Here is a 144179-nt window from a genome sequence, read left to right as displayed (position 1 = left end):
TGCAATAGTATTATTCTACTGTATCTGAATGTAGTGATGCATTTTCTGTGTGCAATTTTTGAGACAGATACTGTATAATGTACCAGTAATCTTTCCCTGGTTTGTAATTGTTACATAACTTTCTTTGTTAAACAGATTTTCTAGAAATTCTTTTTTTACAACTTGATGTTGCAACTACTGAAGAAATAGTTTCTCCAACCTGTAGCAATGTCAGTTCCCCACCTCCATCTTCCATTTCATTAACAAACAGTAGTTTGTCAAGCAGTTCAATCACACCACTGTTTACCACTAATGGAAATACATCAGACGAATCACAACTTGTGGAAGGTATAATGATGCATTTTTGTATTATGTATTAGTTATCTAACCAAAAATATAACCAAGCTGTAAAAAAAGGATGCGACCTCCATAATTAATGGCAAAAATGTTAACAAGAACAATTCAGATGAATTTGTGTTGCCTCCTCCACTAGGATTTGGCACCAAAATCACTTGAATAGTTGATATGAATTTTTTTGTCATTAACCTACCATCACAGCCATTTTTGGGCCGCACCTTGGATTTCACATCTTTTTTCACCTTGGATTTTATTAAAGACTGCATCTTTTTTACAGCTTGGCTGCTTTTTTTTATAACATTTCACTTTTCTAATTTCATACCTAAAGCCAGCCTATGGTCAGCTTTGGGTATTCCTTTTAACTTGTCTCTTTACTACAGAAAGATTATGATGGAGATGAAATTTTTATAATTACTTGTTTAGCTACATGTGCATTTTACAATTGCGTTGACCAATCTCCCTACAGGGCAGGGGCGGATCCAGGGGGGGGGGGGGGGGCTTTGGGGGCTCAAGCCCCCCCTTCATATTTAGGCTTTACTTGATCAATATGCTGAGTATTATAATGAAATTTTGTCTTAGTATAATTATATGATCACTAATAATGCAAATACTCATAAAACCACCTTATAAACGTCTTTCCAAGGTATTATCAGTGGATTTATGCTAAAGTTTATGCAACAAGGACCCGGATCAACATTGGAGGTGTACAAGATCGAGATACTCTAATAGAGCAGTCAGCTAACTACTCTAATAGAACATTCACTGGAAACATGTAGTTGGTTCTGTTATGGAATTTTTCCAAATCTGCCTGCACCTATACATACAATGAAGTGCATTAGTCTGTTTAAAGGGTTTCATTCATGCATCTACTTGTGTAGTTAATGTGTATGGCAATACTTAATTCAGGTACACAATTTCCATTGAAAATGCTCTCAGATTCAATCTTGTATTGTTCAAATTTAAAATTTTCCACTTTCAACATTATTATTCTAACAAGCACCTATTTAGTGTTGTGCAATTGTGAGAGGGGTGCATCATGTACTTGGTTGTCTGTACCTACCCAAACTTTTCCATTAGCAAAATGCTTCAGAGAGCCATACCTAAAATCTAAAGGCAGTATATAAAATATCTAGATATGAATTTTATGTGGAAATGTCTCCAAATTGCAGTATTTTAGCATCTATTTTTCAAAATTTTCCTGGGGGGGCATGCCCCCAGACCCCCCTAGTTCCAGGGGAAGTGTGCTTCGCACACCTCTACCCAAGAGATTAGTACCTTGAGTTAGCCCCCCCCCCCTTTTATAAATCCTAGATCCGCCCCTGCAGGGTGACTGGTTTCTAGCAGAACTCTCTATAGAGTGACTTAAAATGTAGTTAACTTTCTACAGGGTGATACTAGCAGATCTCTCTACAGGGTGATTTATTTCTAGCTGCTCTTTCTACAGGGTGACTTTTTTTCTAGCTGATCTCTCCACAGGGTTGTTTGTGTCTAGCTGAATTCTCTATACAGTGACTTGTTGTAGCTGAGCTCTCTAAAGGGAGACTTCTAATGTAAGTTATGTATCTAAACTCTCTACAGGATCAGGATGACTTGTTGTAGCTGAGCTCTCTACAAGGAGACTTCGAAAGTAACTTGACTCTTTACATTGTGGCTGGATTGTAGCTGACCTCCTTTTTATAACAGGGTTAAATCATCTACAAGACATAGTTGAATTGAATGCTTCATTCAAAAGTTTCTAAACTAACTGCTCTATTAGGGTGACTTCTCCATTAGAGTAGTTTGATTTTGCACTTCTTACATGGAGTTGGATTTCGTGTTAAACTCTGTAGCTTTAAGCTTTAAGTCTGATTCATTTAAACCACTGAAGGGTTTCTCTACAATGATTAATCCAGCTACACTCCATTTCTCAAATCATTCCCCTAAGCAGGCTTATATCTTTCAGTTTGGAAGCCCGTAGCCAGACTTTTTAGTGGGTAGGTTCTTTTGAAGAAAAAGTGGACCTTTTAGTGTGATCCAGTGTGTGCTGAGGGTGTGCAAGCTAGGGGGGTCTGGGGGCATGCCCCCCCCCCCCCCCCCCCCCCCAGGAAAATGTAAAAAAATAGATGCCAAATGGTGATATTTTAGCTATTAAAATAGCACAAATTTTAGGTAACAAGATGAGTTTTTTTCTACCCTATACTTGTATTATAGTGATATTTATGTATTATGTTATGATTAAGAATTTATATATATAATATTAGAAACAATGATTGTGTACAATATATTAACGTTACAAGTGCAAAATATGTCATATAGCCATGTAGATGTAAATTTCAGGGCAGTGATTCAAGCTCAAATCTACATGGATGATTTGTGGCAAAAGTATCTACTACTCTGTCAAAATCTATTGGAGTGTCATAGTGAATATGCATTAATGCCAAGTGGGAGAGTCGATTTTTTTCCCATTGATGCTCTTAGAAAATTATTTAATCGCCTTTATCCACTTGCACTTCTCTCGCATTCACAGAATGTTACAGGAATGGTGCAAGCAATATGTAACAGTACAAATATGTTGGGAAACATATCCTTGTCACATTCCTTTATTGCCTCTCCAGCTGATGATGGCTTATCTCTTGCTTTCTTGCTAATATAGCGATTTTTCCACTGTTTAAGTTCCATATGGAACAATTCTGTGGATGGAAGATCTGCACTATATTTGCTAACAGCTGCTTCAAGATTAACATTCTTTGTGCAAAGAATGGATGGCACAAGCCCTAACAACATAATGGCAGTGACAGATGCATCACAGAACTGCTGGTCTAACAAAGAGATTATGTGGTCCAGCAGTGGTATAGCTACATTCCTTTGAAAATATTCACAAGGATTATCAGCTGCAGCATTGCTACGATCTTGTTGTCTTGAGGCAATACGTGGCATTTGAACGGTGCTACCAACTTTTTCTGCAAGTCTTTTGCTGTGTTCAAATATCTTAGCAAAACCAGAGTCAACATGTTTCCTCTCAAGGCTGTAAGTTTGGTCAATTTCTTTAATCTCCTCATGAGCTTCAATAATATCAAGAGTACGTTTCTGTAGCTTTACTGTGATGCCAGCTTAGTGAGAAAGATATTGGTAAGCAGTAAGAAAGATATTGGTAAGCAGTAAGAAAGACTACAATAAATTCAAAGTTGGTGATTCCTGCTAGTAGTTGTTGTGCATCACTTCGACATGTTGTGTCCCAATCTGAATAGGTGGTGCCATACTTTTCAATGTGCTGTTTATAGCCAATCAACTCCAAAGCCTCAGTGATGAAGACATATGCTTGATAGAAGTGTTGATATACACTCTGCCACTCTGCCCATCTGGTCCTGCAAACATCCAGCAAGGGTTTTCGTCTGGTCTCTTCAACCACATTTTGCCTTATGATGAGTTCTAAGACACCCATTTGTTTTGGACTGTATAGAAAAACTTGCTGCAGCTTTGCATTCGGTCAAGAACATTACGTACTTGGGGTAACTTACAACTTTTGCTGATAACTAAATTTAGAGAATGACCATTACAGAGTGCATACGTAGCTAAAGGAGCTTCCTGCTTAATGCGTGCCTGGACACCTACTGAATCTGAAGCCATGTTGCTAGCACCATCATATCCCTGACCACGCATGTTTGATGCTGGAATTCCGTTCTTATGTAAAAATTCTAATATGATTGCAGAAATCACCTCACCTGTTATTCTCACTAAGGGAAAAAATGCCAAGAATTCTTCCCTGATAGTCTTCTGCTTATGGTCAAAAATCTGATGCATAGTTCCAGGTGTTTCACATTGTGGGATGTTACCTCATCAGCCGGAATGGCATAAAATGGAGATGAATTCATATCATCAACTATGCCTTGGAATAATTGCTTACCTATTACCTCAATCAAATCATTCTGACTTTGAGGAGAGATATATGTTGCATTTCTCATTGAAGGAGTTTCCAGATGACTTCTCAATGTGTCATCATGTGTGGCTAGCAATTTTAGCAGAGCAAGAAAATTTCCTGGATTACCAGGTGTTTCAGGTTTCTCTGCATCACCTCACAAAGCTATGCACTGTCTGCCACAAAACAGCACAGCACTAGCCAAAGATTTTAAGATGGTACGGTTGCGTTGAATATTTTCAGCTTTCCTAGCATCTACCTGAGATGTGATGGTCATTTCTGGATGCTCCACAGTTCACTTGAAGTTTTCAGCTAATTCCATGCACCTTTGATGATACAAAGAGCTTTCATGCTCCTTAGCCTTTTCACTTCTTTTGTTCCACACATGGAATGGCTTATTAACAAAGATTCCTCAGGACAAATCAGTGCAGAAAAGGGCACAAAAAATGCAGAATACTCCATCAACCTGTTCACTATACACCATCCATGTATGTAGTGAAAGCCATTGAGGTTGGAAGCTGCGATTGCAACCACCAAGATACTGTGTTGGGAATGTATGGTCCTTGGATGGCATTTTGTGGTTTGTCAGTAACCCATACTTTTCAGCCACTGTCAGGGAGTACATCGCAGTAGAAAAGCCAGCAGGTGACTCAGCCTTACAATAAATTGTGCCAACATCCATTTGGATAAGGCTTGATGCTTTGCTAGATTGTGGCACATCATTATCAGTAGCATTCAATGTTTCATTAGGCAGCTCAGACACAGGTGAAGATAGTGTAGGGCTGGTAATGTCTTCAACTGGAGTCGAGGTTACTTCTGTCCCTATATGTATGAAAGTGTGTCAGCTATCAGATGTATGCGTTGCCTAACACAAGTGTTTTATTGAAATCACTAACTTACAGTACAGAAGGAAAAGGGGGATATATATGATCTTTATTTATCAACCCTACGTGTACACTTTGATATTGACAAATCTATGCTTTTCTAGCCAGCAACTTTTACCGCCACTAGGGGTTTAAACATTTTACTTGTAGCTATCCTATGTCAACAGTGCGTGAATGACAGTGACCTAACCCAAGAAGCTGTTAACACTGAATCTTTAAATGCTTTAGGAACATGATACATAAATGATTACTGGTCTAACACCATGTATGATTGTTTGTAATTGCAAACTACACGTACATTTCATGCAGGATATACAGGCTTTGCCTTTCGACATCTTTAACAAAATAATAAGTTACTGTATCTAGATTTTGCTACCATCGTATAGCATACATTGATAATAAAGTATTACAAGTGCAATTTTGTGGTAAATAATTATGGTCACGCTAGCAAAACCAGTCAGTTGTAGCTACTGCAGCTAGCTAGCTACGGTACTTTGGTGCTGGCCGCTATCGATGGCAGACAGCATGCTTGATCACTTTTATAATTCACTTAAATTACTACCCACGTAATTGTTTGCATCTAGCTTAGGGTCCGCAATCCGAAAAATCAACTTTTACAAATCGAACCCCCTACCATTGTGGGATGTTCATTGTGGTATCCCATTGCTAGATCCACCATGAAACCGGAGGCACGATTGTCATCTTCACAGAAATATCAATTTTAGTATTTCGTGAGAAGCAAAAATTATTTTTTAAATTTTGTGCTCCACACAAAGAACAGGATAGAACTTACTGCTTAGCTAGATATTATCTAGAGTTAATGTAGTTTTAAAGTACGCACAGAAATAAGCAAATGATTCACTGGATTCCCGGCACAGGGTTGCTTTCTCTCGAAAAGCAGAAAACGAAACACGAATTTTCGAATTCAAACTGCCCTACCAACCAAGACAAGAAAAGCCAACTCTTCCTCATAGTGATGTGATAAAGTTGGATGCATAGTCTGTCTATGCTGTTAGTCTGGAAAGGATCTGAGACTTCTCACCATCTGGGTGAAGAACGTCAAAATTTCGTGCGTCGTTTCAAGGGATTCTCTCAATGGTACCAAAGTGCTTTCCAGTACTTCTGATGCCACAATGGTGACTTAATTTTGTTTAGAATGATGATAAATGATGGATCAAAACATTTGGTAGTAGTAGTAGTAGTTGGTGTTTCTGTGATTTCATATGATACAGTATACCAGGAGCTCCACCCAGCTCGAATCAAAAATGAAAGATTTTGTGCTTTTTTCGGTTTGTTTTTGGATGTTTTGCAGCATAATGGTGGTGTAGGGTGATCTAGTGAAGATTTGAAGCTGCTGTGGAGCGTGAGAGGTGAAGTCAAATTTGGACGATTTTGCTGCCTCCCTTGATACATACACTGTTAAAATGAAGAGTAACCACAACTCTCAAGGAGTTCCCAGTGTAGGGAGGATTTAACACCCCTGGAGAGTAACCATTACTCCAAAGGAGTAACTGGGGAGTAACACATGCTCTGAAGGTGGTGTCACTTACTCTTCAGAGTAATGGTTATTCTCTTCAGAGTGTTGGTTACTCTCCATGGGGTGTTAAATCCTCCCTACACTGGGAACTCTCAGAGTGGTGGTTACTCTTTATTTTTAACAGTGTAGCTTAGAGCGAGGCGTGGAAGCCGTGGATGGAATAATAATTGACAACCTCTGCTACCAAATGTTCAGGGACATCTTTTGCCATAGTTTTAGTTTATAATTGATGATTGTTGTGGCTGCAGAAGCGCTGGAAATGACTAGCAAGCGTGACACAATCCTTTGATGCTGCAGAAAATTTTGACGCTCGTCACCCAGATGGTGAGAAGTCTCAGATCTTTTCCAAACTAACAGCATAGACAGACTATGCACCCAACCGTATCGAAACACTATGAGGAAGAGTTGGCTTCTCTTGCCCTGGGTGATAGGGCAGTTTGAATTCGAAACTTCATATCTCTTTGTCTGTTTTTTCAAAGAAAGCAACCCTGTGCCGGGCACCCAGCAAATAATTTACTTATTTTTGTGCGTACTTTTCAACTACAACAACTCTGGATACGATTTGGCTAAGTAGCAAGTTTCATCCGGTCCTTTGTGTGGAGCACGAAATTTAAAAAATAAATTTTGCATCTTGCGGGATACTGAAAACAACATTTCTGTGAAGACAACAATCGTGCCTCCGGTTTCATGGTGGATCAAGCAATGGGATACTACAATGAACATCCCACAATGGTAGGGGGATTGATTTGTAGAAGTTGATTTTTCGGATTGCGGACCCTAACTCAGAGTACAGTAAATGCAAAAAAACAATGTACCTTACAGTCTCGTCTTAATCTCATTAGGCCACGTTAAGGGTCACTCAGCTGCGTACCACGTGATCTTCTACGTGACGGAATTCCCCTGGTTAATTTATTAATTAATTTTTATTACTGTGCAGGCCTCCCGGGGGAGCATATATGCACAAAGTAGTTACATTACAAAAATTAAGAATTAAGATAACAGTCCTGTTATTCCTTGTTTGAAATGATTGAGGTCTGTAACAGCATCATCTGGTAAAGAGTTCCATAGCTTAATACTGCTTGGAAGAAAAGAGTTTGAGTAGGCATTAGTTCTTGCTGGTAACTGTAAGAATCTCTTTGAGTGTCCGCGTGTAGAGTGGATACAAGGGCGAGGTGGGAGTAAATCGTCAGCATTAATGTCTACAATATGATGAATTATTTTGAATAGCATTATTAATCTACGTTCATTTCGTATATCAGCAAGAGGACTCCAGCCAAGTTAAGTAAGCATGTTGGATACACTGTTATAAGATGAGTAATCGTTGAATACAAATCTAGCAGACCTCCTTTGCACAGACTCTAGGGTTTGAATGCTTTTTTTTGTGTGTATGGTGACCAAATGGTCGATGCGTAGTCAAGAATTGACCTTACCATACTTTGGTCGGTAACAGGTGACTTAATATTGACGGGGCATGGTTTTTAATTTCGTGGGAGAAAGCTCTTAACATTGTTAATTGTTAGCCTTTGCTGTAATCTGTCTTATATGCTCATTCCACGTTAGGTGTTGGTCTATAGTAACTCCTAGGTATTTAGCATGAGGTACTTCTTTAATCTTTTCTGGTACTCAAAACAGCAGACGAAAACAGACTGCACGAGCAGTATCTCCTGGAAGTGCACCCAGACATAGATAATATAAGGTAAGGCCACTCCAAATAAATTCTCTGTTTCTCGTCCTGGACTCAGGCATATTTGCATGCAGGCGGGCGGTCCATTTCCATTATTTCATTATAAATAAGATTGGCTAGCTTTTCAAGCCATTATTTGCCTGGCACAGCCAAAAAGGATGCATATAAAAGCATGCTTAAGCTTGTTCCTTCCTTTGTAAGTTGCAAAAATAACTCAAACGTGAAGTTTGTGCTGACTTGATAGCACTGCTGACACTGTTTCAATATAGCTTTTACTGAGCCTATCAGTATGTTAGAATAACCGGAAAATAATGGAAGAATACGGAAAAATGGAATATTTAGAGCTGACAGTAACCAGATGCGGGCAGTGGACGGGAAACAGAGAATTTATTTGGAGTGGCCTAAGCCTAGCTGCAAGATTACAAAGTATTCACCATAGCTAACTATTTTACCAGAAGGTAAGGAGGCCGCATGAGTGGAGCTAGTCAAAACATCGTCAGATGCGTCATCTTCGGAGTCATTAATCTCAATTATCTCCTCGTTAACTCTCTTGCTCTTCTTTGCCAACAGTTTATCTAGTCGCTGACAGGAAGCAGCTGAGCGCTTCCGTCCACGTTCTTTGTGTTTCGCGCGTCCCATTACATATGGATTTACAAGATCACGTTAGAAATATAAAAGCACAATCGATTGTTATTGATTTTACCGGAAAGCAGCGATCAAGACACACGATAATGTGTCGTGCGGCCAAAGAATCCGGCGCGCCACACCGTGAGTATATTGACAGGAAGAAAGAAAACGTCATTTTCACACTTTTGTATCTCGGTGATAGCTTATCCCAAATTTGCTGCTGAGTTGCTTTTTTCTTCGTCTTTTCGCACATTTGCAAAAATTACTATAAAACGCAAACGCGTGCTCCGATCACCTTGAAATTTGGCACACAGAAAGGGAGTCCAAAGACGCATCCTAGCATCAAATTTGGTGCAAATCCGATGAATGGTTCAGGAGTTATTACCGATTACTCGCGTAAAACAAGATCGATTTATTGTCACGCCTACAGGGTAAACCGCTTCATGGAATGAGTTGAAAATTGCTATGTATATGGAGTAACCATCGTAGGAGTGCCTTTTGGTGGTTTGAAAGGAATGGAGATTAAGACCACGGAGATATGACACAAAACCCAACCTGTGTCACAATTACGCGATCGATTTTTATGAATAAAAAAGTATTAGTTTTCACGCCTACTAAGCAAACCGCTAAGAGCAATGGGCTGAAAATCGGTGTATAGCTGGAATAATCTTCATAGAAAGTCCTTGCAGTAGTACAGAAGAATTGGATTACAAACCACTGAGTTATGATTCGAAAGCCAACTCTGTGTAGCAAATGCGAGATCGAGATACTCTAATAGAACAGTCACCCTAATAGAGCATTCAGCTAATTTATTTACTCCATTATAGAATTCTATTACATTACAAGTTATTCTGTAGGGACTTCAGTTGCAAACAGTTAATCTTATAGACAGTTCAGCAAGAAGCAAGTCACCCTGAGGAGAGTTAAGCTACAATTATATCACTGTAGAGATTCAGAACATTACAAGTCACACTGAAGAGAGTTCAGCTATAAAAAAGTCATGCACCCTGTAGAGAGTTCACCTACAATTAAATCACTCTCTAGAGAATTCAGCTACACACAAGTCACTGTGCAGAGAGTTCAGCTACAAACAAATTATCCTGTAGAGTGATCAGCTACAAACAAAATACTTTGCAGAGAGTTCAGCTACAAACAAATCAATCTTTAGAGTGATCAGCAACAAACAAATCAACTTGTAGAGAGATCAGCTAGAAACAAATCAACCTTTAGAGAGATCAGCTACAAACAAATCAGCTTGTAGAGAGATCAGTTACACACAAATCAACCTTTAGAGAGATAAGCTAGAAACAAATCACCCTGTAGAGAGTTCAGCTAAAACAAATCAACCTGCATAGAGATCAGCTACAAACACAATGGCGGATCTAGGATTTTTGAAAGGGGGTTTCTGAAAGTTGGTATAGCTGAATAAGGCATCTGATGACATTTCCCCAGAAAATTGTGAGATTTTAGAAGCTCTGAGATAGGATTTCAGACTATTTTTAGTTACCAATTGCAATAAATCCAATGCTTTAAACTGGAAATACTATAGCTAACTATAAAGGAAATATGGTGAATACAAGCTGTAACTTTGATTACTCTATTAGAGTAGTTACCTGACTGCTCTATTAGAGTATCTCGATTCTTTTAATGCAGTGGGAGATGAAAAGTGAAGTGTTGCTGAGGGTTTAATAGCTATAAATGGTGTAAATGAAGTGCAATGCATACATGCTACTTAGTTAGGTGGCTTACCAAAAAAATGTGGACACAACTGACAAAAGCACCTTTTTTTTCTGTGAGTTTCTTACCACATAAGATAAAATTTTTTGATAGGATCCACCTCGGGCATGCCTGTTGGGAAGCCATTCAATGCTCGGAAATATGCCTTTTTTGCAATTTTGGTGTTTTAAATAGTAATTTGGAACTTTAGAATAATCTAGAGTATTTCAAGTTACATTACATGTCATTAGCTTTAAAAATTTATCAACACATGTCTATGTTATTGTGTTTTATTCACAATTACCCTATTAGAGCAGTCGGACAATACTGTTGCCTCCTGTAGCACAAAGATAAGCACATCTCCACTCTGCTTTTTACATGCACTTGAACCAAAATCACTTAAAGCATGCAATAGTCCACCAGACCACCACCGCAAGTATCCCTAGGCTGTGTTTACCCCCACAGAGAAATCCATATGCACTCTCCTAAGTGCATATTTTGATAGATGGAATCTTTAGCTTGCTCTGAAGTGTACAATTTCCAGCCTAGGGGCCCAGATCTAGAAATTTAGCCATGTACTTGCTTATAGGAAAAGCTAGTAGAGACAGTACGTTTCATCATGCAAGTGTTTGCTTATGATACAACAATCGTATCATAACAGAAAGATAAAAATAGCAAGAGAAATAACTAAGCTCTTCTGAAAAATATTCAGTGCTGCATGGTCAAACGTATATTTTCAGGACTGATTTATTGAATGTGGGAATTTGAAAGAATAATACTGCTAGAACAGTTAACATCTATAAAGTTCTGCTACACAGTGATAACATTACCATGACCACTGTGCTAGTTAAACTCTTCTTCGCATGATATTTCAACATAGCTATCTTACCCAATTGTGTCAAACATATCATAGTTGTAATTCTATGCTTTTGATTACCTGATCAATAAAATATTGCAATTCTGTGTTCTTTAAATCCTAACCTAGTATGTCAAACTATCCACGTGTAATATTTAGGTGCTAAGTTTAACAGTAATGGTCAATGTAAACATGCAATACTAAAAGTTATTTTTCACTGCTACATCAAGATTGCAATACTCCATCAGATTACATCATATGCATGTGTGAAGCATATTTAACACTACAGCATTTGATACATATGTACCTGTGGAGGTACTGTACCTGTCCAGTCAGGCTCTGGTAGCAAGGCAATTATTTTATGCATACATAGTTAGTCATTTATACTTTACTATTGCTTAATAAAAGCTGCCTGGAAATTCATGAAAAATCCATGGCGATTGAATCCCACAGTCAAACTGTACTTTAACCACACTTTGCTCTCATGAAATCCTATACATTAGATCCACTACTACAAATACACATTTTTAGCATTAATTAAGCTTGAGACTTGAGTAACGGAATTTTAACTTACATGCAGCAATAAAACATGTTTTCATACTAAATGGTGTGTAGTATAAGCTGGTAAGTTATCAAGCTATAGCTACTTTGAAAACAGGCACAAAATGAATTCTGTAAGATGTGTTCTGTGACATCTGAATGACTACAGTATTTGTAAAAGATGTTTCATTTATATAATATCACAAACTAATTACTGCAAAATATTATAGTGTATATTTATTGCCATAGTGAACGATTACAGAGAAATTCCTCTATACAGTTTGTGGACCATAAAAGCTGTATACACTGTAAACTATAATATGAATGAAAAAAATCACTGGTCTGCATTGAATAAAGCTTGTGAGAGTAACATTACTATTTATCCGGTCTTGGTTTAATGTACAACCCTGCACAATGTTCTCTAGCATGTAATGGAGCAAAAATAGCACTTATATGGCTTACCGATTAAAAATTTTTTTTGGTACATTACCATTATGCTTTTATAGGAAGGTCATTTTTAGAATAAGATAGATCCTATCAAAAAATTAAGTTAAGGTTGTACTACATATGTAGAGAAAGTTTGGTGCTTTTGTCAATTGTGTCCACATTAGTTTTAAACTTGGCTTTAAGCAACCTAACTAATTGAAACACAGTGATATATAATTGTTTGCTATGACAAATTGTCAGTGCAACAATGTTTATATATTTAGACTGCCACTGAGCTAAATTTGAAAGGGGGTTTCTGTCGAAACCCCAGAAGCCCATCTAGATCCGCCACTGAAACATATCGCCTTATAGACAGTTCAGCTACAAACAAATTACACTGTAGAGAGATCGACTACAAACAAATCAACTTGCAGAGAGATCAGCTACACACAAATCAACTTGTAGTGAGATCAGCTAGAAACAAATCAATGTGCAGAGAGATCAACTACAAACAAATCACCCTGTAGAGAGATCATCTAGAAACTAGACACAATGTATAAGGAGTTCAGCTACAAGCAATATTAATACACCCTGTTGAGATTTCAGCTACAAACAAATCAACCTGTAGAGCGATCAGCTAGAAACAAATCACCCTGAAGAGAGGTCAGCTACAAAAAATCACCCTGTAGAGAGATCAGCTAGAAACAAATTACCCTGTAGAGACTTCAGCTACAAATAAATCAACTTGCAGAGAGATCAGCTACAAACAAATCAGCCTGTAGAGAGTTCAGCTAAAACAAATTAGTGCTAATAATAAATACTTTAGGTTTAAGGAAGAAAATCCATCCCTCCTGGAGGAAGACTGAGTGTGGCCCCGACTAGACATTGGGTGACCTGCAGTTCGAATCCTGGAGTTGGAGGGATTTTTTCCTTACTTTGGCCCCTTTTCTGTTACACCTTATTCAGTCAGTAAAGTCAAGTTACTAGGTCTAAGTCCTTTTATTTTAGGTAATCCTAGGGCTGCAGCACATGTTGCTGTCAGACCTTCAGTGCTGGTCACTGTAAAGTGCCAATGCCCCATTAGAATGCTAAGACTGAGTGGCTGTAAAAAAAGGTGCGGCCCCCAAAAAGGGCATGGTGAAAAAAGATGTGAAATCCAAGGTGGCGGCCAAGAAATGGCTGTGATGGTAGGTTGATGATAAAAATTTTAATAACGACAATTCAGGTGAATTTGGTGCCAATTGGTCTATTTGGCAAAAAAAGGTCCACTATTTAAAGTAAAAATGTCCACAATTTACTCCACATTTCCAGTGCAAACGTCCACTTAACTTACTTTAAGTGTACGGGTCTAAAGCCGAACTGTTGTTATCCCTGATGTATTAAATCTAATCAAAAACAACCAAGCTGTAAAAAAGGTGCGGCCCCCAAAAAGGGCATGGTGAAAAAAGATGTGAAATTCAAGGTGGCGGCCAAGAAATGGCAGGTTAATGGTAAAAATTTTAATAACGACAATTCAGGTGAATTTGGTGCTGCTGCAGCACCAAATTCACCTGAATTGTCGTTATTAAAATTTTTACCATTAACCTACCATCACAGCCATTTCTTGGCCACCACCTTGGATTTCACATCTTTTTCCACTATGCCCTTTTTGAGTGCCGCACCTTTTTTTACAGCTTGGCTGTTTTTGATTAGATTTAATACATCAGAGATGACAACAGTTCGGCTTTAGACCCGTACACTTAAAGTAAGTTAAGTGGACGTTTGCACTGCAAATGTGGAATAAAATTGTGGACCTTTTTACTTTAAATAGTGGACCTTTTTTTGCCAAATAGTGGACCTTTTCTCCTAGAGGGCGGTTCTACCGAACCCCCCTGCCTACTGGCCTGTTGTACACAGACCAGTTCTATTAGCAACTCTACACTGAAAGATGTAAATGTTTGCTTTCTTTGATGGTACAAGCCAGTTGTATCACATTTACTTGTGTGATCTTTTTTAAAGCTTTGATTGCTCAAAAATCATATAGTGTGGAGTAAGTTATATCGTGGTACAGTATGTATGATATAATAGTTGCTACATGAGTCTGAGGCGAAACTGAGGATGAGCGTTAATAACTACAATATGATCTTACTCCACACTATATGATTTTTGAGCAATCAAAGCTTTAAAAAAGAAACAGAAAATAGCTGTAATCTCACAAATTGCAAAACCGATTCATCTTATAAACAATCCGTAGCTGTGCTCTTTCTTACCTATGATTTTCTGCATATTCTAATAATGTTGAGGTGGCTTGAAAATCCAATAACTTCTGTAATCCAGCAAAAAATGTGTCTCATATTGAGCATCAGATTAAAGTGGTTTGACCATATACAACATCTTGAAATTTTATCGCAGATGTACAATTATTTGGATTGATTCTTGAGATACTTTCACAGATCTACATTGAAATAATTGGTCTGAAGCAGAATGGTTTTTTGGCAAAAAAAAAGCAGTGTCTCAGTTAATGGTTGTACTGTGTGTATAGATTTGTACATGTAATAGTATAATAGTATAATTGTTATATAACTTGCATAGGAAGCACATTAGCAAAAACAAAACTGGCAGAAAAAATAAACTATGAGCAAGTTCGTTTGGAGAAAGGTTAGTGTTATGATCTTTGTTATTATACACACATACACAACCATTATGTACAGAGTGTGCTAGAAATTTTATACATGTAATAGTTGTAACATGGGCATGAGGGCTTTGCTTGATATGTATGCCCAATAGCCTGAGCATTGCAAGCCAAGAGTTGAGGGTATACGTACTGTATCAGGAAAATGCCTGAATGCCCTATGCATGTTACAACAAATTATGTATTACTTCAAAATAATAGCTTGCACAGTCACCCAAGCCAATAAGAGTACAACCACTGGATAATTTTACATATATATACCTGCCTGTGAAAAAATCCAATTATGGGTCAGCAGCTGGTATGTTTTGGCTATGTTTGCTTATAATGAATGACAAATCGATATATCACAGAGAATTTCGGTTACATGAGTTGAATGTTTTATTCAATGCTATTAAATTGTTAATCCAACAATTGAATGTGTTACTGTATAATACTCTCAATAGCAGCTTGACGTATTATATTGAAATACGTCAAGCGATTAGCCAATAGAATTAGTATTACACTTGTTTGTCAAGGTCCCATGACAAAAATCTATAATACTAATTTGATTGGCTAAAATAGTGTGGTGTGTTTATATTAGAAGTAAATGTCCGATTCGACAACTATTGTTACCATAGTGATAGATGTCCCCAAGGTATGACACAATACGGTTGCTAGGTAACCGTTGCTAAGGTAAAAGTTATTTTGAGACCATAGCAACGGTTGCCAGGCAACGGTTGCTAAGTGTGATTGGTCTTTTGCAGTGGTTATTTTTGAATTTCTGTTGCCTAGTAACAGTTGCTATGGTTGTCGGATTAATTTGCAATAGGACGAATGGCTGTGGTATTCGGGATTAATAGTTCTCGCATTGTAAACAGAAAGGAAATAGTACTTGGCTTCGCCTCGCACTATTTTACTCCTTCCTGTTTACAATGCTCGCACTATTAATCCCGAATACCACAGCCATCCATCCTATTACATATACTTATAGAATACCTATAATTGCAAATTTGCTAAAGACCTAGATAGGTATGCTTGCTTGTAGAGTAGTCACTTCATGCTTCATGTAGATTGCTAATTGTGTGTTATCAGTAACAGACTGAGGTGTGGTCTGTATTTGAAAATTATTGGAAATGCTTGATGACTAAGCTACCCATAGCACTCAGATTAGTTATCACCATAACCCAATTATTTGTAGCATTGGTCGTTTGTAGTTACTGAGTTTATGAAAGAAAAAAAATCATGAGATAGTGAGGGTAACAAAATGTTTTCTGTATGAGTGGTTTTCATGGTTAAATCTAAGTCGTGCATCCTAGTCATGTATTGTATTGTATTGTATTAATGCTTTACAGTAACCAGCGTGAGCATTAACCAATCCCCACAATTTTTAACATCAGTATAAAAACACAATAGTGACAATTAGAAATTTTATTGCCTTGTGTCATTCATATTCATCATTAAATGACCTGTCTTCACTTTTTGCAGGAATAAAGTGTCCACCACCACCACCATTACCACCCAACTATGTGTGTAGACAACTTCTCTTAGATGAAATGGTTAATAAATTATGTCAATCCACCATTGGCTCTAATAGTTATGGAACAAGTTTAACAGTTGTTGGAGCTGGAGGATTTGGCAAGACATCACTAATTACTGGATTATGTCATCATCCTGTTGTTAAAGAGAAATTCAAAGACGGATTCTTGGTTATAAAACTTGGAACTCATGCAGATGATCCAAGTGCTCTGCTCGCCCAAGTGTTTTATTTACTGACTGATTGTCATTTAAAACAAGGTGATATTAAACTTGCTGAACAGGAAATTAATCAACTTACAAGTCTTTATTGTCACAATCTTCTCGTAATTATTGATGATGTGTGGCATGTTGAAAATGCTGAGCCAATAGTGAAGGCATTTGGTAACTGTAAAATAGTCCTCACTACCAGGATGAATGACATTGAACAGTACATACCTACCAAACAGGTAGTTAGTGTAGGTCCAATGGAGCAAAGTGAAGCTATTTCTCTACTGACTTGTGGAGTAATTGATATCAGTAAACTGTCACAAGAGGATCTGAGCTTACTTGATGAACTAGCTCAAGATGTCCACCTGTGGCCACTGCTTCTCTCTCTTATAAGAGAACAGTTATGCTATGGTTTGAAAACATTGCAATTTTCCAGTCACGAAGCTATTGAGCATGTGCAAGCTAAGTTACATAAAAGTGGATTAACAGGTTTTGACAAACACAGTACTGAGAAAATTTGGAAGCATTCAATTGGTATTTGTATTGAAAGGAGTTTAAAATTGCTTCCTAAATCCGTTTTAGAAAAGATGAAGACTTTGATAATGTTTACTGGTATTGGCACTGCATTGCAAAAGGAAACACTACACATGCTCTGGTGTGCTACTGAAAATGAAGCTGATTACATTTGCAACCAGCTAATTGTCTATGGACTAGTACGAATGACAACACTTTGTACAGAACAGTATATAGAGGTGCATGCCATTATCAGTCAGTATATTGTTGAGAATATTGATGCAGAAGAAGTGATTTATTTAAAGAAACAAATTTGTGTCACTCAACAATTAATTGTCAAATTTAATCAGTCTTTGTTAAAGTTACATGGAGTGCAAAATGTAGGATCATTGAACGAAGTGGAATACTTAGAATTTGTACTTGAAGGAACGAAATATAACATGTTTCTTATAATTAAGTTGGTTAACCAGCTCATTATTACTGATCCACATGGAATCATTTATACACTAAATGAAATAAAACGTATTTTGTGCCAAGATCCAAAATATTCGTTTGAAGAAATTGACAGCTTAGTAAAAGACTGCTACAGTTTACTTAAAAAATCTCATTTGGTGAGTGATCATTTCAACAAAAATGTCCAGAAATTTTTATGTCAGAAGTATTACACTGAACTAATTGCTTTTGTTGATAAATTTGCTAGAGCATATCCAGCTGGATTACTAGCTGAAAGAGCATTATTGGTCTTGAGGCCTATTATTCCACATTGTAAAGGATACTTACGCCAAGTTATGCTGAAGAAAAATGATGTGTTAGCATCTATGACACCTGATTACCACAAAATAACTTTGTGTGCATTGCCTACTATTAAATTACTTGCAATACAACATCAACAAATAAGCAGAGCACCAGTGGCAGGTCCTGCATACATACACTTGGCATATTTGCATATTGCTTATGGCAAGTTTTTTGAGAAAAGAGAAAATGTGACTATCAATTGTTCTATACAGTTGCAAGATATTGCTCCTAGTGTTGCACAAAACTTGGTATCACAACGTAAGTGCACAAATCTGCAAAGTAATTGTGTTATGTTTACAGTGTACATCACAAATCATTCATGCTAAACGCAATATATATATATATATATATACCAGCTATATGATAGAGAATTTACAGGTACATAATCTCATTCTATGCTCTCGTGTGAGTACTAGAATTGTACAGACAAGTGGGTTGGTAATTGGCAGATGATAATTTTTTTATCACAATCAGAAATCAGGGCTGTTAATAGCCTGTTCAGCTTTAACTGCTGCAGTAGCACTAGAGTGCTGGCTGATAACATAGGCTCTGACATGTACTTAGCCCCCTTAGGGACTTTGCTTATGTTTGTGATGATCAAATCCACAACCCTGTGCAAGCAACAATGATTTTTGCTCTAGCCTAATTTTCTTATTAGCAACTTTAGGTATGTGTATATGCAACCTCACAGCATTGATTTTGCAAGCATTATTTTTAGTGGATTATGCACAAGTCTAGCTTGCAAAGCCATACAATTGGGTATCAATCAACTATTGGTACAAGTATAGAACTAACAAAATTAGAGCTCAAATCTAGAAATAGCACTTAAAATGCATTCTGTGATGTGATTAACTGACAACCTGGAAGATTATAAGTTACCCTATACTGGGAGGCATCTCCCTGTATCTTCAGTATTTTGCAAGAATGATGAGAATATACTATGGGAAGGTGGTAAATTCACCTGTCAACTTTTAAATGTTGGTTTTTGTAGCACCATAATTACGCAAAGAAACAATTCATAATGCATTTTACAGTAGTATTCAGTTACATATGAAAGGTGATGGAATATGATATTTGAATGACTGCTTTGGGGGATATGGTACTGTACAGTGGTGGATTTATGGGGGTTTCAAGGTTTCCACAGAAACTCCCATTGAAAAATGATTACATAACAATTCAATGTTTTAATTATTGCGGCATGTGCCTCGATCGAGATACTCTAATAGAGCAGTCACAGTAGCTATTAAAGCAGTGTGGAGTAGGTTATTTTATGTTCTATCAATAGGCTGTGACCTTTTGTTTTGGTCTCACCTTACCAAACCAGACAATGTAGTGCAGAATTTTGCATATCTCATGTCAGTGTATATTTCCACCTTCTAAACTGGAAACCCCCTTTATAAATTCCTAAATCTGCCGCTGCTGTCGGTAAGTACTGTACACAAGTTTCCACATTCCTAATAATCTATGTTCTGTTGGTACCTCCATTCTGACAAACAAGTGGATGGAGCAGAGAAGAAAAAGTAGTTGTACAGTACAATATTGGTTTTCAATAGTGAATTTTTCAGTAGAAGGGAGGGATAAGCAAAATAATACTCTCTGTACACTTGTAAAACTGCTGAAAATTGTGCATGGACTCTTCACCCTTCCATATGTACGTATGTGCTTTATGTTCAGGATATAGTGCATAAGAATTTGTATTGGTAATTCTACTACATACTCAATTAGTTTATCATTTAATATTATTCTTAGTAATCCACAGTTTGGTCATAATAATTGTACAATCTATTATGTTTTTACATTAGTTGAACAATTACCGTCTGAAAAACCAAAGCCTCCTGATAAAATTCTCAATCCAGGTATGTATGGGAACATGACAATAATATTATGGATGTACAACACATAATATCAGTGAGAATGTAACAAAATGTTTGACCAGGTCTGCGAAAATAGGGCACGTGGGCACAAACTATACCTTGTCACATAACAGGTTGTATCTTGACACGGAAACAAAATGTCTTCATCCTGTAACCTGTATTAGAAAGCCATGATAACATGTGTAAAACACATGTTGAAAAGTTTGTGGCCATTGCATGATGTGATAAAAGTTTTAAGTCATTAAATTTGAAAAAATAGGCGGATTTTATGTGCTCACAGACCCTATTTTCACCGGCCCAGTCAGATATACCTACATAGTTAAGTAACAAAAGGAGTCAACATGTTATTAAAGTACTAATGATATCCCTATTTTAATGCTTAGCTAATATAATTACTATCATTTGCACTAAACTTTATTTTCGCGTGATGAAGAAGAAACTGTCCGAGACAAGCTGAGTTATTTCGCTTCACAGCACGTTAGTCCTGTGTGTTACTGTGAAACTTTTTAGATGCCTGAGTAGGGTAAAGAGAAGTCTTTTGAATGGTTTGAGCATTAATTGAAAGATGGCTTTGACACATTTCACACATAGGTCACGCAAGCTGTTATTGTCATCTATTGTAGTTTTTGTGGTTTTATAAAAGTAATTCAGATAAGGGTTATTAATAATTAACACCAGCACTGCTCATGGTGATGTCACATTTTTAAAGAACATTAGATCTCCAGGGATCTCCAAACCAAAGTCCCAAACCATCCACCACTGAGCCATTCTTGTCAGCTGTTCAGCTCACTTAATTTCTTCCTTATAAATTAAAGTTATATTGTTTAAGTCTATCAATAGTGAATACAGTGGAGCCTCAGTTATCCGATCCCCAGGGTAATCCATAAGTTTGAAAAGTCTATATCTCTTAAACTGTGTACAAATATAAGAAAAAATAGGAATTTTAAGTTAGAGTAAGGATAGTGTATACTGCTGCAATAAAAAGTACTTAAACAAGCTGGATCGGAGTAGTACGTAATGTCCGAATACTGTAAAGCAATAAGAAGTGAATATCCCTACTGTGCTACACTCAATACACAGAAGGGATATTCACTTCTTATTGTTATCCAGTATTTGGACATTACGTACTACTCTGATCCAGTTTGTTTCAGTACTTTTTATTGCAGCATTATATGCTCTAATTTAAAATTCCTGATTTTTTCTTATACTTGTTTGTGAAGTTTCTTTGCAAGCTCATGACCACTAAATATCAAGCTGAGTTAATTACAGCACTATTATACTAGATTATGACATATACAATAACAGCTGATCAGTGGGCGCGGATCTACATAAGCCTGCAGCGAGGCGTGCAGACGATAATGGGCATGGATTCGTGCATACCTACGCGCTGATGAATGGGCGTGGTTACCATATGTCTACAGACAGTAATTTACGTAAGTGGGTGTGGTTCATGAAAGAAGTAGATCTACGCTATGGCGTGTAGGAGCTAACACGTCCACATTTAATCTGTAAAGCAGGACCTGGATGACCCGACTCGGTCTAACATTGTTCCTATATATATACCACTTTGACACCTCAGATCAAAAGAAATCACAGGGTTATATATCACATATTGCCCTGACCACAGGGCAATATCTAGATATTGCCCTGACCACAACTGTCTTTGATGCTGAGGCAGCTACAAAGCATCAGTTCCCTTTGATTGTTTATTATAGAGATGCTTAAAGTTTTGCATTGTGGGTTTGAATTAAAGCTGCTTAAATTTTTGTATTGTGGGTTTGAGTTAAACATGTTGATTTAGTTAGGGGCATTGTTGTGAAGTAAAAAGAATTGAGTGAGTCAGCATTGCATAGTTCAGTTACTAAGCATCACTAAATAATCATTTTTGCAATGTGGGGATTGTTTTTCTACAGAGTACATTTCAACTGCATGAAAACATGCCTCAAACATTCACAACCTATATGTCTAAGTGTTTATTTTAGCACCTTAGGTAACTTTATTCATCCACAAAGTGGTTATTTGGTTTAAAATGGTATCATTACAACCAGTGAAACCCACAATCATTCCTTTTTGTGCCCACATTTTAAACCCACAATCAATTTTTGCAAGCCTCTGTATAAAAGTAATGTGGTGAATGCAGGTTTGTCTTCCTTCACCTATTAGGTGAGCAAGCCAGAGTGGTATATATTACTTATACCATGGCCACTCGGGATTTGCCTGATATATATGCCCTCGCCCTCGGGCATGCGGCCCTCGGGCTTGGGCATACATATCAGGCAAATCCCTTGTGGCCATGGTATAACTATTAAATATGAACTATATTTACTGACTTACACATTGCTATATAGTTCGCCTTGAGTTGCTCTCTGATCTATCAACAGCGAGTCACGTACGTGTGTGTTTTTGGTGCCGCAACCATGTGTATTCAAATAGTTTGATGCAATATACACTGATATGGAAGCCGTACTGTAGTCTATTAACACTCAGCAGTAGAACCTTGACTGATGGCCATGGTAAAGAAGGATAAAAGGTAAGACAATAGTGCAAACATTGTATGTTTATCAATATACCAAAGATTTTTTCTTAAGCGAACTAGAAACGTTCCTGCGAAAGAATAAGGGCTGTGGCTGTAGCTAGCTTTCCGCTATGCTTGACTGAAGGTGTCAGGCAGGCAGGCAGGCAGTAGAAAATTCCGTTGAATAATTTAAAAAAAATATGTAGCAACTTGACGGAAATGTTTCGTGTCGATCTGAAAAGACTTTTGGGCTTGGTTTTACCCAACCAATCCTGTTATGTCGTTGTGAGGAAAAATCGTTACAAGTTTTTGGGTTATGTTATATCACAGATAGCCCCACACCTTTGATGTCCCTACTATACAGTGCTATTGTACTGTTTGATAACCTTAAAATAGCATAAAAATATTTTTCAACTATCAACTATCCTAATAGAACAGTCACTGCTCTAATAAAGCAGTCATCTCCATTGTTTGGTCAACTGAGAATCTGAAGAGTCCGGATTTTGCCTCATGAAATTTATCCCCATTTCCAATACAACACTCGTGGTATTTATCCCAAATTTCACTGCTACCCATGCTATTACTTGTGCTAATACAACATTTATACAATGCTTTATGGTACAGTAGAACCTTAGTTATCCGGACTCTTCAGATTCTCAGTTGACCAAACAATGGAGATGACTGCTCTATTAGAGCAGTGACTGTTCTATTAGGATAGTTGATAGTTGAAAAATATTGGAAATTGTGAGTGAAACTTACCATTTCCAATACAACACTCGTGGTATTTATCCCAAATTTCACTGCTACCCATGCTATTCCCAGTTAATACTATACTCGCTGCATATACGCATGCTGTGCATTAGCGTTGCTATGTATGCAATCTGTCACTATGTACTAAACGTGTGTCAACACTAATTGGCACTACATTGTTAACTTAAATTTTAGCCAATGAAACTGCAATGACAACTTTTTCACTGCTGTCAGTGAAATAGGGGATAAATTTCACTGCTACTATTGAGACTTTTGTATGGGCAGTGATGCAGGTATGGTATTAGACTTCTGAACTACAGTAACAGTAAAGAATAGTTGTCAAATAAACTATGAATACAATTTGTTTTTTCCATAATAATCATAGATGCAAAGTAATTTAGAAACAAACTACAAAACCCTTAAATTGGTATTGTGTATGTAAAATGCCTGTAAAAAGTACCGGGGTCATTAAAAGCCTTGGCAAAAACACTGTGAAATCTAGGGTGACAGACAAGGTATGGTTACATTAACGTCAGTGCTAAACAGTTCTGTGTATATATTACCTTCATTGCAGCCATTACTTGATTGCCACCTTTGATTTCACAGTTCTTTTTACTTAAATTTCACAGGCCACATATTATTTTTTGCAGTTTTAGTTTAGTTGCTTTTGCATGGATATAATTATTTGATTTAAACTTGATGTTACAGTGATTGTGACTAATTTATAGATTTCACTCCTCTCGAGACACATTATCACAATATACTAGCATTGATGCCTGATAACTATGAGCAGAGTGTTGGGAAGTTACAGAATTACATCACCGATGATCAGATTTGTATGGTATTGAGCAGCAGTAACTCCACTACTGCTAATAAGATAATATTAGATTGTTTGATTGAGAGGATGAGCTGTAGAAAAGAATTACTTGATCTGTGTGATCAACTGGAGACTATTCGTACATCAGATGGGATGATGATTGTGACTAATATGATAAGATTTGGTGAGTATAAGAGATTCTTTTAGCATCAATGTTTGTTGAGTATCACTGCACCATTGCCACTACGTATGTACATTACTTATAGACTTGTGCACATATGTACAGTATGATGCAAGTGCATAATCATTTCTCTTTTATGTGACTTTAATTTTAGGTGTTTACTTAAAACAGAAAGTGATTTTGCTGTGATAAAACAAAAATCATTAATTTTACTCTTGTACATAACAGCATGATCACCGTATCAATGTATAGGAAGGCATAGAAGATGCCACTTTGTTATGACTGGAGCTAGTCCATTATTCCACTATTCTTAATTCTACCTTTAACAAACTCCCCATAAAATACTATGCATTATACATAGCTATGAATAAGATACATTTGAAGACTTATAGATTATTATAAATCAAAGCATGAGTAGAATATTATTACATTGATTATTATAAAATGTACAGACCTTAAGGTTACGGGATACTGTAAACCCCACATGTACACTATCAATCATTATTCATGATTAGGGGTTTGATTTTTCTTAATGCATTGTTATCAAATATTTATGCATTCTTAACTTCTCATTAATCGACATGGAATTCAAATGTTGTTATGGAAACATGAGTTGTCCCCATTCCAATCAGTGAAAACTATGAACCAAAAATCAGACCAATGAAGAACCATGAAAACTTACTAACAATTCTAAGATTTGAAGAACATCACTTGTGAGGGACTGACAAGAGGATTTGTGAATAATGTGTGTAGTTGCTGAAATATGACTGTAATATGGCCTAAAGTAGGACATTGTGGTCACAAAATTAATTTTTAAATTGATATCACAAGCACCAGAAACATTATTTTTAACAAATGGCTCCGTCAGGACCTAGACAAGAAACCAAACTAGTAGTCTGTTTATACAAAATGTTAACAACTAGTTTGACAATCCTGATTTTTGGTTCAGGAAAATATCACCATTAAACAGCAAAACTACGCATGCGCTTACAGGTGAGCCAGTTGCTAAGTGTGTTGTTTCTATGTTATCTTGTACTGTTACGTGTGTTTTCTCGTACCTTGTAACTGTCCAGTCAGCACGCTATTATTCTCCCAACAATTTAAGCCTGTTACCAGCTGATACACAACACAACAACACCAAGCCCGCCTTAATTGCATAATAAAATTTTTGTTTGACAGTCGCTCGCTATCCCGTAACCTTAAATTGAGTGAAGTGTACATGATTAGCTAACAACAAGTAAAGATTCAAAATTATCATTGGGTAGGTGAATGGGCGATTCCATGCATACTCTACAGTATCTGCTGTGAGGAAGGGTACTTTGCGATGCAGGTATGGCTTTGTTGCATAGCACTGCAGTAGTGACACTCTGCAAAGAAAGAACAGAACAAACACACTAACCACAAACACACATGTGCAGCAACTGAAGTGTGCAGAACTATAGAATGAATACACAAATACACAAAAGAGGAATGCACAAAACCACTAAATGTTAGACTCATCAAACTGGGGTACCAGTTGCAATTTTTTACCATCATGATCGTTGTTTCAATTATGCAAATGACACCAAGTGTTTACAAGAGATCAGATCTACTGATGACACAGTAAAGCTACAATCTGACATTAACAATGCCTCCAATTAGAGTATCTATTCTTTAATGCATCTAAATTTGTTCTGGTCAAAAGACACAACAACACATGCACCATCTGTCAATGGAAACCCTATACCAAATATCTACAAGCTACAACACGATCATTTCAGAGTTCATTTTTACCATGATTGCACAATCACACACCAAAAGTTGTAAATTACCAAAATATTACTCAATATATTGAAAATTGTAGCAAAATATTGACTATACGATAAATATTGACATCAGTTATAAAAATATTGAGATTCGATACAATGTTGAAAAAAAATTGCAATACGATCGAACTCTCTACCATCATGTAGAGAGTTCAGCTACAAACAAATCTCCCTGTAGAGAGATCAGCTAGAAGAAGTTACCTTGTAGAGAGTTCAGCTTCAAACAAATCACCCTGTAGAAAGATCAGCTAGAAGAGGTCACCTTGTAGAGAGTTCAGTTACAAAGAAACCACCATGTAGAGAGCTCAGCTACAAACTAGTGACCTTGTAGAGACATCAGCTAGAAGAAGTTACCTTGTATAGAGTTCAGCTACAAAGAAACCATTCTTTTAAGAGCTCAGCTGCAAACAAATCACCTGTACAGAATTCAGCTACATATAAATCACCCTGTAGAAAGATGAGCTAGAAAAAGTTACCTTGTAGAGAGTTCAGTTACAAAGAAACCACCATGTAGAGAATTCAGCTACAAACTAGTGACCCTGTAAAGACATCAGCTAGAAGAAGTTACCTTGAGAGAGTTCAGCTACAAAGAAACCATTATTTAAAGAGCTCAGCTGCAAACAAATCACCTATACAGAATTCAGCTACAAACAAATCACCATGTAGAGAGATCAGCTAGAAGAAGTTAATTCGTAGAGAGTTCAGTTACAAAGAAACCATCATTTAGAGAGTTCAGCTACAAACAAATCTCCCTGTAGAGAGATCAGCTAGAAGAAGTTACCTTGTAGAGAGTTCAGCTACAAACAAATCACCCTGTGTTACATCAGCTAGAAGAAGTCACCTTGTAGAAAGTTCAGTTACAAAGAAACCACCATGTAGAGAGTTCAGCTACAAACTAGTCACCTTGTAGAGACATCAGCTAGAAAAGTTACCTTGTAGAGAGTTCAGCTACAAACAAACCATTCTGTTTAGAGCTCAGCTGCAAACAAATCACCTGTACAGAATTCAGCTACAAACAAATCACCCTGTAGAGAGGTCAGCTAGAAGAAATTACCGTGTACATAGTTCAGCTACAAAGAAACCACCAAGTAGAGAGTTCAGCTGCAAAGAAATCACCCTGTAGAAAATTCAGCCACAAACAAATTGCCCTGTAGAAAGATCAGTTAGAAGAAGTTACCTTGTAGAGAGTTCAGTTACAAAGAAACCATTCTGTAAAGAGCTCAGCTGCAAACAAATCACCTGTACAGAATTCAGCTACAAACAAATCACCCTGTAGAGAGATCAGCTAGAAGAAGTTACCTTGTAGATCGTTCAGCTACAAAGAAACCATTCTGTAAAAAGCTCAGCTGCAAACAAATCACCTGTACAGAATTCAGCTACAAACAAATCACCCTGTAGAGAGATCAGCTAGAAGAAATTATCTTGTAGATAGTTCAGCTACAAACAAATCACCCTGTAGAAAGATCAGTTAGAAGAAGTTACTTTGTAGAGAGTTCAGCTACAAAGAAACCATTTATGTAAAGAGCTCAGCTGCAAACAAATCACCTGTACAGAATTCAGCTACAAACAAATCACCCTGTAGAGAGATCAGCTAGAAGAAGTTACCTTGTAGATAGTTCAGCTACAAACAAATCTCCCTGCAGAGAGATCAGCTAGAAGAAATTACCTTGTAGAGAGTTCAGCTGCAAAGAAATCACCACTGCCCAAATTTCAAGGCAATAGCTCTTTCCAATCTGAAGTTATCAATTGTTAAAATTGGCAAATTGGATGTGTGTGGAAGGCCCCTTTTCGCAAATCTGGTCACATATGTATTATATATATAATTTGTACATTTACTGATAAAATATTTAAAGTACATCTACTTCATCTTTTCTTCTTCCTGTAGTAAAGAAAAAAAACATAGGTTAAAAAAGTCCCAAAGCTGGCCATAGGCCGGCTTTGGGGTATACAAATACAAAAAGAAATGAAATCTAATCCAAAACAGCCAAGCTGTAAAAAAAGTGTGCGGCCCTCAGAAAGGCTATGGTGAAAAATGATGTGAAATCCAAGGTGGCGGCCAAGAAATGGCTGTGATGGTAGGTTAATGGTAAAAATTTTAATAACGACAATTCAGGTGAATTTTTGTGCCGCTTCACAAAATTTACCTGAATTGTCATTATTAAAATTTTTACCATTAACCTACCATCACAGCCATTTCTTGGCCGCCACCTTGGATTTCACATCTTTTTTCACCATAGCCTTTCTGAGGGCCGCACACTTTTTTTACAGCTTGGCTGTTTTGGATTAGATATATATATATATATATGTATAATACATATATTTATTACAGAACTCTACATGGTGCATGGTTCCTTTGCAACTGAACACTCTACAAGGTTAGTCCTTCTAGCTGATCTCTCTACAGGGTGAACTGTTTGCAACTGAACTCTCCACATGATGGTTTCTTTGTAGCTGAACTCTCTACAAGGTGACTTCTTCTAGCTGAACTACGTAGTTGAACTCCCTACAAGGTAACTTCTTCTAGCTGATATCTCTACAGGGTGAATTGTTTGCAGCTTATCTCTATACAGGTTAATAGTTTCTAGCTGATGTTTTGAATTCTTTTCAGTATGACTGTTCTATTAGGGTGACTGCTCTATTAGAGTATCTCGATCTCGCACTTGCTACATTTCGTGTTATACCTCCGTGGCTTTAAGTCTGATTCTTCTACACCATTGAAGGTCCTTTCTAAGATGATTACTCCATCTGTACAGCGAATTTTAAAGCATTCCTCCAAGTGGTTTTTCTGGTGGGCGTGGAAAGTAGTCGTTTTTTATTAGTTAATCTCGATTGCGTAATTGTTACACACTGTTGATTTTTTCATTATCTTCCTGGTTCTTAGCTTGATTTCTTTCAAACCACAAAAATGTTTGAGGTTAATTAGTTAACCTATTTACCCACCGATTTTCAGCTTCTTCCCGTAAGCGGTTTACCCTGTAGGCGTGTCAACATATTGGTGTTATTTTTCGTGAATAAGCACTAAATACCTATTTACCTGTTTATCGTATTCCAACCACAGTTGGTACAGACATGTGCCTTTATACCCCCCTTCTGTGTGCCAAATTTCAATGTATTCGAATATTGCGTTCGCGTTTTATAGCCGTTTTTGTAAGTGTGCGAAAAGAGGAAGAAAAATAATAAGAAAAAAAAAGCGAAGTAAGTCTAACTAAGCCAATTTTTGAAGTCGCATATCTCGGGAACGCTTGAAGCGATTTCGCTCAAATTTGGAATGTGAAGTACTGAAGTTGGAAGGGAGTGTCCACAGCAAAAATCGTCTTGTTTCAGCAGAGCTACGGAGATGCGAAGGTTGCGTTTTCGTTCTTCCTGTCAATATACTCACGGGTGTTGCGCGCCGGCTTCTTGAACCGCACGGCACACTATCGTGTCTTGATTTTGGGCTGACGCCTTGTACAGGCTTTGCCTTTTGTGTATGCCTTCCCTTGTGGTAAAATTGATAATAATAATAATAATAATAAGGCAGTGGTTGCTGAACCGAAAGTCGGTTCAATAAGCCGGGCTCGCTATTGAACCGACAGTAAAACCTTTGTGGTCTGCTGCTAGTCGTCCTGTCTTGCAGGATATTGCTTTGAGGACAACCACCAGGAGTGGCATTTCTCGTGGCCTAGCATACCGCCATCTGCTAGAGCAACTCTCTGTTTGTCTGTGGCGCCACAATTCCCGGACATTTTTACATCTATTTAGCCTGTTGCCTGGCAGTCCTTGGTGGGAGTTGAACTCTGTTTCATTCTCCCACTCCCTGCAGTTTGGCCAGTAGTCTGCAGGGCTTTCTTGTTAAGGCCCCTGTCCGGGGATTTTGCTGTGTGTATGCTGGCGGCCCATGCGGTGTTTTTGTAGGCCTGTGTAGGCTCTGTAGGTTTAGCTGCTTTTTCTTTCTTCTGCTTTTTGTCATTTATAAATTAAATTAGGTTTAACTTCTAGCTAGAGATCGGGGAGAATGGGAGTGCCATTAGGGCCGGAATAAAAAAACAAAAAAAAACAAACAGTAAAACCTAGACAAAAAGGGTCACTAAACGAAAAAAACAAACCACAAAACTCAACCTGGGCTCGAACCCTTGACTACTAGAACTGTAGGCCATGGGCTTACCACTGTGCTACCGCTGCTAGCTACCCACTACCCCTACTTTTCTACCTTATAAATGCTATTCACGTAGTAGTAATAAGAACGTAACCTAACAGTGAAGAAGAAACCAAAGCTGATCCCAAGTATATCCCTAACGCTAATGATACTTTTCGCGTCCCCTAAAGTCGAATGCTCGGGGAAACTACTAGATGCGAAAATAAAAACCTTTCGATTCAGTAACCACTTCCTATTAATAATTAAGCAAGGGTGTGGTACTGGGCATTATATAGAATTACACGTATGGTCAGGTCATCAGCACGAACAGGCGCAACGATTATACGTTTGTACCTTCTTTCACAGGCGAATTTGTCTCTGGTTAGTTCATGCCTCGTAGTTTTCAAGAACATTAATTATTAGGCAGTGGTTACTGAACCGAAAGTCGGTTCAATAAGCTGGACTCACTATTGAACCAACAGTAAAACTTAGGCAAGAAAGGGTCACTTAACGGAAAAAAACCACAAAAAATATAAGATAAAATAAAAAATTCCACAAAAATATAATATGTAATTGTAATTCTCATTAGCGTGTTGCCCCTAGTGGGCTTTGCTAATTAACAATAATAATAATAACTCAACCTGGGCTCGAACCCTGGGCTATTGGAATTGCAAGCAGTGGGCTTACCACTGTGCTACCGCTGCTAGCTACCCACTACCCTCCTTTTCTACCTTATAAGCGCTACTCACGTAGCTAGTAGTCTCACTATATACACTATAATGCAGTAAGAAGAACGTAACCTAATGGTGAAAAAGAAACTAAAGCTGAACCCGAGCCTAACACTATCGCTAATGTTACTTATCATGTCCCCTAAAGTTGAATGCTCGGGGAAACTACTAGATGCGAAAATAAAAAAGTTGAATCATCTAATCAACAAAGAAACTTCTACTTCAACAGACTTCCTCGAACCTTCAACAGCTTACCAGTAATTGACCTAACTCAACCCTTTGTTACCATTAAATTTCAACTAACTAAAATCCTATGGCAGCATTTTATAAGAAACTTCGATCCAGACAACCAGCATAGTTTCCATTTTACATGTCCTTGTAGCATCTGCTCCAAACATTTGATACATTTAGCAGCTAATTGTAATTATATAAGTAATGATAAGTACTTAATTTAAGTTATGGGATCTGGTACTTACCAGATTACCTTTAGTGCAATTGTATACAAACTCACTTTTATTGTTGTACAACCATGTACACCTGTAACATTGCACTATAAAGCTAATAATTGAATTGAATTGAATGTTGTGCTACTTTTAAAAACCAGGCGCCATGCAGCTAGGTACCTCATCTGGAATTAACTATAGACAGTATATGCTACTCTGAATTAACCAACTATGTATTACTCATTGGGTCGTCCAGTATGCTTTGACCTCTCTGTCAGGTGCACAACTCAGCCTGCTTTTATATCCACTGCTGCTTCTCAGGCTGAGGTGGCTGCTGCTGCCGGTGAGGAAGCTAAGGACAATCGCTATTTAGATTCTGTTACCAATGATGGAGGTGACTTTATCCCTCTAGTGTGTGAATCATTCGGTGTTTGGTCTCCTTTTGCTTTGTGCACTCTTTTTACAATTGCTGACCGCAATACAATTAAAAATAGTTTGTCTCGGAAGTTGGCTAGGAGGCAATTGTTGCAAAGGTTATTAGTGACTTTATGGAAATACAATGCCAAAATGGTCCTCAGACACTATGCACCTTGGACACGGTAGATTGTGTTTAGGTTTTATAAAGTAATTAAGTAGGTGTAGCTTGTATGTAGTTTAGTTTATTGTAATTAGTATGTTAGTTTGTAATTAGATAGTTTTTGTATACTTTTGTGTTACCATCTTTATTACATTCACTTCCTACTATGTATTACTACTTTAGTTTTGGGTTGTGCAATAATATTATTAGCTAATTCTCGTATTTCGTAATTCATGAAATATTCGTAATTCGTTCAATTACGTTGCTATGCACAGCTAAGGAAGCGTTTGTGTAATAAACCGATTTTACCTACATATTACGCACAGAAGTATCTTCTAAACTGTTTTATAGTGTGACTAACGTGTTTTTCCCACAAATTCTCTCGACGAAGCCTCAAAGCTGTTCTTCATTTTCGTTCGCGTACGTAAGGGATACGCCCCCTTTCAACTCGTAGCGATAGGCTACTCCTGGTAGTGTACGAGGCCTGCAACGTTGTTTTTCAGTTGCTAAATGTCTGAAAACTTCAAGGGGAAGGTAGTCTGAGGAAAGTCGCCACACCCGTATTTCAGTCCGCCGAAAAGAAACCATCTCAGAGCAAAGTTTACCTGTGCAGAAGTTTAATACAGACTTCATTTCACTTTTACTTCTTACCTAAAAGCTGCTTTTACCATTATTAAACGATTTTGCTCACGTGGGTGCGTACGGACAAACATAGATAGATAGGTACACACACACACACACACACACACACACACACACACACACACACACACACACACACACACACACACACACACACACACACACACACACACACACACACACACACACTATTACGAAAACAATTTCTGTAAACCAGGCGCGCCCACTGCCGGCTATGGGCGCGCGCCTGGTTAAAAACCTTTCTTTCAGCAACCACTACCTAATTATTAATTCATTATTTATTTATTTATGACGTAGCCTATTTGATACCAATTTTGGAAAGAACAATTTTGCCAATTTTCGAAAGCACTAAATTGGCTAAGTTTGGAAATTGACCTGTCAATTTTGGGAAATATTTTTGCCAGATTTGGAAACATATAAAGCAAATGTGGCATCCTAAAGCCTTGCTACAAGTGGCAAATTACTTACTTTGCTTTTATAACATAGCATGGTAGATTTAATTGTGATTATCAATTTCCAGTTTTGAATTTAGTTTATATAAAAGGGTTAAGAGTCTACTGTACTGGTGTGATAGTAGGTTTAGGAAATTCGTTGGTAGAAATAGGACATACACTAGTAGAGGTGTACCGATAAACGGATCGGCTATAATATCGGCCACCTATATGGTATTTTTTTAACCAATATTGGTATCGGTACAGAACACCAGGAGGACTGATATCGCTACCGATATTTATACAGTAGCAATAGTTTGGATTATGCACTGGTTTTCTACATTATCCATGTGGCTCTGGCTTATTGTTCACTCTGCAACAAGTGCTATGCTACGAGAAGCCATATAATTACACGCATTTCTAGTTTGTTGCTGGAAAGTCTTTACAAATGAAGCAGTTATAGAGTACCTTTGTAATAAAATAAGGATCACAGGATAACCAAGGAAACTTGCTGTACCAGCTTTCTCATAAGCCATTAGAATGCGGAGTAATGCAGAAATATCCATTTAAGGCTTCATGGGATTATACATAAAAATGTTTGTAGGTGCCTAATTGTCTGGATTGCACAATAGAAACCCAAGCTGTATACCACCACAGGCAATGAATACATGCACATGTTGTTGTAGAGTAGGTAAATGTACACTTTCGTTTGCTTAAAATATTAATGCAAATATCGGATAGACTATCGGTTATTGGCTTCTTTTTTTTAACCCGGGCTTGATGGACTGCCCTTGCCTACCACCCCCAGCACAAAGGCACATGCTGGACAAATGTAAAAAAACAAAAGAAAAAGCAGAGTAACACAGCCAGCATGTTACTCTGACAAGTGGGACTCCACTTGCACTAAATCCATTGGTGGTGGAGCCCTAGTGTAAGCACCAATGGATGAACGCTCACCTCGAATGCACTGAATAGCCGAACGGAGCAGAGAAAAGCCAAGACAACACTGAAGCCAACCCAGGACTACAGAGTATTCATCACTCCACTTAGCCGATAGGAGGGAAGCCAGACGCTTATAGAAAACTGTGGCTTCATGAGCCAACCCCCCTGTTGCCGACATGATGATAGTTGTAAAAGAAGCTGCTCAACCTCACGAATTCTCTGACCATAAGCTCGATGCTTGATATTCTCATGCTTCTTAAAGGTAGAAGAAAGTGATGAAGAACTGTTAGATGGGGCAAGTGGATTAAAAACGCGAACATCAATAAAACATCTTTCAGAACGACTACCCCAAAAACCATTCATGGCAATGTCCAAGCGAGCCCCTTCTTGAGTATTTGAGGTTAGAAAGATGGAACTCATCAGGATTGTGGACGGGCTGCAGTTCTGGTTCAGTACAGACCTGGGAGCACACCTCTGTCAAAAAGGTAGCAGTGAGGTCCTTTATCTCATTGTAGCGAAGGGAAGGTAGTTCCCCCTTCGGACAAGAGAGCACATGATCCACAGAGAATGAAGCCCCACAAGCACAAAGAGTTGGAGTACGGAGGGAGGCCAACCGTAACGCAAAGCTAGGGCATCCTTCACAGATTCTAGCTCCACTGCACGCTGCAGTGTGGGTTCCAACTGCTGACGCAATTCAGAAGAAGTCATGTGTCTAACTTTGCTTTGCGCACAGAAAATTTTCTAGACTGTTGGAAAGAAATAGCCTCAATAAAGCTCTTAGAATGGTCATGAATGCACAAACAAAGAGGTTCAGCAATATGACGGGAAGCAGCCAACTCATTGTTACTTGTGTTAGTTGGAATAAAAATACCCAGGCCTCCCCAACGAGCAGGGAGAGCAAACAATTGTCGTAAATTATCACACGGCGGTGGACAGCCTGATAAGGTAAGAATAAACAGTTGACGAATCACATCCTCAAGAGGTTGAAAGATCGCACTGTCAAAGGGGACAGTCCGATCTTTCAACCTCTTGAGGATTATCGGCTTCTTTTGGTTGCATCAATATCGGATATCGGTACATGCCAAAAACCCATATCGCTACACCTCTATACACTAGTAGAATTAGGACATTGCTAGTAGAATTAGGACATTGGTTAGTAGAATTATTATTATTATTATTATTATCAAGTCTATCAGTTGGGCACTGGAGGGTTTGCACAGAATTAGGACATTTGCTAGTAGAATTAGGACATTCGCTAGTAGATTTAGGACATTTGCTAGTAGAATTAGGAATTTCGCTAGAATTAGGATATTCGCTAGTAGAATTAGGACATTCACTGGAAATTCACTAGTAGGGTTAGTTAGGGTTAGGGGTAGGGTTTGGGTTAGATATAAAACCTGTGAAATCAGATAAAACTAAAAGCATCTGGATATAAATTATTACCAATAATGGAAACTTAAACCCATAATCGAAAGGTCTATGACACACTATATTAGTGTGCACCCAATATTCCCAAAACTGGCAAGGTTTGAAGGATGCCACATTTGGCTACTGGTGAGAGAGCTGCTAAACTTAGCAACAATTGAAGTATCCAGTGGGAATCCTCAGGTTACCAAATTGGTGTAACTTCTAATGGTTGGCACCAATTCTGGCTATAACCTAGAACTTGCCAATTATGGAAATCATTTGATTCTATAAATTGCCACAAATGGCAACTTTTAGGAATATTAAAAGTTGCCAATTGTGGTTCCAAAACATACCTTGATAGTTACATAAAGTGTTCTCAGACCTTTTCTTCGATTAAATAACTTGTATCATTGCTTACCTCTTAATTTTATCCATTCCATAACCTGAACAAATCACCCAATTTGTAAGTTAATTGCTGTCCCACGCATGTAAAAATTGCTACATAGTTTGATATAATCATGCATGCATATCTCCTAGAAAAAGAAATTTTGAGTGTGAAACTTCACAGCAGGTTTAATAGTTACTTTATTCAAATGTGCAAAAGTATGATTTTTTTGAAAATGCTGAATCTTCAAAATTAATGTGTTTCCTGCAGCTTGCATGTGCAGAACAGGATGATTTTCATAAATTTGGTTACAATTGCTGATAGGTTTGATATATTGCATCCTAAAAACACGGAACTAGCATATTGTTTCAACTGAATGTTCTATTAGCATGAATGACTGTTCTATTAGTTAAAGAGTATCTCGATCGTTTGTTCTCAAATAATTATATATATATTTGTGATCCTTGAAGTTTACTGCAAGAAGAGTGAAAGTATCAGTTAGCAGATGGGCATTGATTGACGAGCATGATTTGTGTGTTATGTCCTATGAGTTTATAGTTGTAGATAAGGGAGATTCAGTGTAATACTAGTTGCCTAATGGATAGGCAGCTGTTTTGAAGTACATGTAAGCCCAGCCCCAAAGAGGTTTCTGGAATCCCCATAACCCTCTAAAACTGCCTCTGATCATGACCATATATTAACAATGCCAGCATGTTACATTCACCTGAAGAAATAGGTGCATACAATATCAATGTTTTAAGAACAATCTATACATATTTTTTACACATGAGGCTTATGAGCACATGCATGATATCACTTAGTTATGTGTTGATGGTGTCATGGTGGCCAGTATACATGCCTAAAGTAAATTGTCCTTTAATTCTAATACTTCCCAGTGTTTTGTCTCATATTACAGTAGATGGATAAATATAGTGTCTATGATGAAGTGTTAAAGTGTTATGAGATCATGTGAATTATGACATTGACAAGGATAGCAAACATTTGCAAGAGGCACAGCTTTCTGACCACATAACTCACTACTGTGAGTTTTGATAATATTATTTCTGTGCTAGCGTATCGATAAATGCATATAATTATTGTTATAATTATAATCAGTATACAGGGTTGAAATTTAAAATATGATTGTTGTTATTGCATAGCTGTAATGTCTGATCTACTTGCTGCTGAAAATGCAAGTATTGCAGAAAAGATTGCAAACAACATAGGTAGGCTGTACCTCATGTGGTTATTGTTATTCAAAATGCATACTCATGTGTGACTAGGTTTTGCTCCTCTCAAGGCACATTATCACACTATACTACAATCAATGCCTGATAACTATGAACAAAGTATTGATATATTGCATAAGTATTTCACCACTAGTGACTTTGATATGGTATTGAACAGTAGTAACTCTACTACTGCTAATAAGATAATATTGGATTGTTTGATTGTTAAGATAAACTATAGAGAAGAATTACTTGATCTGTGTGATAAACTGGAGACTATTGCTACATCAGCTCAATCATTGATGATGGCGATCACTGAATTAAGATCTGGTAAGTAATTAAGCATACTCAATGGTACAAAACACGTTGTTAAAGTAAAAGGGAATTGTCAGGAAAACATTTATGTTGTACAATAGACCCTCAGTTATCCAACCCTCAATTATCTGTACCCTCATTTATTTTGAATTGGAGCTGATTGTTGTATTAGAGTATTTTGAGTATGTGATTAACAGTGTATGAGAGTGCAGGTATTTCAACAGAATTCTATACGTATTTAATTTATTGTCTCCTTTTCTGCATACTTTTACCATGCCTGACCCCACTGTATGGGACCAAGTTACTAAGGGTTCTTAGGAGTACAGTCTTCCAGATATTGTAGTCATTTCAGCTGTTTCAATGCACATTAAATTCACTACAAGCTCAATAATTACATTTATTGATATTGTTACCACCACAAAATGGCTAAAGCATACAAAAGCTTAGAATTTAAATCTTAGCATTACTTTATCTTTGCAATACTGCTGAATGCAGAATAATTGAACATAACCATAACTACTGTATAAGATTGATTGTGCTTACTTGGTCACAGACAGTTAGAGAATTATCACCACCACCACCACCACCACCACCACCACCACCACCACCACCACCACCACCACCACCACCACCACCACCACCACCACCACCACCACCACCACCACCACCACCACCACCACCACCACCACCACCACCACCACCACCACCACCACCACCACCACCACCACCACCACCACCACCACCACCACCACCAACACCACCACCAACACCACCACCACCACCACCACCAACACCACCACCAACACCACCACCACCACCACCACCACCACCACCACCACCACCACCACCACCACCACCACCACCACCACCACCACCAACACCACCACCAACACCACCACTACTACTACCACTACTACTACCACTACTACTACTACTACTACTACTACTACCACTACTACTACTACCACTACTACTACTACCACTACTACTACTACTACTACTACCACTACTACTACTACCACTACTACTACTACTACTACTACTACCACTACTACTACTACTACTACTACTACTCTTCTCATCACTTGTACCTAATTGCCTACACATGTTACCACCCTATTAACACCACACCCACATTACCACTATTTCTATACTACCTATATTTACCTACTGCAATTCACTTTATTTTAGTGAAAAATTTCTGTGATAAAAATTTTGTGTAAAATTATTTTCTTATGATTTACATGAATGACTGCTCTATCAGAGTGGTTCAATCTTATGTAAAAAAGTTTTGTCCAAGAAATTTTCATGCAAGTTTTACATACGGTGCAGTGAACGATTTTGCTAAAGCATTGAATTCTGGAGAACAAATTGATGCTTTGTTTCTTGACTTCTCCAAAGCATTTGATAAGGTACCTCACGAAAGACTTTGTCACAAATTATCACACTATGGAATAAATGGCCACTTGCTATATAGATTGGATCAAAAGTTTTCTGACAGAAAGAACACAATCAGTTGTTATTGATGGAGAAAATAGCTGTCCTTCTACAGTACTTTCCGGTGTGCCACAAGGCACAGTTTTGGCACCCTTATTGTTTTTAATATTGATAAATGATATTACACAAGATCTCCAGTGTACTGTTAGACTTTATGCAGATGATATCTTAATTTACAACATCATTCATTATCCCAATGACTCTGAGCATCTTCAACAAGATTTATATACTTTACAAGCATGGGCCAGGAGATGGCAAATGGAATTTAACCCAGCTAAATGTGTACATCTTACAATTTCAAATAAACATCATATTATTGAACATAACTATTACTTATTTGATCACCTAATTCAAAAGGTCTCCAAGGCAAAATATCTAGGAATAACATTTGATGAACATCTTACTTGGAAAAATCATATTCATAACATCTGTCATAAGGCCAATTCAGCCTTAGCTTTTCTGAGGAGGAACGTCAATGATTGTCCAATTTCTGTAAGATCTCATTGCTATAAGTCCCTTGTCAGACCCATACTAGAATATGCTTCACCTATATGGGCTCCTCACCTTCAATCTGATATTTTTGCCATAGAAAAGATTCAACGTAGTGCTGCAAGGTATACAATGAACAATTACTCCTGGAGAAGTAGTGTTACTAACATGCTCACATCACTTAATTGGCACTCTCTAGAATCATGACGTACATTTTGCAAACTAGTCATGTTTTATAAGATAATCAATTGTCAAATGGAAGTTCCATCTATCTCACTAACATCAATGTCATCAGTTACCAGAGGTCATTCACAACGTTTCAGAATCCCACAAGCAAGAATCAACTCGTACTTATTTTCCTTTTTACCATCCACTATTAAATTATGGAACACTTTGCCAGAAGATGTGGTCAATCAGCCATCTATAAACTGTTTTAAGGACATTTTGTTAAATCACCTGAATTTACTTTGATTTTGTTTTTGTATCTGTGTGTTATACTCCTTGATGGAGTCCTACACAGTAATAAATAAATAAATAAATAAATAAACATACGGAAATTATTTTACAAGAAAAAAAAAAGCAGATTACAGTAGATTATTTGTTATCTATAATTACCTATTACCCACATGACCTATGTTACTACTATTACCTTATTACTGATATTACCTTATTACTGATATTATCTGTGCTACCTATCATAATTATTAGTGATATTATGTAAGGGCAGGATGCATATACTTTATGTGACCGGAACTTGGCAATCCATAACTTGAGTTGTGTGTATGGTACCAGCCTGAAAGTTGGTCACTTTACACTCCTAACATAGTACTATTCCTGAATGTAATTTTAAGACAATGGGTTATACACATGATGAGTTATGACGTGTTAAACTTGGAAAGGCTATAAGACCCCTTTCACAGATCCTGTCACATATATAGAATTGCCCAGATTTGGGCATTAGTATTATTTGTTTGTGTGTGTGTGTGTGTGTGTGTGTGTGTGTGTGTGTGTGTGTGTGTGTGTGTGTGTGTGTGTGTGTGTGTGTGTGTGTGTGTGTGTGTGTGTGTGTGTGTGTGTGTGTGTGTGTGTGTGTGTGTGTGTGTGTGACCTAATTTGGGAAAACCATTGAGTTATGCAAAACAATAGATTGTGATATTTAAACATTTCAATCCAGTGTACCTTATGAAAGTTAAAAGTATGAGTTTGAAATTTTCACCATCAATGCAGTCAAGCATAGCATTTAATTCACTTCAATCCATAGCAAGCTAGCTATTGATATAACCATGATTTTGAGCATGTGTTTTCACTACGGTATTTGTAACACGTGCATGTCATTATGAGTGGTGGTGGAGGTGGTGGATGGGTGGGTCATATGGTGTCTCCAGCCTTAATAATTGGCTGCTAAGACTACCTGTGCCACTGAAAATTAATGAAATATACATAGAAAACATCTTGGAAATTGCCCTAGGCTGTCCATGCCTCTAGTCTCATGTTTCAGCAGGCCATTGGTGATACAAAGTGCCAGGACGTTACCAGTGGCTGGAGAATATTTCTAGAAATCCACTCGTGAATAGCATCCTGAGCAAATCAGAGGCATGGCTGTGGTGCAAATGTGCTGAATATTGGTGTGGCTATCCATTCATCGTGAAAAGTGAACTTCACTGGTGTGGGCATATATTGACGATTATCAAAAATTTGGTCACATATGCTGAAGAGCATGCAGAACACTTGATGAAATGTTTAAACTATAGCAAGACAGCACTATGCTAGACCGAAGGTAATGGGTTTAATCCTAAGAGCAATTATGAACATAAAGGCATTTTATGAATGTGTTTTAATTACACTGTTAAGACATTTAAAGTCTTTAAAACAAATTTTATAGCCTTCGTGGTTCTTAATGACACATATATAATTTCAACCAAATTTCATTCTTGGGAGCTGTAACACTTCTGTGAAATTGTGACTTCTTCCACCTACATAGCCTTGCTTTTCAGTGACTATGAGCTTAGAATTAGCAACAGCTTAGCTTAAAATGTTCCACACTTAAAATGTGACAGGAGTTTGCACATTTTGCAACTTAAATATTTATGATCAAACTAAGGCATCCCAAACTACCAACCAGCTTTACAATGATTAGAATCACTAGTCAGTAACTGTAATAATAACAAGTTCTGTGAAATACTTTATCAGGTGCGTAAGTGCTTTAATAATGACACAGATAGGTGTAAATTTCTACATATTTAATGCTTGACATTAAGACTGATTTTCCAAATTCCAGTCACAAATAGAGGTACATACTTTTATATTTACTTCCACTACTGTTACACAAAGAATATTATGCTTCTATTAATGTAAAAGTCAAGTGAGGATGACTCCGGGGTAGGGAGGTTTCTGAGGTGTTAAAAACCGGAATGAGGTTATGAATAATTTTACAAAGATTAAAAGTTTCTAATTGAGGTGCTTTAATAGATCAGTCAACTACCCTAATAGAACAGTCACATTTTTAAATAGATTAGTTATTTGATTAATCTGTAAAAAATGTAGTGACGGTTTCTAAAATATTACCGCAACAGAATTTAAAATGTGAAAGGTTTTACTAAGGATGCCCCAAGCAGAACAGTCTGTCTTTTGCTTCAAATTGTGTAACATTCTGCCTTCATTGTCCTTTCCCTTACTTTAGCTTCCATTATCTCTAAAACTGTTCAAGTAGTATATAGCAAATGCAAGCAACATAAGCTCTTAAAGACATATGCTGAAAGAATGTCCACAACTTTTAAAGGATTTTTGAAAAATTTGCTACTATATTAAATTTTTAGCCTACTTAGGGCTCAATACTTTTGATGACAATATCCCCAGTGCTCCTACATTAATTGCTATAGTAATACATCCAACATTTTGTTTGGAAACAACTCATCAAAATTGTTGGAGTGAGTAGCACTGACATACAGACACATATACAACAAGTACAGAAGGAGTCAGGTCACAATAATTATTATAACTTTTATTTTTATGAATATTTTTCGTATTCTCATGCAAAAGAATCAATGTATATACACTGATGAAGATTCATGTGTATACTTTTATCATTACCATTGTCACCTAGAAATTCATCAGCATATCCAGCTCAAAAACTGTGTAGAATCAAGTGACAATAATAATAAAAATAAGACAGTACTTTCAAATGAAGATATTAAAATACAAAGTAAGTTTTATTGTTTGTTACCTACTGAACATTTAACACTTGCACAGCAGGCGAAAACTGTGGATATCAGAAGTTGTTTGCAAACATCAGACTACACAAAGAATCAAAAGGTAATTTAGATGTGCATTGTGTAATACAAGAAAATGATCATAGAATTATTAAAAATAGCTTTGATTCTTAGTGCTAAAGCAGTCATGCCATGTGTAACTTTTCAAATAAGTAAAAACTGTATATATATCATACAGAATGATAATACTGTATTGTAGAGACCACAAAGGTTTAGGTTTGGCCCATGAAGAAACCTTTCCCAGACAATGATGAGGCAGTTTTAGTTAGGTAAAACTAAGCCCAAACAAGCCTTTGGACCAACTTGAAATGCTTTCAGTAAGTTGCTGTGAAATTTAAAAATATTATATATAAAATGGAATTTTCTACTGACTGACTGTCTGACTAAGTAACTAATTCTTCAGGCAAGTGTAACTCAATAACGGCTAAAGTTACGAGCTTGATTTTTTCACTGTTCAACATTGCTTCAGCTGAACATGTGCCTTTTGGCATATATACAGCAGTATACGTACAATACATTCTTCATGGACTTACCAGTGTCCTCCTTTGTGTCCCATTCATCTTTGCTGACAGTGAAAGGTATCACTTTGGCGGTAGGTATAGTGTGTGATGGCTTCCCTTCGTAATAGACATCATACATATTTTTCATAGTGGCTACTTTGATTGCAGAGTTGCTTTTCAAACAGTTCTTGATTTGCAATGCTGTGTAATGGGCTGAACAAAGCTGACAACAAAACACAATGGACACTTCACTTTTCAGATGATAATTTATAGTTGGGGTATGTGACGCTATTTCTTTCTTTGAAGTTTGAATGTGGTATGCGTGGGTTCACCAGTCATAATAATTTTATTTTACAAAAACAATTAACATACAAGAACACAAAAAATTGGAATTTTCAACTAGTCTAAGAGTAGGGACCATAGCACATTGATAAATAGTATGTACTTAAACTAGTTGGAGTAGTGCACTGTGCATAATATTAAATTACAGTAAAACAATAAGAAGTCAATAAGAAGTGTTGTATCAATAGGATAACACTTCTTATTGGCTTTGTTAAGGCTTTACTTTAGAACACAAGTGCTGATTTAATATCAGCTTTATCAATGTGTTATGGTCTCTAGTCTTAGTAGTCTAGTTTAAAATTCCAATTTTTATGTGTATATATATTATATCAAAGATTAATTAAGGAGATGCTTACACAACATCTGTCGCTAATTATCCAGTTTTTATTGTCATAGAGTATGCATGTGTAGCCAGGATTCAAGCCTTGACTCTTTACAGTTATTAGTATAATGACTGTATATGTGATCTAATTTGGGAAAACTATCGATCTACACTCATCAATAGATTGTGAGGTTTGTGATTTTAAACATTTTAATCCAGTATAATTGGGAAGGACAGAAGCTATGAGTTAGGAATTGTCACCGTAAATGCAGCCAACCATAGCGTTTGTTTCACTTCAATCCATAGAAAGCTAGCTGATGATATAACCATGATTTAGAGCACCATTTTATGATGGTATCTGTAACACAAACACGTCATCATGGGTAGTGGTGGGGGTGGTGGTGGGCAGGTTATTAATATATGAACAGAAAATGGCCGAGTGGGTCATATGGTGTCTCCAGCCTTAATATTGGGCTCTCAAGACCACCTGTGCCACTGAAAAGTAAAGAAATGTATGTAGAAAATATGTGGACAATTGTCCAAGGCTGTTCGTGTCTCTAGTCTCGTTTTTCAGTTGGCCAGTGGCATTACAAGGTGCCAGATTGTTTCCAGTGACTGGCACATGTCTGTAGAAATCCACTCATGAAAATCATCCTGGGAAAATCAGAGACATGGCTGTGGTGCAAATGTGTAGAATATTGGTGTGGCTATCCATTCATGGTGAAAAACAAACTTCATTGGTGAGTACTTAGATCAATGATTTTCAAAAATTTGGTCACATAATTATATCAATTGTGTCAACTGAGAGTGTAATAATGAGGAATACTAATTTAGTTTTACCCTTTGTTGTTTGATGTGCTTACTTTTCCAGTGTTAGTGTTACTAAAGAAAAATTATGTGAGATTATGTGATTGTCTTCCTCAAAACTATGTGAAAAAAATTTCGACACTGAAGACGCAAATTCAGGCAAATGATGAGTTTGTAGAGGGAGTACTGTCAAACTCTCCTACAATAGCAAATGAGTCAATTTTGATAACACTTCTTAGCTCAGTCAAATGTGATAATGACATATTTATAATTTGGTCTATTATGGACGCATTGGTTGACTCTGCCAACTCCAAGCAATATATCAGCAGTTTACGACAAGGTAAATAAGTTACATAGTATGTATTTAAACCTTGGTGTGGTCAATCTAATATTTTCACCTTGCTAGGTGTTGTAAGTAATTTTCAATGCAATGGCAATATGAGCACATAGGCAAATATCCAACCACACACTTTATTCCCCATTGCTAATTCTCAATCTTTAAATTTACATTACCATAATGATTATGGGTGCATTAGTTGTGTAGTTTGTGACTGCATACCCTATTTGCAGGCCTAGTCACAAAGCATGTGATTAACCTTACAATTTCGCAAACGACTATGTATATAATATATATATATATATATATATATATATTTATAGACAATACTTAAATGAAACCCTGTGATCTGGTACTACCAGATGAGGCCTAAAAAGTAAAATATACTACAAGAAGATATAATAATTTATAAGCAGCAATATTATGCATCATGTATACATTGGAGTCTAGAACATTGTGAATGTTACAATGTTGTGATTTAAATCTAGATACATATACGTGTATATGAGCCACACATTTCTTAGCAGCTTCAAATAATTTAATTGTATGATCACTTAGCAACCTGCATGTTAATGTATTTGTAATAGTAACTGTGTATGATACTAGGTTGAATTATGTTACAATCCTACGCATGTTTTATTGATCCTGTTTGGTAACTGTATTATATTATGAAAAATGTTGTCATTATAATATTGCATTTGTATTCTTGTCAGAATGTTACAAAGCTATCTAGCAATCACCGAGCAATGCAACTATCACTACTACTAGCACATCACTGCCTAATAATGGTTACAGCTCATCGTCTGGATCACATTGTCCTACAACACTACACCAGACATCAAATGGTAGGGTAGAATCAATCTCAGTTTATGCAACAAAATATATTAGACTGATTGACTGACTGACTGACTGACTGACTGGCTGACTCTTTCACTCCCTCAGTCAGTCAGTCACTTACTCACTCACTCACTTACTCACTCAACATCACTTTAGTCTGAATGATGCCTTTCGGTATAACACAGTGTGTAAAATACATGCATTATGCTCTAACTTTTTCAATTCACGATGACACACAAAATTAATGGATTGCATAACTTATTACATAATTACTGTAATGATAATTTGTCCAAAATTTAGCACCACATCTCCAACAGCAGATTGTTTCCTTGATAGGTATGCTCCATGTATCATTGTCAGCATATAGGGCCCCTACATGCTGATAATGATACAGGCTGTGTAATGGGCACAACATTGTGCTATGTACTTTTCTTTTTAAGGATTAGCATAGGGGACTGCATTTTGTTATATAGTTATAGTGTCATACAATGACACCATTCTTTCTTTTGATGCAATGCTACAGAAATTTACTAATGATGAATTGTGTTTATAAAGTTATCAAATATTGTGGCTGAGCCTGCAATAATATGGCATGTGGGCACACAAAATTTGACTACTTTTTCAACTTTCATGAATCATAATATTTTAGTCAGTTATTCCCTGGCCATGCACTTTTTATCATGTCTTCAACATTTAATTGGTATTATAATACAAGTTACAGAATGCAGATATTCCATCTCACTACTGAGATACCACATGTAATGTGATGGGATGTAGTTTGTGCCCACATACCCTATTTTCGCAGGCCCAGTCACATTTTAGAGATGACTTTAAGTGCCAAAAGTGTTTAAATGTTACCTGTGGTGCTAATTTAATTGTAGCAATGCTACAGTGTAGTTTGTCACTAGTTACAGTAATGGGCTAAAGTATGAATTAAAGTTGACTTCAGCTGGATGATGAACCCTAGTGATCACTACCAGCTTGTAAAATTTCCTAATTTTTACCTGCGTAATAACATCATTTGATTTTCCTGTAGTATTTGAAATATGCATGAAGCAAATTGTAAACACCATAACTGTACTATTAATACACTTATGTTTTATAGGTCCAGCATATGAGAGGGCTATTTCATGCGCAATGACTTCAATGATATCCATAACACCTCTTTTCAGCCAATCAGGTACTCATAACATTGCACATTGTGCATACACCTATAAAAGTGGCAGTGAATAAGGCTGCTTAATTTGATTGGGTGTATTTATCTAATTATATTTCACCTCAATAGAACTGTTAAGATTACCAGCTTACAATGTCCTACCAAGAGTTTATAATATACAATAATAATTCTCTTACTACTTTATATTATGAACACTTGGTCCTACTGTATCAGAGAAAATTGCTTACCTTTATTAGATTGTGCTTGTAACAAGTCTTTCAGCATCGAATCACTGGTTAAGTAGTGACCGGCTCTAAAATTATGAGCGCCACTCAAAATGGTTAAAAATCAGTCTAGAGACATCTTATAAGATGAAAATCATCTTTACATAATAATATCTATCTAAGCATTAAAAACTAATAAATAAATAACCACAGGTGGTCGGATATAGCTACAATTTAAAATAAAACTGAAACACATACTGTATATTATTTTTTATTTTGTCTATTTTTGAATACGCCTGCCTGCACACCTGATCACAGTTGCAATACTAGATGCCAGCATACAGCCACCATTGTACACTACAATAACAAACTCACCAGTGGCATGTCCTGCCTAATGGTTTGCACCACAATGGTTCATGCCCGCAGACATCCCTGTATACATATATTGATAAATTATACCAGAATTGGTTACATAAATAGTAGGGAGTGCTAATGTACCCTCTACCATATAAGGAACGATTTTTCACAATTCTAGTAGTAAAAAGTTAGATTTAGGGTTTGGGTTCAGTTTCAGCTTTAGCTACTACATCAAGTTAGAGTTTGGGTTTGGGCTCAGCAATATTCTTTAATATAGGCTAGATCACTATTATAATTCATATTATCTTGCATTTACTGTAAGTACGTCCTGAAGTTAGCAGTGGTGGTGCAGTGGTTAAAATTCTCATGTATTACAAAAAGTGAACTAAAATTTTAATGATGCATTTACTTTTGCTATTTAGTAGACCTACATCAAATGTGACCCACTCTGACAAAACCGGGCTTATCGCCTATTTAAAAGTATCGAGAAATGCCGGTTTTAAGTATTTAGTGTGTTGTAGCTCGCCAATGGTTGAAGCTATGTGTACCAAATTTCCACACATTTTACACCAATTCCTTACCTTCCAGAGCATCCACTGTACAAGTAGCCAACAACTAAGTTTCCCACCATTTTAGATAGTTTTTAAACTGAGGTTGACTGTATCAGGTGAGCTGCAAATTTGGGTGGGAGGCGGGGGCCCTGGAAGGTGGGCAAGATGGTGTTCAAAATTGATAAGGAAGGCCAAGGGATAAATTAGGCCAAGTTTTGAGCCATTGAGGTCTCAAAACTGGCTAAAATGAAAGGAAATTAACAGCAGAGGTACTTATTCAACACCACAGAGCTGTACAGCCACATACAGTCATTCCTAGGCTGACCAGAGCTCCATTAAGGCCCTACACTACATGTATAGACCCCCACTGGGCTCGGGAAAAGCAGCCAGCAAAACCAGACCACTCAAGTCTAGCTGATTTTAAATGTGGAATTAGATAGTTTATTCATGTAGCTGTGTGTCCTGGGTGAAAAATCGAATCTGCTGACATGGGCGATAAGACCGGTTTTCTCAGACTGGGTCACAAATATGTTGGCATAATAAAAAGCAAAATAGGCCGGAGTTCTATGCCAGCATTATGCTAGCATATTAGGTGGATATTTCAAACTATGGAGCTTAATTCCATGACAATAGATTGATAGAGCAGTCAGTGGAAACTGCAATAGAGCACTTAAATGCATTGTACATAGCTCCCTAGATCGATACTCTCTAATTGAATAGTCATTTTGTAGTGAAGTATTCTAATAGAGCATTCACTGATTAAAATGTTTTAAGATAATTGTAAGAAATGTTGTTAGCCCAGGAGCATAATAGGTGAAACTTTTGGGAATGACTGAAAGCAAAATTTTGATTATAATAATTGACTCAGGCCTATATTAACCACAAATAGATTTCAGGAGTTGTAATATTAGTACTACTGGTGCTGATAGGATTCTGACAAATGTGTGCTCTCTGCACCTTGTCCTTCTTTCTATCTTGGTCATCTTGTTCCAACACTAGTGTGACACCACAAAATTAGTTAAAGAACTTATGTTACTGGATAGATAATAATATCAAGACACATGGTAGTGTGTCATGCAGCCCAAGAAGCAGGAGCGCCATATGTGACCGGGCCTGCAAAAAACAGGGCATGTGGGCACAAACTACATCTCATCACTCTACAGGTCATATCTCAGTATTGGAACAGAATATTAGTATTTTGTTACTTGCATCATAAAGCCAATTAAATTCTTACCAGATGCTCAAAATTGCATTGCCATAGCATACTGGTACAAAAAGTTATGAGTGATGAAAGTTTGAAAAAGTAGGCAAAAATCATATGCCCACATGCCCTATTTTCGCAGGCCCGGTCACATGTTGTGGTATAGTTGACAGGGATAAAATGTAATTGTCACACACATGAACCATTGTAGGAGTGCCTTTTTGTGGTATGAAAGAAATGAAGATTATGACTAGGAAGATGCAACACAAAAACCAATAAAGTGCAACAATCATGCAGTTACATTTTGTTTTTAACAAACACTCAACTGTTAGGCAAACTGCTTATAGGAATGAGCTGATAATGGGTTTAAAAATGGATTATAGAATAGCCATTCAGTAGTTTATAAGAAGTCACAATACAACTATGTGTAACAATTGCTTGATCGAGATACTCTAATAGTGCAGACATCCAATTAGAACATGCACTAAGTAGCAAGTCATTTTATAATGAGCTCAGTTACAAAAAAATCTTTATATAGAGTTAAATTACATTAAATGTCACCGTGCGAAGAGTTCTGTTACAAACAAAACACCCTGAAAGATTTAACTTACTAACAGGTCACTGAGTATTGCTACAAACAAGTCATCCTGTAAAGAGTTTAACTACTGACATTTCAAGTCAACCTATAGAGAGTTAATTCAGATAGAAAAATAGAAACAAGTCACCCTATAGAGACTTCAGCTAAAAACAAGTCACCCTGCAGGCAGTTCAGCTGGAAAAAAGTCGTCCTGTAGAAAGATTGGCTAGAAACAAGTCACCCTGTGGAGACATCAGCTAGAAACAAATCACCATGTAGAGAGATCAGCTAGAAACAAATCACCCAGTAGAGATATCAGTTAGAAGCAAGTCAGCGTGTATGTAAGAAGATCAGCTAAAACAAGCCACCCTGTAGAAAGTTCCACTACATTTCAAGTCACCCTATAGAGAGTTCAGGTAGTTCAGGTACAAACAAATCACCCTGTAGAAAGATCAGCTAGAAACAATGTGTAGAGAAATCAGCTTGAGCAAGTCACCCTGTAGAGAGTTCAACTACATTTCAAGTCACCCTGTACAGAGTTCAGTTAGACAAAAGCTTCCCTGCTAAGAGTTTGGCTCAGTAGAGCTACATTTCAAGTCACCCTGTAGAGAGTTCAGTTTCAAACAAATCACTCTGACTTTTTTCTAGCAGAACTCTCAACTGGTTGCATTGTTTCTAGTAGTAGGGCAATTTGTTTGCAACCGACTACAGGGTGACTTGTTTGTATATACATGTAGCTGAACTCCGATATGTTTCTAGCTGAATTCTCTACAGGGTAACTTGAAATGTAGTTGCACCTACTACAGAGTGACTTGTTTCTAGCTGATCGCTCTACACAGTGACTTTAGTTTCCAGCTGATCTCTCTACAGTGTGACATGTTCTAGCTGATCTCTCAGCAGGGTGACTTGAAATGCAGTTGAACTCTTTATGGGGTGACTTGTTTCTAGCTGATCTCTCCAAGATATAAGCTAGAAACTAAAGTGACTGTGTAGCTGGAAACAAGTTACTCTGTAGAGGGTGCAACTATATTTCAAGTTACCCTGTAGAGAGTTCAGCTAAAAACAAATCAGAGTTCAACTACGTTTCAAGTCTCCCCGTAGAGAGTTCTGCTAGAACAAGTCATTCTGTAGAGAGTTTGGCTACAAACAATTCACCCAGTAGAGAGTACAGCTAGAAGAAATGCACACTGTAGAAAGATCAGGTCAGAGTTCAACTACATTTCAATTCTCCCTGGAGAGAGTTCTACTAAAACAAGTCAATCTGTAGAGAGTTCAGCGATGAACAAGCTCAGCTACAATTAAATTATGTACTGTAACAAGTCACCTTATTACTTACATTATTATTATTATCTAGGACCACGTCACATACAACCAAGTACATACACCAACGTGACAGCCCCCGGGTGAGGCTATTAGGTGGTGAAGGCACGATACCCAAATCAACTCAATATGTCACAGTAGTGACAGATACAACATAATAGTGGCATCGTAACTAAAGGCCACCAGTAGCTAAGTGCCAGTACATCATTGATTTGGTAATGGCACAGTGATGTCTACACAGTTTATGTAATTATGTATACAAAACATACAGGAGAGAACTATACATTATTGCAGTATCAAGACACACGGTAGTGTGTCGTGCGGCCCAAGAAGCCGGCGCGCCACACCGTGAGTATATTGACAGGAAGAACGAAAACGTCATTTTCACACCTTTGTATCTCGGTGATCACTTATCTGATTGGAACCAAATTTGCTACACAGTTGCCCGCCAGCCAAGGGAGTCTACATTCCAAATTTGAAGGAAATCGCTCCAGCCATTTCCGAGATACGAGCTGCCAAAGTTTCGTTTTTTTTTCTTCGTTTTTTTTTTTTCTTCTTCGTCTTTTCGCACACTTGCAAAAATTGCTATAACAAGCAAACGCGTACTCCGATCGCCTTGAAATTTGGCACACAGAAAGGGAGTCCAAAGGCGAATCCTAGCATCAAATTTGGTACAAATCCGATGAATGGTTTAGGAGTTATGACCGATTATTCGCGTAAAACAAGATCGATTTGTTGTCACGCCTACAGGGTAAACAGCTTCATGGAATGAGTTGAAAATTGCTATGTAGATGGAGTAACCATCGTAGGAGTGCCTTTTGGTGGTTTGAAAGGAATCGAGATAAAGACGACGGAGATATGACACAAAATCCAACCTGTGTCACAATTACGCGATCGATTTTTATGAATAAAAAAACTATTAGTTTTCACGCCTACTAGGCAAACCGCTTAGAGCAATGAGCTGAAAATCGGTGTATAGCTGGAATAATCTTCATAGAAAGTCCTTGCAGTAGTCCAGAAGAATCGGATTACAAACCACTGAGTTATGATTCGAAAGCCAACTCCGTGTAGCAAATGCGAGATCGATATACTCTAATAGAACAGTCACCCTAATAGAGCATTCGGCTAATTTATTTACTCCATTATAGAATTTTATTACATCACAAGTTATTCTGTAGGGAGTTCAGCTGCAAACAGTTAATCTTATAGACAGTTCAGCAAGAAGACAGTCACCATGTGGAGAGTTAAGCAAATATATCACTATAGAGATTCAGAACATTACAAGTCACACTGAAGAAAGTTCAGCTATAAACAAGTCATGCACTGTGTAGAGAATTCAGCTACAATTAAGTCACTCTCTAGAGAATTCAGTTACACAGAATTCAGCTACACACAAGTCACTGTGGAGAGAGTTCAGCTACAAACAAATTACCCTTTAGAGTGATCAGCAACAAACAAAACACTTTGCAGGGTGTTCAGCTGTAACAAATCAAACTTTAGAGCGATCAGCAATGAACAAATCAACACAAATCTACCTGTAGAGAGATCAGCTAGAAACAAATCACCCTGAAGAGAGTTCAGCTACAAAAAATCACCCTGTAGAGACATCAGCTAGAAACTAGACACAATGTAAGGAGTTCAGCTACAAGCAATCACCCTGTAGAGAGTTCAGCTAAAACAAATCAACCTGCAGAGAGATCAGCTACAAACAAATCACCTTATAGAGAGTTCAGCTACAAACAAATCACCTTATAGAGAGTTCAGCTACAAACAGATTACCTGTAGAGAGATTGGCTACAAACAAATCAACCTGCAGAGAGATCAGCTACACACAAATCAACTTGTAGAGAGATCAGCTACAAACAAATCACCCTGTAGAGAGATCAGCTACAAACTAGACACAAAGTAAGGAGTTCAGCTACAAGTAAATTACCCTGTAGAGATTTCATCTACAAACAAATCAACCTGTAGAGCAATCAGCTAGAAACAAATCACCCTGAAGAGAGGTCAGCTACAAAAAATCACCCTGTAGAGAGATCAGCTAGAAACAAATCACCCTGAAGAGAGGTCAGCTACAAAAAAATCACCCTGTAGAGAGATCAGCTAAAAACAAATTGCCCTGTAGAGAGATCAGCTACAAGCAAAACACCCTGTAGAGAGTTCAGCAACAAAGAAACCACCATGTAGAGAGTTCAGCTACAAACAAATTACCCTGTAGAGAGATCGGCTACAAACAAATCAGCCTGTAGAGAGTTCAGCTAAAACAAATCAACCTGCAGAGAGATCAACTACAAACAAATCACCTTATAGAGAGTTCAGCTACAAACAAATTACCCTATAGAGAGATCGGCTACAAACAAATCAACCTGCAGAGAGATCAGCTACACACAAATCAACTTGTAGAGAGATCAACTACAAACAAATCACCCTGTAGAGAGATCAGCTAGAAACTTCACACAATGTAAGGAGTTCAGCTACAAATAAATCACCCTGTAGAGAGTTCAGCTAAAACAAATCAACCTGCAGAGAGATCAGCTACAAACAAATCACCTTTTAGACAGTTCAGCTACAAATAAATTACCTTGTAGAGAGATCGGCTACAAACAAATCAACCTGCAGAGAGATCAGCTACACACAAATCAACTTGTAGAGAGATCAACTACAAACAAATCACCCTGTAGAGAGATCAGCTAGAAACTTCACACAATGTAAGGAGTTCAGCTACAAGCAAATCACCCTGTAGAGAGTTCAGCTAAAACAAATCAACCTGCAGAGAGATCAGCTACAAACAAATCACCTTTTAGGCAGTTCAGCTACAAATAAATTACCTTGTAGAGAGATCGGCTACAAACAAATCAACCTGCAGAGAGATCAGCTACACACAAATCAACTTGTAGAGAGATCAACTACAAACAAATCACCCTGTAGAGAGATCAGCTAGAAACTTCACACAATGTAAGGAGTTCAGCTACAAATAAATCACCCTGTAGAGAGTTCAGCTAAAACAAATCAACCTGCAGAGAGATCAGCTACGAACAAATCACCTTTTAGACAGTTCAGCTACAAATAAATTACCTTGTAGAGAGATCGGCTACAAACAAATCAACCTGCAGAGAGATCAGCTACACACAATTCAACTTGTAGAGAGATCAGCTACAAACAAATCACCCTGTAGAGAGATCAGCTAGAAACTAGATACAATGCAAGGAGTTCAGCTACAAGCAAAATTACCCTTTAGTGAGTTCAGCTACAAACAAATCAACCTGCAGTGAGATCACCCACAAAAACGCACTTGTACAGAGTTCAGTTACAAACAAATCACCCTGTAGAGAGATCAGGTAGAAGAATTCACCTTGTAGAGAGTTCAGCAACAAAGAAACCACCATGTAGAGAGTTCAGCTGTGAACAAATCACCCAGTGGAAAGATCAGCTAGAAGAAGTTACCTTGTAGAGAGTTCAGTTACAAAGAAACCATCATATAGAGAGTTCAGCTACAAAGAAATTACCCCGTAGAGAGTTCAGCTAGAAGAAGTCACCTTGTAAAGAGTTCAGCTACAAAGAAACCATCATGTACAGAGTTCAGCTACAAAGAAACCACCTGCACAGAATTTAACTACAAACAAATTACCCTGTATAGAGATCAGCTAGAAGAAGTTACCTTGTAGATAGTTCAGCTACAACAATTCACCCTGTAAAAAGATCAGCTAGAAGAAGTCACCTTGTAGAGTGTTCAGTTACAAAGAAACCATCATGTAGAGAGTTCAGCTACAAACAAATCACTCTGTAGAGAGTTCAGCTACAAAGAAACCGCCATGTAGAGAGTTCAGCCTCATACAAACCACCTTGTAGAGAATTCAACTACAACAAATCACCCTGTAGAGAAGAAGTTACCTTGTAGAGAGTTCAGCTACAAAGAAACCATCATGTAGGGAGTTCAGCTACAAAGAAACCACCATGTAGAGAGTTTAGCTGCAAACAAATCACCTGTAGAGAGTTCAGCTAGAAACAAATCACCCCGTAGAGAGATCAGCTGGACGAAGTCACCTTGTAGAGAGTTCAGCTACAAAGAAACCATCATGTAGAGAGTTCAGCTGCAAACAAATCACCCTGCAGAGAGTTTAGCTACAAAAAAATCACCCTGTAGAGAGTTCAGCTAGACGAAGTCACCTTATAGAGAGTTCAGCTACAAAGAAACCATCATGTAGAGAGTTCGGCTACAAAGACACCACCATGTAGAGAGTTTAGCTGCAAACAAATCACCTGTAGAGAGTTCAGCTAGAAACAAAATACCCTGTAGAGAGACCAGCTAGAAGAGGTTACCTTGTAGAGAGTTCAGCTACAAAGAAACCATCCTGTATATAGCTCAGCTACATTTCAAGTCACCCAGTAGAGAGATCAGCTGCAAAAAAATATCCTGTGGAGAATAATGGGCATGTAATAAATATATGTATATAATTTGTATAATTACTAATAAAATCAAAAATAATTGAAGTACTAAAATTCTTCTTTAAGTTCTTTTCTTATTCCTGTAGTAAAGAAAAAAAACACATGGGTTAAAAAAGCCCCAAAGCCAGCCATAGGCCGGCTTTGCAGTATACAAATACAAAAAGAAGTGATATCTAATCAAAAACAGCCAAGCTGTAAAAAAGGTGCGGCCCCCAAAAAGGCCATGGTGAAAAAAGATGTGAAATCCAAGGTGGCGGCCAAGAAATGGCTGTGATGGTAGGTTAATGGTTACATTTTAATAACGGCAATTCAGCTGAATTTTGTGCCGCTTGGTCTTGGCACCAAATTCACCTGAATTGTTGTTATTAAAATGTAACCATTAACCTACCATCACAGCCATTTCTTGGCCGCCACCTTGGATTTCACATCTTTTTTCACCATAGCCTTTTTGGGGGCCGCACCTTTTTTTACAGCTTGGCTGTTTTTGATTAGATTGTATGTAGCAATACATTATAGGCAACATCAACAGATAATGGTGGCGGATCTAGAAATTTTCAGAGGGGGTTTCAGATTCCACACTGTAATTGTGATTTCAAAGGCTAAAGTATGAAGTTTTTTGCCAGTACAGAGTCCTTCTATAACACACGTGGCGATTTTATCACTCACATGACGACTCATCAATAAATTTGGGGCGTGCGCTATTTTCAGAGCGGGTTTCAGCTGAAACCATTGCAACCCCCCTGTATCCGCCACTGGATAAAAATTATTAGCCAATATACAGTACGGTATCAACATCAACTAGAGCTGAATAAGGTTCATCAGTGGTGTAGCAATGGCACAGTGACGGGTGACACTATAATTATGCATAAACAACTTGCAGGAGATAGCTACACAATACTGTAGGAGTATGCAAGCCATATAAACCATATAAAGGAAAACAGCCAAGCTCTAGTAGCTAAGCCAGGTGAAGGCAAAAAAGATTAGGCCACTCCAAATAAATTCTCTGTTTCCCGTCCACCACCCGCATCTAGTTACTGTCAGCTCTAAATGTTCCATTATTCCGTATTCTTCCATTATTTTCCGGTTATTCTTGCATACTGACAGACTCAGTAAAAGCCATTATGAAACAGTGTCAACTCACGTGTCAGCATTGCTATCAATCCGGCACAAACTTCACATTTGTGCTATTTTTGCAACTTAAAAAGGAAGGAACAAGCTTAAACATGCTTTTATGGTTGTGCCAGGAAAATAATGGCTTGAAAAGCTGCCAATCGTATAATGAAATAATGGAAATGAACCGCCCACCCGCATGCAAATATGCTTGAGTCCAGGACGGGAAACAGAGAATTTATTTGGAGTGGCCTTAAGCTTGTATTGAATTGTCTGACACCAACACAAAGGAAGTTCGCCATGCCAGCTGCACAAGACAGAATTGTTTACTTGTATTTTATATGTAACTGTATTGTAAAGAGCGTGGCATGTGTTTTAATGTTTTCTTGTATTGTTAATTAATTACATATTTTATGTGACTGGCAGCTGGCAAGGAGACTTGAGACGTTACAAACATAAAGAGAGATAACCATCATTAACAATTGTGATGAAAAGATGTACAACAAAACAAATAGGCATGTGAAACCTCGGACAGCATGCGAACACAAAAAGTAGAGGACTACACTGTGGGCATGGCAAGGCAAAAACAACAACAACAAAAAAGACTAATTACTGTAATTACAAAAATAAAACTGTCTAATTTGTGCACCACTCTGTACAGTTTCGTGCTAGAAAAATTCTCTGAGAGGCAGAGATACTGGCAGAGGCAGCAGCATCTAACCGTTCCTTAATAATGTGCTTCGAAATCCTTATATCAGCTTGAACAAAGTTTAACAAACTAGATAAATTCTTGATGGAAGACACTTGAAAATGACCAAGTACCGTGATTTCAATGGTGTCATAATAGTTAGCAATATACTTACTTGTAATCTTCTTGTTTTCGTGTAAAGTGGCCTCTGGCCTCTCCTGCAGTCACTCCACGGACATTCACCAATCTTCTCCTTCACGCAATCTGTAATTAAGCAAGGGTGTGGTACTGGGTGTTATATAGAATTACGCGTATAATCAAGTCATCAGCACGAACGGGTGCAACGATTATACGTTTGTGCCTTCGTTCACAGGCGACTCTATCCCCAGTTAGTTTATGTCCCTAGGCCTCGTAGTTTTCTAATATTAATTATTTATTTATGATGTAATGTTAACCGCGTTATTGTTACGGTTGTATAATTATGGATGTAGAGTAGATGCTGCATATATGAGACACCAAAATGCAACCACATGCTATTCCGGAAGGAAATAGTTGTTGACCTCCAAATTTTTGGTGCGTGTAGTGTATCTACCCTAATATCTTTGGGTGGTATTTAATCATAATAATTATTGTTTAGAGCAGCAAAGTAGACAGTAGAGCATGGCATGGTCAATGACCCAATTATGGGACTTTGGATGGGTTATGAGACACCTGCATTCAACACTTTGTAAAAACAAAAGTAAATCACCCAAAGCATTGAAACTTGGGATGTAGTTACAGTCACTATTGCTCTATTTATTGGTGTAGTAAATTGTTCAAAATCATGGTATACCAGCAAGAAATGCTGGATAAACAAAATACAGTCAATTAACCAATTATGGGACACTTGCAGCAATTATGAGACACTTGACTTTAAAAACGTTTTACTGCATCAATTCATGAGTGAAATATAAATTATTCTAATATCAGTTTCAACTCACGTATGATGTTGAACATTGGAAACGTTTTAAGCCACGCCCCCTTTATTCTGCAAGCTATGCTACTAACAGAGGTTAGTGAGGTGAATTTTAACCAACCAAACAGGTAAAATTTGGCGTTTCTCACATCTGAAGGTTCTTAGAGTACTCATTCTAGTGGAAAGTGGAGCTAGCTAGTATTAGTATACATAGTAGTGCGAAAATGTGCAGCATTCAGAATTTACCTGATTGCAGTTAGGCTAAATTTTGCGATAAATCATATGTACCGCAAAACCAGGCAACTTAATTTAGCCCATATTTACATGGTATGTTTACTTCATCATGGAGGGTAATTGATGCAAAAATCGTGGTGATTCGTCAAGGTGTCCCATAACCCCTGCTGTCTCATAATACCAGCACGTACTCTACATACATAATAATTCAAAAATAAAGGTCTCTGTCGCTCCAGGCCTTTGTTTATATCCATGTCCTGTAACTTCCCAGAGCTCATCATGTCAAGTTTTTGTTTAAATGAAAATATAGTAGGTGCTGAGACTTATAATCATATTATTCAGTTTTAAAAATACAAATGGTTAATCAGACACAAAGCTATGCACACAATCTTGTTAAACAATTCCTGCAGTAAAGAAAAAAACAAGTTAAAGGGAGCCCCAAAGCCATTAATATTTTATGGTTGACTTTTTGGCTTGCAATAAAAGAAGTGATATCTAAACCACAACAGCAAAGCTGTAAAAAGGGTGCAGTCCCCAAAAAGGCAAGGGTGTAAAAAGTAATGGCCAAGAAATTGCTGTTATGATAGGTTAATGACAAAAAGTTTAATTATGACAATTGAGATGAATTATGATATAAGTCAAGAGAAATTGAATCAAATTGATGTTTTAATGCACAATGAGAAAGAGATTCATTACTACTACTACTCTTGCATACGAGATGTACAAAGTATGCAGTTACATTGAATTTTCATTTAATTAAACACAAGTAATGTAGAGATGCAATGCAGCTGACCTATAGAGCTAAGAGAACACTGTTCCTAGTTGCATTGAAAATGAAACCACAATGTGTTTGGGAACATGCAATTGGAAGTATTCAACCATTTTTTTCAGAAATATCTTGTTTTGTTAAGTCAAATCACACCATAGTGCACTTAGGCCCACTCCTCACTGTGTGAGGTGCAGCCCCTAAAAGATCATGGTGAAAATAATTATGAAATGAACAGAGGATGCCAAGAAATAGCTGTGATGCTAAGTTAATGGAAAAACTTTTAATAACAACAATTCAGGTCGATTTGTGTTTCCTCCACCACGAATCATTATAAAAAATGCTATTAAGTCTGATCTTTCCTGTCTTATAGCTTTACCATATCTCCTATTTGCATAAGCTATAATAATTCTATCAAAATCAGGAATATTTTTAAGGACTTTTACAGAAGTAGGAAATGATGCATGCATGGTTATCATGTTCAGAGAGAAAGTTTATAATTTTCAAACCTTAAAATAGTAGTCAAAATTTGATGGGCTTTAAGACTTGTTTTGTCAGTCCGCCTCAAGTTTCTTCTGTATAGATCTTTCTTTAATTTTTCACACTCTGCAGAAGGAAAATGTATATATGCATGTACAGTAGTTACATCGGTAGAGATATCAGTACTAGCAAAGGTAGTTGTAGCACAGGCACTTGCATTAAGCTGAAGAACATTTTCTACAGTATGTCCAATTGTCTTTACTATATGGGCATCAGCACTTCTCTTTTCTTTGGCAAGCTTCGCTTACACAGTTGGCTTACTTGTGTAGGTAGCTTGCTTACAGCGGCAACTAGAATTTTCAGTAGACACTTTGTAGAGTCAAAGCATCAAAAGCATCAAGATAATTTCCCAATGCATAATTTACCAAAGGTTTTTCTGTGAATCTAATCTTCAGCAGCCTTATGCAATGGCAAACAATGATTTTTTACATGTCCTGATCATGGTCTGCCCCCCCTTTGAACAACCCAGAACACAAGTCAAACCCATTAGTACTAGTGTGCATGCCCACTGTACCGTTGACTCTTTATTTCCCATTGATTAATTTGAATTTTCCTTACTGTACCACACTTGGTAAATAAAACTCTTTTGAGAAGAGCACAGAAAGAAACATCAAATTGGATATAAGTAAGGATGCGTAAATTATGCCGGAATAATTTTTGGAATAATTGGTAGTAAAAAGAATCAGGAATAATTCCAGAATAATAGGGTGATCTTCCAGAATAATTCACACATTTTTCATGTAGTATCACCGAAAAATTTGTAAAAAAACATCCACAATCACTGCTAGCACAAAATCGGGCAAAAAATTGAGATACTCTAATAGAGCAGTCACTTACCCTAATAGAACAGTCAGACAAGTTTAGTTGTGTTTGCTCTATTACAGTATTTCGATCTTTGGGTATAGTTTTTATGCTTGCAAATGGTTATATTTTCAGGTGCAGAAGAATATCCATTTGCCTTTTACAATTCCAGGAATTACTCCAGGAATACTTGGGAATAATTTTAGAAATAATAGGTGAATAAAAAAGAATTGTCAGAAAAAGTATAATGTAATCAAGCCTAGATATAAGATACCACAGCATATTTTTTACTGCAAAATTGATGAAAACATTAATGTATATACTGTACTGTAATATGTACTGTAACTCAGCAGGATTCCCAAAGCACATCATGGTGCACTGTTAAGTTATTCCTCACTCTCCGTAACAAAAAAAAACTCCGACAGAGTGCATGTGTACCATTTAGGTTTTTAACATAGACATGGTACGTATAAACAGATAATGATATTAATACACCGATTTAGCATCACCCTTTGATTTGTACTGTTCGGTGCCTATCTACATAGTACAATTGATGTAATAAGAGCACAAGATCAATACACTCTAAAACATAATATATTATTATGCACCTCACTTGCTGGACCTGTGATTGATAGGAATGTAGCACCAAATTAACCAATATTTTTTATTTGAAAATTTTGCTACTAAAAGCAATGACTTAACACCTGCAAAATATTTGGGTATTTTGGAGAACAAACACACCAACCTATAGTATTTGAATGAAACAGTTTAAGATGCTGCAATCAGACATTCATGAACAACAGCTTATCATAAGAGTTAGAAGAGATCAATACTCTAATAAAACAGTCACACATTCTTGTGGGCTTGTGTTATTGCAAGAACATTAATACCCAACAATAATTTTACTTAGATAATTATGTTGAGCAAAATAGGTCAGTAGAAAGAATGGCTAGAAGAAATAATAAGTGGAAAAGGGAAACTTAAGACTGCACTCTGACATGCTGTAACTATTGTCAATGAAACTGACAGTTACATTGTTATTTAAATGATGATCAAACTAATACAACATTTATATACACCTCTGGTTTGGAATTCTTTAATCTAGATTCATATCCTTGCAAAGCCAGCATTATCAGCTGTGGATGCATAGCTGGTTAGCTACAGGTTTAGTTATGTTTTCCTATGTAAGTTTATTTCCTGTACCCATGCTTGAGAAAATATTATTTACTGTATATGCAAAAAATTTCCTTTGAACAAGACATGAAGAATGCTTGGAATGATGTGCCAGTATACCTGTTCTTCCTCATTCTAAATAGGAGGCAATTTTTCAAGAGTGACAAGTACTGGGGTGATGGCACAGCATGATGTATGTGAAAACTTTAGTTTTCTTAGGAAAGCAAAGTGAAATAATTCAAAATTATGGTTAATGAAAGACTTAATCCAGTAAACTATTCATTTAATGGCCATATTATAAAGTTTATGTAATAGTTATACTTCAGACCACAGGGGTTTAAGTAATTTATGGCCCTGTGTCGTGGCGTCTGAGCGAAGGAGGGTTACTGAATTACTTAGACCCCTATGGTCTGAAGTAAAAGTTATTTAGACCCTTTATGTAGTTGTTGTACCTTAACATTGTTGACAGCTGCTTGTAACAGAGAAATGTAGCGTTCATTAATAGAAACAAATCATTACTCCACCTGTAAAATAGTTACGGGTTTAAAAATAAATTTTCAGGTGGCGATGCATTGCCAACGCTACCAGTGCAGGTGCACACAGTAAACATGAAAAGGGTCTAACTAACTTAGACACCTCCAAAATCCACCAAATCCACCACAAAAAGGTTCTTAGTGTATCAATTCACTTTGCCTTTGGTACAACCTTACAGTAGCTCTACTGTACTCACAGTGTCTCTAAGTAGCTCTACTTGCATGCATTATGTATGATGGTTTAATATAGTAATTTCTACAAAGAATGTTTACTATATATTGTATGTTCTTTATAGATTGGAGCACTACTTTTTTCTTTTATGTAATTGTTTACCAGATGCTAAGCAGTGCCCCTTGAAAATGTTAGAAAATATAGTTTTATCAAATGAAGAGTTTCGAGAGCTAGATATATTGATGTCATCATCTCATGAACATAATGTTATCAAGAAGAAAATTGTCACTTTTCTGATTGTCAAGTTGTGTTACTGCGGCAGTCATTCTGGAATTAACACATTGTATCCTCTGATTGACGTGTTAAATCAACCTAAAACAAGGAACATATCATTTCAAAATACTCAAACAGGTGAGAGTGTAGTAAACTAAGCATGCACACATAATGTTGATAGTGGATATGGAAAGCTTCTTACTATCATCAAGTAGTACTAGATACTTGCATTTATCTGTGTGTACTGTATGTATGTTGTATAGTGCTTGTGTACATGTAGAACTCAGCCTTCAAAAATATTATAATAACTCGTACATAGATGAAATTACACAATTTCTTAGTCCAGAACATTTGTGGTACTATTAGACCATCTGAATAATTTACGTTCAAATGTCAATATTATTTGTAAATAACCAAAGTTTTGCCATATTCTTCCTACAAAGTACAGTACGTCATCTGTTATATTCCTTTTCTTAATAAAGCCAAACCCATTGTATTTTTGACACTTTTATATACTATCATCAGTAATGATGAAAAGCTTTTCCTTGGAAAATATCAAATTTTATTTCTAAGTGTTTACTTAGAGCTCAGCTCAACATGAATCATGTTATATGTAGCAATACAGCTGATGCATTGTTAAGTGCAGAATTTCTAATAAATATATATAACCTCCATGATACTGTTGGACTTTTCAAAAAATTTTTACTAATTCCCTTCAGAGTTTCATTATGTTTACAGTGTGCTCTTAGGTTAGCAACATAACATATTAATTGGTGAATGCTCTACTAGAGTATTTCACTGCTATGTACGCTGCATTTTACCTCTCTATTGCCATTGAATTTTCCACTAAATGCCCCATTAGGGATAATCTGTTTTGATTTCAATGAATTAAGCTAGATAGTTTAAAACATTTACCTAATATGTTAATATTATTCTGGCATAACACTCTAGTCTGTTGTGCTTTTTACAGTGCTGGCTTATTTGACACAGCATTACATTATCAAGACACACAGTAGTGTGTTGTGCAGCCCAAGAAGCCATTATTCCACACCATGGGTATGTATATTGACAGGAAGACAGAAATGTAAACGTAACGTAACCACAAGATGGTGCTCAAAAGCTAAAAATAAGTGTACTACGTCTTTTATAAATGAACTAATAAATTGTGGGATTTAGTTGCCAAATATTTCGATGTTGTGATACTTCAAAATTTCCCAAGTAGGAAATTTATGGCTGTTCACAAATTACCAAAAAAATAGTCAAGTAGTTTGTGCCCATATGCCCTATTTTCGTATTATGAACAGAATATACACATTTACAATGACGTTACAGAAGGATTTGATCCAGGATTGTAATATATGTAGCAATTTTAAATGCTATCTAACGGACTTATATGAAATTTTAAGGAAGCAAGAGTTAATATGAATAGGCCTTGTTTCAAGATTCCACAATTGGTAGAATACAGCATGGTGTACTAAATATTACATTTTACTTAGTCACTTAGACATTACTTTGTGTGCTGCATAGTTAAATTTTTTGATATACACCAACAAACTCATTGGAATGTTAAGCAATGGACTGAAGGATGTTTATACTTCCACAACACTGCATGATTGTATATTGCATTCTTTAGGTACAGAAGAAAGCATTGAATTAATTCAAAGAAATTTTGTGCAGAATGGAGAGGGAAATGGTGAGTAAGAAGATGATCAATTGTATCATTGAGTAGATTAATAATTGTAATATTCCACACCAGGGGCAGATCCAGACTTATAGAAAGGGGGGTCAAAAATGAACTGAGGCACTACATTGTCTCTGGTTTGATAAGGTGAGACCAAAAAAAAAAAAAAGGTCACGGCCAGCTGACAATAGCTGCCCACCTCACCAACCATGCATTTATAACTGATAAAATACATAAAAATCCTTAAATAGCTCACTACACAGTGTTCTAGTACTGTGACTGTGTTTTTAGAGTGACTGCTCTATTAGAGTATCTCGATCTTGGTATACTAAAAATTTTTGGAGGGGGTCCCCCCCTGTATCCGCCCCTGTTCCACACAAGAGCACATTAAACACAAGCAGAGAGATGCACATAATTAACTAGTCATGTTCCAGACTGATATATAATTAGAGCAGGCCATGTTAATTGCCAGATTATGCAAATTCCGATGTTGCTGATGATGAGATATGGACCTTATCTGCAATGACGTCAGACATATAAAAATGACTGTAGTTGTGGGACTTTTGTAACATTTGTATGGGCGACTACAGGAAGAAAACTTTTGGACAATGATATCTAGAAGATATAGAACTCTACACTGCAGGTATGGCTGTAACTGACAATCTAGCATTAGTTTGAAAACCACCCAAAAATCACTTCTACATATTTGCTGTAATGTCTTATAGCCATACCTGAGGGTTATAGCTTGATATCTTCATTCTTGGCTGAGATGTGATCATAAAAATTTTTCCTCCCATAGTCGTCCATACAAATTTTACAAAAGTCCCACAAATATCGCTGCCATTTTATGGCTGTGACGTCATTGTAGATAAGGCGACATAAACACAGAATGAAGCAAAGGATAAAACAGCTTTCAGCTAATCCAAAACTGTAAGGTTGACCTCATTTTAAGAAATATTTCACACAATGTGACATCAAGTAGACTGTTTTATGGTATATACAGTACTCTTGTTCGTGAGTAAGCTCACCATAGAATTGTTTTTTTTTTAGCACATGTGTCTATTGAGCGTATTTTGTTAAACGCATACACTTTTCTTGTTATTGACCATGACTGATAAGTGCACATGGTCAAATGCAAGGCTCAAGATGCAACAAAGCTACACATGGGAAGAAATGCTGGAATTACTGGAAAATGGATGTCTCCTCTAGCAGTTTCATCTCCCTTAAGGTCTCTCTTCACTGTGTATACAGCAAATCAGCTTTCTGGATTGCAACATTCTTGTTCATTACAAAGGATTTCAACCAGTCAAATATCCATACACACTGGCATGGTGACTGGCATGAACTACTAACTCCTCCATTACAGTGTAGCGATTCCGTGTTAACACACCATAATTATTTAATAGGTGTAATCACCTAACAGATAGCATGATTTTTTACAAAAGTTTTATCTGAAAATTCTAAGCACATTAATTTAACAGCCTGACTCTATTATATATATGGTATATGTGGTATACTATGAAAACTGAAGGTATTTTAACTTGATAATGATGCCAACATTACCTGTAGAGTAATTCACACATCTAATAATTTGTTGATCAGTGACTAGGACGTAGAGTGATTCTTTTCTGCTGTGCACATCCTAATTGGCTTATCATCATTATTTTTTATATCTGATTATATGCATATTTATCTAAACAATTATGCTATACAGAATGCAGTTGAGCTTGCCTCTATTTGTCACTATCAACATAGCTGTGCTTAAGGCTATTGCAAAGTTATATGGTCAGCTTTCCTTGATCTTAGGAAAGCATTCAACTCAATTGATTATTTACTACTGTTTACATAGCATGGGGGTTCATGGAATTGAATTAGCCTGGTTTACTAATTACTTCACCGATTGTTTTGCAAGTCTAAGGGCTCTTTTTATCATGGGCTGTGAAAAATGAGTGGATGTAAGATGGGAATTTCCAGTGAATTATTGAATACAAAAAAGCTTGATATAACCTGTAGTATACTAACAATCTCATGTAAAGCTTTGTTTAATGTGTTACACGAACTAAAACCACATATAAGATGGTATAGTGTGTGAATTATATTAGATATAAGGTATTTCAGGTAACGTGGTAAATAAACTGAAACCATTCATGCAATAGTATAATATAGATTCTACTAAACTATAAGATGAGTACAATACAGGATTCATATTAAGGCTTATTTGTATTCAATAAGCCACTGGAAACACCATATGTGACCCTATTTTGGAAAACCATACATCTGGTCACATGCAAAATTTGTGGTATTCTCAATTGAAATTTTCAGTGATTTTTTAAAATAATTTTTTTTGCATAATAAAGCAACTATTAAGCCTTCTTGCTGTGAATTTCACACCCATAGCTTCTTTTATCTAGGAGATATACTGAATTATATCAGACCATGTACACTGTAGTAGTTTCACAATGTGTGGGACAACAATTAACTTACAAATTGGGTGATTTGTTCATTCCCAAAACCAAACATCTTCTTGTCTTTACACAATAATACAAGTGATTTAATTGAGAAAAAGCACAAAGAACACATGATTAAACTCTCAAGAATCTCTTTTCATTAATTTTAGATTGTAAGAATGGTGATCTTTGTCAACAAAGTGATTTGTCATCAATTTGTCACATCTGATCACTATTCAGTTCTATAAACTGATAATGAAAAGTTAGTTTGTAATGTATTAGACAGTAAATTGGCCATATCTTTGGAATGCTTCAACGTATCATCACAAACTTTTCACACAAGGTAGATAACCACTCAGTGCTTCATTGTAGCTATAAAAAACAAAATTGGCCAATGTGTCCAGATGTATGATTTTCCAAAATAGGGTCACATATTATATCCCACCTTTTTTACAGTAATGGATACCTGTTTTTTCACGCCGAAGTGCCTTTTGGCTACTTCTATTTCTAGTACAGTATATGTCAATGATATGCCCTCCCATGGTAATCTTTTGTAGTTTGCTGATGACACAACTCCTGGCAATATTTGTGAAGAAGTGGGAAGTAGTTATCTCATAATATAGAATTCATTTTTAAGTGGTTTTCCTAGAGCAAGATATGGCTTGAACAGAGAGGATTATAACTAGTCTTCATTGATCTGACATTATGTCAGATCAAAGTCAACGTTGATCTGACATGATTTAATATAGTATGACAATGCTTAGCAGCATGCTTATAAGCATGCCATCATTCAAGTTTAATAAATCTGTGATAATACATTATTTTGATTTTATATCAAATTATCCAATGTAATGTTTTGTGACATGCTAATCAACTATGGTCATATGCTGCAGAACATATAAAACCCGCTTTAGAAGCCACTTAATCAGTGTGTGAACATTTGGTAGAATGGTGCAGATTGTAGTTCATTGAAAAGTGCAATACCGATGTCATATCGAATCTCAATAAATTATATTTTTTAAAACTGATATCACTATCGTACAGTCAATATTTTGGTACAATGTTCAATTTTTTTATATTGAGTATTATTTTGGTAATTTACAACTTTTGGTGTGTGATTGTGCAATCATGGTAGAAATGAAGCTCAGTTCTGTACAGTATAGCCATTTTAAAAAGTGTCTACCAGTTTCCCAGGCTTATTATTACCTTCATCACAAATTCTATAAAAGTTAACTGCTAATTATAAACATTTGTCCCACGCAATTAATCAAAAGAAAAAAATACCAAAAAAGTATCAAAATTTCAATAGTTTACCAATTATGATATCGATATCATACTGAAACCAAAATCCTAACATTGCAGATCACTATTAGAGTCACTGACTGTTCTATTAGAGTATATTGATCTTTTATAGCAGAAAGTGGTCGGCCATCCTTGACTGGTTCAGTAGGTAATTGGGCGGTCTTTGAGCTAATTGGTCAGTAAATGTCTGATGGATGAATGTTATAATCCACTCTGGGCCTAAACATTAGCAAATCAAGTATGATGTAGTTCTCTTCCAAGCACAACAAAAGAAAGTAAGTATATCTTTTTGTTATCATTGATGACCAGTCTTTAAAAGCCATTACACAGCAATGCTGGTTACTGTAATTTGACATGTTTTTTCATTGTAAAATAATTTTCATAATGAAAACTTGTACGAAAATTTCTTACACGAAAGATTTTACATAAGATTGAATTACTTTAATAGCGTAGTCATTCATGTAAATCATACGAAAATATTTTTTCACGAAAATTTTTATCACGGAAACATATTTTGCACAAAAATAAAGTGAATTATGGCAGTTGTCTTCAGTGAAATGCTCATGTGTCTGATGTGTGTCATAAGTATTCTTACTATTTATATCTCATTGGGTGCAATCACAAAAATCTATATGTTTAACTTTAAGTCGGCGTTGATGGAATCTTTGATTTTACCTTGTATCAAGTATGTCTACCAGTGTGGAGACCCTACCTCTTCTAAGTGAACAAGTTGGTTGCTTACAGCATAATTGTATGGAATTAGGCATGAGGTTATTATGCTCCAAAAATTGAGCATTATGCTTTTAAGCAGTGCTTAAAAAATCACCTATTATGCTTTTGGGAATTGCCCATTATTCCCAAAATTATGCCACCATAATTGGCTAACAATACCAGTTTATTGCTGCAATTTCATTGATGTTTAAGCTTAAAATAGTCTTATATTATTTAGCTGGTTGCTGTATTAGAGTATTTCAATGTGACTGCTTTATTAGATTAATTTTAGTGACTGTTCTATTAGAGTTTTTGACAGCTCTATTAGAGTATCTTAATCTTTTAATGTAATTGTGCAAACTGTAGATTTTCCTACTGTTTATAAGCCTTATAATCACCTAGGAATATTAGCAAAAGTCCTAATTCCCACACATACCTACTATACCGATATTTTGCTGGCATTAATCACCACATCCCTGTACAGAATAGGGCATTTCATCTCTTAAGCATTTGACCATTTATCTGTGCCATGTGAACAGCTATGTTAGCCTATATAGTTCTGTAACTTGGAAGCACTTCACCATCATTATTCTAGTTGCCAGTGTCTGTCTGCAACATGCATTATACAATAATGTTTTGCCACTCACATGCTCATAATACTTGATGAAGGACTACTTTGCTAATAGTCTTCACTGTCACTTGGTCAAAACACAGCAATATTTCCAAAATAGTACCACTTGCTGGTGGAACAAATTGTTATTTGAAGTTTCCCACAACTCCACAAGCATGGGTAGTTTGTCTCATTAATAAAGTCTTATTTCCTGACTAATAATAGTTGATATGTGTATAGTTGTCTATCTTGTTTTATATTTGTCACTTTTGTATGCTCTTCATTTTTGTGCTTTATCTTTTTGAGTGTTATGTATTCTGGCATGGATGAATAGCTATGCTGAATGTTATGAGTTTAAAAATTAAAACCAAATCACATAAATGGCTTTAATGGTAAAAATACTAGTATAAGTGATGTTTGTTGTTTAGGCAGATCTTCTGTAATTCAATATCTGCAAGTTACATGAGTATCAGATGAATACACCGTAAAAGTTAAAAAGAACAGATTATGACAATTTTACCGCAAATGCACTGACTGTTGTTATCTTCATTTTTACAGAATTGTACAAAGGTTCTTATCAGTGGAGTTTTCCAAACGTCTCACTGGATGAAAACTCTAAAGGTATATAATATTTGTTGTAGCTACACAGTGACATAGTACATAAAATTGTAAGTTATGTGTTATATAAATATGTATAACATGACTTGTAGGAAACTGAACTAAATAAAGCATACATTATCAATTGTAGTAATCTAACTGTATTATGTAGCTGTAGTAGTAGCTGTAGTAGTAGCAGTGGGTTCATTAGTAAGCCAGTACATCAGAAAGTCCATGAGTGTACATGAGGTGTACAAATGTGTACATGAGTGTACATGGGCATACTTGAATGTGCAAGCTAGGGTGTACATGAATGAATGTACTAAAGTGCACATGAGATGTGCATAAGTGCACATATTAATCTGTACATGAGGGTACAAATGTGTACATCAGTGTGGCTACATTAGTGATGTGTTTGTATAAGCCTGATGAAGGTAACTCATTGACAAAGACATTCTCCTCGCAATCTGTGACCTAAGCTCACTTTGACTGGCGTTTGATTGATGTAAAACTATTTTTACTCTTCTCCCTGCCCTGGGAGACTCTGAATAGTGACACAATATAATATAATAATGTACTTTGGAGAATCTTGCATTCCATCACAATAATTCCTATTCAGGTCTATGCCATAACAGAGCTATCATTTGTCTAATAGCGGGGGCCTACCGAGGGGGGTTTCCAGGGGTTTCAGGAAACACCTTTGGATTTTACACACTACTCGAAACATTAATAAATTGAAACTTCAAGTTTCCAGAATCTGGAATCTATCATGGAACAGGACACATTTTAAACTTTTAAATAATAGTTTGAACATGATAGCAACACTTATAACATTGTTCTGAATTATGATTTTAATTGAAGATCAAGATACTCTAATAGAGCAGTCAGGTAATATAACTATTGTAATATAACAGTCACTTAGGTGTAGTGGAAACCCCTTTTCAAACTTCCTGCATACGACCTGAATAGAATACTATTGCGACCTGAAGAATGACGTGAGGTTCTCACTCCACTAAATTGATGACCTCTCTGTGTCTGCACTCCAAGGTTCTACATGAAGCTATTAAAGTTACATCTTAACAATCTACAAAGAACCAATACCAGTCATTATATATATAAGAAACCTGGACATTTTCTCAGTCCATTTGCAGACCGCCTCAAAAGGTAGAACCTGCTGTCTGTGTTTTCAATACTTTGAATCTTAACTTTTATTCCAGCTAGGTATGATGGCTTTCCTGACTAGATTCAAGAGGTATATGGTCAATTTTAAATCATGATTTCAATTTTCCAATCCTGTTTATCCAGAAGGTCAATAATATTGTACTTGCTTGTATCCTGAGCACATATACAGTAATTCTGTAAACTTAATTTTAGATACAGTATGTATAGTTTTCAACTGTAAACTTTTGTCTTATCTTGGCATTATTTTGTTGCCTCTTTTGATAGTTGGCTGGGAATTTAACATTAGCAAATCTATCTACAGTGAGTGCCTGCCTGACATCCCTTGTTCCTTTAACAGTTTATCTGGTAGGCACGACAAGGTTTTGTTTTTTTAGAGCAAAATTCTATAACATAATTGTTTCACCCTGTTTGTTTTCATGCTGTATTTTATGTTCTTTAACTTGATTTCCTCTAAACCAATCAACGTGATTAACCTATCCACGTAATGATTTTAGCTTCTTCCTGTAAATGGTATCTAATCCAAAACAGCCAAGCTGTAAAAAAAGTGCAGCCCTCAGAAAGGCTATGGTGAAAAAAGATGTGTAATCCAAGGTGGCGTCCAAGAAATGGCTGTGATGGTAGGTTAATGGTAAAAATTTTAATAACGACAATTCAGGTGAATTTGGTGCCGCTTGGTCTTGGCAAAAATTCACCTGCATTGTCATTATTAAAATTTTTACCACTAACCTACCATCACAGACATTTCTTTGCCGCCACCTTTGATTTCTCATCTTTTTTCACCATAGCCTTTCTGACGGCCGTACTTTTTTTTACAGCTTGGCTGTTTTGGATTAGATTTCCCTTCTTTTTGTATTTGTATTTGAGGCTTTTTTAACCTATCTTTTTTTCTATACCGCAGGAAGAAGAAAAAGATGAAGCAGATTTTAAATACTTTAACTAATTCAGATTTTATCAGTAAATGTACAAATTATTTATATATATATATATATATATATATGTATATATATAATACATACAGTACAGTCACTACATGTCAATTATTCCCCACAGATAACTTGCTTGCAGCTGATCTCTCTACTGGGTAACTTGAAATGTAGCTGAACTCTATACAGGGCGATTTGCTTGTAGATGAACTCTCTACAGGATTCTCTCTACAAGGTGACTTCTTCTAGTTGAATTCTCTATACAGGGTGATATTTTGTAGCTGAACTCTTTACAAGGTGACTTCTTCTAGCTGATCTCTCTACAGGGTGATTTGTTTGCAGCTGAACTCTCTACATAGTGGTTTCTTTGTAACTGAACTCTCTACAGGATGATTTGTTTCTAGCTGAACTCTCTGCAGGGTGATTTATTCGTAGCTGAACTCTGTACAGGGTGATTTGTTTGCAGCTGAATTCTCTACATGGTAGTTTTTTTTGTAGCTGAACTATCTCTACAAGATAACTTCTTCTAGCTGATCTTTCTACAGGATGATTTGTTTGTAGCTGAACTCTCTACAGGGTGATTTGTTTGTAGCTGAACTCTGTACATGATGGTTTCTTTGTAGCTGAACTCTCTACAAGGTGACTTCTTCTCTCTACAGGGTGATTTGTTTCAAGATGAACTCTGCACAGGGTGACTTGCCTGTAGCTGAATTGTCTATCAGGTTAACTGTTTGTAGCTGAATTCCCCACAGAATAACTTGCAATGTAATATAATTCTATAATGCAGTAAGTTATAAACGTAGCTAAATGCTTTATTAGAGTGACTGTTCTATTAGAGTATCTAGATCTCGCATTTGCTACACGTAGTTGTGTTCCGAATCATAACTCAGTGGTTTGTTATCCGATTCTTCTGTACTACTGCAAGGACTTTCTATGATGATTATTCCAGTTACATACTGATTTTCAGTTCATTGCTCTAAGTGGTTTGCCTGGTAGACGTGAAAACTAATAGTTTATTTAGCTATTCATAAAAATCGATCGCATCATTTTGACACAGGTTGGGTTTTGTATCATATCTCCATGGTCTTTATCTCGATTCCTTTCAAACCACAAAAAGGCACTCCTACAATGGTTACTCCATCTACATATCAATTATCAACTCATTCCTCCAAGGGGTTTACCCTGTAGGCGTAACAGACCTTCCACTCGCCTTCCACCTTATTATACGCAAATAATCGCTCATAACTCCGTGAATGTTCATGGGATTCCTACCAACATTGGTACGGAGATCCGCCTTAATGAGCCCTTTAAGTGTGCCAAATTTCATTGTGATCGGAGCACGAATTCGTGTTATATGGCGAATTTTGCAAAGTGTGCGAAATGAAGATGAAGAAGAAAAAGACGGGGGTGTCTATTTTACGGACCGGACCGGACCGTCGTACCGGAAGTTTCTGCTTAGCAAGCTAGGTGTTTAGCAGGTCTATTTTACGGACCAGGCCTGAAGAGTTATAATTAAGGCATGCGTGCACGTGGATCGATATTTCCATGATCGTGAGTGTTTTTTAAATTCCGTGTGCAAAGCTCTAAAGGCTGAAAGCTTGTGAGTGCTGATGTTTTCGCGGGTTTTCGGGCCTCATCAGAGCTAGTGGAGTTCAGTAGATATCTCAGCATAATGTAGTGTGTCATTGTTTTGAAGTGGACAAGAGTGAAGATTTAGCCGCACACGAAGTTGTAAGACTGGTTAATTTAAAGCTTTAGTGCAGGCGAGTGCAGATGATTCGGGGACAGAGATTGCAGACTAGCCATGCCAGTAGATTTAAGATTAGATAGCTACTGGAAAGTTAGCTCAGCTGGAAAATCCCCAAAAGGTACAATCACATGCATACTGTACATTCTATTAAACTAATAATTAAGATTAATTAAGTAAGTGTGCAAGGCCATGTCTGACTTCTCTGGGGAGGCATATTTTTTAAACCTATAAGAGTGTAATCCATGAAAGTAAACTCCCACTGTAGTTATTTGTTGCTAGTTGTTGCCTAGCTATAGCTAGGTGTCACTGATGAGCTGCTGAGCAGTCTGAGCAAGAAATTTTTCAGAAGGACAGTTAGTTATTGCTGCATGCCGGAGCCAAAACATTGTTTCAGTGTGTAACCAACGGCAGACTGATCCAGCATTGATTAACACTTTTTCTTCTAATACAGATCAAGGAAAATTGGTCAGTCAAAAATAATAGCTATGGCCTTTTTTATAATACTTGCAGTTGTGTTTTACGTACGTAGCTATAGCATGCTAGCCTATAAAACACTGCTGTAATATTACACAGTAACCTATACTGTAACATTTCCATGCGACATTGATTTGTATAATTCTACACAGAGGACTGGAAATCTGACCATGCGGCATTGCATACTGGTATATCAAAATGAAACAAAAGAACTTTCTGGCAGAGCTCAAGATGGTTCACAATGTGTGTGTGTAACACCAGATGGAAAGGACATGTGTGCAAGTCTTTTAAATGTTTGACTTGTTAAATATTACCTAAGTCTGATTCATGCACAATACCACAGTGTACATACATATAACATCATTAATAAGCATCAACACGGTTTCAGGCCTTCTCATTCCTGTCAAAGAACCGATGACATTCTTTAAGTTATGGATGAAAAGAAACAAGTAGATCTGATCTTTTCAAAGCCTTTGATAAAGTGCCTCATAGACGGCTATTAAATAAACTAAAGCACTATGGAATTACTGGTAACCTTGTTAAATGGATAGAGCAATGGCTGACTAAAAGAAACCAACAAGTAACTCTAGAAAATCATGTGTCAAATAAACTACCCGCAAAGTCTGGAGTTCCACAAGGAACCATATTGGGACCTCTCATGTTTTTGTTGTACATAAATGACATTGATGAAAATATTTCCTCAACTGTTCGGCTATTTGCTGATGATTACGTTATGTATAGGATAATTGATTCCTTAGAAGATTCACTGTGCCTTCAAAGAGACCTCAGTACCATGACTAAAAAGTGGCAGATACAATTGAACATTGACAAATGTGTAGTATTAAGGTGTACAAGATCAACATCTCCCATTAATTATGACTATAATTTAAATGACGAAACTCTTCAAGTAACAGAACAACATCGATACCTGGAACTTATTTTTCATGAAAGCATGCAATGGTTGCATCATATTCAAGCTATGTGCATTAAAGCAAATAGATCCTTAAATTTTCTTCGGCGCAACTTAAGTAAATGTAGTAGTAATGTCAAGCAAAATGCCTACATTACCATTATAAGGCCATTGTTATAGAGTATGCAGCTTGTGTCTGGGACCCTTATCATAAATACTTAATATATGACATAGAAAAAATCCAATGACATGCTGCAAGATAGGTCCTTTCTGATTTTAGTTGGTACAGTAGTGTGACAGATATGTTGAACTTCCTTGAATGGCCAACCCTACAAGAGAGAAGACACATTAATACGTTAAGCCAATTTCACAAAATTGTTCATCAGCTTACTCCTTCCATACAGCTACCATCTTATTTCTTACCAACTCAGTATCCAACTAGACAGCTCCATCAACATCGATTTATCATCCCAGTCAGTTCCACTGTATCGTATCTGAAAAGTTTCTTTCCGAATACTTTAAGAGAATGGAACACTTTACCTAACAACTTTATTGAAGAGCAATCCACAGAAATTTTTACCAACCACCTTGTCATCACACAATAAATAATTTTATGTACGCATATATGTGTTAAATGTATTCTTTTGTTTGTAATTACCTGGGTCAATTATCAGCTATGCTGTCTCGACCCAGTATATAACAAGGCCGGAGGAGACGGTCCGGTTGGTCAGGCCTGAGCCGGACCAATAATCTGGAGATGAACCAACTAACTGACCAGCTCGAACTACATTACTCTCATGCAATCTTTGGACGATCACATCTACATGCAGCTACGTACATTTTACAGATGTAATTGAAAAGCATGCCACGAGTAGTTACCTAGTTTCTCAGCCTAACTAAAGCACAGAACTACACGTATAGTACCTCCAATTACCTTACAGTACAGCATAGCATTCGTATCGTTTTGTACAGAAATGATTGTGGGTTCTACGTACAGTATCACGTGTGCTGACAGTTGGCATTTATCACGTGTAAGGCAGGTGCCTTCTTTGATTCTAAACCAGCACACTTATATCACAATTCAATCTTCATAAAATAATCATTAGCATTTTCCTTGGATTGTCTCTCTTGGCTTCTTTTACTGGGCGAAGGGCTGGCAGTGACAAACCAGCGAAGGGCTGGCAGTGACAAACCAGATGACTCATTCCGTGGCAAGAAGCTGTACACCCATACATTACATGGTGGCCATCTGGATGAGATGTTGAGTAGAGATCACTCCTCTTCAACTACCCACTCGTCCTGTCGAGATACTGAGCAAACTCTCAGTCTCACCCACATCGCGCCATTTTTGAATACTGATTGGTCTCGTGACTGTCCACCAGTATATTTAATTTACTATACGTGATGATCCGTTCACTTCATACAAACACCAGTATAGTAGTATACTGTATTTTTGTAGCTGTGTAGCTTTTTATTGTAGCTGTGTGAATTCACTGTATAGTAATTATATCCTAGCTAAAGGGAGCCATGCTGCTGTGAAATTTTGCGGGAAAGTTGCAAGTTGCTAGCTAGTTTTACTTTAAAATTTAGCATCAATTTTAAATTTTAAGGCATTTTCAAGCCTTTAAATTGTAAAAATTCTGCAGCTCCTGGGGGTTGCACCCCCAGACCCCCCTTGAACTTCTGATTGCTAGTTATAGCTAAATGAACCATACAGCAAGTTTCATGCTGTGTCCCCTGTATGTCAGGTCTACAATTATACATAGTATAGAAAGTCTGAAGAACAACAGATAGGCTTGAGCATATTTATATAGCTAGCTAGCAGTGAAATATCACTAAAATTGCATATATGAGTGTCTAATTTTCAAAAATTTCCTGTGGAAGCATGCCCCCAGACCCCCTTAGGATGCTCGTACTTCACACACTGCGCAACATCTCCTCTCTCATTGACATGTATATAATAGCAATTTCAACATTATAGTCAATGGCCTGACCAACTCACTTTTCCCTCCTCCAGCCCTGTATAATCATAATCAAAATCAGCAAAACGTTGACTGCTGCCAGGTAGCTAAGGGCATTAGCTAGCAAGATTGCTAAGTTAACCGTCGTCTCTGATATGAACGAGCAAGCTTCACCCGTGAATAGTTGCTATCGAGGTTTCTATTTACTGTAAGCTACAGTTACTGTAGTTAAAATGGCTTTTGTAGGACTATAGCTAGCTAGATACGTACACCCAGCACAAGAGTGACCAGACCAATGCGAAGCTACAATCATCCGGGCACAACAGAGCTGGCAAAATGCTCGTGGGCTGGCACACAGACTATTTCTAGTCTAGATCTGGTCTGTAAAATAGACTTAAACGTATTAAACACTTAGCTTGCTAAACAGGAACTTCCGGTCCGACGGTCCAGTCCGGTCCGTACAATAGACACTCCCAAAAAGACGAAGAAATTAAAACAAAACTTTGTTCTCTCGTATCTCGGACATAGCTGAAGTGATTTTCTTCAAATGTGGCATATAGACTCCCCTAACTGGCCGGCACTTCTGTAGCAAAGTTGGTTCCAATCGTATTAGGGATCACAGAGCTACATAGGTGTGAAAATTGTGTTTTCTTTCTTCCTGTTAATATACTCACGGTGTGGCGCGCCGGCTTCTTGGGCCACACGACACACTACCATGTACGTGTCCTGATTCCCTGCAGGAATGAAAACTTATTGGTGCATAATTCAGTAACTGGTTATTGTATTCCTGTACCGAAGACCAACCTTTAAACCCTGTTTAATTATGTGTGCTAAATTTCAAAGCAACTACATGGTGTTTTTGCAATTTTGCCAGTAGCTAAGCATGAGAATAAAAACAAAGTATTTGAAAGCTTGTATCTTGGGGTGATTGTGCTAAAAATAATTTTGTAGACTGACTACTGAAGATAGCATTTTCATTACAAAACTCACCTTGTTTTGTAGAGGCAGTATAGAGCTACATTTGCATGAAAATAGTGTTATTGTTGTTCCTGTCAACACACTGGTATCAATAACACACTGGTGTGATGTGCCAGCTTCTTGGGCCACCTAAAACACCACCATATGTTTAATATTATACAAATGGTTAAATCTAAATATCCAATTTCATCAACTTAAAGTATCATAATATAATGCATTAAAAGAGTATGCCCAATCAACTCTAAATTTGACCTAATATTTTACCTGAATTTTCTAGTCTGTTGTGGTATGTATATTCACATATGCATTTGGTAGTGTGGGGAAATGGCAGATCTAAGTAAGATTAAGTAACTCTATATAGCTATGTCCTATTACAATGGAAATTGTAAATGTGGTAAAACTAGTTCATGTTGTGTTGTTGTGACATCCTTATCACCTAGAATACCCTTTCAGCTATGTACATGTAAGTACCAGGGATGCATAATGTTTACAGACAATAGACTGGAAGCTATGCATAAAGGGTTAGTGGAAATTCTAATCATGCCACCAAATCAAGTTAAAGATTGATGTGTTTGCAAACCCAGTTCAAATATTTATTTACCTGTGTGCAAATGTGTAATTACTATTAATATACGCAATTTCTGCAGTACTGGAAGGTCTAAAGAAAAATTTCTCAAGAATATGTCAGTGTATACCAAATGATTACAGTGCAGCAGTTGAAAGATTGAACAAGTTGGTAAATTACCTGACATATTTGCAAGTGAAATGAAACAGTTAGAATACAATGAAGAGTTTGTTGCAACATTGTTCTGGATGTTAATAGCACAAGATCCTGATGTTTTAAAACTTTGTGAAGTATTGGAATACATAACTGACAGCAACAGTTCAAAAGATTTTATCAAAGATTTAAGATCTGGTATGCAGTGCAATATTTTTTATTAGGTGTAGCTATATACAACTCACAATAATTATACTGTATGTACCACTTTCATTCACACTTCACTCCAAAGGGGAAAAAGGTGTGTAAATGCTACATTGCACTACTATCAGTGCTCAAGAATGCATTAAAAGAAACTGAGGCAATACCCGATTTGTAAACACAACACCTGAGGGCTGCAGGCAAAAGGATGGAGTTGTTTACAAATCAGATACAAGCCGAATGGGTGTGTTATAACTGATTTGTGGTATGCAGCATGTGCTGATCAAAGGCACCCAATTTTAACATGGAAGGATTGAGAAGGCTATATAATAATATTGGCTACTGCTGAGTGCTGTATACAAGGAATGATTTTACCCATTAATTACTGTCTTGATGATTAGTTAATTCACTGATAGTGCATTTCCCATGCACGAGCTCGAGGTGTATATGGAAGCCAATCACTCTAACCATTGTACTGCTTCACATAATTTAGACAGGTGTATATAACTGAAGTCTTACAGTCATTGTTGAATAGTCCAGCACTATAATAATAGTCTTGGTTAGTTAAATTTATTGACAAACAAGTGTATCATACAGTACTGTATATAGGGACCACAAAGGAGTAGGCGTGGCCCACAGGATAACATCACCCAAAAATCAGCCTCAATTTTCCCTGACGATGATGAGGCAGTATAAACTAAGCCCAAACAATTTTGTGACCGGGCCTGCGATAACAGGGCATGTGTGCACATTAAATTTTCCTTGTTTTTCAATCTTTCATGATGCATAACCTTTAATGTCACCATCCTATGGCCCATCAAGTTTCAGCCCTTATTACAGAGATAATTAGCTATATAACACAAGTTACAGAATGCCAATATTCTATTTCATTGCTGAGATATGACTTGTTATATGATAGGGTGTAGTTTGTGCCCACATGCCCTATTTTCGTAGGCCTGGTTACATTTTCAAATCGACCCGAAGCGCTTTCAACAAGTTGCTACAGAATTTAAAAAAAAGGATTTAATGGAATTTTCTACTGAATGACTGAGTAACTGACTGAGTAACTGACTGATGTCTTGAGACAAGCATAACTTGATAATGGCAGCTAAGGCTACAGGCTTGATTTTTCACTGTTCAAAATCGCTTCAGCCTGACAGGTGCCTTTTTGGCATACCGCAGTACAAACAATGCATTCTTCATGAACTTACCAGTGTCCTCTTTTGTGTCCCATTCATCTTTGCTGACAGCGAAAAGTGTCAATTTGGTGGTAGCACGTGATGGCTTCCCTTCATAACGGAAATCGTCCGTATTTTTCATAGTGGCTATTGCGAGGGGTCTGACAATTCAGAAAGATCGTACGAGATTTCCAGATTTCTAATGTGATTTCTGATTTCCAGGTTGACTTCTGCTGATTTCCGCCCACGAAAGCTATAGTTTACAGAAATTTTTTCCAATTTACAAAGAAACATGGAGGTTGGAGGTTTGATTTCTGGTTTCTACTGCAGGGAGGTTACGAGATTTCACAAAGTATTTGACCTGGGGCTATTGTGATACTGTAGCATAGGTGCTTTTTAAATTCATACTGCTGTGTAATGGGTTGAACATAGCCAACAAAGAAGCATAATGGATACTTCAGTTTTCAGATGATAATTTATATAACTGGGGCGCATGGTAATATTTCTTTCTTTCGGTATGCGTGGATTGCAGAGGTGCTTTTTGAACAGTTCTTGGTTTAAAATGCTAGCTGCATAAAGTGTTAAACATAGCTGACAATGATGCTTAATGGATACATCACTTTTCAGAAGATAATTGGGGTGCACGGTGCCATTTCAGATGCTGTATGCGTGGGTTCACCAGTCATAATTATTTACAAAAGAAAGTAACAAACAAGTACACAGAAAAATTTGGAATTTTCAACTACACTGTAGAGTAGAGACCATAGCACATTGATAAAAAGTACTGAAACAAACTGGAGTAGTGCATGATATTAAACCACAGTAAAACAATAAGTGTTATATCCCTACTGTGCTCAATGACCATGCATGAGAGAAGAAAATCTGTATGCGGGCAGGAAATGGGAAACAATGAACTTTGTTGGAGTTGCCTTGTTCTTTTTAGATTTAGATTGATTTACGTTTCTCATTGATGTACTTACCAAATTCATTGCCTTATATTGTGACTTCCTGTGTTGGTCTGGTGTATAATTTCATTTGATGTCTTTGATTTAATTACTGGCCAGGCTGTGTGGCCAGAGTGAGGTACTTTGCCATGTTATCATTATTTGTAAACAGGTTTACAACTGATTTGTAACACTGGCAGCAGCCTTTGATTTGCCATACTACAATAAACATATTTGCAAATAATAAACTATGAACTTTGAATGAAGTTTAAGTAGACTGGTCATCACTGATTTGTTTTATTGCTGTTTTGATTGCTTATAGACACTTGGCATGATGTCAAAAATATCACATGGTGTGGTGCTTAATGAATTTAACCTTAACTACTTTTCCCTTTCTTTTTGTACAATTATACTCAATTTTGAATTTGTACAGTAATGATAATAAGTAAAATAAATAAATAATAACCATTAGCATAATCACAACCTTAGTTTATGCATGGTTACCAAAAATTATGTACAGAAAGTACGTGTTTTGGTATGCTTACACCGTCATCATGAGCTTGCACTCAGTTTTCTGTCCTTATGTGCCACACCCACAATCATAACTTTTAGCATGGCCATATCATTATAATTATTTACATTTGGCTTCAGTTACACCAAGTTGTTATTATTAGGTAACCCGTGACTGAAATTTACACAACCCAATAAAAATGCACCTGCAAAGAATTCCCACAGCTTCTGTGTAAGTCACTTGCATAGAATATAATTATTAGTTTTAACATGGGTACTTGTTTAGGGTAGCACAATCGTTTAATGAAGGAATTACTTTATTATCCAGCTTTATTGTCCAGTCAGCAGTTTTACAAATAATATTTGCAGCATAATTACGATCAACTTTGTAAATTCTAAAGGTGACAATGTTATACTGGGAATTAAATATAGAAATGTACTGCATAGCAAAAATATTTGATGAGGTAAAATTCTGATGAACTGGGTAATCAAACATTTTGACTAACAAAAATTTGATGACATGCTTGACTACTGTATTAGGGAATACACTGAGTACAAATATTTGAGAGGGAAAACTTTGACGCATTGAGTCTCAAATTATAAAGCTCATTAAAAATTTCACATTAAGATCGTAAAATAAAAGGTTAATCATTATCTCTGCTGGATAGGTCAAGCATATTAAGTGCATGGGATGGTAGGATCATTTTTTATTGAAGCCTTATCAATGTCTGAGTACATACAAGAGCTATGTGACATAGGTAGTGCAGAAGAATAACTGAAAGTGAGATTTATAAAATCATTCGGTAATTTTCAGTTTAGCTTTTATTTTATTTTATGCACCAATTGTAATACACTTTGAAATAAGCTATAAACCAACAGTGTGATATATAGTTAGCTAGGAATACATGTTTGCAGTTTTTGAGAAATATAGAAAAATAATGTGTATATCATACGGTACGATAGTAACTGTATAATATAGGGACCACAGAGGAGTAGGCGTGGCCCACAAAATAACATCACCTAAAAAGCAGCCTCAATTTTCCCTGATGACGATGAGGCAGTATTGGTGAGGTAAAACTAAGCCCAAACAAGCTTTCAGATCGACCCGAAACGCTTTCAACAAGTTGCTACGGAATTTTTTATTTGACGGAATTTTCTACTGACTAAGCAAGTAAGTAAATGACTGATGCCTTCAGACAAGCGTAACGTGATAACGGCTAAGGCAACGGGCTTGATTTTTCCACTGTTCGACATAACTTCAGCCCAATAGGTGCCTTTCGGTATACCGCAGTATGTACAATGCATTCTTCATGGACTCACCAGTGTCCTCCTTTGTGTCCCATTCATCTTTGCTGATAGGGAAAGGCGTTAATTTGGCACGAGGACGTGATGGCTTCCCTTTTAAATGGAAACTGTCCGTATTTTTCATAGTGGCTATTTTGATTGCAGAGGTGCTTTTCAAGCACTCCTTTATTCGAAATGCTGTGTAACGGGTTGAACATAGCTGACAACCAAGTGTAATGGATACTTCACTTTTCAGACAATAATTGATATAGCTGGGGTTCTCGGTGCCATTTCAGATGCGATATGCATGGGTTCACCAGTCATAATAAAATTATTTACAAAAAAAGTTTACAAACAAGTACACAAAAAATTTGAATTTTCAACTAGAGTAGGGACCATAGCACATTGATAAAAAATACTGAAACAAGTTGCAGTGGTACATGATATTAAATCACGGTAAAACAATCAGAAGTGTATATCCCTACTTTGAGCATTTCCGTTATGGTATCTTGAGAACAGTAAGGATATAACACTTCTTATTGTTTTACTGTGATTTAATATCATGGACTACTGCAACTTGTTTCAGTACTTTGTCTAGAAGTGCTATGGTTCCTACTCTAGTTAAAAATTCCAAATTATTTTATGTATATACTTGTAAAATGTATACGTATACAGAGATGGGTAGGACACAGATATGCTCCTGTTTCTTACAAAGTATAATACCTTTGCATGGAGACAGTCAAGCAGCTATGGGGACCTTGGCACCTCTAAAAGCTAAGTCCTCTCCTCGACATAATAATAGGCTTCTAAATGTGTGGAATGATTCTGTGATGGCAGCATATTTGGGAGCACTATTTTCTTTGGGAAACAAATCCTAGTATAAGAATACACCTCTGCATGATGGTATCTATCTTATAGATTAAAGCAGCATACTAATTAAAACCATCATGATCTTTGATACTGTACAGGTACAGTATTAAGCATTATAAAAGCTATTTTAGGTAACTTTATATATCAGTTTTAATTTTTCACAGAATTTTTGGATGCCTTTTGCTTGCAACCTGCAACTGTATCATCAGTAGCTGCAAGTTTTGTCAACACATCATTATGTAGCTTGTGTAAATCTGATGCAATAAATAGTACATCAATTGACTTACAGTTCAAAGCAAGTACAACGAACAATACAGAGATGCTATGTGGATCTGTACAAGGTATAGTGAGTACAATCAAGTAAATAATGCTATGTGGCAACATGTAGTATTTAACTACACAGCAAAAACAAACTGTTGCTGTAGTTCTTTGGACAAATTATTATTACTATTACTACTAGGACTGACTCATATATAACTAATTACATGTATCAATGGGACAACCTCTACAGGAGGATTTTCTGGAAAGGGGTTTGGATTTAAAGTGGAATGTCTTTGGGGAAGGCCTGGGTGCTTCCTCTGGAACATGTTTGAATGAAAATATGCATACACAAAATCTGTTCTTAGGCAGTAACATTAAAAGGTGTTGTTTGTGCATCAAACTAGCTAAAATGTACACACTGCTATTAATGAAACCTATTTGCCAACAATTGTGGAGGGCTCCCATGTGCTAGGAAGCTGAAGTTGGCTGTCAGTATGTTGTCTGGAAGTGAAGATTAGTTAGTATTACAAAAGCTTTCTTCTGAGTGTAAACATTATTACTGGTTCTCCTGTTGATAGTTAGCAACTTCAGACTTGACTTATACTCCAATATATTGAAAACACCACGTACCCTCTCATGATGGTCATTATAGATGTAAATGTGATGGTTGACCAGCTTTTAAATCAGGTGATATATAAGGTATAGTTAAACTCCACCACGAGTAGGATATTGTAGTTATAAACCCAAGGCAGAAGTAAAGCCAAGGTGAAGGTGTTGATAACTAGATATACTATGAGTACAGGTGGGATTTAACTGGTTTCTATCCCACACTTTGAAGCATATTAATTATAATAAGTTACTGTAGTTAAGGACTTTAAGTGATCCTAGTACAAATGTATAACTGGCTAATCGTACTTACGGTATACACTGCATCTATTTACACTGTATTCAAAAAATTCCAAATTCACAAACAGCATGTCAATAAGGCTATGTCAATTGTGTATGGCTTTAATCTTTTGCTGAACTTGTAGTTTATGGTGTATATGGCTTCAATATTATTTCACTGAATAATAGTAATGTGTAAACCTTTGATTTGCTTTTGATTGTACTTCTTACAACTGAATGTGTAAATATATGTTGTCTTCCATATATGCACTGGTGTTTACTACCATTCCTGGGGTTCAACTACCATACACTTCCAGTTTTTTACTTTAATGTGGGGCTTCAGTGGGGTAGAATTGGTTATAATGGCTGAACAATCAAAGAAGTTTTACTGTAAGCAAAATAAAAACAAAATTAAATAATTGTTCAAACAATTCCAAGTCCATGGTTTGTGCATGGAGTCATTCGAGTGTTGATTAATTCATTAATTAAGTAATAATTGGTGTATTTAAGGGTGCAGTATTCCCAATACATCACTACATAAAAAATATTAATATAACAATAAGCAGTTACTTAAATTTTACAATAATGCAAATACAGGTAATGTAGTTGCTATACATATTCAATTTTGTGCTTGTTTTCATTACTTCTACAGGGATAAACTGTCCACCCCCTCCTCCACTGCCACCAAACTATGTGTGTCGACAACAGTTAACACATCAACTGGTCAGTAAATTATGTCAATCCACCATTGACCCAAATAGTTATGGAACAAGTTTAACAGTCACAGGGATTGGAGGATTTGGCAAAACATTCATTATTACTGCTTTATGTCATCACCCTGTAATAAAAGAACAATTTACGGATGGTGTAGTGTTTATAGAACTTGGACCACCAGCTACTGATCCCAGTATGAAATTGAGTCAATTGTATCACTTACTAACTGGTCAATACTTGAAACAAGGTGACATCAGTCATGTTGAACAGGAAATTGGTCAACTTACCAGTATTTATTGTCGTAAACTTCTTGTCATTATTGATGATGTATGGCATGTTGAAGATGCTGAGCCAATAGTGAAGGCATTTAGTAACTGTAAAATAGTCCTCACTACAAGGATGAATGACATTGAACAGTACATACCTACCAAACATGTAGTTAGTGTAGGTCCAATGGAGCAAAGTGAAGCTATCTCTCTACTGACCTGTGGAGTGATTGATAGCAGTCAACTGTCACAAGAGGATCTGAGCTTACTTGATGAACTAGCTCAAGATGCATTATAATGGCCTTTGCTTCTTTCTCTTATAAGAGGACAACTGTATTACTGTGTGAGACAAGGTTGGTCATCACACAAGGACATAATAAAATATGTGCTGCAAACTTTGCATGATAAAGGGATAACAGCTTTTGACAAAACTATCACTTCCAGGAGTACCAAATTTGTGGTTAAATTTTGCATTGAATCAATTTTCCAGTCACTTCCAACTGCAGTCATAGACTACATTAAATCATTGATATTTTGGACTGGAATTGATGTTTCTGTACCATTACTGATCATAGATAAAATATGGAACATTTCTAGACATGAAGCAAATAAGATTATTGATATACTTTGGGCTTATGGCTTGATACAAATAGCTGACCGTATTTTGTCTCCAGACAACAAAGTCCAGCAGTTTGTCAGTGTACATATGGTTATCAGTCAATATGTAATTGAGAATGTCACAGCTCATGAATTTAAAAAATTGACACCATATGGAAAAAATACAGATTCAATTATAGATGAACAGCACAAACTGTATGACAATGTTTTTGAGAGTAAAGATCTGCTTAAACTTTTACCTTCAGATTATCTAAGGTATATGTTTAATAAAATGATATATGAAGTGTTTCCATTTTACATAGTAACAATTTGCAATCTTGCAATAAGTGATCCACTACAAGTTAAATTTATTTTGCAAACTTTGCAAGATACTTTAACTAATCCACAGAATTTTGCTCAAACTGTAAATCCGGTGTGTACAGATATTAGTAGACTTATAAATGACTGTATTTCAGCATTAAGAAATGCACCCAAAACATGCAGGAGTTTAAATCAAACTGTTCAACGATACCTTATGGAAGGAGATTACCACAATTTAGTTGAGACTATTAAACAATATCTTTACAGAAACCCTATTTGTTTGATAGCAAAACACTCACTGGGCATATTACCAAAACTCATCCCTACCTGTGACAATTTATTACAGTATTATGTCAGAATAACTTGTAAAAAGTTGCAACTACTGACACCTGAATACCACAAAATCACTTTATTGCATTTACCTTTAATTTGCTTGCTTATAAAACAGTTAGAAATGATTAACAATTCACTACAGATCGGATCACCTGACATTGAATTCACATATCACTATTGCAAATACTTGGTTTGTAAGGAGAGGAAATTTATTTGGGATAGTATGATCACTAAATTACAAAATGTTTCCCCAGCACATGTGCAAATGATGAAAAAGCAGATAAACAATGTTCAATTATTTACATGATATTGTATGCATACACTTATCGTAATGGCAACTTTAAAAATCAGGCATATTCATGCCTACTGTAATGTTCCATGCATACATTATGCTGTCTGACTTGTTAGCACTTTAATTATAATTAGATTTTTGTATTTTCTGCAATAAATATTATTATGTGTTTGAATATGTTTGTCTACAGCACATAAATTGTGAGTTTGTGACCGAAGTTTGGAAAATCACACATATAAGCGCATTTGATATTTAATGATCAAATCACAAACGTGATAGTGCAAATCTACTTGTTGATGGTTTTAAGCCATTCTCAATACCAAAAATTACAAGAAAATTCTTGAAATATTTTCAAAACTGTGCCTTGATCTTATTAGCAACACACTAAACATGAAAATTCTAATTATTCCACAGCACCCAAATGGATGATTTTCCAAAATTCAGTCACGATTATGTACATACCACCAGTGATAGGTCAATTCAAAAATGCAAGGCTAGCTTACAGTATTATTCACTGTGAAAAAGGTGGGATATAAGAAGGTATTTCCAGTGGCTTATTGAATACAAATAAGCCTTAATATAAACCCTGTATTATACTCATGCTATACTTTAGTATAATGCATACTATACTATTACATATATGGTTTCAGTTTATTTACCACAATACCTAAAATAGCTTATATCAAATACAATGCCCACACTATACCATCACATATATGGTTTCAGTATGTTTAACACATTAACTAAAACCTTACATGTGATTGTTAGTATACTACAGGTTATATCAAGCTTTTTTGTATTCAATAAGCCACTGGATATACCATCTTATATCCCTCTTTTTTCATAGTGATTGTTTCTGTATCAATTATATAGAAATTATGGAAGAAATTGTAATTGCTGCTACAGAGCACAGGGTTTATGGTATTGTATTGTATTGTATTGTATTAATGCTTTACAGTGACCAGCACTGAAATATTGTAAAGTAGCTTGAATGTTTGGCTTGAACTTGAATTTGTTAGCTTAGGCCTGAGCTCAAAAAATTTTCCCATTTTTTTTCCTGAAATCCCATTATTATTCTCTTCAGTGTTCCTGTTATTCTCTTATGTTAGCAACATTTCTTGGAACAGTGAATACTCTATTAGAGTACAGTAAATTTTACTACAAAGTAACTGTTCTATTACAGAGTATTGATATAGGTAGCTATGAACAATGCATTTGAGTTATCTATTACAGTATGTGGTTTTCACTGACTGCTCTATTAGGGAGTATTGATCTATTATCATGGAATTAAGTTCCATAGTTTGAAATATCCACTGCTAATATTATGCTGGAATAGCATTCTAGCAAATTATACTGGTATATTTGACACAGGCCTAGATTAGTTAGTAAAACCCATCCTGGTTAAAAACCTTTAATGCTGTGTAACACCATGAAGTTTGTATCTGATTTTAAATATGCACTGCTTGAAGGTTCTTAGTTTACTGATTTGTTAAGATGCTTTACTGTAGTTGTACCCAGATAGTAAAATGTCAGTAACTTTAGAAACTTCAAGTAGTGATGACACCGAGGGTTGCAGGCCCGAGAGTAGAGTTGTTTACAAACCAAATAGGTGTGTTATCACTAATATATGGTATGGGGCGTATGCAAATCAAAGTCACCTAGCTACTTGTAGGCTTGTGCCAATTATTAGGCTATTGGAGGGTGTACACAGAAGGTAGAACCTGTTCGAGGTGTTTACCCATAGCCTAGGAGCCTAAGCGAAAATGGCCACACAGAACTTTACTACAAACCATGAAGGGTGATCACTACGTGAATAGTAGGCGATCACACACATTCGAGAGCAATTATGGAATAATTGTACTCGTAACAGCCATAAGTGCAATCAAATGTGTGTGGTTAATTACTTATATTTATTATTACCACAATTCAGGTGAATTTGCATTACTTCTTTCACTAGGATTCGGCACCAAATTCACCTGAATTGTCGTAATTAAAATTTCTGCCATTTGTCTACCATCACAGCCTTTTCTTGGCAGCCACCTTGGATTTCACATCTGTTTTCACCCTGGCCTTTTTTGGGGCTGCACTATTTTTTTACAGCTTGGCTGTTTTGGTTTAGATATCACTATTGCAAACCACAAAGCTGACCATAAACTGGCTTGATTAAAACATTAAACTCGCATAACGGAAATTCTTCGTGATATCTTGTTATGTCAGTTTATCATAACCGAACATAACCAGAACGTACTAGCTGCTGACCCATAATTGAAAATTTTAGGTATGCATATAAAATACATCCAATGGCAGCACTCATATTGGCTTGTGTGGTTGATCACCGTGTATAGGCTATCAGCCTAACAAGTGTTACATATGTGACTGGGCCTGCGAAAACAGGGCATGTGGGCACAAACTACACCCTGTCACTCTACAGGTCATATCTCAGTACTGGAAAAGTATATTTCCATTCTGTAACTTGCATCATGATGCCAATTAAATGCTTATTAATAGCTGGAAATTGCAGTTTCATAGCATAATGGTGCAAAATGTTATGAGTGGTGAAACTTTGAAAAAGTAGGCAAAAATTGTGTGCCCACATGCCCTATTTTCGCAGGCCCGGTCACATATTAGCTGTAACACGGGCATTTGGGCTTTGCCTGATATGTATGCCAACTGCCCGAGGGCCGCATAATTATGTATGCCCTCTTCTCTCGGGCCTGCGGCCTTGGACAGTTGGGCATACATATCAGGCAAAGCCCTCATGTCCGTGTTGCAACTATTACGTACTACCTCCTATTCTCATCAATGCATTCCAAGCATTCTCAGAAATCATTTGATTTATTTGATGAAACTGCGTGATCTTGTCTGCTTTAATATAGCAACACTTCACAGGATCGATAGTGGGTTTTAATTTTGTTAAGTGAGCCAAAGCATAGATCAATCATGGGGAAGAAGATAGGTCATTGTTTTACTGAATGAAGGACGTCCCAGGTTAGTTTATATTGATCATGTTGCATTCAATAGTCACATAGCGATGTCCAGACACTGGGCATAGCGCTTAATTGATTTGGCCATTAGTGAAGTACTTTATAGTGCACTTAAACTTCATTATGAGCTGTTCAGCTCATATTTGGGCTTCCTGTGTTTAATTGCATACCCACAATCGAAGCGATCTGTATACTTGTGACGATACACTTATATTCGGCCTCTCAGCAGCGCCTTGTCGTTGCTCTTACGACGATATCCACAATTGAAATTCACATGGTCTGATATGAATGCATTCGCAAAGTGTTCCTGCAGCTTCCATGCACACTTGCAGGTGAGTCACCCAAGTGGAATGTATTAGTTGTAACATGGGCACTTATGATTTGCCTGAAATATAAATGCTCGCACTCGGGCTGCATCCTCATTCTCGTGCTTATATTTCAGGAAAATCACTCGTGCCCATATTACAACTACTACATAAATTTCCACCCATGTAGACAATTAAATTGTAGTTAAAGAGGTAGATGAAAACAAGGATCATTGATACCTGATGTTACGTATATGGACTGGCACTTGATGCAGTTTCAAAGAAGTTCAGTGATTTTATAAACAGCTTGAAGAATTAGAATTTTACATTTGTAACAGTATTTGTGACCCGGACTGCGAAAAGGGGTCTTATGGCCTTTTTAATTGCATGTACTTGGCAACCTGTTACTGGACTTGTGAATGTGGTATCACCCTGACATTTAGTCCCCTTATACTCCTAACATATCACTATGGCTTGGTGTAATATGAAGTTGATAGGTTGAAAACATGAGGAGTTATTATTAGTCAAAATTGATAATTTACAAAAGCTAGCTATAAGACCCCCTTTTGCAGAACAGGTCACATTTTTATTAGGGCTGCATCAAATATACCAACACAATAAAAAGCATAATAGGCTGGAGTGCCATGCCAGCATAATGCTAGCATATTAAATGAATATTTCAAACTATGGAGCTTAATTCCATGATTATTATATTGATACTCCCTGATAGAGCAGTCAGTGGAAACTGCAAAGTGCAATAATAGACCACTCAAATGCATTGTACATAGCTCCTTAGATCGATACTTTCTAACACAACAGTCAGTTTTTAGTGAAATACTCTAAATGAACATTCACTGATCAAAGTGTTTGTAAGAAATTTTGCTAACCTAGGAGCATTATGCAAGCATAATGGGAACACTGAAGAGAATCATAAGCAAATATTTTAGGAAATTCCTGAAAGCAATTTGGACACAATTTTCAGCTTCTACAGTTTAACATAGATGATAATAAGTGAATAAGGTCAAAAGCTATGGCTAATGCAGTATTGCATGGCCAGACTGTTTTTTTCTCAGCACGGCGCTTATCATCACAATTTGAATTATAAGTGTCTGAGTACGCTGCAATGATTATGCAAACATAATATTTGAGGCATAACAGGGAGCCAAAGCATTGAGCATAATGCCAGCATAATAGGCACGCATTGGTTTTCAGAAAAGCTGAAACACTGCATTATTTGCATGATGCAGAGTGGGGTGGTGTGATAACACAGTAAAAATCAAATTTACAGATACTTGTGAAGAAAATCCTACTTATAGATAATAGAACAGTCACAGCATGTTGAACATAACCTAATAGAACATTCACTAATGTATTAGATGCTCTAATAGAGCAATTAATACAAATTTTTATAAGCTTTCGAGAGTGCAAAACTTGGTACTTGAACTGCTTTAGCAGTCTTGTGCTAAGAGAGCAACCATCATTATTGATAGTGACTGTGAGTGATTGAGTCCTCAGTCAAATACGACCATGGATAAGACTATAAAATGCCCCACAAGTAGAGTATGGCAAGGGAAAGAAACCAACTACAAATATATATATATATATTTTTATATTATATACATACAGTAATAAACTGATCAACATTCAAGATTCCCCTAATGATTCTGGGAAATCTCTTGCCATAATATTCTTCCTGAGAAGAAGCTGAAACAGCAGCAACTAAGAAATGTATCTGCAGGTTCATTTAATAATCTTGATCTTATTTTGAATATAGCTGACACAGCTATGACAAAGATGAGTGCAGTTAGCTAGTGGCCTAAAGCACCCAGTTCTATTGTATATATTTTAAAAGCAAGGAACTCCCTGACAATCAATTTCTGACTGTAGCTGTGTGTACTCTCTGTTTCCTTGTTTTTGATCCCTGGAAGACTTGAGATGTTCTACTGAATCTAAGGGACATGTCAGTTCTAGCAAGTAACAAGGCCTACCTGGTTGCTTTTTCATCATAAATAACAATCTCCGGAAGATATGTTTTTGTTAAACCAAATTAAGGATAAGGATATCATTGTATCCTTAACCTGAAGCTGAGCAAGGCCAACAAAGATATCCAAGTGTGCTAACTTCTACTCCACACTTTGAAACACATAACTCTCGAACAACGTGACGATTGCTGAAATGTGACTGGGGGCCTGCAAAAATAGGGCATGTGGGGACATGATTTTTACCTACATTTTCAAACTTTCATCACTCATAACTTTTTGTACCATTATGCTATGGCAATGCAATTTTTCAATCTTAGTAAGCATTTAGTTGACGTTATGATGGAAGTTATAGAATGCAAATATTCTGCTCCATGCAGAACTGAGATATGAGCTGTAACATGACAGGGTGTAGTTTGTGCCTGGCACATGCCCTATTTTTGCAGGCCCAGTCACAAATAGAGATGTTAAGTACAGTATTATCATACTTGTTATAGTTATTACATGCCTTCAAGTTGGTTATAATTTTTACTGTGCTTATACTATGGCTTCATGTTATCTTTGATTCAACTGAAAATATAAATCAACTTGCCTTTGATATTTTTATGATAGTTATCTACTGGGGTTTAACTTTTATTCCTGGGGTTTAACTACCATAATACTCCTACTTTTTTTACTTTGATGTAAGGATTTAGATGGACAGAAGGTGTAAAAAGGTGAGAAGGGGGGATTGTTACTGCTGGAGGGTCACTTTCATGCATGCATTCCAGGTAGGTCAGCATAAACTGAGACCATGCTTAGTTTAGAAAAAGAATTTAGCAAGTTCAGTAATAAAACAGTATAGAATTTTGTTATGGTGATATGTGAAGTGGCCCTGTGTCAAGCCACTGGGACAGCCACCCATAACATGAACAGTGGTAACCACATAACATGCCTTTGTCCCATATTGAATGTGCCGATGTTTAAATTCACTGCTGTTACCCACCCGAGGACATTCAAATAGATTTAAGCAACCATTTACCAGAGTTAATTCATTTAAACATTCCTTCTACCCTGATGCAATTAAACTGTGGAATAAATTACCAGATACTATAATTAATTGTACAACATTACAAAACTTTAAAGATCTAATTAACTGTTAATAATATTTGCACACACACTACACCTTTATGTACGTTTACACTCACTTGTCGAGTCCTGTACATTACATATAATTAATTAATAATTAATTAATAAAGGGTGTCAGATCGAGGTGGCATGGAGAATAAAGGATGATTGGCCTGGGTTGTGGCCAAACAACAATCTACTGCAGCAAGGGTCAGGGATTTTTTCTGCATTCTTTAACATTTCAGTTACATGTTTCTGACTCCCTGTATTCACAGGCTTTAGCCTTCTCACAGGTCCCTAGTGGGATAGCATTTAATTGTTCTAGTGACACAGAATCCTTCAGTTTACCATGCATTTACCGCTTTTTCTCTCTACCCCACAAAAAAAGAAAAAAAGCAGTCTGTGCTGTGAGATACTGTTTTGGTCAGTGTCAATGGTGTTTACCCAGCATCAATAGCTACTGTAACATACAATGTAGGTAGGGACCCGCCGATTATGCTGGCATAATTATGAGCATAATAGGTGCCTGAAAGCATTGAGCATAATGCTAGCATAATAGGTAGAATTTTTGTGTAATAGTATGAATTCTTGCTTTTCAAAATAGCTATCACAGAAAGATCGATATACTCTAATAGAACAGTCAGTAACTCTAATAGATCAATCACATAGCTGACTGTTCTATTAGAGTATATCGATCTTTTCTGTGATAGCTATTTTGATAAGCAAGAATTCATACTATTTGTGCTTCAGTCACTTATTATTTATCCATAAACTGAAAATTATTAGCAGAGCATGAGAACTGAGGCATAAATAATTGGGAATAATTTGAGCATAATAGGTAAGTATTGAGCATAAATTTAAGCATAATAGGTAAAATTTTGAGCAGTGCAGCATAGCATAATAGGTAAAATTATGAGCATAATCGGCGGGTCCCTAAATGTAGGAATGTGCATGCACATTAAATATTTATCATGACATCTTCAGTGTTACATCATATCCTCTTTGAGGCTATAAATATCATTAATTGAACTGTTAGTTAGTTTTTTTCTGTTACCTGTTTATACAAGCATGGATCTCTTAAAAGTTGCTATTCTATTCATGTGCTTCTTCTGCCAAATTGAAGTATCTACGAAAGGGATGCCTCATAGTCCAGATGCTTCTCAGAATAATAGTTATGACTTTGCCAGTGGCTCAGGTGGTTTACTTGAGAGAAGTAAGGTTAAGGTTCCTTGTTGTATATCTGGAAATTGTGCCTTTCCTTCAATTACTGATAGTTTGAATAATATGTCTAGTAATAATACCATTGTCAACATTAGAACAGATGTTGAGTTGTCCTCTGATGTAACATTAGAAACCTTTGAAAATATCATGATAATAGGACACAGAAATCCTGTTGTAAAGTGTTATGATGTTGGTGCAATAAAGTTCATCTCCTGCAAGAATGTAACCATTGAAGGTATCCAGTGGGAGGGATGTGGCTCTAATGATTATCCAGGAATTGAATTCTACAACTCATCCAATGTTTTTTTTCAAAGATGCTCATTTCATAACTCCAAAGGAAGAAGTGTTCTACTGTCAAAGGTTACTGGAAAAGTGTATGTTAAGTACTGCAATTTTACACACAAGAATGAATACAGAGGTCATGGAGCAGCTATACATTATTTACCTAATACTAATAGTTCTACTGAAAACAGGTTAGAGGTTCAAAACTGCAAATTCATTTCCAATAGAGCTAACCAAAGTGTCATTTACTTTAATGGTTCAGGTAGCAGTATCCCTGGTCATGTTTACTTACAAGACAGTGTGTTTGTCAACAACACAGGAGTACCAATTTACATTTCATATAGTTATCTTCATTTTAAAGGCATTGTGTTATTCAAGGGCAACACAGCAAAGTCCGGTGGAGGAATTTATAGCAGTAATTCCACTATCACATTTTATGATAAGTCTGATGTAAAATTTATAAACAACTCTGCTACTAATGATGAAGCATTTTTCGTTTCCCTAACTGTTATATCAGTTGGCTTAATAGACGATTATCACGACTACAGTGAATGGTCTGGTGGTGCCATTTACAGTGATAATTCCAATATCACATTTAGTGGTAATTCAAGTGTGACATTTAATGATAATAAAGCTAGTTTTAAGGGAGGAGTTATTTGTTGTAAATATTCATCTCGAATCACATTTGATGCTAACTCAAATGTAAAATTCATTAGTAATAAAGTCACTGATTATGGAGGAGCTGTATTTTGTGAGCATGCAACTCATATCACATTTGATAGTAACTCAAGTGTAACATTTAATAATAATAAAGCCAGAAATGGAGGAGCTATAAATTGTGAGACTTCATCTCATATCACATTTGATGGTAACTCAAGTGTAACATTTAATAATAATGAAGCCAGTGATAAAGGAGGAGCTGTATATGGTGCGTTTTCATCTCATATCACATTTGATGGTAACTCAAGTGTAACATTTAATAATAATGAAGCCAGTTTTGATGGAGGAGCTGTATATTGTTATGGTTCATCTCACATCACATTTGATGGTAACTCAAGTGTAACATTTTATAATAATAATGCCAGTGATGATGGTGGAGCTGTATATTGTGGGTCTTCATCTAATATCACATTTGACGGTAACTCAAGTGTAGCAATTAATAATAATACAGCCAGTTTTGGAGGAGCTGTATATTGTCAGGATTCTATAACATTTGATGGTAATTCAAGCATAACATTTAGTGACAATGAAGCCAGCGATCATGGAGGAGCTGTACATTGTGAAGAATTTTATTTACCTACATGTACTATCACATTTGAGGGTAACACAATAGTAAGCTTTAATGATAATGCAGCCAGGGATGGAGGAGCTGTATATTGTGAGTCTTCATTCCGTATCACATTTGATAGTAACGCAAGTGTAACTTTTGATAAGAATGAGGCCATTGGTGATGGAGGTGCTATATATGGTGATAAACAATGTGACATTATTTTTCATAAAAGTACATTGGTAACATTTAACAGTAATAAAGCCAGTAATAATGGAGGAGCTGTCTGCACCAAATCTCATATCATATTTGAAGAAAATTCAACCATTAACCTTAATAACAATATTGCAGGACAAGGTGGTGGAGCCATTGTTTCTAGCAATGTCACATTTATGGGGAGTTCGTCTACAACATTTCACAACAATTTAGCCAGACGAGATGGTGCAGCAATCTATTGTAATAATTCCATCATCTCATTTGTTAATAATTGTTATGTTGTGTTCCACAACAATACTGCAATACATAATGGTGGAGCTATATATCTATTCAACAATGCTGTCATAACTTTCAATGAATACTCTGATGTCATTTTTATAAACAACAAAGCAATGCATCATGGTGGAGCTATACATTCAGAGAACCAAGTAATTTTTCTACTAGAAGGACATTCTTCAATCGCCTTCAAAAATAACACAGCTAGTCAAAGTGGTGGAGCACTTTACATTACTGACTATTCCACTGCTATGTTTACAGAACATTCTGAAGTGACTTATTCCAACAATGAAGCTACCCAGTATGGTGGAGCAGTATACTGTGTTGATAACTCTAATATTACTTTGACTGGGAATGTTTTAATAGAGTTTACAAATAATACTTCTGAAAATGGTGGAGCATTGTCGGTATTGCAATCTTTCATATTATTAAAAGGAGATATTTCAGTAATATTCATCAGCAACAAGGCTGAGAATGGTGGGGCAATCTCTGTTGCAATGTCTTCTGTAATATTTTCAAACAATTCCCAAGCAATGTTTCTCAGCAATTCAGCTGCAGAAAGTGGTGGTGTCATGCATCTAAGTAATCGCTTCAAAGTAAACTTTTGCAACAATTCTAATATCACTTTTTATCACAATAATGCTAATCACCATGGTGGAGCAATATATTGTGACCTGACAAAAAGTATCGAAAACAGAATTACATTCAGCACTACAAATGTTGTTTTTGAATACAACACCGATTTCATTGACTCAGATATTTACATTGATGTAACAACATCATGTAATGAGACTTGTTTCAACAAAAACATCATTAACAGTCATTATGATCAATTTGGTGGGATCATTAAAACTTCTCCAAGAAAATTAGAATTTAAGGACACAGCTATATGCATTGATAGCAATGATAACAATGACACAATTTGTGAAACATATTTAATAAGCAATATAATGCTTGGTCAGGAAATTATAATCAATGCTTGTGTATTAGATTATTATAATGAATCTGCTGAATCAACGCTGTTTGTACTGAGCAGGGACAATCAAGATTATAATATTACTGGATCCAACAACATGCTAATATCTTGTACAGTATTTGAGGGAGTCAGTTTGAGTGGGAAGAGAGTTTCAGAGGCAACTAACTATTCAATGAATATCACCTCATATGAAGGCAGTGTTTCTGATGTAAAGAAAATTTCCATTGAGTTAATAACTGAACTATCACCATGTCACCCTGGTTTCCACTATGATAATACTACACAAACATGTGTATGTTACAGTGATAGTAATTTTGTGTCTTGTTCTGGTAACACATCATCAATCAAAAGAGGTTACTGGTTTGGTGAAGTTAATGATAAAGCTACAGTGACAGTTTGTCCCAACAACTATTGCAATTTTACCTGCTGTAAAGCTACCAATGAATTTTTTAAACTCTCACCTGTCAGAGCAAATCAGTGTAATTTACAAAGATCTGGCACTGCTTGTGGTAGCTGTAAGGAAGGCTATACCCTTTCATTTGATTCTGTACAATGTGTAAATGTTGACACATGTACAACTGGACAAACAGTACTTGTGGTGACATTATCAATCCTTTACTGGGTGGTCATAGTTGTATTAGTGTTTATTGTGACATACTATCACATTGGGATTGGTTATTTGTATGCTATTACATACTATTACAGTATGGTGGATATTTTACTGAGTGAACACTTGTACTCATCACAGGGATTGTTTACATTTGTTAGCATTATGTCCAGTATTGCAAAAGTCGCACCACAATTTTTAGGACAGCTCTGTTTAGTATCTGATATGAGTGGAATTGACCAACAGTTCATTCATTATGTTCATCCACTAGCTGTTGCTATTATTGTGGCAGTGATCTGTGTATCAGCAAGAGTATCATACAAGTTTTCATCGTTTGTTAGTAGAGGAATTATTCATGTTGTATGTTTCCTTTTATTGCTATCCTATACTTCTGTGGCAACAACTTCATTACTGCTATTGAGATCACTGTCATTTGATAATGTGGATAAGGTTTACACTTACCTGTCACCTGACATAGAGTATTTACATGGTCGTCATCTACCATATTTTATTTTAGCATTATTATGCACACTAATTATCACAATTGGTCTGCCATTTCTGCTCATAATTGAGCCATTTGTTAACCACAAAATCAATTTTATTAGAATAAAACCATTACTGGACCAGTTTCAAGGATGTTACAAAGACAAGTATCGTAGTTTTGCAGCTTACCACATGATATGTCGACTGGTCATTATTTTGATAATTATTGCCAATCCATCAAACAATGACACTTCCCACCATTTACTGATAATTTCAAATTCCTTATTAGCATTTGTACATTTGACATTAAGGCCATGTAGATCTAATATTCTTAATTTGTTTGATGGCTTTGTGCTGTACATCATGATCCTGGTTTCATTGATGTCACTTATTGACAGCTATGATCCTGATTTATTGCTATCATTTATGTTTGCATTAGTTATACTACCCTTAATACCATTTCTGATCATGGAAATTTACCTTTACAAAAATACAATCAAGAAAATCACTGAATATTGTGTACCACCTAAACCTGACACTACCAATGACAACAACAATGTACCAATGAGACATCTAGATTCCATTGATAGTAAAATTGATGATAGCAGGAGGGTGGAAGTTACTCTATGTAAAACGTACGTAAGTATCATACAGTACTGTAGCAATGTTTACTAGAATGTATTCAGAACATATACATGAAAGGGACGTTTTGTAATTAATGAGGGGTCTGAAACTCTCTTGAAGTGTCATACTACCTCTTGTTGAAATATGAAATCTCAGCTCATTTTGAAATCTGAAATCTTGGAAAATTGCTGTAAAATTCCGTATACTGCCGTATATGTACGATCATAAGTGGTACACCATAAAAGATCTGCAGCTTTTGTATGGCTTCTAAAGATGAAAAATTCCAATCACGTGATCAATATATGCCGGATTTTACGATTATGTTTTCTTGTGAAATATGAAATCTTGCTCAAAAATCTTTGAAATCTTGAAAATTTGAAATCTCATACAGAACTTTTTCCAGTTTCGGACCCCTCGGTAATTAATTATCCTAAAAGGAGTTACTATATAGCTAGCAACATGTAAACTAATTAATGTGATAGTGGCTGGAGTAAAAAATCAACACTTCACTTCAACTACAGCTAACTATCAGTTTAGCTGTCAATATAATAATAAATTATTCAAACACTTGTAAGCAACCTATATACAGTGTACTGATTTGTAGAGTTGTAGCTACCGACTAGCTATCGGATTGGTAATCGGTAGAAACCGATGAGCTGTTTTTACCATAAACACAAATCGGTAATAGGCTGTGGCCAGCACATTATGAGAGAGAAAACCATCAATTATGAGTGATGAAAGTACATAAATTACAGAAAGTGTGATAGTCCTCGGTCACATGCGACCACGTGTATGGCCCTAAGGAAGAACCTGCGTGGGCATGGCAAGGGTGTGAATATAAAAATAAAATAAAAAGAAGCTATATAAATTGACTAATACTAGTCACATCCAGCCACTCTTTATTATTCCTAGCCAAAAATATTCTCTCAGAGGCTAGAATACTTTGGTAGGCATCATCATCTAAACATTTCCTTACAGTAGATTTGGGGATAGTTATGGTAGGGTTGGAAAATTTGATGAAATTCAGGTAGTTTCCAATGGAGGCTGGTTGGTAATGGCCAAGTGCTGAAATTTCGATAGTTTCATAATAACTGGAGATACTTAATCTGTCAAATTCTGCCAATAATTGTAAATATTCAACTTTTGGTTGCTTTCTATTCCGTGCTGATTCCAGATGATGGGCAGAGTCTAGTGGACAGGTCAATTCCAACATAGCAACAGAATGGACTTCACTCTATTCAGCTTTAGCAGCTGCAATAAATGCGCAGGAAGAACATGTGGAAGGCATGCCCCCTCCTCCCCTCGATACTTTGCTAGCTTTTTCAAGTCATCTCTTAAGTACTCAGTTTCAGACTACTCTGTAATTCACCTTTGTATTCAATCAGCAATCCATAAAGAGTTTATAAAACTTTTAGCTTGAAACTCGGCTTGCACAGTGAGTGACTCCCCAGCAATATTTTATTTTATTTAATCAGGGAAAATAGCATCAGCCAAAAAGGCTGTTTTTCAGCTATGCCCTGAGAACACAAATACAATATGAGTAACTTACAGTACATACATACACAAAATGAAGTTACAACATGCAATACAATTTCTTAAATTCTGACACAGTTTTAGCACCATAAAGTGCTGGTGGTAATCTGTTCCAGATGGCTGTGCCGGCCCCTGTAGGCCAATGACCGTTTGCCAAAATTAGTTCGAACACTGGGAACATATAACCTGTGTATGTTTCTACCAGAGTGACCAGTGACATCTACAGCAAACGAAAAAACTCCATGTAAATAAGGAGGAGAAATCCTGCTGACAATCTTGAAAACTTAAAAAGCGGTATGAAAAGTACGCCTTTCAGTTAGAGACGATCGCAAATTAAAGTTATCAGAAGATGGTAGTGATGATGCAAATTTAGAATGAAGTCTCTAAACGATGAGTACCAGCAGAATTTGATGGTGACCACACAAATTCTGCTGGTACTCGTCGTACTTCAGATCGCTGATTGTGACAAGCAATGTTGTTTGTGACCAACACTAAAAGAAAATTACACAAGTAAGAATGCACTGCTGGAATGATTCAAGCATGTTTTTACTACTAAAATACTCTGAAATTCAATCTCAGAATGTTAGTTTTCAAAACAATTTCCAAGGGGACGCCCCAGACCCCCTAGTTTGCATACTCAGCTTTTTATTTTATCCTTACTATTGTCTTCCCCCACCCCCGTCCCCCCAACCACGAGGTGCTTGCTATGCCTATGTGCAACTACCACTGGAGGTCTGGTGTCAAAGGCTATGGCATGTTCTTAGGGATTTTGTTTATGTTTTTTGGCAACCACAATAATAGCCAGTGATGGTTGGAGCCCACTAGTCTGACTAGCAACTTAGGGTTGAGATAAGTGTACAACCTCACAGCATTACTGGCTGTACTTTTAGTGGAGTATGCTCAAGTGTAACTTGCGGGTATCAGTTTAATAACTACGTACGTATCAGTAAAATAGTTAACACTATTGTCGGATATTGGTTTTGCCTTAAATGTGGGAATCGGTCCAACACTATTGATTTGTATTTTAGTAAGGATGTACCGATACCGATATTAAATAGATATTGTCGGTGCTGATATTACAAGTATTGGTATCAGTCAATTGGCAGTCTATATATAGCACAGATAATTCACTTGAGTAGCATAAGTACTATTAAAAGTACTACAATCACCCAAGTGTTATCTAAGTGGCAAACGCTTGGAACAGCATAAGTTGGCCTTGGTCTGAGTCTCAAAATAGTCTAATTTTTTTAAATGTCCGGTCTGAGTCTCTTTGTACCACTTTTTTATGGTTCATTTTTACTCTGCAAGTTTGTATAAAACACACAATGTGAACAGTCATTTAACAGAGCCATAGTAATCATGCTATAATAATGTATACTATATTACAAGTAGAAGGAAAATTAGGAAAAGTAGTGAAACAAGAGAGTAGTTCAGATAAAAACCAGGAAGGTTGTCTATAGATATTCTATAGACATTAAATCAGTCATCATTAGACTGAATTAGGGATTATATTAATGTCCACTAGTACATCTGCAGGTATAGGCAATCTCTCTTGTTTCACAATGTTTTAGCTGCTCCTTTTTCACTAATTTTCTTCTTTGATCCCTATAATCTTTCCTTCTGATTGTTTGTTACTTTTAAGACATACAAATTATGATTATTGAACCTGCACATTATGTATTAAAATAACAAATGGCACCAGACATGCCTTAAAATTAATTTTTTCATCTGAACATGCACCTCAGCAATCAATTAAATACTGAAAACTGAGGTGGCTATTATTTTTTAGCTATTTTCTTCCCTTTACACAGTATGAGAAGCGTCTCTGCAATGCAATTAATCCAGCCACTATGGACAATACGGGCTATAAACATGATAGCTAGTTAACACAGTTAGACAGAAGCACCAAATTGACACCTTGCATTGTCAGTGAAAAGAAATGGAACACAAAAGAGAACAAAAATAAATCCATGATGCATGCATTGTATTTACTGCTGTTGGTGAGAAGTCATGTCTTGGGATGAAGTGATGTTGAACAGTGAAGAAATCTAGCTAGTCAGTCAGCATAAAATTCTTGTCGCTGTATCATCCCTGAGAAAGCAATGCAAGTAAGCTTCTGGGTAGCTTAGAAACTTACTGCACTGCATCATAGTCTTTTCTGCACTTTCAAATGCGCTACCAAACTTGATGAAATTTTGTTGGCTATGATACAAGCTTAGTGAAACTTCAAAAACCCCAATCCCTATATACACTTTGAAATTTTAATACATTATTACTTTCCATTATTTCTACTTACACATTATGCTTTACAATGTGATTGCTGTCATGGCACATAATTATGCTCTCTATACTCTTACATATAGCAAAGAATCAGAGATGGATGATGCCACTCACTTTCGTGAATCCTTCATGGAAGTGATAGATGATATTGATGACTGATTGTATACTATGAGATGGGAACAGTGACAAGTGTAGATTACTGTGTATATAAATTATAGCGTGTCACATATGTATGTATCCCCTCTTTAAGGTAGTGCTTCAATTATATGCATGTAATACTACTTCATAATCTGGGTGTATGCATGTGGTTTGCTTTATGCAATCGCAACGTTTGGGGATTTACTAGTATACATTATATGTAATAACTTAAGGTTTAAGTTGTTTCTCAGAAACAGATCAAGGCCACTTGATTTAATATGCACTTGTCACAAAATAACAGTACATTGTAGTTAGTGGCTGAATTCTTTCCTAAAATAGCTAGAGGGAAACATATACTGTAATTTGTGTGGTTATATTTTCATTGCTGCTCTTGTGTGTAACTTCACAACCTTTGCTTCGGATTCACTTTGTTTCATTGCCCATTTGCTAGTCAACAGTCTTCAACATTTCTTTACAGTAGATAAAAAATGTTTACACATATCACGTATGTGATGTGTGGCACCATGTACCAACTTACTTCAATGCCGCTTTAGAATTGATCTTCAATGACCTTATAAGGGCATCTTTGAATTTAAAGTTCACCATTTTTGTCCTCATCTCATTTGAGCACTATAAGATGCTGTAAAAATGGTGTATAGCTATTGCCTTGTTTCAGTCTACTTTTAAAATTGATCCTTAGAGAGATGAACCATCATTATTCAATAATAATGCACAAAAGGTACACAATGAGTCCTTGGTCACATGCCACCACCAAACAGGTTTAGTGAATTAAAACCTGTGTGGATGCGAAGCATGCCAATGTAGGGGAACTGGGGGCATGCCCCTCCCCAGGAAATTTTGAAAATTAGTCCCTCTAAAAATGAATATGAGATTGTTTATAGCAGTTTTTCAGTGGAAATAATAGAATTTCAGTTAATTTTACTTTTCCATTAAATCAAGACTGATTGCAATATGCATTGAGTAGCCAGCTATCATGCATGCATTTTCATTTGTAGCTACCAAGCATTTAGATATAGTTAGCTATATACAATAGTGCATCAGCTCCTCTTAGCCATGCTCTAATCAGCTAAATCTGTGAGGCAGAAACATGTATAGCTAAGTAGTAGTAGTAGTGGTGTTGAATGTAAATGAGATCACAATTAATATTATGCATGCTCCTTAGCCTAGTGACTCTATGTCAGCTTTAACACCAAATAAAGTGTACTGAAAAGTAGAAAAATGCAGTGAATCACAAAGCAGGACACTAGTAGCCATTAGCTAATCCTTAGCCAAGTGCAACTATATTTGCATTTACCGGTATAGTGTTGTGATAGTCAACTTATTTCTAGATCTGCTGGGTTACGAAGACTGATATACCTGTATTTCTAGCTAGCACCATAATCCACAGTATGGGGTCATATCAGAAGCAAGTCAGGTAACTGATACAGTTTTCCCTATAGCTATAGCTGCCTTATGAGACTGTAGATTACCAAAAGACTACAGTTTGCTAAATGGCTGAGTTGGTAGCTACATATTACACTAAAGCTGATAACTCTAACCAATTAAACTAACACTATTCAAAACATTTATTTCATTTTAAATATAAAAAAATCACACTAATCACCTCTTATAGCCACAATGGAAAACACTGCTAATCATCTGAATAAGGCCACTCCAAATAAATTTCCTGTTTCCCGTCCTGACCTCAGGCATATTTGCATGTGGGTGGGCGGTCCATTTCCATTATTTCATTATGAGATTGGCAGCTTTTCAACCCATTATTTTCCTGTCACAGCTATAAAAAGCTGCACAAAAACATGCTAGTTCCTTCCTTTTCAAGGTGCAAAAATAACACAAATGTGAAGTTTTAGCCGACTTGATAGCACTGTTGACACATGAGCTGACACTGTTTCAAGATGGCTTTTACTAAGCCTGTCAGTATGCAAGAATAACCGGAAAATAATGGAAGAATACGGAATAATGGGATATTTAGAGCTGCCAGTAACCAGATGCAGGCAGTGGACGGGAAACAGGAAATTTATTTGGAGTGGCCTAAACAAAGCCCACAATTAAATCTTTTGTTGGATATGCAACCCACAATCGAAGCCTGTTTTTGGAAGAACTCTTGAGGAAATTAACGAAGCTATACTCCCCTGGAACGGAGTTGAACAATAGGTATAGTTACACAGACATTATTTGTGTTGGTAGTGATGCATATAGTTCCTGAAATAAGTCTGCTTTTGATACACATGGAAGATTTAGGGTTTTATAGGCCAAGTACTAACTTTAAAAGGAAAGGGGACTACAACTCACTTAGCCCCCCTCCCCCCCCTCCCCAATCCTCCCCTGGGCATGGTAAGGAAGTGTTAAGAGAGTACAAAATAAATAAATATGCATGCATGTACACTAAGCTATAAAGAAAGTCACTCTGGGGAGCACTCTCAGCAATTCTGAGCCGTAAATACTCTTTGAGAAGTGGTAACACACTGCCGTGAAGTGAATTTCAGAACTTTTCTTAGTGCTGCTTTTGTCAGTAGTGTATCTTGGTGTATAAAATAATTATGACAGCTAGGTTCCATAAGTTCTTTACACAGAAACGATGATAGTGGACCAAATCACAACCAGTAACCACCCTGAATGGATAGGGAGGTGGCTATTATACTTTGTTTTCAGCTATGCTCCACCCATTACACAGCGTTACAAACAAAGAACAGTACAAGAAGGATCTCTGCAATTAATCCAAAATCAGTGTGGGTGGTAAGCCCACAGAGAAGCCACGTCAATCAACATTTTGCGCTGTCAGCAAAAGAACTGGAGCAGAAAGGAGTACAAAGCTTGACAACTCCACAATGCATGTATTTTTACGTACTGCAATTGGTGAAAAGGCAAACACAGCAAAAAATACTTTCTCATAAAGAGAGATAGAATTAAATAGTGAATAGCTATGTGTTCTTGAGTTCAAACATAACTTTTTTTAGTGGTAGCTAGCTATGTATTGCAGGCTAAAACAAGAGTATGGGCTTTCTAAAATTTAGTATGCTGTGTTTACCACAAGTTAAGCACTTGACTTAAGTTGTAAAATATGATTAACATAAGATTGTAAGTATAAAAATAAACTTTTATAGCCTTAACATTAGAAGTTAGACTTGCTTGTGGACAGAGTTGGGAGTAATGCATTACAAATGTAATGCGTTATGTTATAGTTATATCCCGGTACGAGGGTGATATCATTGTTATTACACGAGTCCGAGGCGGAGCCGAGGACGAGTGTAATAACAATGATATCATCCGAGTATACGGGATATAACTGTTTTATATCCCAGTGCGCGGGAGTGCGCATAAGTTTACGGATAGTAAATTAAGTTCCGGTTTGAGTTCCTGCCACTGTGCTCAAGATTTCGTCCGAATTGTGGGGAGATTCTACTGCGTAGCCACAAGAGAGACCTTACATACTGCCTACAAACTGTAGCGAAGGGCGGTGTTATGAAGTAGCGGTTCCAGGTACGATTCGCCTTCGTCAGAAATTGGTATAGTGTTGTCGCGTGGTGTGCAAGAGAAAAAATAAAGACCAACAAGTGGCTACCATAGTCCAAGATAGAACGATGAAGCTAGAGGAAGTTAGTTCTTCACCATAGTGACCGTTGGGAGTGATTGCTGGAGCGAAAATCGTCACGTACTATTCTTGGCATTTGTTAAACTATCGTATTGGTAACTTGTAGTGTTATTATGTAAAGGATTAACAGTTTTCTTGTAAGATTTAGCTAGTTTTAAGTGCTGTATTGGTGTGTTTTGTATCAATATTTCCTTATTTGGCTCGTTGTTCCATCGGTAAACAATGCCATTCGCGGTTATTATGATGTCACGAAAGAGACTGGCTCCGAAACAGGGTGATAAGTTAGTTATCACTGGGTGATAACTAATATATCGTACAGTAGCAGCGCAACTCTGTCTAGCTGTATGGTAGTTATAACCCAGCGCGGCGCTTTGATACTCCCACGCACTGGGGTTTAAGTAATTATATCAAGACACACGGTAGTGTGTCGTGCGGCCCAAGAAGTCGGCGCGTAACACCCGTAAGTATATTGACAGGAAGAAAGAAAACGCAATTTTCGCACCTCCGTAGGATCTGTTCTTCCTTGATGAAACAAGACGATTTTTGCTGTGGATACTCCCTCCACCTTCAGCACTCCATATGCCAAATTTGAGCGAAATCGCGTCAAGCGTTCCCGAGATATGCGACTTCAAAAATTGGCTTAGTTTCTTCGTTTCTTTTTCTTCTTATTTTTCTTCCTCTTTTCGCATACTTACAAAAACTGCTATAAAACGCGAACGCCATATCCGATCGCCTTGAAATTTGGCACACAGAAGGGGGTATAAAGGCGCATCTCTGTACCAACTTTGGTTGGAATACGATAAACAGGCAAAGAGTTATGAGCGATTAATCACGAAAAATAACACCAATATGTTGTCACGCCTACAGGGTAAACCGCGTGTGGGAAGGAGCTGAAACTCGGTGGGTGAATAGGGTAACTATTGAACCTCAAATCTTTTGTGGTTAGAAAGAAATCGAGCTTCAAACCAGGAAGATACAACGAAAAAACCAACAGTGTGTAACAATTGCGCAATTGAGATTAGCTAATAAAAAACGACTGCTTGCCACGCCTACCAGGTAAACCGCTTGGGGTAATGCTTTGAAAATCGCTGTACAGATGGAGTTATCATCTTAGAAAGGCTCTTCAATGGTGTAGAAGAATCAGACTTAGAGCCACGGAGTTATAACACGAAATCCAACTTGGTGTTGCAAGTGCGAGATCGAGATACTATAATAGAGCAGTCATCCTAATAGAGCAGTCATCCTAATAGAGCAGTCACCCGAAGAGAATTCAAGAGATCAGCTAGAAACAAGTAAACTGTATTGAGATCAGCTACAAACAAGTCACCCTGTAGATAGATCAGCCACAAACAATTCACCCTGTAGAGAGATCAGCTAGAAGAAGTTACCTTGTAGGGAATTCATGCAACTATAGAAAGAGATAATTCAGCTAGAAGAAATCACCTTGTAGAGTTCAGCTACAAAGAAACCACAATGTAGAGAGTTCAGCTACAAACAAATCACCCTTTAGAGAGATCAGCTAGAAGAAGTTAACTTGTAGAGAGTTCAGCTACAAAGAAACCATCATGTAGAGAGTTCAGCTGCAAACGAATCACCTGTAGAGAGTTCAGCTACAAAGAAATCTCCCTGTAGAGAGATCAGCTAGGAGAAGTTTCCTTGTAGAGAGTTCAGTTACAAAGAAACCACCATGTAGAGAATTCGTTTACAAACTAGTGACCCTGTAGAGATATCAGCTAGAAGAAGTTACCTTGTAAAGAGTTCAGCTACAAAGAAACCATTCTGTAAAGAGCTCAGCTGCAAAAAAAATCACCTGTACAGAATTCCACTACAAACAAGTCATAGAAAGATCAGCTAGAAGAAGTTACCTCGTAGAGAGTTCAGTTACAAAGAAACCACCATGTAGAGAATTCATTTACAAACTAGTGACCCTGTAGAGACATCAGCTAGAAGAAGTTACCTTGTAAAGAGTTCAGCTACATAGAAACCATTCTGTAAAGAGCTCAGCTGCAAACAAATCACCTGTACAGAATTCAGCTACAAACAAATCATCCTGTAGAGAGATCAGCTAGAAGAAGTTACCTTGTTGATAGTTCAGCTACAAACAAATCACCCTGTAGAGAGATCAGCTAGAAGAAGTTACCTTGTACAGAGTTCAGCTACAAAGAAACCATCATGTGGAGAGTTCAGCTGCAAACAAATCACCTGTAGAGAATTCAGCTACAAACAAATCTCCCTGTAGAGAGATCAGCTAGGAGAAGTTTCCTTGTAGAGATTTCAGTTACAAAGAAACCACCATGTAGAGAATTTGTTTACAAACTAGTGACCCTGTAGAGACATCAGCTAGAAGAAGTTACCTTGTAAAGAGTTCAGCTACAAAGAAACCATTCTGTAAAGAGCTCAGCTGCAAAAAAAAATCACCTTTACAGAATTCCACTACAAACAAATCACCCTATAGAAAGATCAGCTAGAAGAAGTTACCTCGTAGAGAGTTCAGTTACAAAGAAACCACAATGTAGAGAATTCATTTACAAACTAGTGACCCTGTAGAGACATCAGCTAGAAGAAATTACCTTGTAAAGAGTTCAGCTACATAGAAACCATTCTGTAAAGAGCTCAGCTGCAAACAAATCACCTGTACAGAATTCAGCTACAAACAAATCACCCTGTAGAGAGATCAGCTAGAAGAAGTTACCTTGTAGAGAGTTCAGCTACAAAGAAACCATCATGTGGAGAGTTCAGCTGCAAACAAATCACCTGTAGAGAGTTCAGCTACAAACCAATCTCCCTGTAGAGAGATCAGCTAGAAGAAGTCTCCTTGTAGAGAGTTCAGCCACAAAACAAATCACCCTGTAGAAATATCAGCTAGAAGAAGTTACCTTGTAGAGAGTTCAGTTACAAAGAAACCACCATGCAGAAAGTTCAGCTACAAACTAGTGACCTTGTGAAAACATCAGCTAGAAGAAACTACCTTGTAGAGAGCTCAGCTACAAAGAAACCATTCTGTAAAGAGCTCAGCTGCAAACAAATCACCTGTACAGAATTCAGCTACAAACAAATCACCCTGTAGAAAGATCAGCTAGAAGAAGTCACCTTGTAGAGAGTTCAGCTACAAAGAAACCATCATTAAGAGAGTTCAGCTGCAAACAAATCTCCCTGTAGAGAGTTCAGTTAGAAGAAGTTACCTTGTAGAGAGTTCAGCTACAAAGAAACCATTCTGTAAAGAGCTCAGCTGCAAACAAATCACCTGTATAGAATTCAGCTACAAACAAATCACCCTGTAGAGAGATCAGCTAGAAGAAACCACCATGTAGAGAGTTCAGCTGCAAAGAAATCACCCTGTAGAAAATTCTGCCACAAACAAATTGCCCTGTAGAAAGATCAGTTAGAAGAAGTTACCTTGTAGAGAGTTCAGATACAAAGAATCCATTCTGTAAAGAGCTCAGCTGCAAACAAATCACCTGCACAGAATTCATCTACAAACAAATCACCCTGTAGAGAGATCAGCTAAAAGAAGTTACCTTGTAGATAGTTCAGCTACAAACAAATCACCCTGTAGATAGATCAGCTAGAAGAAGTTACCTTGTAGATTATTCAGCTACAAACATTCACCCTGTAGAGAGAGCAGCAAGAAGAAGTCACCTTGTAGAGTGTTCAGTTACAAAGAAACCACCATGGAGAGTTCTATGATAAATATATGTATTATATATATAATTTGTACATTTACTGATAAAATCAGAAATATTTAAAGTACATCTGCTTCACTTTTTCTTCTTCCTGTAGTAAAGAGAAATAGACAGGTTAAAAAAGTCCCAAAGCTGGCCATAGGCCGGCTTTGGGGTATACAAATACAAAAAGAAATGAAATCTAATCCAAAACAGCCAAGCTGTAAAAAAACAGTGTGGCCCTCAAAAAGGCTATGGTGAAAAAAGATGTGAAATCCAAGGTGGCGGCCAAGAAATGGCTGTGATGGTAGGTTAATGGTAAAAATTTTAATAACGGCAATTTAGGTGAATTTTTTTGCCAAGACCAAGTGGCACAAAAATTCACTTGAATTGTCGTTATTAAAATTTTTACCATTAACTTACCATCACAGCCATTTCTTGGCCGCCACCTTGGATTTCACATCTTTTTTCACCATAGCCTTTTTGAGGGCCGCACTGTTTTTTTACAGCTTGGCTGTTTTGGATTAGATTACTTTTACAGTAACGAGTAATATAACGCGTTACATGACAAGGTAGCGAGTAATATGTAACGGATATTACATCTGGAAATTGTAACGAATGTAACGCGCTACTTCCTTTTAAGGTGAATTGTATCCAGACACGTGATTGATTGCATTTTGAGTCCAGACAAGACTGGAGATATCGTTATAGGCATGGACAAAGAATGATAGTGTATGGGGAGTGCCCTTGAGGCCAAGATACAACGACAAAGCATGTATTTGTGGCTGAACTACACAAGAGAAATACGTGTCTCGCTCGTGTTACTTGTAGTAATGTAGTTGTAGGCTGGTAGCTTGCAGTGTATTTAGAAGGTTGGACTTACTTTATAGTTCATATCAGACAATTCAATGTATTTTAATGTCATTCAGCTACAGTATGAAAATGTACTGTTTGTTCAATTAGAATTTTAAAAATAAAACTGATTGTACATAAACCTGTTAATTTTAGCACTTTTATCCCACGCACAAGAAGTGGTTGACAGTGAAAAACAGTCTAGAAGTATCATACAAGTCATGTTTAACTAATTTGTTGGAAACCTTTGAAGACTGGACAAGTGCAGTGGACCAGGGTTATGGGGTTGATGTGGTATACCTGGATTACAGTAAGGCATTTGACTCTGTACCACATTGTAGATTGATTTCTAAACTTGAAGCATACGGTGTGCGTGGAAACTTGTCCCTGTGGTTATCCAATTTTCTCACAAATCGTTTCCAGAGAGTAGTGGTTAATGGGTCTCAGTCAGATTGGGTTGATGTTCAGAGTGGAGTACCTCAAGGTTCAGTCTTGGGTCCCTTGTTATTTATACTGTATGTCAACGATGTGCCTGACCTCATTGAGAGTAATTTGAAGATGTTTGCAGATGACACCAAGATATACTCGGTCATTAAATCTTTTCATGACAGCCTTAAACTACAACATGATATCAACAAGTTAATGCAATGGTCAAGTGTTTGGTTGCTTAGATTTAACGCAGCCAAATGCAAAGTAATGCAGATTGGTAACTCTCTTCCTGCATCATACACCATGTACGATGGCACTACAAATGTATCTACTGACCTAGAACTAGTGAACGAGGAGAAGGACCTTGGAGTGTGGTGCACAAGTGATCTCAAGCCATCTCTACACTGCCAAAAAGCTTCAGTCAAGGCTACACAGGTTCTTGGGCTTATTAGGTGATCTTTTAGAATTGACTCTACTGATATGTTTATATTTCTGTATAAGATGTATGTTTGACCGCATTTGGAATATTGTGTGCAATCTTGGAGTCCGTACTTGGCCAGAGACATCGACACCCTTGAAAAGGTTCAGAGACGTGCAACTAAACACCTTCGCGGATTAGCCCACTTGACTTATGAAAGCCGTCTTGAAATTCTGGATCTCTATTCTCTGTATTGCAGACGTCAAAGGGGTGATATGATTGAAACATATAAGATACTTAAATGACATTATGACTTGGACCCATCTACATTTTTTACTTTAAATACTGCTACCACCAGGGGCCACTCTCTTAAGCTTTTTAAAGAAAGATCAAGATTACTTGTTAGACAGAACTTTTTTACAAATAGAATAGTCAGTCTATGGAACTCCTTACCTGACTTTATCATTTCAGCACCAACAGTTGCAACTTTCAAGCTGCGCTTGGATAATTTTTGGAAGCAATCTAGATATGGGCACCTTCAAAGGCCTGCGGCCTAGCCTGGCAAGTTAGCTTTCCTTGGCATCTACAAGCCCATTAAATAATAATAATAATAATAATAATAACAACTGTTTAAATATATACGTTCTTTGATATTGTATATGCATTAGTTTGCCAGTGATAGTTATAAACGGCGAACAGAATGTAATGAATTGCCCGCCCACGCCCAATTTGCGCCTTCATTAAAATGGCCTTGCTCAAAGACAATTAAATGTCTATGACATAGTTTTCTGTATAAATACTTTGGTTTGTTTATCATGCTGTAATATTGTGCTGCTGTGTTATGCTATAATATTAATGCTAACATTATTTAATGATGTTTGTTTCTATTACTTTAGTGCACGGTGGGAGGTGGAAGCGTCCATGATGACGATTGGGCGATGTGCAAATAAGGTGAGTGTATGCTTTGTAAAAAGAAGCCCACGTAACTGTGCAGGGCTCATCTTCTGTACAGATCAGCTTCTGTATAGTCTTTCATTATTTTTATTTTTCCCAAGGGGTAGCCAACGCCCACGCAAAACACCAAAATGGTGTACCAGAGGGGTTGCCAGTGCCCACGTAAAGCACTCAAATGGTGTGTACGAGACTCCCAATCTTTATGTATTTTAAAAGCATTTAGTGAGATTGCTAACTAGTAACTACCTATACAGTTGTTGATCTACATCTTGTTCTAGTTATTCATGATCGATCATTGTCTACTTTGTTAAACTCACTTTCTCCATTATTTTTACGTGATTTTGGATTTAGGATTTGGTTTCTAATATATTTGTGTATTTCTGATTGGATTTCTCCCATAGCATACAAGAGTCCCAAGGCATTGGCTACTCCTCGCTATTTACCAAAAGTCAATTCATCTCTAGTTGACAAAGGTAGTCTGATATTACAATCTAAATTAAATTCTTGATCACAGATACACATTTCCCTTGTTGTTATATGTGGCTATATGTGGCGCACCACAAAAATAACCAATGTAAACAACCATTACCATACCTTGTAGTGTTTTATTTTTATGTGAATATGCAGTGAAGTGTGTAGTGTGTGTGTGTGTAGTGTGTAGTGTGTAGTGTGTGTGTGTAGTGTGTGTGTGTGATTTTTTTTAAATTCACCAATTTAAATGTGACTGTTTTTTCCACAGGTTTATATGTTGGAGAACTGCAAACATCTAACTTGAATTTTTTATAATGACCATTTTTTAAAAACATTTATTTGATTACATGTACAAAATACAAAGATGTATCACGTGATCAAAATAGTTATTAACATGATGTACAAGGACTATTTACCATTGAAAAGTTGATGAATTAAACATTCAAGAACAGGAACGCTTCTCCATTGCAACTCGCCCACGCAATATTGCACGCGCGTCATTAATAATCAGTGCTCAGCCGGGGTATGCGACTATTGGATTGAGATGATGATTTTTATAAAATTATTTGTACCGTGTAAAACGTTCGTCACGAACGGTATAGCTAGCTGAAGTATTCAAGAAAGGATAGATCTAGCCTGGTATAACCGGGATTCGTTAAAAAGTTCGCGCCTGGATTATTTATTATTTATTTATTTATTGCTTTATGGTGTAAACACACCAAAGGTCTGTTGGTAACATGTACCAACAGCCGCGAAAGTACATTACATTACATTACTTATTTACCTACTTACTTACTTACTTATATACACACATACATACAGATTCTACAAGTAGTTCAGGTTTGAGGTGGGTGGACGTGACTGGTGGCATCTTGAGCAAGGACAGAGATAATGCAATGAGCAATTGTTGTTATCTTCAAAGTTAGTTATAAAATGATCCCAGAGAAAAGTTTTTAGTTTTGATTTTAGCAGAGGAAACGTTAGATCCAAGTTAAGGATAGGCATGGCATTCCAGAGAGTTGGTAATCTATGGAAATAAGAATGTCTAGATACGTTATTTAAATGATGAGGGATGATCAATTTGTTGCTGGTGCCGGATCTAGTATTAGCTGAGCTGAAGTTGATATGATCATGAATATTGAACTGTTTAGATTGTACCTTGATTGATTTGATTGCAAATAATATATCTTGTAACTCGAACAGGTACATCAGAGGAAGGATCCTTAGTTTTACTAGACGGGTTTTGTAACTACTGGTGTAATCATTTGGATTGTTGGGGTGAGTCAATATTTTCATTGCCAATGGTTCTAAGTGTAATGTTAAACCCCCTATGAAAAAGGCCGTATTAAGCTGTTACATTTTACGTGAAAGTAGATGTCATGCTGGCCATTCCTGATAGAACCGGGGAAAGGTTTAAAAGTTATCTGACACTCCATAACAGAGCCTTGAAAACCTGCTTCCAGTGTAGACGCGTGTATCTTGTCAATAAAAAAGTTTTTATTAAAAGTCGCTTAATAGTTGGATATGTTGTAACGAACAAATGTAGTATATAATATTACTCGTTACCTTTTTCAGTAAGTAATATGTAACTGTAGCGCACTACATCGTGTAAAAGTAACTAGTAATATGTAACTAGTTACATTTTTAGTGTGACGATCCCAACTCTGCTTGTGGAAAAGTTACTAATTATCTTATGCAGTGGTGGATCTAGGAATTTTCAGAGGGGGTTTCAGGTTCAGGAAGTTTTCAATAGCTGTGATCCCACCAGCAATAGTCCAGCTGGGGTTGTTAACTCAGTCTTATAGCTCAGTAGCCTATAGCTACATGGATCTATAGTGCGGAATCATAGAAATCACTCCAAAACATTGTTTCATAGTTGATCCAGGCCTTCACAGAAAGTTTTGAAGTAAAAGCACTAAATTGATAATTATTTTAGAGGCGCTTATCATGCTTCAACACCGTAATGTTATTTCTAGTGATTTCAAAGGTAAAAGTATGAAATAGAGGATATGCACTGCCGAATACATTCTAATGAACACGTGATTTTTTCATACGTCATGATGGTGAACGGAATGCGAATCGATTCATTACAGGGACGGTAGATCAGTTACGAGCAATTCTTACTAAGTGACATATCCTTCTGCCTAAGAAGTAGTACATCCGGCGAGAAGAAGCTGGCCCGTGGCTTTAGTAGCGAGTTCCATTTCGAACATTCATTCACTGCCTATATTTTTATATGAGTTTTTCGTGACCTTGTGGTAATCGTTTACGACAACAGAAAGTCTGCTTGTAGCTTAAAAGGCGAGTTACACTTCGAGCCGCATTCACTACCCAGTACTTTTATATGGAATTTTCGTAAATATTCGATAGTCGTTCACCATCAACTTTTTTTGAAAGCGCCGCGCCGCTGATCATTTTTCGTTCGAATAATATAGCATGCATATCCTCTATTTTGGCCTAATGTATTTCGCGGACTGGACTCGCGGACTGGACTCACGCACTGAGCTGGAAACAGTTTTTAAACAATAATCCAGACATTATCCATCTCTTGCAACACTGGAGACCCCACTATCGAACTACAACTACTGATACTGCTCTTCCTTACAAGTCTACAAACTAGCGCATGCACTAATTAATTAGAATACACTTACAATACACGAGTACTGGCAGTGATAAAGCGTGATAGAGGCTATTGTTGTAGCATAGATGTTTTCCTTTATTGTTTTGGCACTAGTGCTAGGGTTGTAGAGATGAGTCAGTAACAATTCTTAGCAGGGTAGCTGTAGATGGCACCGCCCGGCGAGGTGATGGGGCTATGCAAATAAACTGGCTCATCACTACAGCCCTAACACTAGTCCTAAGTACTGGAGCAACAAAGGAAAAACATCTAAGCTACAACAACGACCTCTATCACGTTTTATCACTGCTAGTACTCGTACATCGTAAGTGTATTCTAATTAGTGCATGCGCTAGTTTGTTGACTTGTAAGGAAGAGCAGTATTAGCAGTTGTAGCTCGATAGTGGTGTCTTCAGTGTTGCAAGAGATGGATAATGTCTGAATTATTGTTTAAAAACTGTTTCCAGCTCAGTGCGTGAGTCCAGTCCGCGAGTCCAATCCGTGAGTCCAGTCCGCGAAATACATTAGGCCTGAAATTTTGGTCAGTAGAAAAGGTCTCAATGTGATACACTATGCATAACTGTTGGTGATTTTATCATTCACACGAATCACACATATATTAGAGGCGCGCACACATTTTCAGAGGGGGTTTCAACTAAAACCATTGCAACCCCCCTGTATCCACCACTGTTATGTCAACGTACATTCTAAAAATCAGAACAACTCATCTAAATGGTAGTATAATGACTTATGCCACAAAAGTCTGTGAGACAATCCAATATGGCACCCTTGTTCTCCACTCTTTCATAGAGACCTTGCTATGTAGCACTGAGTATAATCTGGGGGAATCTCTCCCAATAAGCTTTAATGTCTATTGTGAGATGCATTTAGACTTTTAAAAGTACATGCATGGCTAGCTTGTCATTTTTTGGATAGCACTACCCACCCAGCAATGAGTCCATACAAACCACTCACACAGGGTTCCAATTTTTAAGGATATCAATGATCAAGTTTGTAATGTGCTCAGTATACTTTAATGCAATGTGAATGTCACTGAATTATTACACTGTAAAAAATGGATTCTTACATAAGCACTTTGGGATGTTATTTCTGCCATTTCAACTGGGCTCCCCACAGGTGTTCAGTTACACCCTTATGGAGTGTTCCATTACACTCAGGGTTTTTCTGTTCCCCTATAGGGTGTTTAAGAACACCTATTTTCTTAAAAAAGAACTTCACTGAATGCTCTGTGCCACACAGTTCTTGGATGATACTATGTGAGATCTGTACAATACAGCAAACATATAGATCTGCAGCTGACTCAGTACAATGCATGAAGTGTGTAATACCATAATAACTTACATACCATAAAAATCAGGTTGTTAAGCGCATGCACTTATAATTTTCGGAGAAAACACCTTTTGATGCATGGGTGTGCATGTAATGCCTACACGTGGGTTGTACTGAAACACCTCATTTTTACAGTGTACTGCAAAACCTTAATGTAAACCGAAACCCATAATGAGCTGTTTGATATAGGTTTCTTATACATTTTAGCAAAAATGTTTAGCAAGGACACTGGCTAAACAACAGATGCAAGTATTATAAGTTATTATCTCATATCAAAAATGCTGTCAGATGTTACATTACTTAACATTCCTGTAGTTACATGCATTCCAAAGTGTGTGTTCAGATGGACACCCAAGGGCATAATGGGGACACACAACAAGAGGCCAAATCCAAGTGCACCCTACTAGAAACATGTAGTATACTGCTACTAAAATAAAATTTTATTTATCATGCCAGATACTGTAATTATCAGAGCATTGCTCTTATTAATTAGTGTAAAATCTTCTAACAATTAGCATGCTATTCCTTAAATTAAGAAAAGTGCACTTGCCCCAGGGAAACATAAAATCATCTAGTTTCAAGTTTCAAGAATACAATACTCTTATTTCAAGAGCACCAGTTTTTGTTGTGAACTTTCAGGATCAAACAAAGTCAAACAGTGTAGAAATCAAACTCATAGCCTTATCCAATATCGAGTTATGCTTGGCTGGACGCATGAGTTAATTAGTCAGTCAGACAATCATCATAAAATTCTGTAAATTTTAAAATTTATAAAAATTTTTGGAACATTTGTGGTTAGTATGAGGACATTTTTGTGTTTGGTTTTGCCTAACCAATGCTGCCAGGCTGTCATGAATGGAAATTGAGGCTGGTTTCTGGGTGATCATTTTGGCTAGAAAGTTCTTCATGATCCCTGATATACAGCATACTGTGCGATAATAAATTCTTGGTGCGTTCTACCAACAGCTGTGAGAGAAACTTCATTGTAATTGCACAAAATGTCTGCAGGTGCTTTGAATTGAGTTCTGTAAACTTTGTGCAATGTTGTTTGGTGTCCAACTACTGCCTAGTTAACTAGTATGATTAAAGAGTGCATTCTACGTTTACCAAGAAGTTGACACCATACTTTGTTCCCAAATTATCTTTTACCTTTACTGAATGTTGACATTACCACATAGTCATTCAAGTTTTCAGGTCTGTAAATAATCCCCTTCATCTTTGCTACATCTTTTGATCCCAGAGTTGTCGCTAACTTTGGTAAAAGAAGTTTCTTTTATCGTGAAATGATTGTATGGAACATTTTGTCATAAAAATTTTTGGAGGTTATAATTATACCACTTTGTCATGTTTATAAGTATCTGTAATTTAATAATTAATTGTAACTATCTGACATATTGTGTATTTGTGTTTTATATTTTTGTGTGTTTTGTTCAGGGCTCTACTGAAAATCAGCTTAAGCTGAGTGGACTCCTTGATTAAATATTACAGTTACAGCTGCTACCAATTGATTACAAATTAGACTGTATATGCACTCCCCTTGGAAAGGGTCTGGTTATCTGTCAATACCATTTTTGCTCTGAAAAGATTGACAACTTTAGTTGCATGTTATTTGATGTCAACCAACTTCTAAGTGGTCAGAGACGCCATCTGTGAGTGTTGATACTGCAAAATTGAAAAGTGCACAATATGTTTTGTGGTAATGAACAGAGTATTGCTGGTGATAATGACCCAGCAAACTCTAAACCACACACTGCTTGAAGTATCTTAGTTTACTACAGTGGTATATCCCCAGTATATGGAACAGTTAATTGTTTGTTATTTTAGTAGTTTTTCAGTAAACCCACATTCACTGATGTTTTACTGAGAGTTTAAAACTTAGTAAAATAATTATGTTCCATATACTTAAGTTTACTGACACTTTACTATCAGTATAACTACAGTAAGGCATCTTAACAAATTAGTAAACTAAGAACCTTCAAGCAGTGACATTAGAAACATGTGTGTAGGTTTACAGCATTAATTTGAATAATCAGTACAAGGTTACCACATACAGTGCATAAATGTGACAAGGCCTGCGAAAACAAGGCATGTGGGCACATGAGTTGCCTACTTTTTCAAGTTTCCTTTACTCAAAACTTTTTATGCCATTTTGCTATGGCAATAAAATTTTAGCACTTAGTAAGCATTTAATTGGCTATATAATGCAAGTTACAGAATGCAAATATTCTGTTCCAGAACTGAGATATTATCTATAGTGTGACAGGGTTTTCACAGGCCCGGTCACAAATACAACTACAGTGATAACTATATTTATAATAGCCATAAGTAATAACTATATACCTGTAAGAAGTCTGTCTCTACATACTCCCTTCTCTAGGAGTGGAAGCGTACAGGAGGACATGTAACAGTCCAGTCTTTGATCTGGTTGAGATAAGAGCTGAACGTAAACTTTTATGTCCCAAAGCACCTGCACTCTCAGTTCAATGATGGGAAGAGGTAAGTGGCACAATGGTGATATGTAAAGGCGGTTCTGCACACTACATTAATTGTCCTCTAGGGGAGCATGATAATGTCAGTTGTACTGAGCTTCTTGTTCAGGTTTTAACTGAGCACTACTTTAATGCTGAAACATTTAAAGGTAATTCCAATTTGGGACTAACTTGTGACTTGAATCCTGTTTTCCTTCCCATCAACAATTCCGCTGGACTCAGACCACACCAGGGGAAGGGTGTTGCTCTGTATTTCAGTAGGGCTAAGTAATAATAAGTAATTTTGATTTACTTAGCAAAGCCTTCACAGTTTTAACAGTTCTTTCTGCTAAGCCATTTCTTTGGGAAAAATGTGGGCTGCTAGTGGTGTGGTGGAAACCATTTTTTCTTGTTGAAAAGCAATGCTGTTTCCTCCACATGCAGTAGTGGTGCTCGGGACAGTGTGTCATGCAGTATACAGCTCTTTGTGGGGTATGTGGTGTACAGAAAAGTCATACCTGTCTAGTTATAATCTGAAGTGGAATACGTGGGTCCAGGTGTTTAGTACCCAACAGTGGAACTAGTAGCTTGTGATTAGTTTCATTCACCAAACATTTTCCTAGTAAGTAGCTGGAGAACATCTCAAATGCCTAAATAGTTGCCAGTGCCTCCTGCTTGATTTGGGCGTAATGGCACTCAGCATCTATCCTGGTATTGGAGGCAAACACAGTTGGTTTCCATGTGTTGTCAAGTCTCTGCTCCAAGCCCATAAGAACACTCATCCACGTAGTATCAGTATTTCGATCATACAATCCCAGTACTCTGTTAGTATAGCAAGTCCCTGCTTTACAGCAGTGAATGTTTCCTCTTGTGCTGTGTGTCCCATGGCCATGTGTAATTCTTCAGATGTACGTAGATACATACTAACTGACCCATTCCTTTTTGGAACAGCCACCATCCCTGCACACCACTGAGTTGGTTGTTGTATTCTAGCATTCACCTCCAATGGATTCCATTCTGTGAAGCTCTTCATGGACCTTATCTCTTAGTGGGAGTGGCACATTTCTTGACACATGAAGTACATGTGGCTGCACATCCAGCAGGTGCCATATTACAAAAGGCTCATAAAGATTTCCCAGCCTTGGAAAACTGTGGGAAAAGATTCCTCTATCATGGCGTGGTAGTATGTAATGACATCAATCCTGGCGAATAACTTGAGTGCTGTAATGGCAGGGAGGCCTAGCAGCTTAGTTTTCAGGACCTTTTGACAGCAAAAACAGTTTGTGGAGATGATCTATCTTTATATTGGAGGGTCTTCATTAATTGTCCAAGTACCTGGATTGGGTAGTGGTCTGGGCCATACAATAGCAGTAAAGGTTTCTGTAATACAGTTAAGCATGTCCGAAAGAACTCATTTGAGGTGGCAGTGACTTCTGCCTGTGTCTAACGTGAATATAGTGCTGGCTTTCTTCTACTAAGTAAGTAGCTGTCCGTGACTTTTGCTGGGTAGATGTGATAATGACTGTTTGTAGCTGCTCTGTTGTGAGAATTGTGTCTTTTTCTTATGTTGGTGAGTTTTCCAACACAACTGCTGACACTGTTTTTGAGAAGCTGTGATTTGTAGTGGCCTTTGCAATGGCACCGGTGAAAGGTTGCTGCATCATGAACAGGGCACTTGGCTTTTCTGTCCTGTACTTTGCCACATCATGTGCACTGCTTTCTAGACAAGCTTAGTGTTGTAAAACTAGCAGATTGTTTCTTATTAACAGGAATATCACAATTTGCCCGTACTCCATCTAAACTTATGGGGTTCACCTTGATATCATCTTGAGGGAGCTCCTGCTGTTCGTGAACTACTTCCTTGATTCTAATGACTTTCTTGGGTCTGCTTTTCATCTGATTGCTTGTAGGCATTCTGACAGGCCAATAGTGTCATGTACGTGTAATATCTTCTGGTGGACTGTTTTAATGCACTGTAATAATGTTTGCATATTCTATATATAATATAGCTATAACATGAATGGGACACACACACACACAAATAATATTATGTATAGGTATCGACCACTCAGTAGACGGTCTCTAATCAGTTTGCATTTCATGTTGCAATACTTACAGAATTTAGGATTCTATAAAGCTGTGATAATTATATTGTTCTGCAGAGTCATAAATCTTGCCTGCTTGAAGATCCTGTTTTCGTTACATGAAAGATGGAGTCAAATTATCACTGATTCAGAATCGTGGTCTTTGTGTTTCTATACTGAATATTTGTCGAACTGAGAATGTCATCAGCCTCCTCTCCATGGTAATACAACAGCACGCTGATTTGTCTTTGTCACTGTCCTCTCCTAGGCCTGACACGGTGTGGTCGTAATAGCTAAGTGTGTTTGATACATGAATTAGCTGGGTGACTGCACCATGAATTTAGCAGCAAAATGTCCATATGCAATCGCAGTGCCATGACTGTACAATTCTATGAAAGAAATATGTGGAAATTTTAGGTCAATAGCTTTTTGAGTAGTCAAGTTATGGTTGGTTATAGTCAGAAAATTGGATGTGTGTGGAAGTCCTTCTAAACTTGTTGAAGTCCTTGCTGATGATAAAATGTATGCTTATTTACCAAATTTTCACTCTGACAACTGACAAGCATCCAAATTACAACTCCAATTAGTCTACTAATCGCCTCTTTCCATTCAGGCATTGATTGTGATAGCTACACAATTTCCAAAGTCTTTCTTTCACTCCGTTGGAATTACTTTTTTCCCTGGACTCTGCTCAGCATTTTCAGACAGGTAATATATCTCCTTGGGTTTATAATATCCTCAAAAATTTTGCTCAGAACTGCTTTCAGGAATCTCTCATAATTTTCACCTGTTATACTCTTCAGTGTTCCCATGATGTTTGCATTATTCTCCTAGGTTGTAACATTTTCATTAGTGAATGCTCTATTAGAGTATTTCACTACAAAAGGATTGTTCTATTAGAGACAGTATCAATTTATGTGTACAAAAGCATTTGAGTGCCCTATTTCAGTTTATGTTTTCCACTGACTGCTCTGTTCTATTTTCAAGAAATTAAACTCCATAATTTGAAATATCCACCTAATATTCTAAAGCATGTCACTCTAGCCTATTACACTTTTTGTTATGCTAGAATATTTTAAGCAGGCCTAATCTCTGACTGCGTGTGGAATTGGACTGCCTTAACATGGTTAATTATTATGATAAATTGAAATAATGTAGTAAGTGCTGAGTGACTACCACTATGTACCATTAAGAATTTATGAAAGTTTCGGTTTCAATTTTTTGACTTCCAGTTTGTCCAACTATAACACTTCACATTATCAAGGTTTTCTTACGTTAAAGCATTAATGCAAGTGCTATATAATATATATGGATAATAAAGCACAAGGTGCATAGCTGAGATGCTATAATAAAGCACCAGGTGCAGCCAAGTACATTAAGAGTGCTTTGTTACTTTGTATAATGCAATGCTTTATTATTTTCTAGTGGATTAAGGCCCAGTAAGTTAAACATGCTATTTTGTGGAATAGGTGATACACTTACACGTGTTGGTTGTACTATAGTGTAGGGGTGATTGTAAATGGTCCAAGTGTGTTATATCACTAATATTTTTTTCATCTTGAGTGTGTTGACCAACAAACCTAGTAATTAGTGTAATATTGGTAAACCTCTGTGAACTATAAACTGCTGATTACTAAGTTTTGGTATTATTTTAGCCATACCCAGCTGTCCAGAGGGTTGTTGACAACAAACTGCTGGTGCCTGCATTTTAAATACTGTCATAACTGTAGCTTTGAAGCTTCATAAGGTGTACTGTTTGTGCACTATAAAGTAGAGCTCATACCACAAACAGTTTATGGAAAAAAAAGTAATTTTTTTTCCCAGTTTGATGTCACCCACACAACGTTCTATAAAAACATAATGGTTAGTTATATTAAACGAGGAAGAAAAAGAAATCATCATTGGAAGTTTAGATGGATAATCACTGTTCATTAAATAGATCATTTGAAATCTGATTTGTTGTCGTAAACTTGATACTATCATGAGACAACACATTATTCTGTTTGATCAAATTTTGTTGGTTACACTAAACTAGTGGATCATATTAGCACTAGCAGTACAAACTTGTAAACAACCTTAATGATGAGAGTTTCAAGGGTTCCACAGAACCTCTTGTTGAAAAGATCTAAGTATGTGTTTAATTCTTGTTTAGCTGAATTGAATTTATACAATATTGATTGTACACAATACTTTTCAGAGGAAATAATACAGTCCTGTTTTAAAACACCTCAACTGTAGAAATGATTAATCCAAGAATACACATGAAAGTAACTCTAAACTAGTTTTTAAATGATGAGTTCTGCTACTGACCCCATATTAATTTTTAATGTATTCAGTGTGTCCAGTCAAACCACATTGCACAATTAAAAAGATAAGAGGAAGAGGAATGAGAAAGCATTTGAAGATACAGAGGTCTTAATTGATAGATGGCTTTGCACACAAGCTATATTGTTTTGTCCCTTGCAAATAATTGAAGTAACGTACAAAGTTATAAGTTGATAAATAAATTGCAATATTGACTACTCTAATAGAAAACTCACTACACTTATAGAGCATTCATTTTGTTGTCCAGCTAACTACATGAAAGTTCAGATAACTGAAGCTAATACAACTTTTAGTTAGCTAGCTACAATGGGCAAATATTTTAACACACTATAAGATCAATTCCTACTAAGCATATCCAAAAAATTAAGCTCTACGTAATTATATATTTATATATAATAATAAAGTGGATTGCTTTATAAAATGTGATTATAGGGGTCAGTGTGAAAGGAAGACAAGGCCATTTTAATTTCTTACTATGGACCAGCCTGCTATGCTCATTATTACCTATTATGCTGCACTACTCAATTTTCCCCTATTGTGCTGATGTATGCTATACAGCAACTTATGAAAAACTGCTCTAATCGAGCTGTAGAGCTAGAGCTCCAGCTTAACATTTGAAAACAAAATTGCTTTGATGTAAATTACAGTTTCTAGCTGCTATCTAGTGTAGGTTAAATATTCTAAAGTTGAAATATAGATCAAATTAATCAAGTCTTGTGCAAGGTGCCTGTTTGTTTTATTAGAATAATTGACTATTCTATTAGAGTGTATTGGGAAATTTATTAGTTGCATATGTGTACACAGACTAATTTTCCTGAAGATAAACCTGTTCCCATTATGCTAGTATTATGCTTGATGCTTTCTGGTATGCATGGTACCTAAATTATGCCAGCATAATAAGCTGATGCTATTTCTTACTGACATTTTTGAAGGTGTATATACTACATCTTTATTTTGGTACTGTTGTAATCAAGCTTGAAAGTTCAATGTAGTCTCAAATGAATTACAACTTATTGATTATTGAAATGTTCACCAAAATCACTTTAGTCTCAATTTAAGTTTAATTTTAGCACACCCATTTTGCACTGCTCCTTCAGTTTCCAGTTTGTCCAGCAATAACACTTAACATTATCAAGGTTTGCTAATAATGTAAGAGTTGGTTATAACAAGGAGGAAGAAGAATTTGGAAGATTAGATGGAAAGTCACTGCTCAGACATCACAACATTTGCAATATGATTTGTTGTCCTAAACTAGATACTGTCATAAAACAACACATTATTCCATAATATCAAATTTTGCTAGTTACACTAAACTAGTGGATCATATTTAGCAGTACAAACTTGTAAACAACTTTAATAATGAATGGCCAAAGGGAGTTTCAAGAACCTTCTGTTGAAAATACATTAGATTTAGCTGAAGGAATACAGATATTACTTTTGGACAATCCCATGCAAAAGCTTCCCAGCTGTATAAAGGTTAGGCCAAGAATGCACAAGTCACTGTTCACTAATTATTTTCAAATAACATTTTTTGGCTAATCCCTAAATTTTAGTGTCTTCAGTTTGTACAGACATACCACATCACACAATATAAAGGATCACCAGAAGAAGCAGAGAAGGTAATTGGAATGAATTAAAGTATATTAGAAATACAATGTGCTGTTGAGATTGGAGATAAAACCAGATCCCAAGTTGTGCATGGTTCCTATGTAGGTATGTGCCTAGATTGCAAACAGTTTAGTGGGGCAAAGGCACCACCTAGTCTGTGAATACTTTATTATCCATTCACAATTACCAGAGCTTTAACAGTTTCTAACAGGCTGATATACATTGTGTTCCTAAGTCTTCAGCCCCTCTTTGCTGGTTGATTACGCTATTAATTATATGCATAGTAAATGTTAAAAAGTACATTATCACAACATGATATTCAACTTGTGACAAAGTTATAGGTGTGCATTTAACTGACTGCTATGTGTACATTGGCACCTTAGTATATCATAGTAATATTGTTACCAATGAATGATTTTTTAGACTGTCTATTGTATATATTTGATTGACGTGAGATTGCCAGATTGTTTTATTTCAGACTGCTACCTTGGTGATGACTAGGCTTGCTTCAAGTATGCTCAAAATTTTGCCAAAGATACTTTCAGGTTTTTCGCAAAATTTTCACCTATTATGCTCTTTCAGTGTTCTCATTATGCTTGCATGATGTTGCTAGGTTAGCAACATCTCTTACAATATTCTTGGAACATTTAAATCACAGAATGCTCTATTAGAGTATTTCACTACAAAATGACTGTTCTATTAGAGAGTATGGATCTAAGGAGCTAATGTACAATATCATGTAGAGTACGTACATTTCTCTCTGTCTTCTTTACCAGGGTCTGTAGGGTTGCTAACTAGAGGATTGGTATAATTGTGTAATGATAATAGACAAATTCCATAATAAGGCTTTATAGCGTATAGAAATAACTGTTTCCCCTAGCAACCTGAACTTTCCAGTATTATTAGGTGATGATGTCTAAAGTAACTTCTTCAAATTTTGAAAGGATAGCATATATATGTCATAAGATATCTTAAATATGACATTTTGAAATTTGTGGTTTTCCCATACAAATCTATGGGAGAGGGCTACAGTTGCCCCTTCTGGGCAATCACAAAAATGAGGTATTTCAACATATCAAAAATCTAAAAATTCACAAGTACATATATCTCAATATTACATAATTTGTAGGTGTGAATGTCAACAATAATTTCTCCAAGTTTTAAATGGATAGTGTATATAGGTCATAAGATATGACCAAAGATACTACACCTTGAATCCGATGATTTGTGTGATTACTGAGAAAGGGCAACTGTTGCCCCTCTAATTGACAATGTATGGGAAAATTGCAACTTCAAAATTTCATATATCATGACTTATTTATACTATCCTTTTAAAACTTGGAAAAGTGACTTAAGACATTGACACCTACAAATAATGTAAAATTTAGGTTGCTAGGAACAATGGTTGAATTTTATTGCAGGATCTTAGAAGTGAGTAGGTACTCATATACATTAGCTACATATGTATACTTATTGTAATTACAACGCTACTAGGAACTTGTGAATCCTGTGATCCACTCATGGGGAATAAGAATATGTGACCAGGCCTGTGAAAATAGGACATGTAGGCACACACTACACCCCATCACATAACAGATCATATCTCAATTCCAGGATGGAATATCTATGCCAATTAAATATATAGTAAGTGCTGAAAATTGTACGGCAATACCAAATGCTTTAAAAGTTATGAGTCTTGAAAATTTGAAAAGGTATGCAAATTTTATGTGCCACGTATCCTATTTTTACAGGCCCAGTCTCATATTGACTTAAACCTGTACATGTATATATAAAAGTTTCAGATCCAGTGGTGATTTGATCCTTAGTCCAGCATGATGTAGTTTATAGGGATGCACACACAAAGAGCTGCAACCACCAGGATTTGACAAAACCGTGCTTCCACACATATCCAATACTTTGATTTTAACCGCTTGTAACTTGATCAATTTGTATGCTGTTGACATTACAATTTCACACAATTGTTTCATTGCAGTGACAAAATTTGAAAGTGATAAATAGTCCAGTCATTTTATGGTTTAACCTTTAACTAATTGCAACACAAATGGTTTCAACAGTTTCTAGCACAGAAAAATGTGCTCTATAACATATCAAAAGTCCCGGAAAATCCCATAAGGGGAAAGTGACCTTTTGCATGACCTTTTTTGCCATTTTTAGCAAAAAATTAGGATTTGTACTTCTATTTCAGCTGTACATTATCCAAACTATTTATATTTGGTATCAAATGATTGCTCTCACTATAAGGAACAAGATGACACTTGTTTGGTATCCATAGCTTAATCTGTTCTAAAGTTATCATCATTTTACTGTACAAAACTAATATTATTCAGTCCCACCCACGCATTTAATTAATTTGGGTTTAAGCTATTTATTGCTTGTCTAATGATAGTTTTCCCATGGCAAGGGACTATTTTCATAACAGAGGGTCATAATGAAGACTAGAAAGTGCATGTGTTACCATGGAAATCGAGAAATAGCATAGCTTTATATACAATTCGGTTGTTTTCATTCTCCATTGTCATGAAGATGGATTTAATTCTTTACAACTCGTAACCTGACATTGTACAAGTTAAGTTAGGTACATACACAATGACACATGTTAACCATGGCCGTGGTAGGGGAAAATCTATTCCCTTGTGTATATAAATGGTAAGTTTTGCTTTCATTCAGTGTTGGTATCTGTATCATCTTCTTCATGGATTGAGGTATCTGAGTTGGTGCAGCCTGTTCCCTTGCAGTTGCCACAAACAGAAGAGCATTTCACTTTGTATTTCTTGCAAGTGCATCTCATGCTGCTGCAGTCAGTTACATCTAATCATTTTCAACAGCTCATCTGGAGGACGTGATAGATCAGTTAGCACAGGCATCAGTTTACCATCATAGTCTTTCTACCCCCATGCAGTTGGCTGCATTTCACTGGCATCACCTTTCCACTCTCGTGTTTGGAATTATACATGGAAACTGTGATATTTAGCAGCAGCTGAAGTAGGTGGCAAAGTTTATAGAAGAACAACTGTAGTACTTTTAGCTACCTATTCACAAAACGCTTGTAGCGTAGAGAGTTTAATCCTTCCTTTGGACTTCCACTGTATAAATCCACTAGTGCTTGCTCTCCTACAGCCACGATGTCATTTGGTATAGATGCTACTGCACTGAACACTTTGAGCCTGCATTTGAAAGTATTTACTGGACTTTACCTTTCCCAATGTTATATAGCTGTGTGTTGTGTCACATCCAAGTATTGCATGTAGGAAGAGAATGTTGTATATAGCATATTTCAAAGCCAAGTTTCTCTTTGACAGCAGTTATGTTCCACAGCCTGGGTTTCATAGTGGCTTTTTTGGCTCTGGTTTGAAAAATGTGTTGTGTGATTCCAAGCAGGCATGATAACACAGCAATACAAGAATATCGGTGTCATCACCAACTAGCACAGTGTCTGCTACTATGGCTAATTCTACTGCTTTTTTGTAATGTACAATCATCACATCAGCATCTCCTGAAGCATGGTATACTTTACAATTTCTTTCCAAGAAGCAGCTAAGCATATTAATGAACTGCTACTTGTTGGTGCTGTTCAATAAAAAGTACCCTTCTTCATCTTCAGCTTCGTATCTTTGGTGAATGACATGTGAGAGGTCATCAACAAAAGATATGGTACATCTGAGGAGGGACAAAGAGTACTCCGGAGTGGCTGTGTCATTCACCAAAGATACGAAGCTGAACATGAAGAAGCGTACATTATTATTGAACAGCACCAACAAGTAGCAGTTCATTAATATGCTTAGCTGCTTCTTGGAAAGAAATTTTAAAGTGTACCATGCTTCAGGAGATGCTGATGTGATGATTGTCAAAAAGCAGTAGAATTAGCCAGAGTAGCAGACACTGTGCTAGTTGGTGATGACACCGATCTTCTTGTATTGTTGTGCTATCATGCCTGCTTGGAATCACACAACACATTTTTCAAACCAGAGCTACTATGAAACCCAGGGTATGGAACATAACTGCTGTCAAAGAGAAACTTGGCTTTGAAATATGCTACAACATTCTCTTCCTGCATGCAATACTTGGATGTGACACAACACCACAGCTATATGGCATTGCGAAAGGTAAATTCCAGTAAATACTTTCAAATGCAGGCCAAAGTGTTCAGTGCAGTAGTGTCTACACCAAATGACATCGTGGCTGTAGGAGAGCAAGCACTAGTGGATTTATACAGTGGAAGTCCAAAGGAAGGATTAAACTCTCTACGCTACAAGCGTTTTTGTGAATAGGTAGCTAAAAGTACTACAGTTGTTCTTCTATAAACTTTGCCACCTACTTCAGCTGCTGCTAAATATCACAGTTTCCGTGTATAATTCCAAACACAAGAGTGGAAAGGTGATGCCAGTGAAATGCAGCCAACTGCATGGGGGTAGAAAGACTATGATGGTAAACTGATGCCTGTGCTAACTGATCTATCACGTCCTCCAGATGAGCTGTTGAAAATGATTAGATGTAACTGACTGCAGCAGCATGAGATGCACTTGCAAGAAATACAAGGTGAAATGCTCTTCTGTTTGTGGCAACTGCAAGAGAACAGGCTGCACCAACTCAGATACCTCAATCCATGAAGAAGATGATACAGATACCAACACTGAATGAAAGCGAAACTTACCATTTATATACACAAGGGAATAGATTTTCCCTTACCATGGCCATGGTTAACATGTGTCATTGTGTATGTACCTAACTTAACTTGTACAATGTCAGGTTACGAGTTGTAAAGAATTAAATCCATCTTCATGACAATGGAGAATGAAAACAACCGAATTGTATATAAAGCTATGCTATTTCTCGATTTCCATGGTAACACATGCACTTTCTAGTCTTCATTATGACCCTCTGTTATGAAAATAGTCCCTTGCCATGGGAAAACTATCATTAGACAAGCGATAAATAGCTTAAACCAAAATTTAATTAAGTGCGTGGGCGGTACTGAATAATATTAGTTTTGTACAGTAAAATGATGATAACTTTAGAACAGATTAAGCTATGGATACCAAACAAGTGTCATCTTGTTCCTTATAGTGAGAGCAATCATGTGATACCAAATATAAATAGTTTGGATAATGTACAACTGAAATAGAAGTACAAATCCTAATTTTTTGCTTAAAAGGTCATGCAAAAGGTCACTTTCCCCTTATGGGATTTTCCGGGACTTTTGATATGTTATAGAGCACATTTTTCTGTGCTAGACACTGTTGAAACCATTTGTGTTGCAATTAGTTAAAGGTTGACCCCTTTTTTCTCATAAAATGACTGGACTAAAATAGCATACTCCTGCATTAAGTTATGGTCCTTTAAAGTCATAAAATTAATGTTGATCCTGCAAATCCAGTCACATATCTGGTGGTCCTCAATTTAGCTAGTCAGACCCATTTAGATTTTTTTGTAATAATTTATTGGAAGCATTTAGAGTCGTATTGAAGGCACTTTTGGGTTTGGTTATACCTAACTAATACTGCCAAGGCATCAGAAAGGTATTGTGAAGCTGGTTTAGGGGTGATATTGTTGGCCAGAAAAATCCTAACCTCCATGATCCCTATATAGCAAGGATCTGCAATAATTGTTTTTATATTTTGACAAACTTGAAAACTTGACTTGGCTTGTAAACAAGACTTGGCTTCTGGGACAGACTTTGCCACTTCTCATCAGAGAATTTGTTCCACAGCAGGATGAGCATTGGAAATTTTTTTACCATGATGGAGATTGTAGATTTGCTCTTTGCTCCTACCACAGCAGTTGCAGCTTATTTGACTGCTGTATCACCATGAGTTCTGTATTCTTTACTCAGACAGCAGTATTCTTCCTAAAATGCATTTTTTATTGCACACCCCCAGATTGATGATACAGTAAGCCATATATTTGAATAAATTCTTCAATAAGTTATGTAATTTTCTACAAGTTGACCTCTGCTGTGTCACTGGGCCATGTGATTTGAAGTGAAGCATTCTTGCTTTAATTCTCTTGTTCAAGCAATTGGAAATTTTATCAATCTACCTAGTTACTCCCTTGTGATGAAACATCAGCTATATCAATGCTACTTAAATAGGAATGAAAAACAGCTATCATGGATATCTGACCTGGAGGTTAGCGCAGTGAATGGTCATTGTAATAGTGCATAATAGCAATGCTTATATTGCAGGCTCTGCTGTGTGTGATACCAGATTTGAAGAACAGTTGGACAAGCCTTTTTCAAGTGCTTTCAGGTTTGTATTCAAGGGAGTTGCACACAAGCACACACCCGGCCCATGCCTCCATAATACAGCGAGTTGCACGCAAGAATCCACATGCGTGCATGCATACATGAACTCACATGCATGCACCCACAACACCCCACCCACACACACACAAATACACTACATTCTTTTCCCTGTATTATGGAGGTTAAAAACTATATTATTCTTTGATTTCTTGCAGTTGTAGCTGGGTGAAGGTTGATGGTGATGAGTACAAGCTTAAAACTGGTGTGATTGTTAAAGCTATTGATGACATGCTGACAACTGGAGTGGTCCAAAAGATTTTTGTAATTGATGAACAAACATTTATTATTTTTCGTTTAATTTTTACAAATGTACATATGATGCACATTATCATGCTTACATCCTAGGTGATGAGACCTCTTGTCAGATTGTGTCTCGCACTAGTTTATTTTATTCAGGACACTGCTTGAAGTATCTTAGTTTACTACAGTGGTATATCCCCAGTATATGGAACAGTTAATTGTTTGTTATTTTAGTAGTTTTTCAGTAAACCTGCATTCACTGATGTTTTACTGAGAGTTTAAAACTTAGTAAAATAATTATGTTCCATATACTTAAGTTTACTGACACTTTTCTATCAGTATAACTACAGTAAGGCATCTTAACAAATTAGTAAACTAAGAACCTTCAAGCAGTGGGATCAGTCCACATTCATACATCACATATACATGAACTGTACAGTTATTCTGTACTTTTAACTTTTGCTTTATGTACACCCTAATCAACATTACTAAATTAAAAGTAAATAAAATAATTATAAGTCAGATACTGAACTTCTACTACATAATAAATTATACATCTATCCTGATGTTGTAGCTACTGTAGGAGTAATGGTTGTTTCCTACTGATGACTTATGTGGGAATAATAAATTAACAGTGCATGGTCATAACAAGAGATAGATGCTTGATACAAATATAAAAGTTAATTGGCCTGGATTGCATGTACTGTATGCCTTGAAAATATGTACACCTCCTAGGGAGCATAAATACACCCAGGGTGTTATAAATACTCTCTTTCATAAAGTTTACAAACCTTGATGTAATAGGCAACCCAAGGGTAGAAATTAACTCTCTAAAGAGTGTACGTAAGTGCTACAGTACACCTTTGGAAGAGTGTAGTTAAACACCCTTGTTTCAACAGTGTGAGATTGTAATAAAGCACCAGGTGCAGCCGAGTGCATTTAGAGTGATTGTTACTTTGTATAATGCAATGCTTTATTATTTTCTAGTGGATTAATAAAACCCAGTAAGTTAAATTAATAAACATGCTATTTTTCAGCATAGGTGACTCACTTACACGTGTTAGTTGTACTAGTGTAGGGGTGAGTGTAAATGGTCCAAGTGTGTTATATCACAAGTGTTTCATCTTTAGTGTGTTCTACAACAAGCCTGGTAATAGACCACTTTATTTAAAGGCATGAGGAATTTAATTAAGGATTGACAATGTCTGGAGTGCATATTTTCTAAACCACACATTGGTTCCCATACAAATTAGTATGTTTTTCAAAGTGTCTCACAGACTTACAGTTCCTTGTATTGAAATGAAACTGGGAAATAGGGTTTACCATCTATAGAACCGCCAACTGGCACAAACAGAGTAAAAATAGCATGTTCATAGGTAAAAATATGGCTTCAAGAACGTAGTATATGTTGTGGTGAAGAATAAGCCTATTAGTCACAGAAACACTTGCTGAAAAGATCCTATTGTATCAATATCCAGTCCAACAAGCCATAATCAATCCTTAATGACAGTGCAGTAAAGGTCAAATAATGCTATAGTCCCATTCTGTTACTGGATACTTTGCCCTGTCACTAGATACTTCGCCGGGGTCTGTAACTTACTGTTATAATTGATTTTGGTATAAACTTCTATTCTGTGTGGTCTGTGGCAATGCTAATAATAGCGTCAGTAGTAATATAGGTTGAATCTTATCAAAAGTCATAGTGTAAGATGAACTATAGGTACTCGATGACTAGTTTTCATATCAAAATGATCACGGTGCAGCAAGCATTATGACTACACTGCTGTTATGTATTCAGTGGTTTCCCTTACTGATGTAAACAGCATTTGCAATGCTTCAAAACGCTTTAACAGGGTGATAAAGGAGTGTTTTATTACCATGCTACAAATTATTACCACTCGGTGCACCCATACAAGTAAAGAGCAAGTCTTTGATTGACCGTTATCCCTAGACCATAACTGCATTAATGAAGCTAGTTTCATAGACTTGTGGAAAAGCATAGGCCAAAATAATAGCATTTTTCAAGAAGGCAATCCATCCACCATAGTACTCCAGTTATTATGCAATAGCTAATTTATTATCCAATTAACATTCCATGGATTCTGGTAAGGTGGTTTATTGGTAAACCTCTGTGAACTAAACTGCTGATTATGAGTTCTGGTGTTATGTTAGCCATACCCAGCTATCCAGAGGGTTGTTGACAACAAACTGCTGGTGCCTGCATTTTAAATACTGTCACAACTGTAGCTTTGAAGCTTCATTAGGTACAGTTTGTGGGCTATAAAGTAGAGTTCATACCACAAACTGTTTAATGGAAAATAAAGTAACTTTTCACCCACACAACATTCTATAAAAATATAATGGTTAGTTATATTAAACGAGGAAGAAAAAGAAATCATCATTGGAACATAGATTACTTTAGATGGATAATCACTGTTCATTACATAAATCATTTGAAATCTGATTTGTTGTCATAAACTTGATACTATCATGAGACAACACATTATTCTGTTCGATCAAATTTTGTTGGTTACACTAAACTAGTGGATCATATTAGCACTAGCAGTACAAACTTGTAAACAACCTTAATGATGAGAGTTTCAAGGGTTCCACGGAACCTCTTGTTGAAAAGATCTAAGGATGTGTTTAATTCTTGTTTAGCTGAATTGGATTCATACAACAATTTATTTACTGTATACAATACTTTTTAGAGGAAATAATACAGTCTTGTTTTAAAACACCTCAACTGTAGAAATGATTAATCCAAGAATACACATGAAAATAACTCTAAACTAATTTTTAAATGATGATTTCTGCTGATCCCATATTAATTTATAATGTTTTCAGTTTGTCCAGCCAAACCACATTGCACAATTAAAAAGAAAAAAGGAAAAAGCAGAGAAAAGAGAGTGAGAGAATTAAGGTCTAAATTGACAGATGGCTGTGCACATAAGCTATACCTTGCAAATAATTCAGGTAACAAAGTGATAAGTTGATTAATAAATTGCAAAACTGACTACTCTAATAGAAAACTCACTACACTTATAGAGCATTCATTTTGTTGTTCAGCTAATTACATGAAAGTTCAGATAACTGAAGTTGAGCAGTTAGCTAGCTACAATGGACACATATTTTAACACACTACAAGATTAATTCCTACTAAGGATATCTTGAAAATTAAATCCTACATAAGAATCCCAAATTAAAGTGGATTGCTTTATTAAAACGTGACTATAGGGGTCAGTGTGAAAGGAAGACAAGGCCATTTTAATTTCTTACTATGGACCAGCCTGCTATGCTCATTATTACCTGTTATGCTGCACTACTCAATTTCCCCCTATTGTGCTGAATATTATGCTCAATTTATTTCATTGTGCTGATGTATGTTATACAGTAACTTATGAAAAAATTGCTCTAATTGAGTTGTAGAGCTAGAGCTCCAGCTTAATTAACATTTAAATGCAAAATTGCTTCAAAGGGCGGTGATGTCAGTTAAAGTTGCTAGTTGCTATCTAATGTAAGTTTAAAAAGTTGGAAAATGGATCAAGACTTGTGCAAGGTGCCTGTTTGCTTTATTAGAATAATTGACTATTCTATTAGAGTGTATTAGGAAATTTATTAGTTAAATGAAAAACTGTTCCCATTATGCTAGCATTATGCTTGATGCTTTCTGGTACCTAAGGTACCTATTATACTCAAAATTATGCTAGCATAATAGGCTGATGCTTTTTCTTACTGACATTTTTGAAGGTATATTACACATTTATTTTGGCACTGTTGTAATCAAGCTTGAAAGTTCAATGTAGTCTCAAATGAATTACAACTTATTGATTATTGAAATGTTCACCAAAATCACTTTAGTCTCAATTTAAGTTTAATTTTAGCACATCCATTTTGCACTGCTCCTTCAGTTTCCAGTTTGTCCAGCAATAACACTTAACATTATCAAGGTTTGCTAATAATGTAAGAGTTGGTTATAACAAGGAGGAAGAAGAATTTGGAAGATTAGATGGAAAGTCACTGCTCAGACATCACAACATTTGCAATATGATTTGTTGTCCTAAACTAGATACTGTCATAAAACAACACATTATTCCATAATATCAAATTTTGCTAGTTACACTAAACTAGTGGATCATATTTAGCAGTACAAACTTGTAAACAGCTTTAATAATGAATGGCCAAAGGGAGTTTCAAGAACCTTCTGTTGAAAATACATTAGATTTAGCTGAAGGAATACAGATATTACTTTTGGACAATCCCATGTAAAAGCTTCCCAGCTGTATAAAGGTTAGGCCAAGAATGCACAAGTCACTGTTCACTAATTATTTTCAAATAACATTTTTGGTTAATCCCTGAATTATGTCTTAAGTTTGTACAGACATACCACATCACACAATATAAAGGATCACCAGAAGAAGCAGAGAAGGGAATTAGAATGAATTAAGGTATATTAGAAATACAATGTGCTGTTGAGATTGGAGATAAAACCAGATCCCAAGTTGTGCATGGTTCCTATGTAGGTATGTGGCTAGATTGCAAATGGTTTAGGGGGCAAAGTCACAGAGCTTTAACAATTTTTAACAGGCTGATATACATTGTATTCTTAAGTCTTCAGCCTTGTTGCTGGTTGATTATGCTATTAATTATATGCATAGTAAATAATAAATGTACATTATCACAACATAATATTCAACTTGTGACAAAGTTATAGGTGTACATATAATTAACTGCTATGTGTACATTGGCACCTTAGTATATCATAGTAATATTGTTACCAATGATTTTTGAGACTGCCTATTGTGTGATTGATGTGAGATTGCCAGCTTGTTTTATTTTGGACTGTTACCTTGGTGATGACTAGGCCTGATTGAAGTATGCTCAAACTTTTTCCAAGATACTTTCAGGTATATATTTCTCACAATTTTCACCTATTATACTCTTTCAGTGCTCCCATTATGCTTGCATGATGTTCCTAGGTTAGCAACATCTCTTACACTATTCTTGGAACTTTTGAATCAGAGAATGCTCTATTAGAGTATTTCACTACAAAACAAACTGTTCTATTAGAGAGTATGGATCTAAGGAGCTAATGTACAATACATTTAAGGGCTTTATTGCAGTTTGCAATTTCCACTGACTGCTGTACTAGTGAGTATCAATCTATTTTCATGAAGGAATTAAGCTCCATATTCTATAATATCCACCTAATATGCTAGCATCATGCTGGAATAGCACTCTAGCCCATTATGCTTTTCATTATTCTGGCATATTTGACACTGACTATGAAATATGTATGAGAATGTCAGCTTTGGTGTACATTTAAAATGTCAATTATGTTATGCAGTTTGTTGATTTGAGGTATCAGCAACAATGTCAAAATTTTGAGGCACAGAATAGAAACTTGTAACACAATTAGTAGCTAATACCATGATGTCACAAGATAGGTGATCAAATTATCTAACAGGCCATTGATCAAATTCTCTAGTAGAGCAGTCAAAACTACATAGAATAATAGTCACTCAATGGCATCCACTGATAATTTCTTCAGAGATTAAGAAAGTTATAGCTAAATGTGGTAACATATGCATGAATCATAATAGTTATCATTTAGAGTACATTTCTCTCTGTTTTCTTTACCAGGATCCATAGGGTTGTTAAACTAGAGGATTGATATAATTGTGCAATGATAATTGCAGGATCTTATAAGTGATCATGAGTAGGTACTCATGTACATTAGCTACATATGTATACTTATTGTAATTACAAGGCTACTAGCGACTTGTGAATCCTGTGATCCACTCATGGGGAATAAGAATATGTGACCAGGCCTGTGAAAATAGGACATGTGGGCACACACTACACCCCATCACATAACAGATCATATCTCAATTCCAGGATGGAATATCTATGCCAATTAAATATATAATAAGTGCTGAAAATTGTACGGCAATACCAAATGCTTTAAAAGTTATGAGTCTTGAAAATTTGAAAAGGTATGCAAATTTTATGTGCCACGTATCCTATTTTTACAGGCCCAGTCATATATTGACAAAAACCTGTCCAAGTATATATAAAAGTTTCAGATCCAGTGGAGATTTGATCCTTAGTCCAACATGATGTAGTCCATAGGGATGCACACATAGAGCTGCAACCACCAGGATTTGACAAAACCAGGCTTCCACGCACATCCAATACTTTGACTTCAACCACTTGTAACTTGATCACTTCGTATGCTCAAAATTTCGCACAATTGTTTCATTGCAGTGTACAATAATAGGTCAAAATTTGAAAGTGATATATAGCATACTACTGCATTAAGTTATGGTCCTTTAAAGTCATAAATGTGGATCCTGCAAAACTAGTCACATATTCTTGTGGTATTCAATTTAGCTAGTCAGTAGAAAATCCTTTTTTTAGAATTTTGTAACGATCTATTGGAAACAATTATGTACACATTATTGAATTGCCATATATAATGTCAGACTTATTCCTGGGAATCGGCTGGGATGTACATGTTGTAATGTTCACCTTCTAGAATAATCTTATCACGTGTAAAATCAACGCATGCTCATGTTACAACAGCATTAGTATGGTGTACGCATGTTACATCTCCCTTGTTACAGAAGTGTGTTGTAGGGATACAACTACAACTGACAACATTGATTATGTGTGCATAAGTACAATCAATAATAACTGTGTGTGCATCACAAGTTTAATATCCAGAGTCAGTGTACCTCGTGGGTTTTCTAATCGTTCTTTGTGAGCGTCTCAAATTAGTAGGCAGTGCAATTGGGTTCTGCAGTGGACTTTCTCCTTCAGCAATGCCCGTCTCCATAGTGTCATTTATAGTATCGTTCTCTAACCAATCATCACTAGCGTCAAGTTCATTTTCAGTGTTGGTGTTTCTAGTCTTTAAGTGCTGTCGGTTCCTTCGATAGACTTGTCCTTGTGGGGTTTTAATGACATATGATCGAGGAGCGAACATATTTAATACAGTTGCTGGATGCCATCTATCTCTTCCTTTGAACATTACTTGGTCCCCCTTTGAAAATTCTCTGAGTGGCTTTGTATGTTTATCATAGTAGTACTTCTGCCTGTCTTTTCTTTTCGTTAACTCATTTTGTACTGCTTTAGGGTGGATTGTTTTAGGTTGTAAAAGTTTGTTCGAAGTTGGAAGCCGGGTTTTGGTTCTGCGTCCCATGAGCCGTTGAGCAGGGGAACCTAGTGCGTCAGAGACTGGCGTATTTCTGTATTCCAAGAGTGCTAAATAAGGATCACGTTTGTCAAGGATAGCCTTCTTGAGTAGATTCTTTACTGTCTGGACAGCCCTTTCAGCCATGCCATTGGAACGGGGGTAATGTGGGCTTGATGTACGGTGTTCAAAGGAGTACTCTGAGACAAACTGTTTGAAGGTGTCACTGGAGAACTGTGGTCCATTGTCAGTTATTAGTCTATCTGGTATTCCATGACGTGCAAATTGTGATTTGCAATGTATGATCACCTGCTTACTGGTGGTTGTGTTCAACAAGTTCAGTTCAACAAATCCAGAATAATAATCAACCAGTATAAGGTAGTGTTGATTATTGAAAACAAAGAGGTCCGCACCCACCTGTGACCATGGACGTTCTGGTACTTCATGAGCTAACAGTGGTTCTTTCATGTTGCTTCTCTGGTACGTACATGCATATTTGGCAATGTGAAATCATTTCCTGTATCTGTGAAGTCATTCCTGGCCAGAATAGGACATCTCTAGCTCTGCGTTTGCATTTCTCGATGCCTAAGTGTGAGCCATGGATGTGTTTCAGCATTTCTTGCTGCATTTCTTTGGAATGACCACTCTCTCACCCTTGAATACAATGCTGTCAGACAATGAGAGCTCATCACGGTAATTCCAGAAGGGTAAGCACTCTTTTGGAACATCTCGTTTGCTGTGTGGTCAACCGGCTCTGATCATAGATGATAATTGTTGCAATTGAGTATCAGTGTCAGTTGCTTCTTTCAGCTGAGCTAGCTTTTCATCAGACATCGACACGATAGACAAGGCATTGATATCAAAAATTTCTTCTAAAGTCTCATCATCTTGTAAAAATGCTCTGGACAGGGTGTCTACAAACATTAACTGTTTACCAGGATGGTAAACCACATTTATCGAATATTTTTGTACTGTCATTATCATCCTTTGTAGGCGAAGTGGTGCTTGACACAGGGGCTTTTTCAGGATTGCTTCTAAGGGTTTATGGCCACTTTCAACTTTCACATTGGGTACACCATAAATGTAGTCATGGAATTTTGTGCACCCAAATACCACTGCTAGCATTTCCTTTTCTATTTGTGCATAGTTTTGTTGAGTGTTGCTAAGTGATTTTGAAGCGTATGCTATAGGATGTTCATCTTGAATTAGAACAGCACCCAGTCCTTTGGAGCTGGCATCGACAGATATCTTGATGGGTCTGTCTGGTTTAAAATACTTCAGCACTGGTGCAGTAGTGGCAAGTTGCTTGAGTTTTAGAAAACTTTCTTCGTGTTCATGGTGCCACTCCCACATTGAATCGTTCTCTAGCAGTGCTCTGAGTGGTGATGCTATTTGGGAGAGATTTGGAATAAATTTTGAGAGATAAGTTAGCATACCTAAAAAATGTTGAAGAGCTTCCTTGACTTGTGGTGGTGGCATGTCGGTAACTGCTTGTATCTTCTTTGGGTCAGGTTGAAGCCCTTGGCTGGTAAGGATGTGGCCTAGATAAGCAATGCGTTGCCTTTTCATTTGACACTTTGTCTTGTTGAGTGTTAAATTACGATGTCGGGCTCTTTCTAGAACTTGTACCAATCTAGCATCATGTTGTTGCTCATTATCTCCCCAGACAAGAATATCATCCACTACGACCTCCACACCTTCGATATCCTCAAACATTTGTGACATCACTCTTTGGAATATATCTTGTGAGGATGACAAGCCAAAGGGAAGTCGTTTGAAACTGTATCGCCCAAATGGTGTGTTGAAGGTACAGAGTTTGGCACTTTCCCCATCAAGTTTGATTTGCCAGAACCCCGAACTAGCATCTAAGACTGAGAAGATTGTAGCTTTTGACATTCTAGTTACAACATCCTCGATAGTTTGTGTTGGGTAATGTTCATGTTTGATTGCATTATTTAAGTCACGTGGGTCGATACATATATGCAGTGTCCCGTTAGGTTTGACGATCGTGACCATACTGTTAACCCAACTAGTAGGTGTGTTGACTTTCACAACCACGTCAAGATTTCCATACGTTGGTACTCTTCTTGAATCTTTGGTCGCAGTTTAATAGGGACACGACGCGGGGGGTGAATAACAGGTTGGCAGGATGAGTCGATGTTGATATGGTACAGGACATCACTGATACAGCCTAAACCAGCAAACACATCGCTATAATAATCAAAAATTTTGGCACAAACTGGGTCTCGTCCATCCATCACGGTATCAAGTGTGTCAACACGGTGAACTAAATCATTTCAATGGCTGTGGGAAGACCCAGAATGCTAGGAACTTCTTGATCTAATATTTCAAACTCAACCATGTATAGGTGACCATTATATTCACAAGGTATGGTTGCTTTCCCACAGGTATGTAATTTATGACCTCCAAAAGCAGTGAACTTAGACATGGATTTCTGCAGGGGTGTTTTGCACACCGTGAGGTATTGGGCGCCAGATCACGTTGCATTGGGCGCCAGTATCTATTTTGAACTTTGTTCTTTGGTTATTGAGGGTGATTGTTATTTGCCACTCTTTGGTGATGTTGTTCTTTTGAAGTGCACCAATAAACATATCGTCAGTTGATTCATCATTGTCATCCATATGTATGCCGTGAAGTGGTCGTGATTTTGTATGACAAATCTTGGCATAATGGTTCTTACGTCCACATTTGCGGCATTCTGCACCAAAAGCTGGGCATGCTTGCTGTCTAGTATGCCAATTTCCACATCCATCACACAACTGTTTATCTTTCCGTACGTCATGTATGTCTGTAAGATCATCATGGGTGCTTGCAGTAAATGATTTCATTTGTGTAAGTGTAGCCTCATTTGCTCTGCATATGTCAATAGCTTTTTTGCAGGGTCAATTCTGGCTGTTTTAACAATCTGCTTCGAGTTTTGTCATATCTGATACCGCAAACAATTCGGTCGCGAATTAGGCCCTCGTGACCTCCTTTAGGTCACGAAATTCACACGTCTGAGCTTTCTTCCTGAGATCGGTGACATATTGGTCGATAGTTTCATTGCTGTGCTGGTGGCGTGTATTAAACACGTGTCTTTCCCAAGTTACATTTGTTCTCGGGATACAGTAGGCTTCGTACTTCGCCAGAATCACTTCGACCTTCTGTTTGTCTCCCTCGTCCACCCTGGTAAAAGTGTTATAGATTTCCAAGGCGGCTGGGCCGATCACGTGTAGGAGCGTTGCTGCCTGAATTTTGGCGTCTTTTGAACTAAGTCCACTAGCCAGTGAAAACAGTTCGAAACGTTGTTTCCATTGTCGCCATGATTCAGCGAGGTTAGTTCCATCTAAGTTCAATGCTTCTGGTGGATTTAATCGGTCCATTCTGACACCATGTAATGTTCACCTTCTAGAATAATCTTATCACGTGTAAAATCAACGCATGCGCATGTTACAACAGCATTAGTATGGTGTACGCATGTTACACATGTTATTGAACAATCTAAAATAATCCTGCCTGCCTGCCTGTCTGCCTCGCA

The 144179-nt window shown here is 36.7% G+C and overlaps 2 protein-coding genes, 2 long non-coding RNA genes and 1 pseudogene across 5 annotated transcripts; 4 read left to right on the top strand and 1 right to left on the bottom strand.

Moving 5' to 3' along the window:
* Nucleotides 1-2625: 2625 nt before the first annotated feature.
* Nucleotides 2626-8975, bottom strand: LOC136247843 (52 kDa repressor of the inhibitor of the protein kinase-like; annotated as a pseudogene).
* A 15205-nt stretch (nt 8976-24180) lies between these two features.
* On the top strand, nt 24181-37232 carry LOC136246688 (uncharacterized). The gene is made up of 3 exons (XR_010696754.1): nt 24181-24342; nt 36995-37060; nt 37118-37232. It is a non-coding gene; the product is annotated as an uncharacterized lncRNA (long non-coding RNA).
* A 5426-nt stretch (nt 37233-42658) lies between these two features.
* On the top strand, nt 42659-87939 carry LOC136243416 (uncharacterized). Of its 2 annotated transcripts, none has more exons than XM_066034933.1 (9): nt 42659-42676; nt 45655-45786; nt 46884-46958; nt 62707-62993; nt 64489-64548; nt 70165-70227; nt 79029-79297; nt 84251-84427; nt 85885-87939. In XM_066034933.1, the coding sequence occupies exons 7-9, from the start codon at nt 79147-79149 to the stop codon at nt 86508-86510; spliced, it is 954 nt and encodes a 317-aa protein (XP_065891005.1). In that variant the 5' UTR covers nt 42659-42676; nt 45655-45786; nt 46884-46958; nt 62707-62993; nt 64489-64548; nt 70165-70227; nt 79029-79146; the 3' UTR covers nt 86511-87939. The 2 variants fall into 2 exon arrangements, with proteins under 2 accessions (XP_065891005.1, XP_065891000.1); XM_066034928.1 differs by lacking the exon at nt 42659-42676 and adding an exon at nt 44825-44944.
* A 7328-nt stretch (nt 87940-95267) lies between these two features.
* Nucleotides 95268-104223, top strand: LOC136247842 (uncharacterized). Its single transcript, XM_066039664.1, has 2 exons — nt 95268-100093; nt 103979-104223. The coding sequence occupies exons 1-2, from the start codon at nt 95268-95270 to the stop codon at nt 104052-104054; spliced, it is 4902 nt and encodes a 1633-aa protein (XP_065895736.1). The 3' UTR covers nt 104055-104223.
* A 28584-nt stretch (nt 104224-132807) lies between these two features.
* LOC136243409 (uncharacterized) lies at nt 132808-133474 on the top strand. Its single transcript, XR_010694868.1, has 3 exons — nt 132808-133030; nt 133087-133150; nt 133362-133474. It is a non-coding gene; the product is annotated as an uncharacterized lncRNA (long non-coding RNA).
* The last annotated feature ends 10705 nt before the right edge of the window (nt 133475-144179 follow it).

Source organism: Dysidea avara, chromosome 2 (genome assembly GCF_963678975.1).
Source record: "Dysidea avara chromosome 2, odDysAvar1.4, whole genome shotgun sequence".
In the NCBI taxonomy this organism is placed as follows: Eukaryota; Metazoa; Porifera; class Demospongiae; order Dictyoceratida; family Dysideidae; genus Dysidea; species Dysidea avara.
Note: the sequence above shows the minus strand (reverse complement) of the source record. Positions and strands in the feature narration are given on the sequence as shown.

Bases quoted from the DNA above. Each gene is read 5' to 3' on its own strand.
- LOC136243416 (XM_066034933.1), top strand. From the start codon at position 79,147: ATGAAACAGTTAGAATACAATGAAGAGTTTGTTGCAACATTGTTCTGG. The intron at 79,298-84,250 runs GTATGCAGTGCA...AATTTTTCACAG, and splicing joins TATCAAAGATTTAAGATCTG to AATTTTTGGATGCCTTTTGC. The intron at 84,428-85,884 runs GTATAGTGAGTA...TTACTTCTACAG, and splicing joins GCTATGTGGATCTGTACAAG to GGATAAACTGTCCACCCCCT.
- LOC136247842 (XM_066039664.1), top strand. From the start codon at position 95,268: ATGCCTCATAGTCCAGATGCTTCTCAGAATAATAGTTATGACTTTGCC. The intron at 100,094-103,978 runs GTACGTAAGTAT...TCTTACATATAG, and splicing joins GAAGTTACTCTATGTAAAAC to CAAAGAATCAGAGATGGATG.